We start from the raw sequence: 131,438 nt of genomic DNA, 5'->3' as shown, positions 1-131,438 counted from the left end.
TGTTTAGTGGGGCTGACCTGCCAAAGCCTGGAACATGGGGTGGTGCACCTGGGCCCACGTTTTTGAAGGTGGAAACTGTTGAAAGGATTTTGAACGGGGCAGGCTCAGACCTGATACGGTGGTGGGAAGAGTCCTTTGGGAGGTAGTGAGAGATGAACGGGAGTAAGGGGTGGGGCCTGGGCTGGAGGACCAGGAAGGAGGCAGATGGGACAACACAGACGGGATGTCTGAGGACGGGTCAGGGACCTTGTTCACAAGGGCTCCAGGGGCACAGTGATGTGGGCCTGGTGGTTGGGTGGGAAGTGCGGGAGGCCGGGGAACTGAAGGTACTTCCTCTGTCTGCCTCGGTTGCCTGGAGGAGCCAATGGGGCAGTCATAAATAGGACGACCCTAGGAGAGAGACGCATGGCAGATGCTTGGAATACTGATCCCCATTCTTTAGCATAAAGCACAGCCCTCCTTCCTGACCTGGGATGGTGGATTCGCTTTTCCTCTGCATTGATTTACTTGTTTCTACAATTTAGCACCATCTTTTCTTGTTGCCCGTCTTCTAAACCTCTGAGTCATCGCTGCCTCCTCAGTGCCCCTTCTCACCCTGAGCAGAACTTTTCATCTCATTCTGTGAATTCTTTCTCTAGGCAAACGAGAAGAACACAGGCTGGAGGCAAAAAAAATGGTTTTTAAAAATGAACACAGACCCAGGATCTCTGAGACAGTCATTGATCGCCCAGCAAAAGGGGAATATCAATGAAGAAAAATAATTTTGAGGAAGTAAATATTGACCATTTTACAGATTTGATGAAAGCCATAAATTTACACATCCAAGATGCTCATCAGATAACCTTCAAAAACGATGCCCAAACATCACAATTATATTCAAATCAGTGGGGAAGAAAATTTTAAAACCATGCCCACACACATCACAGTCAAAATGGAATCAGTGGGAAAAAATTGAAAGCATCCAGATAAAAGGACCAGGTTACATACAGAGGAAAAATGATTTGAATGATTTCAGATTTCATATCAGAAGCCACTGTGGTCTAAGACTGATAGTCCTGAGGGACGAGAAGAACCAACGTGGAATTCTGGGTATATTCTTCAGGAATGAAAGCAAAATAGTCATTCTGAGAGGAAAGAACACTTGAGAGAATGTGTTGCCTGAAGACCTTCTTTAAAGGAATGATAAGGCTAGTTCTTTAGGCAGAAAGGAAATAATTCTCGAGGGAAACTTGGAAATTCAACAATCAAGGAAGAATAAAAAGTGGTAAATAGGTAAATGTAATAGCATATTTTTCTCATTTCCTGTATATGTGATTGTTGAAAGCAAAAATAACAATGTTTGGTGGGGTTTTTAATATAGGTATAATAAATGAAGACATATAACATCTATAGCATGATGGAAGGTGAGGGTGAAAGGACCCGTGTGATAAGGTTTTCATGTTTCTCTTGAGGAGATGAAATATTAACTGTGGACTGCGTGGAATTAGGTGTATATATTATAATGCCCACAGTTGCCACTAAAAAAACAACATGTGAAGATTTACAGTACTAACAGATATAACAAGAGTACTAAAAAAAAAATTCCAAAAAGCCAAAAGAAGACAGGAAAGGGAAACTTGAAGAGCAAACACTAGAGGGGACAAAGAAAAGACAAATAATAAAAGGTTAAACCTGAACAGTATGAAAAGGCAAAAAGGACATTGAAAGATCAACTCCCCAGGTTGGTAGGTGCCCAATGTGCTACTGGAGATCAGTGGAGAAATAACTCCAGAAAGAATGAAGGGATGGAGCCAAAGCAAAAACAACACCCAGTTGTGGATGTGACTGGTCATAGAAGTGAAGTCCGCCACTGTAAAGAGCAATATTGCATAGGAACCTGGAATGTTAGGTCCATGAATCAAGGCAAATTGGAAGTGGTCAAACGGGAGATGGCAAGAGTGAACGTTGACATTTTAGGAATCAACAAACTAAAATAGATTATTGGACTGGGTGAGTTTAGCTCAGATGACCATTATATCTACTATTGTAGGCAAGAATCTCTTAGAAGAAATGGAGTAGCCATCATAGTCAACAAAAGAGTCCGAAATGCAGTACTTGGATGCAATCTCAAAAACGACAGGATGATCTCTGTTCATTTCCAAGGCAAACTATTCAATATCATGGTAATCCAAGTCTATGCCCCGACCAATAATGCTTAAGAAGCTGAACGGTTCTATGAAGACCTACAAAACCTTTTAGAACTAACACCCTGAAAAAGATGTCCTTTTCATTATAGGAGACTGGAATGCAAAAGCAGGAAGTCAAGAAACATCTGGAGTAACAGGCAAATTTGGCCTTGGAGTACAGAATGAAGCAGGGCAAAGGCTAATAGAGTTTTGCCAAGAGAATGCACTGGTCATAGCAAACACCCTCTTCCAACAGCACAAGAGAAGACTCTACACGTGGACATCACAAGATGGTCAACACCAAAATCAGATTGATTATATTCTTTACAGCCAAAGATGGAGAAGCTCTATACAGTCAGCATAAACAAGACGTGGAGCTGACTGTGGCTCAGATCATGAACTCCTTATTGCCAAATTCAGGCTTAAATTGAAGAAATTAGGGAAAACCACTAGACCATTCAGGTATGACCTAAATAAAATCCCTTACGATTATACAGTGGAAGTGAGAAATAGATTTAAGGGACTAGATCTGATAGACAGAGTGCCAGATGAACTATGGACAGAGGTTCGTGACACTGTACAGGAGACAGGAATCAAGACCATCCTCAAGAAAAAGAAACACAATAAAGCAAAATGGCTGTCTGAGGAGGCCTTACAAATAGCTGTGAAAAGAAGAGAAGCAAAAAGCAAAGAAGAAAAGGAGAGATATACCCATTTGAATGCAGAGTTCCAAAGCATAGCAAAGAGAAATAAGAAAGTCTTCCTCAGAGATCAGTGCAAAGAGATAGAGGAGAACAATAGAATGGGAAAGACTAGAGATCTCTTCAAGAAAATTAGAGATACCAAGGGAACGTTTCATGCAAAGATGGGCTCGATAAAGGACAGAAATAGTAGGGACCTAACAGAAGAAGAAGATATTAAGAAAAGGTGGCAAGAATGCACAGAACTGTACAAGAGAGATCTTCATGACCCAGATAATCACAATGGTGTGATCACTCACCTAGAGCCACACATCCTGGAATGTGAAGTCAAGTGGGCCTTAGGAAGCATCACTTTGAATGAAGCTAGTCGAGGTGATGGAATTCCAGTTGAGCTATTTCAAATCCTGAAAGATGATGCTGTGAAAGTGCTGCACTCAATATGCCAGCAATGTTGGAAAACTCAGCAGTGGCCACAGGACTGGAAAAGGTCAGTTTTCACTCCAGTTCCTAAGAAGGGCAATGCCAAAGAATGCTCAAACTCCCGCACAATTGCAGTCATCTCACACACTAGTAAAGAAGTGCTCCAAATTCTCCAAGCCAGGCTTCAAAGTACGTGAACAATGAACTTCCAGATGTTCAAGCTGATTTTAGAAAAGGCAGAGAAACCAGAGATCAAGTTGCCAACATTCGCTGGATCATTGAAAAAGCAAGAGAGTTCCAGAAAAACCATCTATTTCTGCTTTATTGACTATGCCAAAGCCTTTGACTGTGTGGATCACAATAAACTGTGGAAAATTCTGAAAGAGATGGGAATACCAGAGCACCTGACCTGCCTCTTCACAAATCTGTATGCAGGTCAGGAAGCAACAGTTCGAACTGGACATGGAACAACAGACTGGTTCCAAATAGGAAAAAGAGTATGTCAAGGCCGTATATTGTAACCCTGCTTATTTAACTTATATGCAGAGTACATCATGAGAAACGCTGGACTGGAGAAAGCACAAGCTGGAATCAAGATTGCTGGGAGAAATATCAACAACCCCAGATATGCAGATGACACCACCCTTATGACAGAAACCAAAGAAGAACTAAAGAGAGCCTTGATGAAAGTGAAAGAGGAGAATGAAAAAGTTGGCTTAAAACTCAACATTCAGAAAACTAAGATCATGGCATCTGGTCCTATCACTTCATGGCAAACAGATGGGGAAACAGTGGAAACAGTGTCAGACTTTATTTTGGGGGCTCCAAAATCACTGCAGATGGTGATTGCAGCCATGGAATTAAAATTTCTTCTTGGAAGCAAAGTTATGACCAACCTAGATAGCATATTAAAAAGCAGAAACATTACTTTGCTAATAAAGGTCCTTCTAGTCAAGGCTGTGGTTTTTCCAGTAGTCATGTATGGATGTGAGAGTTGGACTATGAAGAAAGCTGAGCACCAAAGAATTAATGCTTTTGAACTGTGGTGTTGGAGAAGACTCTTGAGAGTCCCCTGGACTGGAAGGTGATCCAACCAGTCCATCCTAAAGGAGATCAGTCCTGAATGTTCATTGGAAGGACTGATGCTGAAGCTAAAACTCCAATACTTTGGCCACATCATGCGAAGAGTTGACTCATTGGAAAAGACCCTGATGCTGGGAAAGACTGAAGGCAGGAGGAGAAGGGGATGACAGAGAAAGAGGTGGTTGGCTGGCATCACCGATTTGATGGACATGAGTTTGAGCAAGCTCTAGGAGTTGGTGATGGAAAGGGAGGCCTGGCGTGCTGCGGTCCATGGGGTCACAAAGAGTTGGACACGACTGAGTGACTGAACTGAACTGAAACCTAAATACAACCTTGTCAGTAATTACATTAAATATAAATGGCAAAAATACAATTAAGTGGCAGCGATTGTAAAACTGGATTAACAATAAGGAAGACCCAGCAAGTGAACCTCACGAGATTCACTTAATACAGTGGTGTAAATAGGTTAACAGGATGAAAGCATGTATTATGCAAACACTCATCAAAATAAAGCTTACGTGGCTGCCTTAATTTCCTACTGGTGTGTAACAAATTACCTGGGACTTAGGGGCTTTAAACAACACAGACGTGGTATCTTCCTGTTCTGGAGGTCACAAGTACAAAGCCAGCCGCACCGGGCTAGAGCTGAGGTGTCCGCAGGGCTGGTTGCTCTCAGTGGCTCTGTTCTTTGCCTCTCTCGTCTTCCAGGGTCGGCCTGCAGTGCCTGGCTTGTGGGCCCTTCCTTCCATCACTCCAGCCTCCGCCGTCAGTTTCCTACCCCTGACTCTGCCCTCTCGTCTCCCTCTTATGAAGCCTTGTGAACACACTGGCCTCCCCCAGATTATGTAGAATAATGTCCCTATCTCAAGATACTTGCTTTAGTCATGTCTGCAGAGCCCCTTTTGCCATGTAAGGTAATATATCCATAGTTTGCGGGACCAGGGCTCGGATATCTTTGGGACAGCAAGGAAGTGGCATTACCTTCCTCAGTGGCTGTGCTGTGTGACACACTACAATAAAACACACCAGAGACTTTAGAGCAAGAAGATTATTGGGGGTGAAGATAAAAAGGTCAATTCATCAGGAAGACATAGTAATCCCAAAGGTCTGCACACAAAACCACAGCAGAGCTTCAAAATACTGAAAGCAGAAACTGACAGAAATGAAAAGACAGATAGATGAGTGAACAGGTATAGTCAGGGACCTCAGTACTCCTCTCTTGGTAGAGTAAAAGTAAATAGATGGGCAGTCGGCAAGGATATAGAAAACCTTAACCATCGTATCAGCTGACTTGACCTAACTGGCACACAGAACACGTTCAACCATATTGCAAATGCACTTTTTTTCAAGAGTACATGGAATATTGGCCAAGGTAGCCTTTATTCTTGGTTGTTAAACAGCTTAGCAGATTTAAAAGAATTGCTGCCACTCATGACTTGTCTTCTGACCTTATTGGGATTTAAGTTAAAATCTATCACCAGAAAGCTATCTGGAAAATCTTCAACTCTTTGGGAATTAAACAACACACTTCTAAGTAATTCAGAGCACAAAGAGGAGCTCAAGGAAAATTGGAAAAATATTCTGAACTGGATGAAAGTGAAAGTACAGTAGCCTGTGGGATGCCAGTGAAGCAGTGTTCAGAAGGCAGGTGAGAGCAGCAAGTGTTCACATTTTAAAAAATGGTTTCTAATCATGAACCTAACTTTCCATTTTAAGACACAGAAAAAGAGCAGACTCACCTCAAAGTAAGCATAATAAATAATAAAGGATTCCCTGGTGGTCCAGTGGTTAAGAACCCACCAGCTTATGCAGGGGACACAGGTTCAATCCCTGGTCCAGGAAGACCCCACAGGCCGCAGGGCAACTGAGCCCGTGCACCCTGGCGCCCCTGCTCCGCAACAAGAGGAGCCACCTTGAGGAGAAGCCCTTGCACCTCAAGTAGAGAGCAGCCCTGCTCACGGCAGCTGGAGAAAGCCCGCACAGCAGCACAGACCCAGCACAGCCATGAAGAAATAAATAATACTTTAAAACAGTAAAGGGCAGAACTCCATGAAACAAAACAGAAAAGCAATAATAGGAATGAATGAAACCCAGGTGCGGGGAGCGAGCTCCGCCCCTGGCAAAGGTCATGAGGAAGGAGGCCTGGCATACGCAAAGGCGGGATCAAGCCTCAGGAGTCTCCCTGGAAATTCTCGAGCAATCTACCCCCAAAACCAGAGTCTGCCTACTTTCTGCTTTGTGCTTTCACCTACACCTCTGACTTTACGGGGGGCTGTCCCCCACTACCTCTCTCTGAAAAAAGAGTTAGCTTACAGCTCCAGTTAATAATTCCTGGGTGTGACAGTGTTTCAACCTACAAACTCCCTTGGAAGTCCTGTAGCCTGCCTGAATAGGTTTTTCCGGCCACATGTGATTGCTCAGAGCCTCCAAACTGTGAGAGGCATGAGATGTTCTAAACTGTCTAAATACAGATTCCTTTGAGCAGTTAAAAGATTGATTAGAAATTGTATTGGTGAAGGGATTTTCACTTCTTGGGCCAATGTTTGCTGCTAAGTTTCCATATCCCTTACCTGCTGTGTCCCTGGCAGTGTATTGATTAATATAATTGGTGTAAGTAGTAGCTTTAATGTTTGTAACCTGGGACCCTTGAGTTAATTCTTTTTCTTGTTATAGCCCACCACACCTTTGCTCTGTAGGAATGCAACTTTATCTAATGCTTTTGGAGGGTGGCTCCTGACCAATCACCTTTAGAGAAAAATAAGTTTTCTGAAGAAAGGGTCTTAAAATGTTAACAGGCCTCCGGGCCAGAAGATGATGCAAATCACCTAAGCGTTTGCATATGATAAGTTTGCAGGAAGAAAGCCTGGCTTGCTGCATGACTCTACCCCTTCCCCCATTATCCTCTATGCATAACTTAAGGTATAAAAACTACTTTGGAAAATAAAGTGCGGGCCTTGTTCACCGAAACTTGGTCTCCCCATGTCGTTCTTTCTCTTACCTTCTGGCTGAATTATTCAGCCTCTTTTCTCCACTGAATTTCCTCACTGAGCTATCCTTATTCTATTACTCTTTATATCCTTAATTAACGCTTAATTAAGCAGTTGTTTCCTGATCCTCGCCGACGCCGTCCCCGCTTCGAATTCCCTGGATCCACCGGGGCTGGACCCCGGCACCCAGGGCCAGTTCTTTAGAAAGGTCAGTGAAATTGACAAACCACTAGTCAGAGAAACCATGGAAGAAAGAGGGAAGACACCATTTGCCAATCAGATCAGATCAGATCAGTCGCTCAGTTGTGTCCGACTCTTTGCGACCCCATGAACCGCAGCACACCAGGCCTCCCTGTCCATCACCAACTCCTGGAGTTCATTCAGACTCACGTCCATCGAGTCAGTGATGCCATCCAGCCATCTCATCCTCTGTCGTCCCCTTCTCCTCCTGCCCCTAATCCCTCCCAGCATCAGAGTCTTTTCCAATGAGTCAACTCTTCGCATGAGATGGCCAAAGTACTGGAGTTTCAGCTTTAGCATCATTCCTTCCAAAGAAATCCCAGGGCTGATCTCCTTCAGAATGGACTGGTTGGATCTCCTTGCAGTCCAAGGGACTCTCAAGAGTCTTCTCCAACACCACAGTTCAAAAGCATCAATTCTTCGGCGCTCAGCCTTCTTCACAGTCCAACTCTCACATCCATACATGACCACAGGAAAAACCATAGCCTTGACTAGACGAACCTTTGTTGGCAAAGTAATGTCTCTGCTTTTGAATATGCTATCTAGGTTGGTCATAACTTTCCTTCCAAGGTGTAAGCGTCTTTTACTTTCATGGCTGCAGTCACCATCTGCAGTGATTTTGGAGCCCAGAAAAATAAAGTCTGACACTGTTTCCCCATCTATTTCCCATGAAGTGGTGGGACCGGATGCCATGATCTTCGTTTTCTGAATGCTGACCTTTAAGCCAACTTTTTCACTCTCAACTTTCACCTTCATCAAGAGACTTTTTAGTTCCTCTTCACTTTCTGCCATAAGGGTGGTGTCATCTGCACATCTGAGGTTATTGAAATTTCTCCCAGCAATCTTGATTCCAGTTTGTGTTTCTTCCAGTCCAGCATTTCTCATGATGTACTCTGCATATAAGTTAAATAAGCAGGGTGACAATATACAGCCTTGACGTACTGCTTTTCCTATTTGGAACCAGTCTGTTGTTCCATGTCCAGTTCTAACTGTTGCTTCCTGACCTGCATACAAATTTCTCAAGAGGCAGATCAGGTGGTCTGGTATTCCTATCTCTTTCAGAATTGTCCACAGTTTATTGTGATCCACACAGTCAAAGGCTTTGGCATAGTCAATAAAGCAGAAATAGATGTTTTTCTGGAACTCTCTTGCTTTTTCCATGATCCAGCGGATGTTGGCAATTTGATCTCTGATTCCTCTGCCTTTTCTTTTTTTTTTTTTTTCCTCTGCCTTTTCTAAAACCAGCTTGAACATCAGGAAGTTCACGGTTCACATATTGCTGAAGCCTGGCTTGGAGAATTTTAAGCATTACTTTACTAGCGTGTGAGATGAGTGCAATTGTGCGGTAGTTTGAGTATTCTTTGGCATTGCCTTTCTTTGGGATTGGAATGAAAACTGACCTTTTCCAGTCCTGTGGCCACTGCTGAGTTTTCCAACTTTGCTGGCATATTGAATGCAGCACTTTCACAGCATCATCTTTCAGGATTTGGAATAGCTCAACTGGAATTCCATCACCTCCACTAGCTTTGTTCGTAGTGATGCTTTCTAAGGCCCACTTGACTTCATATTCCAGGATGTCTGGCTCTAGGTGAGTGATCACACCATCGTGATTATCTGGGTCGTGAAGATCTTTTTTGTACAGTTCTTCTGTGTATTCTTGCCATCTCTTCTTAATATCTTCTGCTTCTGTTAGGTCCATACCATTTCTGTCTTTTATTGAGCCCATCTTTGCATGAAATGTTCCTTTGGTATCTCTAATTTTCTTGAAGAGATCTCTAGTCTTTCCCATTCTGTTGTTTTCCTCTATTTCTTTGCATTGATCGCTGAAGAAGGCTTTCTTATCTCTTCTTGCTATTCTTTGGAACTCTGCATTCAGATGTTTATATCTTTCCTTTTCTCCTTTGCTTTTCGCTTCTCTTCTTTTCACAGCTATTTGTAAGGCCTCCCCAGACAGCCATTTTGCTTTTTTGCCTTTCTTTTCCATGGGAATGGTCTTGATCCCTGTCTCCTGTACAATGTCACGAACCTCATTCCATAGCTCATCAGGCACTCTGTCTATCAAATCTAGTCCCTTAAATCTATTTCTCACTTCCACTGTATAATCATAAGGGATTTTATTTAGGTCATACCTGAATGGTCTAGTGGTTTTCCCTAATTTCTTCAATTTAAGTCTGAATTTGGCAATAAGAAGTTCATGATCTGAGCCACAGTCAGCTCCTGGTCTTGTTTTTGCTGACTGTATAGAGCTTCTCCATCTTTGGCTGCAAAGAATATAATCAACATGATGAATGACAGATTATCCCTAGAGACCCCACTGACATAAATAGGATCATAAGAAGAAAATAACGAACAGTTCTGTGCCCATAATCTTGGCAACTCTCGAGAGACACAGGCTGCCAAAACTCACTTGAGAGGAAACAATCTGAATATTCCTTAAAAAATATTAAAGAAATTGAATTTGTGGTAACTTTCCAACAAAGAAGAAAGACTCCGAGGCAGAATGGGTTCCCTGGCATGTACTACTAAACGTTTAGGGGAGAAATAATACAATTTTATACAATCTCGTCCAGAAAACAGAAGGGAAAGAAAACACTGGGCAGCAGTTTTAAGAGGTTAAGTGTTACTCCAGACTCAAGTCAGGAAAAGGAAAGAGAGTTGCAGACAGTACACCGCAGGAAGACAGATACAGAAATTCTCACCAGAATATTGATAAATGAAAGCCAAGCAAGTCTGAAAAGGATAGCACACCACAACTAAGTGTGGTTTCCCATCAGATGCTGGGCTGGTTCAGTGTTTGAAAACCAGTAGGGTTCATCCCGGAGAAGGCAATGGCACCCAACTCCAGTACTCTTGCCTGGAAAATCCCATGGAAGGAGGAGCCTGGTGGGCTGCTGTCTATGGGGTCGCACAGAGTCAGACACCACTGAAGCGACTTAGCAGCAGCAGCAGCAGCAGGGTTCATGCACCATGTTAATAGACTAATAAAGAACACGCACATCATTACATAAGTTTGGGCATCAGAACCATTTGATAAAATTAATAAAATGCCCAGCTATGTAGGAAGGGAAGGGGACCTCTTTAATCAGATTGAGAGCATCTGGGATCTGTGTTTGTTGGTGCTTAGTCGCTAAGTTGTGTCTGACTCTTTTGCGACTCCCTGGACTATAGCCCACCAGGCTCCTCTGTGCATGGGATTCTCCAGGCAAGAACACTGGAGTGGGCTGCCATTTCCTGCTGCAGGGGATCTTCCCGACCCAAGGATGGAACATGGAAGTCTTGCATCTCCTGCATCGGCAGGCGTATTCTTTACCACTGAGCCATCTGGGAAGCCCCAGGGGCCGTTCTTTAAGTAGCCTCTGGCTCTCAGTTGCAGATGGTGGGTGTGATGGCGTGAGCCCATAGGACTAAACCTCACCTCTGTTGCTGGGGCTCGCCGAGAATTCATGCAGCCTCCACTACACCCGGATATGGGGGTCCCAGGACTGAAGCTACTGCAGAACCCTGCCTTGGGGCTCCACTCAGGTCCACCAGCTTCTCAGTCACGTGAGAAGTCACTTGTTTTTCCAAGGATGACATATGCTGCTTCTGCAAGTCGAGGATGCCCACCCAGAACCATGCCTCTCTCTCAGGGTTAAGTGTTACAAGGTGCAGTGGCCCGTGGCTTACTACACGGAGTGTCTGGACAGCCTCCGAGAACAGGACCTCTGTTAACCTCCCTGCTTTGGGACGCTCTGGATCACTGAATTTCTTTTTTCTTAAAAAGCAGAAACAAAACGACAACTCCCACCTTTCGTAGTGTATACCAGGGTGGCCAGAGTGCTCGCCGCCCCCTAGCCAGGAGGTCCAGTTAACAAGACGTCATTGACACTGCAGACAGATGGGATGTTCTGCCCGATGTCAGGGAGCTGGGGGCCCCTTTGGACTGTGCTGCGAGGTGGGGAGAATTAATTTGCCTCCAGCAAAGTGTGGACGTGAACTGCAGTCCAGCCTAGGTGAACACGAACTGCTTCTTAGTTACCAGATCCACAGCTGCGTAAAAGTGAGCCAAGGCTGCCTAATTCTGTTTTGCGGGAAGTACCCTTCCCACACAGCAGCTGTGACAGGAGCTAACGTGGGTGAAGTCTGAGGCCTGCCAACCAACCTTCATTCGTCAGGTCTGCAGAGGCCAGGCTGGGTGCTGAGCATCAGCCCCACTACCCACCGAAGTCTTCGCGGGCGGCGCTGACCCCTGCCACTCCACCTGACTGCAGCGTTGCTTTTGACTGCCTATGCGCTCTGTGATAGGACAGTTACGTCGTTTTTCGTTTTTTCGTTCGAGCCAGTCAGCTTGCAGGAACTTTGTTCCCGAGCAGGGAGTGAACTCACGCCCTTGGCTGTGAAAGGACAGAGTCCTAACCCCTGGACTGCCAGGGAAGTCCCCGAAGTTATGCTGTTGAGTATACAGATTCTGCTTCCTGTCTTTAAAGTGAAACTAACTATGTTTTGGAGGTTGATAAAATGACTAGTTCAGCTTATCCTTTCAAGGCTTAAAAACAACCTCTGGGGATATTCTAGAGTTCATTTGGCCTTACTGTGAGGGTGTGGCTTCTCTGAGTGTGTCTGATTGTCCTGAGTGTTCCATACCTTTTTTTTTTTTAATTCTTTGTTTATTTCTGGCTGTGCTGGGTCTTCGTTGCCGCACGGGCTTCTCTGTAGCTGTGGTGAGCGGGGGCTCCCCTCTAGTTATGGCGCGCAGGTTTCTCACCGCGGTGGCCTCTCTCGCTGAGAGCACAGGCTCTCCGGCACGCGCGCTTCAGTAGCTGTGGCTCCCCGGGCTCTCGGGCGCAGGCTCTGTAGTTGCGGCACCCGGGCTCGGTTGCTCCGTGGCACGTGGGATCTTCCCAGACCAGGGATTGAACCTGTGTCTCCTGCATTGGCAGGCGGATTCTTTACCAGTGAGCCACCAGGGAAACCCGCATACGTTCTTTATACTACATGGAATTCAAACATCTCCCATCCCCGTACAGGCTCCAGGAATTGAAACACAATGCTCATTTATCAACATTTCTTAAAACACTAGTAGATAAACGCAAGATGACACTATCATTGGGTGACAACAAGTGTGACTTGGTTTTTGCCCACAAAATGTGAGCCTAGTGCCCAGGGAGGAGAGCTAACGGGGCTGGGCGGGCCTGCTGTCCTCCCGCCCACGTTTCTGTTTCCCCATTCTTTCTTGCTTCCAGATGTCCCAAGATTCCTCCCGTTTCTGGGACCAGAACTTCCCTTGGCCACTGATCTAGGCCAGGCGTGTTTGTGAGGGTCCTGTCAGTTTCCCCGTACCTGAGAGTGTCTTCCACACTTCCCTTCATTTCTGAAGGAATGGAGGAGGAAATGGTAACCCACTCCAGGATTCTTGCCTGGAAATCCCATGGACAGAGGAGCCCGGCGGACTACAGTCCATGGGGTCGCCGAGAGGTGGACACGGCTATAGAATCGGGATCGGCGGTTTTCTTTCAGCTCTTGAAGCTGTTGCACCATTTCCTTCCTGCCCTTGAGGTTCTGATAAGTGCACCATCATGTGAGTAGGCGGCACTTCGGTCTCCCCGCGTCCAGGGAGCGTCTTCCTCTTTTGTTGGTTTGTGATGCATCTTGGCATGGATTTCTGGGGCTCATCCTGTTTGGGTTTTTCTGAGTTTCATGAATCTGTAGATTTATGACTTCTGCCAAGTTTGGGGAAATTCCAGCCACTGTTTCTTGAATTGCTTTCCAGTCTCATCCTCTCTCTCTTCTCCTTCTAGGAATCAGAGACTGATCCCCGATCCGTGGGATTGGAGACTGTTGAGACTCTGTTCCCATGCCTTTCCAGAATCTGTGCTCCCTGGTGTTCAGACTGGTGTTGCTGTTGCTGCCTCTTCCGTCCCCTGTCCCCAGTCACCTCCTTTCTGCTGTTGAGCCCATTCATCCACGGGAGCTTCTGTTTTAATTGTTGTGTCTTTCAGATCTGAAATATCCACTGAGTTCTTTTGTATCTTCTGTTTCTTTGCTGAGACTGTCTAGCTTTTTAAGATTTACTTTAAGTATATGTATAATTGCTCCTCAGAGCATTTTTTATCATGACTGTTTTACAGTGCTTGTGAGATAATTTCAACACCTCTGTCATCTCAGGGTTAGCAGCTGTTGTTCAGTCACTCAGTTGTGTCCAACGCTTTGCAACCCCATGGACTGCAGCATGCCAGGCTCCCCTGTCCTTCACTATCTCCCAGAGTTATGTCCATCGAGTTGGTGATGCCATCCAACCATCTCATCCTCTGTTGACCCCTTCTCCTGCCCTCAATCTTTCCCACCATCAGGGTCTTTTCTAGTGTGTTGGCTCTTCTCATCAGGTGGCCAAAGTACTCAAGATGAAATTTTCCTGGTTCTTGTGTTGATGAATGAGTTTTCAAATTGAGACCTGGACATTTTGGATATTATGTTGTGAAGGTCTGGGTCTTTTGTTATAAAGGGCTTGCCTGACGCATTGCTGGGGTATGACATTCCTGCCTGGTGGGTGGGGCAGTCCAGGTACCCTACCCGGTCCCCTTTGATACGCACCGTTTCACTCCTGGGGTCTTACCACTCTTCGTCCGTCTGCTGCCTTCCCTCCACTCTTCAGAGTACAGGCAGACCCCAGAGATGTTGTGGGCTCAGTTGGAGACCACGGCAACAAAGCAGATATCACAGCAAAGTGAGTTACGGAAACTCTTCTGTGCTCCCAGTGTCTATCAAAGTTACGTTCACACTATACTGTGGTCTGTAGGTCTGCAGGAGCATTATGCCTGATGCAACAAAGTAGACACTTCAATTAAAAAACAATGCTAGTGGGGAAATGGCACTGATAGGCTTGCCTGATGCGGGTTGCCACAAACCTTCAAGTTGTAAAAACTCAGATTATCTGGGAAGCACAGTAAAAGGAGGCATGCCTGTATTCTTGTGATTGTATATGTAACGTCCAGGAGCTTAACTGTGCCTGGTGGGGGTTAAGGAAACAAAGCTCAATTTCCTCCTGGTCTAACACTGGAAATCTGAAATGCACTTGATTTTTATATATTGAGTAAACTCAATGATATCAGATAGATCCTTTTCAAATCAGAAAAATAGATTCTTATTTGGATTTTCCATGCACACAGTTTTGTAATCTGTGAGCAATACAGTTTTTTGGTTTTTTTTTTTTTTTTTTTTTTTTAGCAATACAGTTTTACTCCATCCCTCTGTGCCTATCTTTTTTTTTTTTTTTTTAACTTTATTATTTAATTGGTTGTTTCTTCCAGGACCCTGCTGAATAGAAATGTAATAGTAAACATTCTTGGCTCAATCTCAATAGCAGGCAGAAAGGTTGTACATTTTTACCTTTAACAGTTATATCTGGGCTTCCCTGGTGGCTCAGTGGTGAAGAATCTGCCTGCCAGTGCAGGAGACCCGGGTTGGGTCCCTGACCTGCAGATATGCCACATGTGCCATCTGCCAGCACCGCTGAACCTGTGCGGTAGGGCCTGGGAGCCGCTTACCCATGTGCCACAGCTGCTGAAGCTGGGCACCCTGGAGCCTGCTTTGTGCAGCCAGAGAGGTCCCCGCAGTGAGAAGCCGGGCACCGCAAGTAGAGAGTCCCCCCACTCACTACAACTGGAGAAAAGCCCACGCAGCAACCAAGACCCCGCACAGCCAACAATGAATAAACAAACATAAAAAATAGATTTCTAGTGCAGGTTTTAAAAGATGCTTTGATAAATGATAGGAAATTCCCTTCTACTTACGACTTTTTTTTTCTAATTTTATTTTATTTTTAAACTTTACATAATTGTATTAGTTTTGCCAAATATCAAAATGAATCCGCCACAGGTATACATGTGTTCCCCATCCCGAACCCTGACTTTTTCATTATAAATTGGTGGTGTATTTTATCAAAAACTTTTCATCTGTTATCATGATGTTTTAAAATTTCTCCTTTTAACATTAGAATTGTATTGATTGATTTCTGCAGATGAAACCAACCACATATTCCTGAAAAAAATACGTGCACGTGCATGATATGTGGTCCATTTTATTTACTGATGAATCCTCTTTGTGAATGTTTGTTTAGGAAAACAGAAACCAGGGAAAAATAGCTTCCTGAGATTTTCCCATTTGGTGGTTTCTCTGTCACCGTTTGGTCTCAGGTTTTTCTGGCGCAGTGAAATGTTTTGTGGAGTGTGCGCTTCCTTCCTTCTCCCCTCTCTGTGTAAGCTGCTGTAAGCCCAGTAGGTGTGTGTACGAGTGTGTGTGTTTCATGAGTGCCCACGTGTTCAGATGCATTCACCTGTGAAACTCTCTGGACTCAGAGTTCACTTTAACATATAGGACAATTCAGATTTTCTGTTTATCCTTATGTCCATAATTTTGATAAATTTTATTTTTGAGGCTTTTGGTCTGTGTCATCTACATTTTCTACTATAATAGCATAAAACTGTCCTTCAATGAAGCTTTTACCATTCTAAAGTCTGAAGGACCTGCCGTCGTGTCCTGATGGCGGTAAAGCAACTCCTTCTCTCTTTCTGACTTGGTCCTTGGGCCTAGCATGTTGAGTGTGATCCACGCCCTCAGGGACGAAGCTTTCTGGCTTTTCTGATTTTCCTCTCCTTGTTTGTCCTCAGTGGTAGCTACCCCTGTCATTGTGGTTTCCCTGTTCCTCCCTTCGTTTGGAGTAATGTGCTGATCTTTTTCAAAATCACTGATAATTGAGAGTCTGTTGTCTTCTTTATAAAATGAGGATATTAATTATCTTTTTTAAAGAAACTGAAACATGCCTTTCAGTTTTTTAGTAATCTGTTTATTTTTGGCTGTGCTGGGTCTTCCCTGCTTCGTGTGGGCCCTCTCTGATTGCAGCGAGTGGAGGCTGCTGCCTGGCTGTGCACGGACTGCTCACACTCGGGCTTCTCTCGAGGAACACCAGAGCTTCAGAGGAAGCTCTGGGCACCAGGGCTTCGGCAGCTGCAGCGCCCCTAGGCTCAGCTGTCCGGCAGCAAGTGGATCAGACCCATGTCCTGTGCATTGGCTGGCAGACTCTTAACCGCTGGGCCACCAGGGGTCCAGGATGCTGTTTCTGAGTGTAGAACCAGTTGACCCGAAAGGGTCCCCGGGGCTCCTGGTGGTCTGTTAGGAGCCCAGGTACTGCTGCTGGTGGTTAGGTGGTGTCCACTGCTGGCAGCTCACGTGCCTCCTGGGGTCTGAGATCTGTCCCGGGAGCCTGGGGTCGGGTCCTTCCTGGGCTAGCGAACGGCGAGAGCAGCGTACTCACTGGGCTCTGCTGGGGGCTCCCCTGACGGGGGAGCCGGGGGTGTAGCCGTCCCCCTTTTGATGGTTGAGTGGTTTAGCTGGGCGTAGGTCACGTCCTGGGGGGCTTCAGATGTAGCAGCCTGCGGGGGGGACGGTGTGTGAGATGGGGCGCCTGGGGGCCTGGAGAGGAGGGACCCATCTGCTGTGCATCTGTCCATCCTTCCCGGAATCCCCCCGACCGGGAGGACAGGGGGTGCCTCCCGCCTTCGTGATCTCGGGGGCTCACAGGGCGCCCGTCCCCTCCTGGGGGCCTGCCTCCCGCCTGTTGTGCTGGAGGGAGCCAGTGAGGCAGGACAGGCGCCTCCTGGGTCCGCCGCCCTTGGGTCAGGTCAGCTCTTTCTCCTGATGGAAACTCCAGGGGCCTCCTGATGCCCAGGAGCCTCGGAGTGCTTTGTGCGGCCCTGGTTTCTGTCTGAGCCCGGACCTCTTGCTTATCTGGCCTGGCACACAGCCATCTTCCTGCTAAAGTGCATCCCTCCTGCCTCAGGACCTTCCTCCCGAGTCTGCCTGCCTCGAGCGCCCAGTCCTGTCTCTTGATTTACTTTCCTTGTCAGCACCTTGCATTCTGGGACTCCGCCAGCTTGTTGGTGTGGGGCCCTTCTCACCACGAGCTGAGCGCCTGCCGTACCTGCAGGGCCTGGGGGGTGGCGCCCGCTCTCCCGCGCCCTTTGCTGGGGGGTGACAGAGGGGGGCCTGGGCCATGTGGGCCATCCACTGATGCACGCATCCTCATGAAACCTGGGGCTGCACACCCACACCAGAAGGTCAGCCAGAGGACATAGCGCCCTGAAGGACGGGCCATGAAGTCACAGGGCAAGGGGAGGGTGGGGTCACAGCAGGACCCAGGGAGCCGGGAAGGACGGGTGGGGTGGGCGCGGCTGCAGCTGGGGTGTGAGCTGAGTTTGGCAAAAGGAGGTCTGTGGTGGCCAGATGGGAGCAAGGGTCTCACCCGATGGTCCAGCTGCAGCCCCACCTCAGAGTGTGCGTCGCTCACGGCAGCATCTGCAGCAGAGCAGAGGGCATTGCTGGGCGGGGTTCGGAGAGCCTCAGGGCTGGAGCCCCCGCCTTGCATCCCGGGGGATGCTGTGTAATCCCCCACCCTTCTGAACATCCCCCCCACGGCCTCCAGAGGTCTCTGTGCCCCCCCCACCCTGCACCAGAGGGAGTGCTGTGTGGGGTTTCAGTCCCCAGCCCCGGTCCCCCACCCTTCTCAGCGTCCCCCCCCCCCACTGCCTCCAGAAGTCTCTGTGCCCCGCCACGGGCTGCCGCCTCTCCTGCTCACAGATGGCCTGGTCCTGGGCGTCTGCACCTGGGCTGGAGCTGAGGAGGAGACACTGTGTCACGGGGAGAAGGTCGGGTGCTGTGGGCAGGGATCTCGGGGTGTTGGGGCAGGAGTTACCTGCTCTGCGGGCCCCTGTCCTCGGGCCCTGGGTCTGCGGCCCCTGTGGGAGGTCGGAAATCAGCCTCAGCCTGGGCTGGATCCCGGGACAGAGGCTCGGCCCCGGGGACGTGGTGCCCCCGCCCTCCACGTGGGATTCAGAAGGAGAGAAGGCAGCCTGGGCTCGTGGTGCGTGTGTCAGTTCATGACACTGAGAAGGAGGGGAATGGCTTAAATGAGCGCATGTGGGCTGACAGTGGGTGTTTTTTTCCACTAGATTTTCAGATTTGAGATTCTGGAAAATTTTTTTAATGAAATATCGTTGGTTTGTAATATATTAGTTTCAGGCATACAACATATGATTCAATGTTTTTATAGGTTATACTCCATTTAAAGTTTTACGAAATAATTGCTACATTCCCTGTGCTATCCAGTATATCCTTCTTGCTTATTTCATACACAGTAGTCTGTGTCTCTTAGTTCACACCCCTCATCTGCCCAACCCCCTGGTAACCATTAGTTATTTTTCTATATCAAGGACTCTGTTTCTGTTTTTCATATACATTCTTTTGTATTATTTTCCAGATTCAGTATGTACCAATGCTATCATAAAGCGTTTATGTTCCTCCGAGTTATTTCAGTAAGTGTAATACTCTCTAGGTTCATGTATGCTGTTGCAAATGGCAGAGTTTCCTTCTTTTTTATGGCTGAGTAATATTCCATTGTATGTATATGTGGATACACACACACACACACACACACACCACATTTTCTCTCTTCATTTCTTGCTGGACAGTTGGGTTGCTGACATATCTTGGCTATTGTAAATTGCCTATATGGATATTGGAATGTTTGTATCTTTTCAAATTAGTTTTCATTTTATTGAAACATATAGCCAGCACTGGATTTGCTGGATCATATGATAATTCTGCTTTTACTTTTTAAGGAACCTCCATATGGTGGGAAAACATTTTTTAAGCTGACTGTTCCCATGTCCTTGGTTTCCCTCTGTCTGATGCCCTAAGGCCTCCAGGGGTCCGAGTCACCCCGTTCCCTACTCACGTGACTTCCTGCATCTGTCCTGACCCCGGTGGTGGAGGAAGAAGAAGAGGAGGACGAGGAGCAGCAGGACGAAGATCACCGAGACCCCGATGAGGACACTCAGGTACCACGTGAGGCCTGGGGCACCAGAGACGCCTGAGTGAGCCAGGGGTGCCGTTTAACTGGGCACCTGCTGTGTGAGGACTTGTGCTGGGATCTGTGCGTCCATCTCCAGCCCACCCGACCCATTTGCAGACGAGGAGCCTGAGGCACAGAGAGGGAGATCACTCAGGGGCCCTGGTGACCCAGCCTGTAGTGGGCAGAGCCGAGACTGGAACCAGGGCCGTGGGCACCCTGAGCTCCTCCTGAGCTGGCCCCCAGGAGGACACCAGCTTTCTGCTCTGGGGGCCCCTCACCTGCAGGGTCTTAGCTAGAGCTGAGGGTCCTCCCTTGTTCCCTCCCCTCCCCCACCTCAGAGGGGGCAGGGGAGGGGCAGGCTGCATGGAGGGGCCTCTGGGTCCTCCTCTCCCTCCCCGCACGCTGCAGTGGAGGGCACAGATCCCCACAGTCACCTCCTCGGGGGCTCCCCGTGCTCCTCGCTGGATGCGGGGTCACACCCAACTCAGAACTGAGGAAACCTAAGATCTTGGCCACAGGTCTCTCCTTTTACACTCGAAGAAACTGAGGCCTGCACGCGGGTGCGGTGACGGTGAGGGAGTCCAAATCAGAGTCTCCAGAGGTGCTTGAACTGGGGGCATATTCAGCCTGCCCCCAGAACTGCCACCACCTCCTCAAGAGCCTGCTCCCCTCTATGCAGTTCCTGACTCCACTGAGGGATGGAGCTGATAGAACTGATGCCTGGAGCCCCCTAGGGGTCAGCAAGGGGGTGGGGTGGGGCTGTTTCCCCCCTCCGCAGCCCTGCTCCCCCCAGGCTGGGGGCCACGACCCCCGGCCCTTCACTCGGCAGCTCAGAGCCCCGAAGCCTGTGTTTCCTGTTGCCCCCTCAGCATCTCTGCTCCACCCCCCGCGAGTCCTTGACTATTGAGGAGTATTAGATCTTCCGGCTCCCACACTGCCCTGGGGCGGGCTGTTCCCCCTGAGCACAGAGCCCCATGACTCCCCAGTGGTTGGATTGGGGCCCGAGGGTGGGGTCTGGGCCCATGGGTCCTGGGAATGAGCCCAGGAAGGTGTGCGCGGGCTGATGCAGGGTCCCCACCTCACTCCCCTTTGCCTGCACGGCGCTGTGGCCTCCCCGAGACCCTCCCACTGCCCACCTGCCCCTCCCGGTCCCCAGTGGGGGAGAAAAGGGCGGGGCGTGGGCTCCGAGGCCCCTCAAGCAAGGGGCCCCTCCCTTAGCACCCCCTCCTCCACCACTGCCCTGCGCTCCCAGGGCAGAGCCCCGAGCTGCTGAGTGACACGGACAGACTGGGCCTCACCTGAGACCACGAGCACCAGGGGCTCACTGGGCTGTGACAGCAGGTAGGGGTCTGTGCTGAGTGAGCCGTAGCACCTGTAGGTGCCCCCGTGGGCTGAGGTCACAGGGCTCAAGGAGAACTCGGCCTGGTACCGCCCAGCTTGGTCCTGGGAGCGCAGACGCAGGGGGGGATGGGCTGCTCCCTCCTTGGACAGAAGGAAGGTGTCCATCCTCTCTCCTGACTGACACAGCAGGGTCACATTCTCCCCTGGGGCCACCGTGGGGCCCGGCCGCACCGAGAGGGAGGGTCTGTCTCTGAGCCGTCCTGCAGAGAGGAAGGGGGTGCGGGCGCCGGGCCTGGTTCTAAGCGAGACTCCGCGGGCCTCTCTGGCCCCTCAGTGCTGTCTCTGTTTCTCAGAGTCTCTCCCCTCCCCGACCCCGTCTCTCTGTCCCCTCCTTGGGACCCCACCCCCTGGTTCCAGCATCAACCCTGGGGCTCCCCGGGGGGGCCTGTGCAGAGTCTGGTCCCCGACTGACCCGCTGGCTCCTCACCTGCCACCAGCAGCTCCAGGGGCTCACTGGGGGCCGACCACTCAGAGGAGAGGCCGTGTCCACCGTAGCATCTGTACTGGCCCCCGTGGACGGTGCCCACGGGGCCCAGGGGGAAGTCGGCCTGAGAGAGCCCCTCCTGGGGCCTCTGGGCAGGGCGCTGGGGGAGGTCCTGTCCCCCCTCCTTGGACAGAGCGAATCTGGTGTAGCCGACGTCAGAGCGACACTGGAGGGTCAGGTTCTGTCCAGAGGTGATGACAGGGCCCTGCGGGGTCAGGAGGGAGGGCTTCCCAGACAGCCCTGGGGAGAGACACGAGCTGGGTTGTAGGGACCGCTTCCCCTGTGGACCCCCCCCTCTCCCGGCCCGGCCCCAGGCCTTGCCGTGTCTCAGTCTGTGTGTCTGTCCTGTGAGCCCCACGCTCCTCTCCCCACCCTCTCACAGGGGCTCCCCTGGGAGCAGAGACCCCAGTACGTTGTCTTGTCTGCACAAATGTATGGGGTCAGTACGGGATTCCTCACCTGAGACCAGGAGCTCCAGGGGGTCGCTGGGGGCTGACCACACCCGGGGGGTGTGCCTGTAAAAGCTGTAGCATCTGAACGTCCACCTGTGCCCGGGGGTCACGGGGCCCACGGGGAACAGGGCGTGGTTCTGCCTGTCGAGCATTCGCTGTCCATCCAGGCCCCAAAAGGACTCGTCTTCTCCTTCCTTGATCAGAAGGAATCTGTTAAATCCCTGACTGGAGGCACACTGGAGGGTCACGTTCCCTCCCGAGGTCACCACAGGGCTCGGCAGGGCTGAGAGTCTGGGTTTGCCGTAGGATCCTAGGAGAGAAGGAGGCAGCTGGTTCCGTGGGGCTCCCGCCCTCCCCCCCAGGGCTGGGCTGTGAGAGGGACAGCCCCTGAGAGCAGACCCCCTCCCGAGGGCAGAGCCCGAGGCTCCCTAGAGTCCCTCACCTGTCACCACCAGCTCCAGGGGGTCACTGTGCTCTGACCAGCCAGTGCGGGTTCCGTAGTAGCACCGATAGCTCCCTGTGTAGACCTGCCCCATGTAGTGGATGGAGAACCTGGCCTTGTCCCCGGGCTCCAGGGGTTTCTGTCTGTCCCAGAGATCTGGGTTTCCCTCTTTATCCAGACGGAACTCCTGGGCCCCCGGGGACCCCTGACACCAGATGGTCACGGAGCTACCCCTGGGGACCACAGAGCCTGGCTCAGCCCAGATGGTGGGTTTGGGGAGGGTCCCTGAAAGGAAATCAGAGGCGGGCTCACCAGGCGTCCCCCCCAGGCCCCGGCTCTCAGCCCAGACCTCCCAGACTCCCCATCCGTGAGCCCCGAGCTGCCCTCTCCCTCCCCGCAGCCTGGGGGTGACCCCTGTCCCCACGAGAGGAGGGAGCTGGGCCCTGGGACAGACTCACCGGCCTGCACCTGGGTCCTCAGGCCCACACTCAGCCCTGGAAGAGAGCTCCCTGTGAGAGGTGTGCCCTCAGCTCTGAGCAGCGCCTCTCCGCCCCGGGAGTCTCCCGGGCCCTGGGGTCCCCTGACGGAGCAAGCTGGCCGGGGGGTCCCTCCAGACCAGGGCTCCTCCTGACCCTCCTCATCTCACCGAGGCAGAGCAGGGCGGGAAGCACAGGGGCCATGGTGTCTCCTCCTACGGTCCAGGCTGTGAGGATGGAGGAGACCTGGGTGTCCTCCGGACAGACAGACCACAGGGTGTGTCCTGTCAGAGGCTCAGGCTTCCTGTCACGTGGCTGTCACATCAGCGTCCCCGCAGGAAGGGGAACAGCCTCTTCTTGAAAGCCTGGCGTCGTCCCTGTGACAGTCCCAGTGTGTTCCCGAGACACCTCTTTGAGGTGTGGGCAAGCAGGGCGTGTCCTTCCCTCCGAGAGCCTCACCTTGGGGTCTGCTTCCTCCTCTGCCCGCCCATCAGCAGGTCCCCAGGGGTCCTCACCATGGACGGGTCACCAGGCCCTGGAGATGCTTCAGGGAGGATGTCAGCTCCTGCTCCGCGCAGGGCTCAGATCCCCAGACACACACGATGCGGTGCCCCCGCCCCGTCGTGCCCCTGCCCTGAGGGACAAGTCTGAGGACTCCTTGCTCCTCTAACCCCCAAGGCCGAGCCGGCCGCACAGAGCCCCGTCCCTTCTCTCCTGCTTTGTGGCCCCACGTGTGTCTGCTGCCTGGTGCTCTCGTGAGCTGAGCAGCGAGGCGGTTTCTGAGGCAGCAGCCTGGAGCCTGGGGATGTGGCGCGGCTGCACCCACTGTCCTCCTGGGGAGGAGAGGGCCTGGGCCCAAGGAGGGTCCTTTTGGTGCTGAGCTGCGGCAGCTTGTGGGAGGGGAGACAGGGAGACAGAACCTGCTGTTTATCCTTTTGAAGTGGTTCGTCTTGCTTTTTCTGCTCATCCGAGGTGTTGCAGCTCACTAGCTGGATTCTGCAGTTTGCTTAAAGGTCATTAGGCCCAAATAATCCCAGTTTATCAGTGTTTCTGTGCGAGATGAGGGCTGGGACTTCCCGATCTGCTACCTTCTTAAAGCGCTGATTAAAATTTCTGAAATGTGTAACAGTGAGGCCAGAAATGGAAAACAGAAACGATAGTTAAGTAGTGTGCGTGCTCAGTCACTGCAGCTGTGTCCGACTCTTTGAGACCGCACAGCCCGTAGCCTGCCATGCCCCTCTGTGCACGGGATTCTCCAGGCAGGAATACTGGAGGGGGTGGCCATGCCCTCCTCCAGGGGATCTTCCCCACCCGGGGATTGAACCCAAGTCTCTTACGTCTCCTGCACTGGCAGGTGGGCTCTTCACCACTAGTGCCCCCTGGGAAGCCCTGATAGTCCACATACACAGGGAAAACCGAGACGAGTAAGCAGGTATCTGGTGCCGTTTTCGAATGAGAGAAACAGAGTGATGGTAGGCTGCACTCGGGCTCCCCAGGTGGCTCAGGGGTAAAGAATCTGCCTGCCAGCGCAGGAGGTGCAGAGACTCGAGTTCGACCCCTGGGTGGGGAAGATCCCCTGGAGAAGGACATGGAAGCCCACCTCAGTATTCTTACCTGGAGAATCCATGGACAGACGAGCCTGGCGGGCTACTGTCTGTGGAGTCACAAAGAGTTGGACATGACTGAGCACACACGCGGGCACACACGCACAGACACACACACACACACACACACACAGGAAGAGACTGCAGACCCAGACAACACTCCTGCCCACTCCCCAGACCAGGTGCCCCCTCCCTCGGTTCTGCAGTTTGTGTGTGCAGTCTTCAGGGTTTTGTAAATGCAGTATCACGTCATCTGCATACAGGGACAGTTTTGCCTCCTTCCTGCCCCAAGTTGAATCCTTTTTTTTCTTGCCTGATTGCTCTGACTAGGACTTCCCGTGGTGTGCTGAACACAAATGGTGAGACTGGGCGTCCTTACCTTGTCCCAGAGTTCTAGAAAGGCCTTCCGCTTGTCACCTTTGAGGACTGTGTTGACTGTGTGCTTGTCATAAGTCGGTTTTATTACGTTGAGATGTCTCCCCTCTGTACTCACTTTGGCGAGACCTTTTATGATGAATGGATGTTGCTTTCCATTCAGTGCTTTCTCTGAACCTATTAAGATGAGCATGTTGTTTTGTCTTTTCTCTTGTTGATGTGGTGACTTACACTGATCGATTTGCACATGTTGAATTATCCTTGTGACCCTGGTATGAATCCCAGTTGACCGTGGCGTGTGATTCTTTTTGTGTGTTGTCGAATTCAGTTAGCTAATGTTTTGTTGCACATTTTGCATGTATGTTCATAAAGCGCTCTGTTCTGTAACTTTTCTTTTTTGGTTGTGTCTTTTGTTTAGTTATCCGGCTGACAGTGGCTCATAGAAAGACTTTGGGAGTGTTTCGTCCTCTTCAGTCTCCTGGGAGAGTGTGAAGAGGGTCATATAAGTTCCTCTTTGTCAGTTTGGTAGAAGTCCTCCATGAAGCCATCCAGTTCTGGCCTCTGGTTTGCATGGTGTTATCATTGGTGTTATTACAGTTCAGGCTGTCTGTGTCTTCTGGCCTCCGTTCTGGCAGGCTGTGTGTCTCTAGAGACTCGTGCGTGTCTCTTCCAGGTTTGCTGTCAGATGGCTCAACACACAGTGGTTCTTAGTACTGTCTTATAAACTTTTGTATCTCTGAGCTATCAATTTAAAATAATCAATTTTTTAAAATTAATTAAAATAATTAATTTTAAAAAATTATATTAATTTTGGCTGTGCTGGATGTCCCTGGTGGCTCAGATGGTAAAGAATGTGCCTGCAATGCAGGAAACCTGGGTTTGATCCCTGGGTGGGGAAGATCCCCTGGAGGAGGGCCTGGCAACCCACTCCAGTATTTTCACCTGGAGAATCTCACGGACACAGCAGTCTGGTGGGCTACAGTCCATGTGGTCCCAAAGAGTCGGACACGACTGAGGGACAGACGGTGCTGGGTCTTCCTCACTGCCCAGAGAGGCTGGTGGGCTACTACTGTCTATGGGGTCACAGAGTTGGACACGCCTGAGCGACAAAGGACAGTGCTGGGTCTTCCTCGCTGCCCAGGGGCTTTCCTCCCGTTGAGCTGAGCTCAGGAAGCTTTTCTCTTCGCTGCGGTGTCTCGGCTCCTCGCTTTGATGGCGTGTCTTGTCGCAGGGCAGGGCTCTGGGCCCGCGGGCTCAGCATTTGTGGGATCTTCTCGCAGCAGGGATGGAACCTGCGTCCCCTGCGTTGGCGGCTGGATTCTTATCCACCAAGCCACCAGGGAAACCTGGTAGCAGCTCTTGTTCCTCCCGTCTCATTTCTTATTTTATGTATTTGAGTCCCACGTTGTTGCCTTTTGAATTTGATGTGATGCACTGGACTCCTACAGTCGTGTTTCACTTATTCACCATCATGCTTGAAAACTGACCTGTGTTACTGTAGCAGTCCAGCTTTGTGCGTTTTTTTGTGTAAAATTCTTTCGCATATATATACACCAAACCATTCATTTTGGTGAAAGTGATTTCTGTAACTTTTCCTACTGTGAACAACCCACGTGTCCACATACTGCTTGTACACGTGTGGCCGTGCACGCATCTTCCTCTGGGTTATACAACTGTGGGCCAGCGCTGTCTCTTCCCTTTAACTGAGAGTTGCTGTCGACTCTCCAGATTGACCCGGCTGATGAGTACACCTGCCCACGATGTGCTGGGATTCGTCAGAGTCAGCCTTGTCTCCTCCATCGTTTTCTCTTTCCATCTCTTAAGGATGAACTAGGAGGTGGGCATCTCATTTCAGGGAACCTGGGCATAAAACTGAGGTGCAGATGATCCTATGTGATTGTAATGAGAAGACACATCTGGGCACGTGGGGCCATCGGTGGGGGCTGGCCGCAGCAGACTCGCCCTGTGGGAAAGTCTGCTTGCCCTTTCCTTCCCACCGGCCTTCAGCGCATTCACCCGGGCTCCTTGAGGTTGGCCACGGAGTGTGTTTGCCTCAAAGGAGACACACAGCTCACACACCTGGGCTCTTTAAGCATTTATTGCCTGATGATTTTGTCTGTGCCGGGTCTGTGTTGCTGCGGGGGTGTGTCTGGTTGTGTGAGCAGAGCTGTTCCCTCGCTTTGGTGTCTGGGCATCTGCAGCACTGGCCTCTCTGGTGGTGTGCGGGCTCCAGGACGTGCTGGCCTCTGTCGCTGCAGCTCATGGACTCAGTTGCTCCCTGGCGTGTGGGGTGTTCAGGATCACGGATTGAACCCGTGTCTCTTGCATTGGCTGGCAGATTCTTCACCACCAGGGAACCCCATATCGGGGCTCCTTACAAAACGATATATTCCTGAGCTCATTTACCAGTGTAGCCCTGATGGTCACTTCAAACGCCAGGGTGTCCCTTCACACTGACAGTGTTTCTGGAGAGACTACAGCGGGTGTCCTCGGACAAGGAGGAGGGGCATGCAGGGTCCAGAGGGGGCTCAGGGAAGAGTTTAGGATCCAACTGTTCCAAACGGGGCCCCATTTAACCCATTTATTCAGTTACTTTAACAGCATTCTGTTTCTGAGAAGAGATGGAGGTCATTGCGCACACCAGAGACGGCGGGCATGAACAATGAGGCTCACGTCCTCCATGCGAGTGGACAGAGCCTGCGGGCATGCAGGGTGAGGACCCACCCCTGCCATGTGGGATGCGCCTCGGGCCAGGGGTGAGAGCAGCCGGGAGCTGGGGCATCCTCCCCAGGAGGGAGGGGGCCCCGTGAGCAGAGGCTGACCCGCCTGGGCCTCCTCCCACCCTGCGGCTCATCTCTCCCCCAGGGTCAGAGGCTCATCCAGAAGCTCCTACACCAGAAGCTCGCGTCCCAGGCTCCTGGGCTCTGGGCTGTGTTGGGTCCCGTTGCTCAGCTCCGGCTGCATCTCGGGCTCCTCCGTGGTCGTGCCGAGCCTGGCAGAGAAGGATCCCGAGGAGCAGCAGGACCGAAGCCGCGAGGCCCATCCGGGTGAGATTCTGCACCGTGTAGTCTGGGGTGAGGGTGCACAGGTCAGCGCCGGCCCCGTTACCCACTGTGTGTGCCCAGGGCACCGGCCTCCCGTGAGAAGACGCGGCCCCGAGCCCAACCCGACAGGGACGCTGTCCTTGTTCACACTCGCGGGTCTGACAGCGGTGCTGGGGGAGGGTATCAGCCGAGCCCGAGTGTCGTGAAGGGAGGCTGTGGGTGGGCCGTGTCCTCCTCGGGAGACTCCTGGGGTCTCTCTATCTTACTGTCTCAGACGTTCCTGTCAGGACCCTGAGCTGAAGGAGCTCCGACAGCACAGGGTGGGGTGGGGCCCTCCCCTGAGCAGTGGTCTGTGGGGTCCCGGGGTGGGGCCCGCCCCTGAGTGGTGTTTGCAGGGTCCTGGGGTGGGACCCCGCCCCTGATCGGTGGTCTGTGGGGTCCCGAGGTGGGACCCAACCGTGGCTCCCACGGATCCACCTCCCCTTACAGACGCTCGCTCAGCCCTCTGTGTCTGCCAGCTGGACTCTGCCCGCGGGAGGAGGTGATCCCTGCAGCCTCCGGGGGCAGGATGTGGTGGGGGCGGACCTGCTTCTCCACAGACTGAACCCCATCCAGCAGCCTCAGGCCCCTGCAGCCTGTGGCTCTGGCGCCATCTCTGCCTGACTCCCCGCCGCCCCTTGACGATCTGAGGGGCCTTGTCCTCCCAGAGAATGTTAAAATGCCCTGGGGTGGGCTGTCTCCCCTAAGCAGAGAGCCCCGAGACTCCCCAGGTTCGGATCTGGGTCTGTGGCTGGGAGACTGGGTCCTGGGAATGAGCCCAGGAAGGCTTATGCCGGGCTGACCCGAGGACCCCACCTCACCAACCTCTGCCCTGCACAGCCCTGTGGCCTCCCCGAGACCCTCCCACTGCCCACCTGCCCCTCCGAGCCCCCAGTGTGGGAGGAAGGGACGGGGCGCGAGCTCCGAGGCCCCTCCCTCAGGGGGCCCTCCCTCAGCGCCCCCTCCTCCACCACCGCCTGGCGCTCCCAGGGCAGAGCCCCGAGCTGCTGAGTGAGACGGACAGACCTTGCCTCACCTGAGACCACGAGCGCCAGGGGCTCACTGGGCTGTGACAGCAGGTAGGGGTCTGTGCTGAGTGAGCAGTAGCACCTGTAGGTGCCCCCGTGGGCTGAGGTCACAGGGCTCAAGGAGAACTCGGCCTGGTACCACCCGGCTTGGTCCTGGGAGCGCAGACGCAGGGGGCGATGGGCTGCCCCCTCCTTGGACAGAAGGAAAGTGTCCGTCCTGTATCCTGACTGACACAGCAGGGTCACGGTCTCCCCCGGGGCCACCGAGGGGCCCGGCCGCACTGAGAGGGAGGGTCTGTCTCTGAGCCGTCCTGCAGAGAGGAAGGGGGTGCGGCCACCGGCCCGGGTTCTGAGCGAGACTCCGCGGGCCTCTCTGGCCCCTCAGCGCTGTCTCTGTTTCTCAGAGTCTCTCCCCTCCCCAACCCCTGTCTCTCTGTCCCTCCCTGGGACCCCTCCCCCTGGTCCCAGCCTCACCCCTGGGGCTCCCCGGTGGGGCCTGTGCAGAGTCTCGTCTCCAACTGACCCGCTGGCTCCTCACCTGCCACCAGCAGCTCCAGGGTCTCGCTGGGGGCCGACCACTCGAAGGAGAGGCCGTGTCCGCTGTAGCATCTGTACTGGCCCCTGTGGATGGTGCCCACAGGGCCCAGGGGGAAGTCGGCCTGAGAGAGCCCACCCTGGGGCCTCTGGGCAGGGCGCTGGGGGAGGTCCTGTCCCCCCTCCTTGGACAGAGCGAATCTGGTGTAGCCGACGTCAGAGCGACACTGGAGGGTCAGGTTCTGTCCAGAGGTGACGACAGGGCCCTGTGGGATCAGGAGGGAGGGCTTCCCAGACAGCCCTGGGGAGAGACACGCACTGGGTTGTAGGGACCGCTTCCCCCGTGGACCCCCTCTCCCGGCCCGGGCCCAGGCCTCGTCGTGTCTCAGTCTGTGTGTCTGTCCTGTGAGCCCCACGCTCCTCTCCCCACCCTCTTACAGGGGCTCCCTGGGAGCAGAGACCCCAGTACGTTGTCTTGTCTGCACAAATGTATGGGGTCAGGTCGGGATTCCTCACCTGAGACCAGGAGCTCCAGGGGGTCCCTGGGGGCTGACCACACCCAGGGGTTGTGCCTGTAAAAGCCGTAGCATCTGAACGTCCACCTGTGCCCGGGGGTCACGGGGCCCACGGGGAACAGGGCCTGGGTCTGCCCGTCGAGCATTCGCTGTCCATCCAGGGTGCGAGAGGACTCGTCTTCTCCTTCTTTGGTCAGAAGGAATATGTTAAATCCCTGATGGGAGCCACACTGGAGGGTCACGCTCCCTCCCGATGTTACCACAGGACTTGGCAGGGCTGAGAGTCTGGGTTTGCCGTAGAGTCCTAGGAGAGAAGGAGGCAGCTGGTTTTGTGGGGCCCCCACGCTTCCCTCCCCTCCCCAGGGCTGGGCTGTGAGAGGGACACCCCCTGAGAGCAGACCCCTCCAGAGGGCAAAGGCTGAGGCCCCCGAGTGTCCCTCACCTGTCACCACCAGCTGCAGGGGGTCAGTGCGCTCTGACCAGCCAGTGCGGGTTCCGTAGTAGCACTGATAGCTCCCTGCGTGGTCCTCTCTCATGTGTTGGATGGAGAACCTGGCCTTGTCCCCGGGACCCGGGGGTTTCTCTCTGTCCCAGAAAACTGGGTTTCCCTCTTTATCCAGATGGAACTCCTGGGCCCCCGGGGAACCCTGACACCAGATGATCACGGGGCTCCCCCAGGGGACCACAGAGCCCAGCTCAGCCCACATGGTGGGTTTGGGGAGGGTCCCTGGAAGGAAATCAGAGGTGGGCTCACCAGGCGTCCCCCAGGTCCCAGCTCTCAGCCCAGACCTCCCAGACTCCCCCTCCGTGATCCCCGAGCTGCCCTCCCCATGCCCACGGCCTGGGGGTGACCTTGTCCCCACGAGAGGAGGGAGCTTGGCCCTGGGACAGACTCACCGGCCTGCACCTGGGTCCTCAGGCCCACACTCAGCCCTGGAAGAGAGCGCCCTGTGAGAGGTGTGCCCTCAGCCCTGAGCAGCGCCTCTCCACCCCGGGAGCCTCGTGGGCCCTGGGGTCCCCTGATGGAGCAGGCTGGCTGGGAGGTCCCTCCAGACCAGGGCTCCCCCTGCCCCTCCCATCTCACCAAGGCAGAGCAGGGCAGGGAGCGCGGGGGCCATGGCATCTCTTCCCTGCGGTCCAGGCTGTGAGGATGGAGGAGACCTGGGTGTCCTCCAGACAGACGGACCACAGGGTGTGTCCCCTCTGGGGCTGGGGCTTCCTGTCACGGGGCTGTCACATCAGTGTCCCCACAGGAAGGGGAACAGCCTCTTCTTGAAAGCCAGGCGTTGTTCCTGTGACAGTCCCAGGGTGTTCCTGAGACACCTGTTTCAGGTGTGGGCAAGCAGGGCATGTCCTTCCCTCTGAGAGCCTCCCCTCGGGGTCTGCTTCCTCCTCTGCCCACACATCAGCAGGTCCCCGGGGGTCCTCTCCGTGGACGGGGTCAGCAGGCGCTGGAGATGCTTTGGGGAGGATGCTGTCTCTTGCTGCCCACAGGGCTCAGATACCCAGAGACACAGTTTTTTTTTAAATTGCTGGATCATTACTTTACAATATGGTGCTGGTTCTGCCATACATCAGCATGGATCGGCCATGTGTATCACATGCCCTCCCTCTAGAACCTCCCTCCCCTCTGGGTTGTACAGAGCCCTGTGTGAGCTCACTGAGTCACAGGGCACATTCCCGCGTGGTCTGTTTTACACGTGCTGGTGTGCGCGTTTCCATGCTACTCTCTCCATTCGTCCCACCCTCTCCTTCCCCTCTGTGTCCACAAGTCTGCTCTTTATGAGGGACAAACGATCAGAGTGTCCCTGGGCTCAGTGGAGTCCATGTGGCCGAGAGCCCAGAGGAGGCTTCAGGGACTAAGGAAGGAAACTGACTCCTCCACTGCCCCGGGGTGTGGGTTTCCCCCATGGCAGCCCCCTTCAGGGCATCTCTCTGTATGGCATCACCGTCCAGCCCGCCTTCCTGGGAACAAGCCCCTGGGTGCTTCCTGCCTCCTCAGGGCCCCGGGGTCCTTGGGCACAGTGTCCTCCCGGTCTTGTCGTCACCTGCAAGCTTTAGGGAGTATTGATTGGGGTCAGAGCTCTCACTCTGTTGGAAAACAGATGCTCCTATAAACGTGTACCCGCTGCTCATGTACCTGGGGCGGTGGTGCCCTTTCTCTGCACCTGAGGTTCCTTCTCTGCCTGTTGTCCCGACCCCAGCCCTCAGAGGGGCTGCAGGCTCTTGCTGCCGTCGTCATGGTCAATTTCCAGATGAGGTGACAGCAGGAGAGGGTGGACATGAAGGGCTGCGGGCTGAGACTGCACCAAAGTGGGTGAGTGTGGTACCCACCCAGAGCCTCCTCTCCTTCTAACACTGAGACGTGCTTGGAGAGTGTTTCTGAAACATGTAGCTACAGACAAGGGCAGAAAGAAAGTTCCCCAAATGGAGGGGAACCACAGCAAAGCATGAGAGGTCGGCGGTGTGGCCCCGGCGGCAGGGATCATCTCGGGGTCAGAGTAAGGTTTCCACCCATGTGGACACACAGAGGGAACCATGGTCACAGAAAAATAAAGGGAGGCAAGCATGTGGATTATTTTGTAGAACAGGTGGTCACTGAAAAGAGGTGAAAATTTTCGACGTGAACAATACAGTAGATTCAACACGTTAAAAAGTCATGCAGCCAAGAAGGCAGCTAAGCGGCCCCGTATGAAGTCGGAGCATAGCATTGAGGAAATGGTCCAGAGTGCAGCACAGAGTGCAGACAGGGAGATTCAGGAGAGGCGGGCCTGTGCTGAGGGCCAGTGTGGTATCTGTCGTAAGTGTCAGACGGGAAGACGCTCCCGACAGACAGCAACGGCTGAGGAAGCAAATAACGGAGCCTCCTTTACTGATGAGAACCGACCTGCGAAGGGCTGGGACTCATGCATGTGCACGTGACACCTGAGGGCCGCCCTGCTGGGCTCCTGACTGAGACTCGGTGCTCATACTTAGGGGCCTGGGCGGGATCAGCGGCCAGGGATCCAGACACGGCACACTTGAGCTAAAGACCCCACACCCTGCAACGGAGAGCCTGTGTGGCGCAGCGACGTCAACAATAGGTTAATTAACTACATATTTGTAAAAATAAATGGAAGTAACATCTGTATCTTGACGTTTCATAGTAAACTGAGAAACTGCAGGTTAAATTTAAAAATTATTTCGCGCTGAATTATACAATTTGAAACAGTTAATTCTCTTTTAAGTAAATTTGAAATAAAAAAAGGAAAATCAAGGCGGACTGGACTGAGGCCCTAAAAATGTCCTGAAACTACTTCCTGTGGAAAACACAGATTATCAAGAGAATGACCAGCCCACAGGGAGCAGACTGCCCCCTACCAAAAGGGGGCGCTATGGATACTGGAGCCATGCCGTCAGGGAATTAACCAGGAAGAGTTCCCCTGAGTCGGAGTACTTGCAAGGGGCAGAAGTGAGAGCTTCATGCAGAGCACATCCCCAGCTTCCAGGAGGTTCAGCCTCCCGGTGTGGGCCGTGCCTCAGCCTCAACCCGCCAGGTCCTGAGACAGGAGGTGGGCTCTGGGGGCATGGGGCCCTTAACCTTAACAAGCGTTTTCCTCTCCTACTACTTGAGTCACACGCTGGATTCCAAATAGAGTGTTCTCAAGCAACTTGTTAAAAAGAGAATGACGGTGAGAGAAGGCATTTCCAGAGGTGCAAGTTCTTAGATACTGACTGTTTTCACACAGAAAGGGATACTAAGAGATGGCAGAGAGACAGTGAGATGCAACAGAGAGGAACGCATGGCCAAAAATGAGCTTTGGAAAAGTACACAGACACACACTTGCACGCACAAACACACCCACACGTGTGCATGGAGAGAGCCGTGCGCATGCCCACACACGTGTATATGAGTGCCCAGAGTTCAGGTGAAGCACCGTTAGAACTTTGTCTTTTGTAAAGGAGGAGGAGAATGTGTACGTGTTCAGAAATAAAAATGTAAATACGTATTTTAAGCACGAGATCAAGTGCCTAAAATGAGCAATGGAATAACTCCCAATGTGCCTAGTGTAATTAAATGAAAGAAAACCTTTTCAACTTTACTGTGGTATAATTGACAAAATTGATGCTGTAAAGAGCCATATTGCATAGGAACCTCGAATGTTAGGTCCATGAATCAAGGCAAATTGGAAGTGGTCAAATAGGAGATGGCAAGAGTGAACGTCCACGTTCTGGGAATCAGCGAACTAAAGGGGACTGGTCATCTAACTCAGATGACCATTATATCTACTACTATGGGCAGGAATCCCTTAGAAGAAATGGAGTAGCCATCATGATCAACAAGAGAGCCAAAATGCAGTACTAGGATGCAATCTCAAAATTGACAGAATAATCTCTATTCGTTTCCAAGGCAAACCATTCAGTATCACAGGAATCCAAGTCTATGTTCCAACAAGTAATGCTGAAGAAGCTCAACGATTCTATGAAGACCTACAAGACCTTTTAGAACTAACACCCCCCAAAATATGTCCTTTTCATTATAGGGGACTGGAATGCAAATATAGGATGTCAAGAAACTCCTGGAGTAACAGGCAAATTTGGCCTTGGAGTACAGAATGAAGCAGGGCAAAGGCTAATAGAGTGTTGCCAAGAGAACGCACTGGTCTAGCAAACACCCTCTTCCAACAACACAAGAGAAGACTCTACACATGGACATCACCAGATGGTCAACACCAAAATCAGATTGATTATATTCTTCACAGCCAAAGATGGAGAAGCTCTATACAGTCAGTAAAAACATGACCAGGAGCTGACTGTGGCTCAGATCATGAACTCCTTATTACCAAATTCAGACTTAAATTGAAGAAAGTAGGGAAAACCACTAGACCATTCAGGTATGATCTAAATCAAATCCCTTATGATTATACAGTGGAAGTGAGAAATAGATTTAAGGGACTAGATCTGATAGAGTGCCTGATGAATTCTGGACTGAGGTTTGTGACTTTGTACAGGAGCAGGGATCAAGACTATCCCCATGGAAAAGAAATGCAAAAAATGGCTGTCTGAGGAGGCCTTACATATAGCTGTGAAAAGAAGAGAAGTGAAAAGCAAAGGAGAAAAGCAAAGATATTCCCATCTGAATGCAAAGTTCCAAGAATAGCAAGGAGATCTAAAAAAGCTTCCCTCAGCAATCAGTGCAAACAAATAGAGGAAAACAACAGAATGGGAAAGACTAGAGATCTCTTCAAGAAAATGAGAGATACCAAGGGAACACTTCATGCAAAGATGGGCACGATAAAGGACAGAAATGGTATGGACCTAACAGAAGCAGAAGATATTAAGAGGTGGCTAGAATACACAGAAGAACTGTACAAAACAGATCTTAATGACCCAGATAATCACAATGGTGTGATCACTCACCTAGAGCCAGACATCCTGGAATGTGAAGTCAAGTGGGCCTTAGGAAGCATCACTTTGAATAAAGCTAGTGGAGGTGATGGAATTCCAGTTGAGCTATTTCAAATTCTGAAAGATGAAAGATGATGCTGTGAAAGTGCTGCACTCGATATGCCAGCAAAGTTGGAAAACTCAGCAGTGGCCACAGGACTGGAAAAGGTCAGTTTTCATTCCAATCCCAAAGAAAGGCAATGCCAAAGAATGCTCAAACTACCGCACAATTGCACTCATCTCACACGCTAGTAAAGAAGTGCTCCAAATTCTCCAAGCCAGGCTTCAAAGTACATGAACCGTGAACTTCCAGATGTTCCAGCTGGTTTTAGAAAAGGCAGAGAAACCAGAGATCAAATCGCTGCAACTGGAGAAAAGCCCACACAGCAACAATGAATAAATAAACAAACATAAAAAATAGATTTCTAGTGCAGGTTTTAAAAGATGCTTTGATAAATGATAGGAAATTCCCTTCTACTTACGACTTTTTCATTATAAATTGGTGGTGTATTTTATCAGAAAACTTTTCATCTGTTATCATGATGTTTTAAAATTTCTTCTTTTAATATTTGAATTGTATTGATGGATTTTTGTGGATGAAACCAACCACACATTCTTGAAAAAAAATACGTGCATGTGCGTGATATGTGTTCCATTTTATTTACTGATGAATCCTCTTTGTGAATGTTTGTTTAGGAAAACAAACCAGGGAAAAAGAGCTTCCTGAGATTTTCCCATTTTGTAGTTTCCGTGTCACCGTTTGGTCTCAGGTTTCTCTGGCGCAGTGAAATGTTTAGTGGAGTGTGCCCTTCCTTCCTTCTCCCCTCTCTGTGTAAGCTGGTGTGAGCTCGGTAGGTGTGTGTACGTGTGTGTGTTTCATGAGTGCCCACGTGTTCAGATGCATTCACCTGTGAAACTCTCTGGACTCAGAGTTCACTTTAACATATAGGACAATTCAGATTTTCTGTTTATCCTTATGTCCATAATTTTGATAAATTTTATTTTTGAGGGTTAGGGTCTGTGTCATCTACATTTTCTACTATAATAGCTTGAAGCTGTCCTTCTATGAGGTGTTTACCTTTCTAAAGTCTGAAGGACCTGCCGTCGTGTCCTGATGGCGGTAAAGCAACTCCTTCTCTCTTTCTGACTTGGTCCTTGTGCCTAGCATGTGTGAGTGTGGTCCACGCCCTCAGGGACGAAGCTTTCTGGCTGTTCTGATTTTCCTCTCCTTGTTTGTCCTCAGTGGTAGCTACCCCTGTCATTGTTGTTTCCCTGTTCCTCCCTTCGTTTGGAGTAATGTGCTGACCTTTTTCAAAATCACTGATAATTGAGAGTCTGTTGCCTTCTTTATAAAATATGAGGATATTAATTATCTTTTTTAAGGAAATGAAACATGCCTTTCAGTTTTTTAGTAATCTGTTTATTTGTGGCTGTGCTGGATCTTCCCTGCTGCGAGTGGGCTCTCTCTGGTTGCAGCAAGTGCAGGCTGCTGCCTGGCTGTGCACGGCCTGCTCACCCACTGGCTCCCCTCGAGGAACACCGGCTCTGGGCACCAGGGCTTCGGCAGCTGCAGCGCCCCTAGGCTCAGCTGTCTGGCAGCAAGTGGATCAGACCCATGTCCCCTGCATTGGCTGGCAGACTCTTAACCGCTGGGCCACCGAGGGTCCAGGATGCTGTTTCTGAGTGTAGAACCAGTTGACCTGAAAGGGTCCCTGGGGCTCCTGGTGGTCTGTTAGGAGCCCAGGTACTGCTGCTTTTGGTTAGGTGGTGTCCACTGCTGGCAACTCACGTGCCTCCTGGGGTCTGATATCTGTCCCGGGAGCCTGGGGTCGGGTCCTTCCTGGGCTAGCGAATGGCGAGAGTAGCGTACTCACTGGGCTCTGCTGGGGGCTCCCCTGACGGGGGAGCCAGGGGTGTGGTCGTCCCCCTTCTGACGGTTGAGTGGTTTACTTGGGCGTAGGTCACGTCCTGGGGGGCTTCAGATGTGGCAGCCTGCGGAGGGGAAGGTGTGTGAGATGGGGCGCCTGCGGGCCTGGAGAGGAGGGACCCATCTGCTGTGCGTCAGTCCATCCTTCCCAGAATCCCCCCGACTGGGAGGACAGAGGGGGCGCCTCCTGCCTTAGTGATCTTGGGGCCTCCTGGGGGCCTGCCTCCTGTTGTACTGAAGGGAGACAGTGAGGTAGGACAGGTGCCTCCTGGGTCCGCCGCCCTCCTCCAGCCAGCTCCCTGCTGTGCCCAGAGGAGGTTTGGAACCTCGGGCCAGGTCAGCTCTCTCTCCTGATGGAAACTCCAGGGGCCTCCTGTCACCCGGGAGCCTTGGGTGCTCTGTGCAGCCCTGGTTTCTGTCTGAGCCCGGACCTCTTGCTCATCTGGCCTGGCACACAGCCATCTTCCTGCTAAAGCACGTCCCTTCCACCTCAGGACCTTCCTATCGAGTGTGCCCGCCCGGAGCGCCCAGTCCCATCTCTTGATTTACTTTCCTTGTCAGCACCTTGCATTCTGGGACTCCGCCAGCTTGTTGGCGTGAGGCCCCTCTCACCACGAGCTGAGCACCTGCCGTACCTGCAGGACCTGGGGGGTGGCGCCCGCTCTCCCGCGCCCTTTGCTGGGGGGTGAAGGACGGGGGCTGGGCCGTGTGGGCCATCCACTGATGCACGCATCCTCATGAGACCTGGGGCTGCACCCCTACACCAGAAGGTCAGCCAGAGGACACGGAGCTGAGAAAGGCACCCCGAAGGAGGGGCCATGAAGTCATAGGGCAAGGGGAGGGTGGGGTCACAGCAGGATCCAGGGATCCGGGAAGGAGGGGTGGGTGGGCGAGGCTGGAGCTGGGGTGTGAGCACAGCGGCGGCCGCTCGTGCGCTTGGTTGAGTTTGGCAACAGGAGGTCTGTGGTGGCCAAATGGGAGCAAGGGTCTCACCCGATGGTCCAGCTGCAGCCCCACCTCAGAGTGTGTGTCGCTCACGGCAGCATCTGCAGCAGAGCAGAGGGCACTGCTGGGCGGGGTTCCGAGAGCCTCAGGGCTGGAGCCCCCGCCCTGCATCCCGGTGGGTGCTGTGTGCTCCCCCACCCTTCTGAGCATCCCCCCCCACGGCCTCCAGAGGTCTCTCTGCACCCTCCCTACCCTGCACCTGGGGGAGTGCTGTGTGGGGTTTCAGTCCCCAGCCCCGGTACCCCACCCTTCTGAGTGTCCCCCCCCACTGCCTCCAGAAGTCTCAGTGACCCCCGGGGGGCACCGCCTCTCCTGCTCACAGATGGCCTGGTCCTGGGAGTCTGTGGCTGGGCTGGAGCTGAGGAGGAGACACTGTGTCAGGGGGAGAAGGTGGGGTGCTGTGGGTGGGGCTCTGGGGGTGTCAGGGCGGGGGTTACCTGCTCTGCGGGCCCCTGTCCTCGGGCCCTGGGTCTGCGGCCCCTGTGGGAGGTCGGAAATCAGCCTCGGCCTGGGCTGGGACCCGGGACAGAGGCTCGGCCCCGGGGACGTGGTGCCCACGCCCTCCACGTGGGATTCAGGAGGAGAGAAGGCAGCCTGGGCTCGTGGTGTGTGTCAGTTCGTGACATTGAGAAGGAGGGGAATGGCTTAAATGAGTGCACGTGGGTGACAGTGGGTGTTTTTTTCCACTAGATTTTCAGATTTGAGATTCTGGAAAAATTTTTAAATGAAATACCGTTGACTTGTAACATATTAGTTTCAGGCATACAACATATGATTCAATGTTTTTATAGGTTATACTCCATTTAAAGTTATTACGAAATAATTGCTACATTCCCTGTGCTATCCAGTATATCCTTCTTGCTTATTTCATACACAGTAGTCTGTGTCTCTAGTCCACACCCCTCATCTGCCCAACCCCCCAGTAACCATTAGTTATTTTTCCGTATCAAGGACTCTGTTTCTGTTTTTCATATATGTTCCTTTGTATTATTTTCCAGATTCAGTATGTACCAATGCTATCATGAAGCGTTTATGTTCCTCTGAGTTATTTCAGTAAGCGTAATACTCTCTAGGTTCATGTGTGCTGTTGCAAATGGCAGAGTTTCCTTCTTTTTTATGGCTGAGTAATATTCCATTGTATGTATATGTGGATACACACACACACACACACACACACACACACACCACATTTTCTCTATTCATTTCTTGCTGGACAGTTGGGTTGCTGACATATCTTGGCTATTGTAAATTGCCTATATGAATATTGGAATGTTTGTATCTTTTCAAATTAGTTTTTAGTTTATTGAAACATATAGGCAGCAGTGGATTTGCTGGACCATGTGATAATTCTGCTTTTACTTTTTAAGGAACCTCCATATGGTGGGAAAACATTTTTTAAGCTGACTGTTCCCATGTCCTTGGTTTCCCTCTGTCTGATGCCCTAAGGCCTCCAGGGGTCCGAGTCACCCCGTTCCCTACTCACGAGACTTCCTGCGTCTGTCCTGACCCCGGTGTCGGAGGAAGAAGAAGAGGAGGACGAGGAGCAGCAGGACGAAGGTCACCGAGACCCCGATGAGGACACTCAGGTACCACGTGAGGCCTGGGGCACCAGAGACGCCTGAGTGAGCCAGGGGTGCCGTTTAACTGGGCACCTGCTGTGTGAGGACTTGTGCTGGGATCTGTGCGTCCATCTCCAGCCCACCCGACCCATTTGCAGACGAGGAGCCTGAGGCACAGAGAGGGAGATCACTCAGGGGCCCTGGTGACCCAGCCTGTAGTGGGCAGAGCCGAGACTGGAACCAGGGCCGTGGGCACCCTGAGCTCCTCCTGAGCTGGCCCCCAGGAGGACACCAGCTTTCTGCTCTGGGGGCCCCTCACCTGCAGGGTCTTAGCTAGAGCTGAGGGTCCTCCCTTGTTCCCTCCCCTCCCCCACCTCAGAGGGGGCAGGGGAGGGGCAGGCTGCATGGAGGGGCCTCTGGGTCCTCCTCTCCCTCCCCGCACGCTGCAGTGGAGGGCACAGATCCCCACAGTCACCTCCTCGGGGGCTCCCCGTGCTCCTCGCTGGATGCGGGGTCACACCCAACTCAGAACTGAGGAAACCTAAGATCTTGGCCACAGGTCTCTCCTTTTACACTCGAAGAAACTGAGGCCTGCACGCGGGTGCGGTGACGGTGAGGGAGTCCAAATCAGAGTCTCCAGAGGTGCTTGAACTGGGGGCATATTCAGCCTGCCCCCAGAACTGCCACCACCTCCTCAAGAGCCTGCTCCCCTCTATGCAGTTCCTGACTCCACTGAGGGATGGAGCTGATAGAACTGATGCCTGGAGCCCCCTAGGGGTCAGCAAGGGGGTGGGGTGGGGCTGTTTCCCCCCTCCGCAGCCCTGCTCCCCCCAGGCTGGGGGCCACGACCCCCGGCCCTTCACTCGGCAGCTCAGAGCCCCGAAGCCTGTGTTTCCTGTTGCCCCCTCAGCATCTCTGCTCCACCCCCCGCGAGTCCTTGACTATTGAGGAGTATTAGATCTTCCGGCTCCCACACTGCCCTGGGGCGGGCTGTTCCCCCTGAGCACAGAGCCCCATGACTCCCCAGTGGTTGGATTGGGGCCCGAGGGTGGGGTCTGGGCCCATGGGTCCTGGGAATGAGCCCAGGAAGGTGTGCGCGGGCTGATGCAGGGTCCCCACCTCACTCCCCTTTGCCTGCACGGCGCTGTGGCCTCCCCGAGACCCTCCCACTGCCCACCTGCCCCTCCCGGTCCCCAGCGGGGGAGAAAGGGGTGGGGCGTGGGCTCCGAGGCCCCTCCCTCAGGGGGCCCCTTCCTCAGCGCCCCCTCTTTCACCACCGCCCTGCGCTCCCAGGGCAGAGCCCCGAGCTGCTGAGTTGACGGACAGACCTTGCCTCACCTGAGACCACGAGCGCCAGGGGCTCACTGGGCTGTGACAGCAGGTAGGGGTCTGTGCTGAGTGAGCCGTAGCACCTGTAGGTGCCCCCGTGGGCTGAGGTCACAGGGCTCAAGGAGAACTCGGCCTGGTACCGCCCAGCTTGGTCCTGGGAGCGCAGACGCAGGGGGCGATGGGCTGCCCCCTCCTTGGACAGAAGGAAGGTGTCCGTCCTCTCTCCTGACTGACACAGCAGGGTCACATTCTCCCCCGGGGCCACCAAGGGGCCCGGCCGCACTGAGAGGGAGGGTCTGTCTCTGAGCCGTCCTGCAGAGAGGAAGGGGGTGCGGCCACCGGCCCGGGTTCTGAGCGAGACTCCGCGGGCCTCTCTGGCCCCTCAGCGCTGTCTCTGTTTCTCAGAGTCTCTACGCTCCCCAACCCCTGTCTCTCTGTCCCTCCCTGGGACCCCTTCCCCTGGTCCCAGCATCATCCCTGGGGCTCCCCAGTGGGGCCTGTGCAGAGTCTGGTCCCCAACTGACCCGCTGTCTCCTCACCTGCCACCAGCAGCTCCAGGGTCTCACTGGGGGCCGACCACTTGGAGGAGAGGCCGTGTCCACCGTAGCATCTGTACTGGCCCCTGTGGATGGTGCCCACAGGGCCCAGGGGGAAGTCGGCCTGAGAGAGCCCACCCTGGGGCCTCTGGGCAGGGCGCTGGGTGAGGTCCTGTCCCCCCACCTTGGACAGAGCGAATCTGGTGTAGCTGACGTCAGAGCGACACTGAAGGGTCAGGTTCTGTCCAGAGGTGACGACAGGGCCCTGCGGGGTCAGGAGGGAGGGCTTCCCAGACAGCCCTGGGGAGAGACACACGCTGGGTTGTAGGGACCGCTTCCCCTGTGGACCCCCCTCTCCCGGCCCGGCCCCAGGCCTCGTCCTGTCTCAGTCTGTGTGTCTGTCCTGTGAGCCCCACGCTCCTCTCCCCACCCTCTCACAGGGGCTCCCCTGGGAGCAGAGACCCCGGTACGTTGTCTTGTCTGCACAAATGTATGGGGTCAGGATGGGATTCCTCACCTGGGACCAGGAGCTCCAGGGGGTCGCTGGGGGCTGACCACACCCAGGGGTTGTGCCTGTAAAAGCCGTAGCATCTGAACGTCCACCTGTGCCCGGGGGTCATGGGGCCCACGGGGAACAGGGCCTGGGTCTGCCTGTCGAGCATTTGCTGTCCATCCAGGGTCCGAGAGGACTCGTCTTCTCCTTCCTTGGTCAGAAGGAATCTGTTAAATCCCGCATGGGAGCCACACTGGAGGGTCACGTTCCCTCCCGACATCACTACAGGGCTTGGCAGGGCTGAGAGGCTGGGTTTGACGTAGGGTCCTAGGAGAGAAGGAGGCAGCTGGTTCCGTGGGGCCCCCACCCTCTCCTCCCCTCCCCTCCCCAGGGCTGGGCTGTGAGAGGGACAGCCCCTGAGACCAGACCCCCTCCCGAGGGCAGAGCCCAAGGCCACCGAGTGTCCCTCACGTGTCACCACCAGCTGCAGGGGGTCACTGCGCTCTGACCAGCCAGTGCGGGTTCTGTAGTAGCACCGATAGCTCCCTGGTGGTCCTCTCCCATGTAGTGGATGTAGAACCTGGCCTTGTCCCCGGGACCTGGGGGTTTCTCTCTGTCCCAGAAAACTGGGTTTCCCTCTTTATCCAGATGGAACTCCTGGGCCCCTGGGGGACCCTGACACCAGATGGTCACGGGGCTCCCCCAGGAGACCACAGAGCCTGGCTCAGCCCAAATGGTGGGTTTGGGGAGGGTCCCTGGAAGGAAATCAGAGGCGGGCTCACCAGGCATCCCCCCCAGGTCCTGGCTCTCAGCCCAGACCTCCCAGACTCCCCCTCCGTGAGCCCCGAGCTGCCCTCCCCATGCCCACGGCCTGGGGGTGACCTTGTCCCCATGAGAGGAGGGAGCTGGGCCCTGGGATAGACTCACCGGCCTGCACCTGGGTCCTCAGGCCCACACTCAGCCCTGGAAGAGAGGGCCCTGTGAGAGGTGTGCCCTCAGCCCTGAGCAGCGCCTCTCCACCCCGGGAGCCTCCTGGGCCCTGGGGTCCCCTGATGGAGCAGGCTGGCTGGAGGTCCCTCCAGACCAGGGCTCCCCCTGCCCCTCCCATCTCACCAAGGCAGAGCAGGGCAGGGAGCGCGGGGGCCATGGTGTCTCTTCCCTGCGGTCCAGGCTGTGAGGATGGAGGAGACCTGGGTGTCCTCCGGACAGACGGACCACAGGGTGTGTCCTCTCCGGGACTGGGGCTTCCTGTCACGTGGCTGTCACATCAGTGTCCCCACAGGAAGGGGAACAGCCTCTTCTTGAAAGCCAGGCATTGTTCCTGTGACAGTCCCAGTGTGTTCCTGAGACACCTGTTTCAGGTGTGGTCAAGCAGGGCATGTCCTTCCCTCTGAGAGCCTCACCTTGGGGTCTGCTTCCTCCTCTGCCCGCCCATCAGCAGGTCCCTGGGGGTCCTCTCCGTGGACGGGGTCTGCAGGCGCTGGAGATGCTTTGGGGAGGATGCTGTCTCTTGCTGCCCACAGGGCTCAGATACCCAGAGACACACTTTTTTTAAATGCTGGATCATTACTTTACAATATGGTGCTGGTTCTGCCATACATCAGCATGGATCGGCCGTGTGTGTCACATGCCCTCCCTCTAGAACCTCCCTCCCCTCTGGGTTGTACAGAGCCCTGTGTGAGCTCACTGAGTCACAGGGCACATTCCCCCGTGGTCTGTTTTACACGTGCCGGTGTGCGCGTTTCCATGCTACTCTCTCCATTCGTCCCACCCTCTCCTTCCCCTCTGTGTCCACAAATCTGCTCTTTATGAGGGACAAACGATCAGAGTGTCTCTGGGCTCAGTGGAGTCCATGTGGCCGAGAGCCCAGAGGAGGCTTCAGGGAATAAGGAAGGAAACTGACTCCTCCACTGCCCCGGGGTGTGGGTTTCCCCCATGGCAGCCCCCTTCGGGGCGTCTCTCTGTATGGCATCACCGTCCAGCCCGCCTTCCTGGGAACAAGCCCCTGGGTGCTTCCTGCCTCCTCAGGGCCCCGGGGTCCTTGGGCACAGTGTCCTCCCAGTCTTGTCGTCACCTGCAAGCTTTAGGGAGTATTGATTGGGGTCAGAGCTCTCACTCTGTTGGAAAACAGATGCTCCTGTAAATGTGTGCCTGCTGCTCATGTACCTGGGGCGGTGGTGCCCTTTCTCTGCGCCTGAGGTTCCTTCTCTGCCTGTTGTCCCGACCCCAGCCCTCAGAGGGGCTGCAGGCTCTTGCTGCCGTCGTCATGGTCAATTTCCAGACTAGGTGACAGCAGGAGAGGGTGGACGTGAAGGGCTGCGGGCTGACACTGCACCAAAGTCGGTGAGTGTGGTACCCACCCAGAGCCTCCTCTCCTTCTAACACTGAAACGTGCTTGGAGAGTGTTTCTGAAACACGTAGCCACAGACAAGGGCAGAAAGAAAGTTCCCCAAATGGAGGGGAACCACAGCAAAGCATGAGAGGTTGGCGGTGTGGCCCCGGCGGCAGGGATCATCTCGGGGTCAGAGTAAGGTTTCCACCCATGTGGACACACAGAGGGAACCATGGTCACAGAAAAATAAAGGGAGGCAAGCATGTGGATTATTTTGTAGAACAGGTGGTCACTGAAAAGAGGTGAAAATTTTCGACGTGAACAATACAGTAGATTCAACACGTTAAAAAGTCATGCAGCCAAGAAGGCAGCTAAGCGGCCCCGTATGAAGTCGGAGCATAGCATTGAGGAAATGGTCCAGAGTGCAGCACAGAGTGCAGACAGGGAGATTCAGGAGAGGCGGGCCTGTGCTGAGGGCCAGTGTGGTATCTGTCGTAAGTGTCAGACGGGAAGACGCTCCCGACAGACAGCAACGGCTGAGGAAGCAAATAACGGAGCCTCCTTTACTGATGAGAACCGACCTGCGAAGGGCTGGGACTCATGCATGTGCACGTGACACCTGAGGGCCGCCCTGCTGGGCTCCTGACTGAGACTCGGTGCTCATACTTAGGGGCCTGGGCGGGATCAGCGGCCAGGGATCCAGACACGGCATACTTGAGCTAAAGACCCCACACCCTGCAACGGAGAGCCTGTGTGGGGCAGCGACGTCAACAATAGGTTAATTAACTACATATTTGTAAAAATAAATGGAAGTAACATCTGTATCTTGACCTTTCATAGTAAACTGAGAAACTGCAGGTTAAATTTAAAAATTATTTCGCGCTGAATTATACAATTTGAAACAGTTAATTCTCTTTTAAGTAAATTTGAAATAAAAAAAGGAAAATCAAGGCGGACTGGACTGAGGCCCTAAAAATGTCCTGAAACTACTTCCTGTGGAAAACGCAGATTATCAAGAGAATGACCAGCCCACAGGGAGCAGACTGCCCCCTACCAAAAGGGGGCGCTATGGGATACTGGAGCCATGCCGTCAGGGAATTAACCAGCAAGAGTTCCCCTGAGTCGGAGTACTTGCAAGGGGCAGAAGTGAGAGCTTCATGCAGAGCACATCCCCAGCTTCCAGGAGGTTCAGCCTCCCGGTGTGGGCCGTGCCTCAGCCTCAACCCGCCAGGTCCTGAGACAGGAGGTGGGCTCTGAGGGCATGGGGCCCTTAACCTTCACAAGCGTTTTCCTCTCCTAGTACTTGAGTCACACGCTGGATTCCAAATAGAGTGTTCTCAAGCAACTTGTTAAAAAGAGAATGACGGTGAGAGAAGGCATTTCCAGAGGTGCAAGTTCCTAGATACTGTTTTCACACAGAAAGGGATACTAAGAGATGGCAGAGAGACAGTGAGATGCAACAGAGAGGAACGCATGGCCAAAAATGAGCTTTGGAAAAGTACACAGACACACACTTTCACGCACAAACACACCCGCACGTGTGCATGGACAGAGCCGTGCGCATGCCCACACACGTGTATATGAGTACCCAGAGTTCAGGTGAAGCACCGTTAGAACTTTGTCTTTTCTAAAGGAGGAGGAGAATGTGTACGTGTTCAGAAATAAAAATGTAAATACGTATTTTAAGCATGAGAGCAAGTGCGAAAATCAGAAATGGAATAACTCCCAATGTGCCTGGTATAATTAAATGAAAGAAAATCTTTTCAGCTTTACTGAGGTATAATTGACAAAACTGATGCTGTAAAGAGCTATATTGCATAGGAACCTGGAATGTTAGGTCTATGAATCAAGGCAAATTGGAAGTGGTCAAACAGGAGATGGCAAGAGTGAACGTCGACATTCTAGGAATCAGCGAACTAAAAGGGACTGAAATGGGTGAATTTAACTCAGATGACCATTATATCCACTACTGTGGGCAGGAATCCCTCAGAAGAAATGGAGTAGCCATCATGGTCAACAAGAGAGTCTGAAATGCAGTACTTGGATGCAATCTCAAAAACGACAGAATGATTTCTGTTCATTTCCAATGCAAACCATTCAGTATCACAGTAATCCAAGTCTATGTCAAAACCAGTAATGCTGAAGAAGCTGAATGATTGTATGAAGCCCTACAAGACCTTTTAGAACTAACACCCCCCAAATTATGTCCTTTTCATTATAGGGGACTGGAATGCAATAGTAGGAAGTCAAGAAACTCCTGGAGTAACAGGCAAATTTGGCCTTGGAGTACAGAATGAAGCAGGGCAACAGCAAATAGAGTTTTGCCAAGAGAAAGCATTGATCATAGCAAACACCCTCTTCCAACAACACAAGAGAAGTCTCTACACATGGACATCACCAGATGGTCAACACCAAAATCAGATTGATTATATTCTTTGCAGCCAAAGATGGAGAAGCTCTATACAGTCAGCAAAAACAAGATCAGGAGCTGACTGTGGCTCAGATCATGAACTCCTTATTGCCAAATTCAGACTTAAATTGAAGAAAGTAGGGAAAACCACTAGACCATTCAGGTATGACCTAAATCAAATCCCTTATGAATATACAGTGGAAGTGAGAAACAGATTTAAGGGACTAGATCTGACAGACAGAGTGCCTGATGAACTCTGGACGGAGGTTCGTGACTTTGTAGAGGAGCAGAGATTAAGACCATCCCCATGGAAAAGAAATGCAAAAAAGCAAAATGGCTGTCTGAGGAGGCCTTACATATAGCTGTGAAAAGAAGAGAAGTGAAAAGCAAAGGAGAAAAGGAAAGATATTCCCATCTGAATGCAAAGTTCCAAAAAATAGCAAGGAGAGCTAAAAAAGCCTTCCTCAGCAATCAGTGCAAACAAATAGAGGAAAACAACATAATGGAAAAGACTAGAGATCTCTTTAAGAAAATTAGAGATACCAAGGGGCATTTCATGCAAAGATGGGCACAATAAAGGACAGAAATGGTATGGACCTAAGAGAAGCAGAAGATATTAAGAGGCGGCAAGAATACACAGAAGAACTGTACAAAACAGATCTTCATGACCCAGATAATCATGATGGTGTGATCACTCACCTAGAGCCACACATCCTGGAATGTGAAGTGAAGTGGGCCTTAGGAAGCATCACTACAAACAAAGCTAGTGGAGGTGATAGAATTCCAGTTCAGCCATTCCAAATCCTGAAAGATGATGCTGTGAAAGTGCTGCACTCAATATGCCAGCAAAGTTGGAAAACTCGGCAGTGGCCACAGGACTGGAAAAGGTCAGTTTTCATCCCAATCCCAAAGAAAGGCAATGCCAAAGAATGCTCAAACTCCCGCACAATTGCAGTCATCTCACACACTAGTAAAGAAGTGCTCCAAATTCTCCAAGCCAGGCTTCAAAGTACGTGAACAATGAACTTCCAGATGTTCAAGCTGATTTTAGAAAAGGCAGAGAAACCAGAGATCAAGTTGCCAACATTCACTGGATCATTGAAAAAGCAAGGGAGTTCCAGAAAAACCATCTATTTGTGCTTTATTGACTATGCCAAAGCCTTTGACTGTGTGGATCACAATAAAATGTGGAAAATTCTGAAAGAGATGAGAATACCATATCATCTGACCTGTCTCTTGAGAAACCTGTATGCAGGTCAGGAAGCAACAGTTAGAACTGGACATGGAACAACAGACTGGTTCCAAATAGGAAAAGGAGTATGTCAAGGCTGTATATTGTCACCCTGCTTAATTAACTTATATGCAGAGTACATCATGAGAAACGCTGGGCTGGAAGAAACACAAGCTGAAATCGTGATTGCTGGGAGAAATATCAATGATCTCAGATATGCAGACGACACCACCCTTATGGCAGAAAGTAAAGAGGAACTAAAAAGCCTCTTGATGAAAGTGAAAGAGGAGAGTGAAAAAGTTGGCTTTAAGGTCAACATTCAGAAAACTAAGATCATGGCATCTGGTCCCATCACTTCATGGGGAATAGATGGGGAAACAGTGGAAACTGTGTCAGACTTTATTTTTTGGGCTCCAAAATCACTGCAGATGGTGACTGAAGCCATGAAATTAAAAGACGCTTACTCATTGGAAGCAAAGTTATGACCAACCTAGGTAGCATATTCAAAAGCAGAGACATTACTTTGCCAACAAAGGTCCGTCTAGTCAAGGCTATGGTTTTTCCAGTGGTCATGTATGGATGTGACAGTTGGACTGTGAAGAAAGCTGAGTGCCGAAGAATTGATGCTTTTGAACTGTGGTGTTGGAGAAGACTCTTGAGAGTCCCTTGGACTGCAAGGAGGTCCAACCAGTCCATTCTGAAGGAGATCAGTCCTGGGTGTTCATTGGAAGAACTGATGCTAAAGCTGAAACTCCAATAGTTTGGCCACGTAATGCAAAGAGCTGACTCATTGGAAAAGATCCTGATGCTGGGAAAGATTGAGGGCAGGAGGAGAAGGGGACTACAGAGGATGAGATGGTTGGATGGCATCACGGACTCAATGGACATGAGTTTGGGTAAACTCCGGGAGTGCTGATGGACAGGGAGGACTGGCCTGCTGCGATCCATGGGGTCACAAAGAGTCAGACACGACTGAGTGACTGAACTGAACTGCACTGAATTGACAAAAATTGTGTCTGTTCCACATGCACAGCTTGACGTTGTGACTTCTGTCTATGCTCTGAAATAAGTACCGCCGTCATGCCAATTATAGTTAGTGTGTCCATCAGCTCCCGTAGTTCACCTTGGTCTGCGGGTCTGCTGAGGACACTTCCGGGCTACCCTCTGAGCGGGATTGAGTCTACAGTAGAGTTCGGTCAGCTCTAGTCACATCGCTGCACATCAGGTGTCCAGAACTTATGGTCGGCATCCCTGAAACTTTGTTCCCCGTGACCACCACCTCCCCGTTATCCCCTTCCCAGCCTCTGGGGACTACGTTCTCCTCCGTCTCTCCGAATCTGTTTTAGATTCCACAGGTTAGTGAGCTCCTGCTGCGTTTGCCTGCCTGTGTCTGGCTTACTTTACTCGGCTTAATGTCCTCCGGTTTCACCCATGTTGTCTCAAAAGGAGGATTTCCTTAGTTAAAAGGCTGAGTGAGACTCCACTGTGTGTGTGTGTGTGTCTGGCATTTTCTTTGTGCATTTATCTATCGACAGACATCCAGGTTGTGGCCGCATCCTGCTACTGGGAACAACACTGCAGAACACAGGAGTGCAGACATATGTGAGGTCCTTGCTTCCTCTTCTTTGGATACATACCCCGGAGTGGAATTGCTGGGTCATGTGGTAGTTCTGCTTTTAGTTTCTTAAGGAAACTCCACACTGCTTTCCACGGTGGCTGCACCGACGCCTTCCCAACCACCATGCACAAGGTTCTCTTCCCTCCGCATTTTGGCAGCACCTGTCTTTTTCCTGGGAGTCGAGTGTGTGTAACACGTGCAGTGACATCTCACTGGCTCCGGCGTGTGCTCCCTTGAGGACTGGTGGATGTTGAGCGCCTTTCCATGTCCTGTTTGGTCATTTGACGTCGTCTTTTGAGAGATACCTGTTCAGGTCCTGTGCCCATTTAAAAACCGGGTTGGTGTTACTTTGGGTTGACTTGTGTGAGCTCCTTGTATATTTGAGAAGTAGCTCCTTATCAGATGTGTGGTTTGCACACATCTTCTCCCGTTGCACCCATTGCCTTTCCTGTGACTGTTTCCTTTGTTGTGTGGGTTTTATTTACCGGACTGCCCCTGGTCTGGTTCTGTCTTTGCTGCCTGTGCTTTTGGTGTCGTATCCAAAGAACCCTTGTCCACACCATGTCACGACGCTCCCCCGTGTCTTCCTCTTGTTCTTTCATCGTTTCCGGCCCTGTGTCTCTGCTGCGTTTTGAGATGATTTCACTTATAGTTTGAGCTGAGGGTCCAGCTTCACCCTCCTGCCTGCTGTCATCTGGCTCTTCCAGCACCGTTTATTGAAGGGATTTTCCCATTGTGTTCTGGGCACCCCAGTGGGAGATCAGTTCACTGAAGCTCTTTAAGACAATTACTGTTATCTACCTCTTCCAGCAGGAGAAGGCCACGGCACCCCACTCCAGTACTCTTGCCTGGAGCATCCCGTGGACGGAGGAGCCTGGTAGGCTGCAGTCCATGGGGTCGCACAGAGTCAGACACGACTGAGCGACTTCACTTTCACTTTTCACTTTCATGCATTGAAGAAGGAAATGGCAGCCCCTTCCAGTGTTCTTGCCTGGAGAATCCCAGCGACGGGGGAGCCTGGCAGGCTGCCGTCTATGGGGTTGCACAGAATCGGACACAACTGAAGCGACTTAGCCACAGCAACAGCAGAAGCAGGTCTTCCAGCACCGTTTATTGAAGGCAGTGTCCTTTACCATTCTCTGTGCTTGGCACCTTGTGGAAGATCAATTCACTGAGCTGCTTCGGGACAACTGTTTTCCGTGATAAGGGAGCTCATAGATCTCCCATTTTCTTGCCATTTCTCTGCTTCCCTGGGCAGAGTCATGGTTCCCGATTCTCAGTGTTTCTTGTGGCTCTGCTTTGCTGTCTGTGCGCTGGGAGAAGCAGCCGCCTCCTCTTGGATATACGGTGGGATTTTGCCCCCAGCCCAGTTAGAGATTCTGGAGCCTCGGAGACGTGCTCTGTGGACATGAGGCTCCCCCACCCTCCCGTCCGGGGAACGATGCTGTGCCCCCGCCCCGTTGTGCCCCTGCCCTGAAGGAGAAGTCTGAGGACCCCGTGCTCCTCTAAGCCCCGAGGCCGAGCCGGCCGCACAGAGCCCCGTCCCTTCTCTTCCTGCTTTGTGGCCCCAAGTGTGTCTGTGGCCTGGTGCTCTCGTGAGCTGAGCAGCGAGGCGGTCTCTGAGGCAGCGGCCTGGAGCCTGGGGACGTGGCGTGGCTGCATCCATTGTCCTCCTGAGGAGGAGGGGCCTGGGCCCAAGGAGGGTCCTCTCAGCGCTGAGCTCTGCCAGCTTGTGGGAGGGGAGACAGGGAAACAGAACCTCCTCCGTTTATCCTTTTGAAGTGGTTCTTCTTGCTTTTTTTGCTCATCCAAGGTGTTGCAGCTCACTAGCTGGATTCTTCAGTTTGCTTAAAGGTCATTAGGCCCAAATAATCCCAGTTTATCAGTGTTTCTGTGCGAGGTGAGGGCTGGGACTTCCCGATCTGCCATCTTGCTTAAAGCGCTGATTAAAATTTCTGAAATGTGTCACAGTGAGGCCAGAAATGGAAAACAGAAACGATAGTTAACTAGTGTGCGTGCTCAGTCACTACAGCCATGTCTGACTCTTTGCGACCCCACGGCCTGTAGCCTGCCACGGCCCTCTGTGCACGGGATTCTCTAGGCAGGAATACTGGAGGGGGTGGCCATGCCCTCCTCCAGGGGATCTTCCCCACCCGGGGATTGAACCCAAGTCTCTTACGTCTCCTGCACTGGCAGGGGGCTCTTCACCCCTAGTGCCCCCTGGGAAGCCCTGATAGTCCACATACACAGGGAAACTGAGAAGAGTAAGCAGGTATCTGGCGCTGTTTTTGAATGAGAGAAACGGAGTGATGGTAGGCTGCACTCGGGCTCCCCAGGTGGCTCAGGGGTAAAGAATCTGCCTGCCAGCACAGGAGGTGCAGAGACTCGAGTTCGATCCCTGGGTGGGGAAGATCCCCTGGAGAAGGACATGGAAGCCCACCTCAGTATTCTTACCTGGAGAATCCATGGACAGACGAGCCTGGCAGGCTACTGTCTGTGGAGTCACAAAGAGTTGGACATGACTGAGCACAAGCGCGGGCACACAGACACAGACACACACACACACACACACACACACGAAGAGACTGCAGACCCAGACAACCCACCTGCCCACTCCCCAGACCAGGTGCCCCCTCCCTCGGTTCTGCAGTTTGTGTGTGCAGTCTTCAGGGTTTTGTAAATGCAGTATCACGTCATCTGCATACACGGACAGTTTTGCCTCCTTCCTGCCCCAAGTTGAATCCTTTTTTTCTTGCCTGATTGCTCTGACTAGGACTTCCCGTGGTGTGCTGAACACAAATGGTGAGACTGGGCGTCCTTACCTTGTCCCAGAGTTCTAGAAAGGCTTTCCGCTTGTCACCTTTGAGGACTGTGTTGACTGTGTGCTTGTCATAAGTCGGTTTTATTACGTTGAGATGTCTTCCCTCTGTACTCACTTTGGCGACACCTCTTATGATGAATGGATGTTGCATTTTATCAGTGCTTTCTCTGAACCTGTTAAGACGAGCATGTTGTTTTGTCTTTTCTCTTGTTGATGTGGTGACTTACATTGATCGATTTGCACATGTTGAATTATCCTTGTGACTCTGGTATGAATCCAAGTTGATCATGGTGTGTGATTCTTTTTGTGTGTTGTTGAATTCGGTTAGCTAATATTTTGTTGCGCATTTTGCGTGTATGTTCATAAAGCGCTCTGTTCTGTAACTTCTTTTTTGGTTGTGTCTTTGTCTGGTTTAGGTATCGGCGTGATGGTGGCTCATAGAAGGACTTTGGGAGTGTTTCGTCCTCTTCAGTCTCCTGGGAGAGTGTGAAGAGGGTCATATAAGTTCCTCTTTGTCAGTTTGGTAGAAGTCCTCCGTGAAGCCATCCAGTTCTGGCCTCTGGTTTGCATGGAGTTTCAATTGGTGTTATTACAGATTCTGTGTCGCTTCCATTGGCCGGTCTGTTCAGGCTGTCTGGGTCTTCTTGCCTCCGTTCTGGTGGGCTGTGTGTCTCTAGAGACTCGTGCATGTCTTCCAGGTTTGCTGTCGGATGGCTGAGCACACAGTGGTTCTTAGTACTCTCTTATAAACTTTTGTATCTCTGAGGTATCATTTTTTAAAAATTTATTAGTTTTGGCTGTGCTGGACTTCCCTGGTGGCTCAGATGGTAAAGAATCTGCCTGCTACTTGGGAAACCTGAGTTTGATCCCTTGGTGGGGAAGATCCCCTGGAGGAGGGCAATGCAACCCACTCCAGTAAGAGAATCCCATGGACACAGGAGCCTGGTGGCCTCAGTCCATGTGGTCACACAGAGTCAGACACACCTGAGGGACAGATGGTGCTGGGTCTTCCTCGCTGCCTAGAGGAGCCTGGTGGGCTACAGTCCATGCAGTCACAGAGTCAGACATGACTGAGGGACAGAGGATGGTGCTGGGTCTTCCTTGCTGCCCAGAGGAGCCTGGTGGGCTACTACTGTCTATGGTGTCTCAAAGAGTCAGACACGCCTGAGCGACAGAGGACGGTGCTGGGTCTTCCTCGCTGCCCAGAGGCTTTCCTCCCATTTAGCTGAGCACAGCAGGGTTTTCCCTTCTCTGTGGTGCCTGGGCTCCTCGCTTTGGTGATGTGTCTTGTCGCAGGGCACGGCTTTGGGCCCGCGGGCTCAGCATTTGCAGCCTGAGCGGGATCTTCTCGCAGCAGGGATGGAACCCACGTCCCCTGCGTTGGCGGCTGGATTCTTATCCGCCAAGCCACCAGGGAAACCCGGTAGCAGCTCTTGTTCCTCCCGTCTCAGTTCTTATTTTGTGTATTGAGTCCCACGTTGTTCCCTTTTGAATTTGATGTCATGGACTGGACTCCTACGGTCGTGTTTCACTTATTCACCATCATGCTTGAAAACTGACCTGTGTTCCTGTAGCAGTCCAGCTTTGTGCATTTTTTGTATAAAATTCTGTCGCATATATACACACCAAACCATTCATTTTGGGGAAAGTGATTTCTGTAACTTTTTCTACTGTGAACAACCCACGTGTCCTTTTTCTCCTTGTACACGCATGGCTGTGCACGCATCTTCCTCTGGGTTATACAACTGTGGGCCAGCGCTGTGTCTCTGCCCTTTAACTGAGAGTTGCTGTCGACTCTCCAGATTGACCGCGGTAATGAGTACCCCTGCCCGTGATATGCTGGGATTCGTCAGAGTCAGCCTTGTCTCCTCCATGGTTTTCTCTTTCCCTCTCTTACAGATGAACTAGGAGGTGGGCATCTCATTTCAGGGTCCCTGGGGCATAAAACTGAGGTGGAGATGATCCTATGTGATTGTAATGAGAAGGACACATCTGTGCCCATGGGGCCATCAGTGGGGGCTGGCTGCACCAGACTCGGCCTGTAGGAAAGTCCACCTGCTCCTTCCTTCCCACCCGGCCTTCAGCGCGTTCACCCAGGCTCCTTGAGGTTGGCCACAGAGTGCGTTGGCCCCAAAGAGACACACAGTTCACACTGGGCCCTTTAAGCATTTATTGCCTGATGATTTTGTCTGTGCCAGGTCTGTGTTACTGCGGGGGTGTGTCTGGTTATGTGAGCAGGGCTGTTCCCTCGCTTTGGTGTCCGGGCTTCTGCAGCACTGGCCTCTCTGGCAGTGCGCGGGCTCCAGGACGTGCCGGCCTCTGTCGCTGCGGCTCATGGATTCAGTTGCTCCCTGGAGTGTGGGGTCTTCAGGATCACGGATTGAACCCGTGTCTCTTGCATTGGCTGGCAGATTCTTCACCACCAGGGAAACCCCATATCGGGGCTCTTTACAAAACGATATATTCCTGAGCTCATTTACCAGTGTAGCCCTGACGGTCACTTCAAACACCAGGGTGTCCCTTCACACTGACAGTGTTTCTGGAGAGACTACAGCGGGTGTCCTCGGACAAGGAGGAGGGGCATGCAGGGTCCAGAGGGGGCTCAGGGAAGAGTTTAGGATCCAACTGTTCCAAACAGGGCCCCATTTAACCCATTTATTCAGTTACTTTAACAGCATTCTGTTTCTGAGAAGAGATGGAGGTCATTGCGCACACCAGAGACGGCGGGCATGAACAATGAGGCTCACGTCCTCCATGCGAGTGGACAGAGCCTGCGGGCATGCAGGGTGAGGACCCACCCCTGCCATGTGGGATGCGCCTCGGGCCAGGGGTGAGAGCAGCCGGGAGCCAGGGTGTCCTCCCCAGGAGGGAGGGGGCCCTGTGAGCAGAGGCCAAGCCCCCTGGGGACGCCTGGGCCTCCTCCCACCCTGCGGCTCATCTCTCCCCCAGGGTCAGAGGCTCATCCAGAAGCTCCTACACCAGAAGCTCGCGTCCCGGGCTCCTGCACTCTGGGCGGTGCGGGGTCCCGGTGCTCAGCTCCGGGCTGCATCTCGGGCTCCTCCGTGGTCGTGCCAAGCCTGGCAGAGAAGGATCCCGAGGAGCAGCAGGACCGAAGCCGCGAGGCCCATCCGGGTGAGATTCTGCACCGTGTAGTCTGGGGTGAGGGCACACAGGTCAGCGCCGGCCCCGTTACTCACTGTGTGTGCCCAGGGCACCCGCCTCCTGTGAGAAGACGCAGCCCCGAGCCCAAGTCCTGACAGGGACGCTGTCCTTGTTCACACTCGCGGGTCTGACAGCGGTGCTGGGGAGGGTATCAGCCGAGCCCGAGTGTCGTGAAGGGAGGCTGTGGGTGGGCCGTGTCCTCCTCGGGAGACTCCTGGGGTCTCTCTATCTTACTGTCTCAGACGTTCCTGTCAGGACCCTGAGCTGAAGGAGCTCCGACAGCACAGGGTGGGGTGGGGCCCTCCCCTGAGCGGTGGTCTGTGGGGTCCCGGGGTGGGGCCCGCCCCTGAGTGGTGTTTGCAGGGTCCTGGGGTGGGACCCCGCCCCTGATCAGTGGTCCGTGGGGTCCCGGGGTGGGACCCAACCGTGGCTCCCACGGATCCACCTCCCCCTACAGACGCTCGCTCAGCCCTCTGTGTCTGCCAGCTGGACTCTGCCCGCGGGAGGAGGTGATCCCTGCAGCCTCCGGGGGCAGGATGTGGTGGGGGCGGACCTGCTTCTCCACAGACTGAACCCCATCCAGCAGCCTCAGGCCCCTGCAGCCTGTGGCACTGGCGCCATCTCTGCCTGACTCCCCGCTGCCCCTTGACGATCTGAGGGGCCTTGTCCTCCCAGAGAATGTTAAAATGCCCTGGGGTGGGCTGTCTCCCCTGAGCAGAGAGCCCCGAGACTCCCCAGGTTCGGATCTGGGTCTGTGGCTGGGAGACTGGGTCCTGGGAATGAGCCTAGGAAGGCGTACGCCGGGCTGACCCGGGGACCCCACCTCACCCACCTCTGCCCTGCACGGCCCTGTGGCCTCCCCGAGACCCTCCCACTGACCACCTGCCCCTCCGGGACCCCAGTGCGGGAGGAAGGGGCGGGGCGCGGGCTCCGAGGCCCCTCCCTCAGGGGGCCCTCCTTCAGCGCCCCCTCCTCCACCACCGCCCTGCGCTCCCAGGGCAGAGCCCCGAGCTGCTGAGTGAGACGGACAGACTGGGCCTCACCTGCGACCACGAGCGCCAGGGGCTCACTGGGCTGTGACAGCAGGTAGGGGTCTGTGCTGAGTGAGCCGTAGCACCTGTAGGTGCCCCCGTGGGCTGAGGTCACAGGGCTCAAGGAGAACTCGGCCTGGTACCGACCGTCTTGGTCCTGGGAGCGCAGACGCAGGGGGCGATCGGCTGCCCCCTCCTTGGACAGAAGGAAGGTGTCCGTCCTCTCTCCTGACTGACACAGCAGGGTCACATTCTCCCCGGGGGCACCGTGGGGCCCGGCCGCACCGAGAGGGAGGGGCTGTCTCTGAGCCGTCCTGCAGAGAGGAAGGGGGTGCGGGCGCCGGGCCTGGTTCTGAGCGAGACTCCGCGGGCCTCTCTGGCCCCTCAGCGCTGTCTCTGTTTCTCAGAGTCTCTCCCCTCCCCAACCCCTGTCTCTCTGTCCCTCCCCGGGACCCCTTCCCCTGGTCCCAGCATCATCCCTGGGGCTCCCCAGTGGGGCCTGTGCAGAGTCTGGTCCCCGACTGACCCGCTGGCTCCTCACCTGCCACCAGCAGCTCCAGGGGCTCACTGGGGGCCGACCACTCGGAGGAGAGGCCGTGTCCACCGTAGCATCTGTACTGGCCCCTGTGGACGGTGCCCACCGGGCCCAGGGGGAAGTCGGCCTGAGAGAGCCCCCCCTGGGGCCTCTGGGCAGGGCGCTGAGGGAGGTCCTGTCCCCCCACCTTGGACAGAGCGAATCTGGTGTAGCCAACGTCAGAGCGACACTGGAGGGTCAAGTTCTGTCCAGAGGTGACGACAGGGCCCTGCGGGGTCAGGAGGGAGGGCTTCCCAGACAGCCCTGGGGAGAGACACGCGCTGGGTTGTAGGGACCGCTTCCCCTGTGGACCCCCTCTCCCGGCCCGGCCCCAGGCCTCGCCGTGTCTCAGTCTGTGTGTCTGTCCTGTGAGCCCCACGCTCCTCTCCCCACCCTCTCACAGGGGCTCCCCTGGGAGCAGAGACCCCAGTACGTTTTCTTGTCTGCACAAATGTATGGGGTCAGGACGGGATTCCTCACCTGAGACCAGGAGCTCCAGGGGGTCGCTGGGGGCTGACCACACCCGGGGGGTGTGCCTGTAAAAGCTGTAGCATCTGAACGTCCACCTATGCCCGGGGGTCATGGGGCCCACGGGGAACAGGGCCTGGGTCTGCCCGTCGGGGGTTCGCTGTCCATCCAGGCCCCAAAAGGACTCGTCTTCTCCTTCCTTGGTTAGAAGGAATCTGTTAAATCCCCAACGGGAGCCACACTGGAGGGTCACATTCCCTCCCGACATCACTACAGGGCTCGGCAGGGCTGAGAGGCTGGGTTTGCCGTAGGGTCCTAGGAGAGAAGGAGGCAGCTGGTTCCGTGGGGCCCCCACCCTCTCCTCCCCCCACCCAGGGCTGTGCTGTGAGAGGGACAGCCCCTGAGAGCAGACCCCCTCCTGAGGGCAGAGCCCGAGGCCCCCTAGATCCCTCACCTGTCACCACCAGCTCCAGGGGGTCACTGTGCTCTGACCGGCCAGTGCGGGTTCCGTAGTAGCACTGATAGCTCCCTGCGTGGTCCTGTCCCATGTTTTGGATGGAGAACTTGGCCTTGTCCCCGGGCTCCAGGGGTTTCTGTCTGTCCCATGAAACTGGGTTTCCCTCTTTATCCAGATGGAACTCCTGGGCCCCCGGGGGACCCTGACACCAGATGGTCACGGGGCTCCCCCAGGAGACCACAGAGCCCGGCTCAGCCCAGATGGTGGGTTTGGGGAGGGTCCCTGGAAGGAAATCAGAGGTGGGCTCACCAGGAGTCTCCCCCAGGTCCTGGCTCTCAGCCCAGACCTCCCAGACTCCCCCTCCATAACCCCCGGGCTGCCCTCCCCCTGCCCATGGCCTGGGGGTGACCTTGTCCCCACGAGAGGAGAGAGCTGGGCCCCCGGACAGACTCACCGGCCTGCACCTGGGTCCTCAGGCCCACACTCAGCCCTGGAAGAGAGCGCCCTGTGAGAGGTGTGCCCTCAGCTCTGAGCAACGCTTCTCCACCCGGGGAGTCTCCTGGGCCCTGGGGTCCCCTGACGGAGTAGGCTGGCTGGGGGGTCCCTCCAGACCAGGGCTCCCCCTGCCCCTCCCATCTCACCAAGGCAGAGCAGGGCAGGGAGCGCGGGGGCCATGGCGTCTCTTCCCTGCGGTCCAGGCTGTGAGGATGGAGGAGACCTGGGTGTCCTCCGGACAGACGGACCACAGGGTGTGTCCTCTCTGGGGCTGGGGCTTCCTGTCACGTGGCTGTCACATCAGTGTCCCCACAGGAAGGGGAACAGCCTCTTCTTGAAAGCCAGTCATTGTTCCTGTGACAGTCCCAGTGTGTTCCTGAGACACCCGTTTCAGGTGTGGTCAAGCAGGGCATGTCCTTCCCTCTGAGAGCCTCCCCTCGGGGTCTGCTTCCTCCTCTGCCCGCCCATCAGCAGGTCCCTGGGGGTCCTCTCCGTGGACGGGGTCTGCAGGCGCTGGAGATGCTTTGGGGAGGATGCTGTCTCTTGCTGCCCACAGGGCTCAGATACCCAGAGACACACTTTTTTTTTAAATTGCTGGATCATTACTTTACAATATGGTGCTGGTTCTGCCATGCATCAGCATGGATCGGCCATGTGTGTCACGTGCCCTCCCTCTAGAACCTCCCTCCCCTCTGGGTTGTACAGAGCCCTGTGTGAGCACACTGAGTCACAGGGCACATTCCCCCGTGGTCTGTTTTACACGTGCTGGTGTGCGCATTTCCATGCTACTCTCTCCATTCATCCCACCCTCTCCTTCCCCTCTGTGTCCACAAATCTGCTCTTTATGAGGGACAAATGATCAGAGTGTCCCTGGGCTCAGTGGAGTCCATGTGGCCGAGAGCCCAGAGGAGGCTTCAGGGAATAAGGAAGGAAACTGACTCCTCCACTGCCCCGGGGTGTGGGTTTCCCCCATGGCAGCCCCCTTCAGGGCGTCTCTCTGTATCGCATCACCGTCCAGCCCGCCTTCCTGGGAACAAGCCCCTGGGTGCTTCCTGCCTCCTCAGGGCCCCGGGGTCCTTGGGCACAGTGTCCTCCCGGTCTTGTCGTCACCTGCAAGCTTTAGGGAGTATTGATTGGGGTCAGAGCTCTCACTCTGTTGGAAAACAGATGCTCCTATAAACGTGTACCCGCTGCTCATGTACCTTGGGGCGGTGGTGCCCTTTCTCGGCACCTGAGGTTCCTTCTCTGCCTGTTGTCCCGACCCCAGCCCTCAGAGGGGCTGCAGGCTCTTGCTGCCGTCGTCATGGTCAATTTCCAGATGAGGTGACAGCAGGAGAGGGTGGACGTGAAGGGCTGCGGGCTGTGACTGCACCAAAGTGGGTGAGTGTGGTACCCACCCAGAGCCTCCTCTCCTTCTAACACTGAGACGTGCTTGGAGAGTGTTTCTGAAACACGTAGCCACAGACAAGGGCAGAAAGAAAGTTCCCCAAATGGAGGGGAACCACAGCAAAGCATGAGAGGTCGCCGGTGTGGCCCCGGCGGCAGGGATCATCTCGGGGTCAGAGTAAGGTTTCCACCCATGTGGACACACAGAGGGAACCATGGTCACAGAAAAATAAAGGGAGGCAAGCATGTGGATTATTTTGTAGAACAGGTGGTCACTGAAAAGAGGTGAAAATTTTCGACGTGAACAATACAGAAGATTCAACACGTTAAAAAGTCATGCAGCCAAGAAGGCAGCTAAGCGGCCCCGTATGAAGTCGGAGCAAAGCATTGAGGAAATGGTCCAGAGTGCAGCACAGAGTGCAGACAGGGAGATTCAGGAGAGGCGGGCCTGTGCTGACGGCCAGTGTGGTATCTGTTGTAAGTGTCAGATGGGAAGACGCTCACGACAGACGGCAACGGCTGAGGAAGCAAATAACGGAGCCTCCTTTACTGAGGAGAACCGACGTGCGAAGGGCTGGGACTCATGCATGTGCACGTGACACCCGAGGGCCGCCCTGCTGGGCTCCTGACTGAGACTCGGTGCTCATACTTAGGGGCCTGGGCGGGATCAGCGGCCTGGGATCCAGACACGGCACACTTGAGCTAAAGACCCCACACCCTGCAACGGAGAGCCTGTGTGGGGCAGCGACATCAACAATAGGTTAATTAACTACATATTTGTAAAAGTAAATGGAAGTAACATCTGTATCTTGACCTTTCATAGTAAACTGAGAAACTGCAGGTTAAATTTAAAAATTATTTCGCGCTGAATTATACAATTTGAAACAGTTAATTCTCTTTTAAGTAAATTTCAAATAAAAAAAGGAAAATCAAGGCGGACTGGACTGAGGCCCTAAAAATGTCCTGAAACTACTTCCTGTGGAAAACGCAGATTATCAAGAGAATGACCAGCCCACAGGGAGCAGACTGCCCCCTACCAAAAGGGGGCGCTATGGATACTGGAGCCATGCCGTCAGGGAATTAACCAGGAAGAGTGTCCCTGAGTCGGAGTACTTGCAAGGGGCAGAAGTGAGAGCTTCATGCAGAGCACATCCCCAGCTTCCAGGAGGTTCAGCCTCCCAGTGTGGGCCGTGCCTCAGCCTCAACCCGCCAGGTCCTGAGACAGGAGGTGGGCTCTGGGGGCATGGGGCCCTTAACCTTCACAAGCGTTTTCCTCTCCTACTACTTGAGTCACACGCTGGATTCCAAATAGAGTGTTCTCAAGCAACTTGTTAAAAAGAGAATGACGGTGAGAGAAGGCATTTCCAGAGGTGCAAGTTCTTAGATACTGACTGTTTTCACACAGAAAGGGATACTAAGAGATGGCAGAGAGACAGTGAGATGCAACAGAGAGGAACGCATGGCCAAAAATGAGCTTTGGAAAAGTACACAGACACACACTTGCACGCACAAACACACCCACACGTGTGCATGGAGAGAGCCGTGCGCATGCCCACACACGTGTATATGAGTGCCCAGAGTTCAGGTGAAGCACCGTTAGAACTTTGTCTTTTGTAAAGGAGGAGGAGAATGTGTACGTGTTCAGAAATAAAAATGTAAATACGTATTTTAAGCACGAGATCAAGTGCCTAAAATGAGCAATGGAATAACTCCCAATGTGCCTAGTGTAATTAAATGAAAGAAAAGCTTTTCAACTTTACTGTGGTATAATTGACAAAATTGATGCTGTAAAGAGCAATATTGCATAGGAACCTGGAATGTTAGGTCCATGAATCAAGGCAAATTGGAAGTGGTCAAACAGGAGATGGCAAGAGTGAACGTCGACATTCTGGGTATCAGCGAACTAAAGGGGACTGGTCATCTAACTCAGATGACCATTATATCTACTACTATGGGCAGGAATCCCTTAGAAGAAATGGAGTAGCCATCATGATCAACAAGAGAGTCCGAAATGCAGTACTTGGATGCAATCTCAAAATTGACAGAATAATCTCTGTTCGTTTCCAAGGCAAACCATTCAGTATCACAGGAATCCAAGTCTGTGTCCCAACCAGTAACGCTGAAGAAGCTCAACGATTCTATGAAGACCTACAAGATCTTTTAGAACTAACACCCCCCAAAATATGTCCTTTTCATTATAGGCAACTGGAATGCAAATATAGGATGTCAAGAAACTCCTAGAGTAACAGGCAAATTTGGCCTTGGAGTACAGAATGAAGCAGGGCAAAGGCTAATAGAGTGTTGCCAAGAGAACGCACTGGTCTAGCAAACACCCTCTTCCGACAACACAAGAGAAGACTCTACACATGGACATCACCAGATGGTCAACACCAAAATCAGATTGATTATATTCTTCACAGCCAAAGATGGAGAAGCTCTATACAGTCAGTAAAAACATGACCAGGAGCTGACTGTGGCTCAGATCATGAACTCCTTATTACCAAATTCAGACTTAAATTGAAGAAAGTAGGGAAAACCACTAGACCATTCAGGTATGACCTAAATCAAATCCCTTATGATTATACAGTGGAAGTGAGAAATAGATTTAAGGGACTAGATCTGATAGAGTGCCTGATGAATTCTGGACTGAGGTTTGTGACTTTGTACAGGAGCAGGGATCAAGACTATCCCCATGGAAAAGAAATGCAAAAAATGGCTGTCTGAGGAAGCCTTACATATAGCTGTGAAAAGAAGAGAAGTGAAAAGCAAAGGAGAAACGGAAAGATATTCCCATCTGAATGCAAAGTTCCAAGAATAGCAAGGAGAGATAAGAAAGCTTCCCTCAGCAATCAGTGCAAACAAATAGAGGAAAACAACAGAATGGGAAAGACTAGAGATCTCTTCAAGAAAATGAGAGATACCAAGGGAACACTTCATGCAAAGATGGGCACAATAAAGGACAGAAATGGTATGGACCTAACAGAAGCAGAAGTTATTAAGAGGTGGCAAGAATACACAGAAGAACTGTACAAAACAGATCTTCATGACCCAGATAATCACAATGGTGTGATCACTCACCTAGAGCCACACATCCTGGAATGTGAAGTCAAGTGGGCCTTAGGAAGCATCACTTTGAATAAAGCTAGTGGAGATGATGGAATTCCAGTTGAGCTATTTCAAATTCTGAAAGATGAAAGATGATGCTGTGAAAGTGCTGCACTCGATATGCCAGCAAAGTTGGAAAACTCAGCAGTGGCCACAGGACTGGAAAAGGTCAGTTTTCATTCCAATCCCAAAGAAAGGCAATGCCAAAGAATGCTCAAACTACCGCACAATTGCACTCATCTCACACGCTAGTAAAGTAATGCTCCAAATTCTCCAAGCCAGGCTTCAAAGGACGTGAACCATGAACTTCCAGATGTTCCAGCTGGTTTTAGAAAAGGCAGAGAAACCAGAGATCAAATCGCTGCAACTGGAGAAAAGCCCACACAGCAACAATGAATCAATAAACAAACATAAAAAATAGATTTCTAGTGCAGGTTTTAAAAGATGCTTTGATAAATGATAGGAAATTCCCTTTTACTTACGACTTTTTCATTATAAATTGGTGGTGTATTTTATCAGAAAACTTTTCATCTGTTATCATGATGTTTTAAAATTTCTTCTTTTAATATTTGAATTGTATTGATGGATTTTTGTGGATGAAACCAACCACACATTCTTGAAAAAAAATACGTGCACGTGCGTGATATGTGTTCCATTTTATTTACTGATGAATCCTCTTTGTGAATGTTTGTTTAGGAAAACAAACCAGGGAAAAAGAGCTTCCTGAGATTTTCCCATTTTGTAGTTTCCATGTCACCGTTTGGTCTCAGGTTTTTCTGGCGCAGTGAAATGTTTTGTGGAGTGTGCCCTTCCTTCCTTCTCCCCTCTCTGCGTAAGCTGGTGTAAGCTCGGTAGGTGTGTGTACGAGTGTGTGTGTTTCATGAGTGCCCGCATGTTCAGATGCATTCACCTGTGAAACTCTCTGGACTCAGAGTTCACTTTAACATATAGGACAATTCAGATTTTCTGTTTATCCTTATGTCCATAATTTTGATAAATTTTATTTTTGAGGCTTTTGGTCTGTGTCATCTACATTTTCTACTATAATAGCTTGAAGCTGTCCTTCTATGAGGTGTTTACCTTTCTAAAGTCTGAAGGACCTGCCGTCGTGTCCTGATGGCGGTAAAGCAACACCTTCTCTCTTTCTGACTTGGTCCTTGGGCCTAGCATGTTGAGTGTGGTCCACGCCCTCAGGGACGAAGCTTTCTGGCTGTTCTGATTTTCCTCTCCTTGTTTGTCCTCAGTGGTAGCTACCCCTGTCATTGTTGTTTCCCTGTTCCTCCCTTCGTTTGGAGTAATGTGCTGACCTTTTTCAAAATCACTGATAATTGAGAGTCTGTTGCCTTCTTTATAAAATATGAGGATATTAATTATCTTTTTTAAGGAAATGAAACATGCCTTTCAGTTTTTTAGTAATCTGTTTATTTGTGGCTGTGCTGGATCTTCCCTGCTGCGAGTGGGCTCTCTCTGGTTGCAGCGAGTGGAGGCTGCTGCCTGGCTGTGCACGGCCTGCTCACCCACTGGCTCCCCTCGAGGAACACCAGAGCTTCAGAGGAAGCTCTGGGCACCAGGGCTTCGGCAGCTGCAGCGCCCCTAGGCTCAGCTGTCCAGCAGCAAGTGGATCAGACCCATGTCCCATGCATTGGTTGGCAGACTCTTAACCACTGGGCCACCGGGGGTCCAGGATGCTGTTTCTGAGGGTAGAACCAGTTGACCCGAAAGGGTCCCCGGGGCACCTGGTGGTCTGTTAGGAGCCCAGGTACTGGCTGCTGGTGGTTAGGTGGTGTCCATTGCTGGCAGCTCCCGTGCCTCCTGGGGTCTGAGATCTGTCCCGGGAGCCTGGGGTCGGGTCCTTCCTGGGCTAGCGAATGGCGAGAGTAGCGTACTCACTGGGCTCTGCTGGGGGCTCCCCCGACGGGGGAGCCAGGGGTGTGGTCGTCCCCCTTCTGACGGTTGAGTGGTTTACTTGGGCGTAGGTCACGTCCTGGGGGGCTTCAGATGTGGCAGCCTGCGGAGGGGAAGGTGTGTGAGATGGGGCGCCTGAGGGCCTGGAGAGGAGGGACCCATCTGCTGTGCGTCAGTCCATCCTTCCCAGAATCCCCCCGACTGGGAGGACAGAGGGGGTACCTCCCGCCTTAGTGATCTTGGGGGCTCACAGGGCGCCCGTCCCCTCCTGGGGGCCTGCCTCCTGTTGTACTGGAGGGAGACAGTGAAGCAGGACAGGTGCCTCCTGGGTCCGCCACCCTCCTCCAGCCAGCTCCCTGCTGTGCCCAGAGGAGGTTTGGAACCTCGGGCCAGGTCAGCTCTCTCTCCTGATGGAAACTCCAGGGGCCTCCTGTCACCCGGGAGCCTTGGGTGCTCTGTGCAGCCCTGGTTTCTGTCTGAGCCCGGACCTCTTGCTCATCTGGCCTGGCACACAGCCATCTTCCTGCTAAAGCACGTCCCTTCCACCTCAGGACCTTCCTACCGAGTGTGCCCGCCCGGAGCGCCCAGTCCCGTCTCTTGATTTACTTTCCTTGTCAGCACCTTGCATTCTGGGACTCCGCCAGCTTGTTGGCGTGGGGCCCCTCTCACCACGAGCTGAGCGCCTGCCGTACCTGCAGGACCTGGGGGGTGGCGCCCGCTCTCCCGCGCCCTTTGCTGGGGGGTGAAGGAGGGGGGCTGGGCCGTGTGGGCCATCCACTGATGCATGCATCCTCATGAGACCTGGGGCTGCACCCCTACACCAGAAGGTCAGCCAGAGGACACGGAGCTGAGAAAGGCGCCCCGAAGGAGGGGCCATGAAGTCATAGGGCAAGGGGAGGGTGGGGTCACAGCAGGACCCAGGGATCCGGGAAGGAGGGGTGGGTGGGCAAGGCTGGAGCTGGGGTGTGAGCACAGCAGCGGCCGCTCGTGCGCTTGGCTGAGTTTGGCAACAGGAGGTCTGTGGTGGCCAAATGGGAGCAAGGGTCTCACCCGATGGTCCAGCTGCAGCCCCACCTCAGAGTGTGTGTCGCTCATGGCAGCATCTGCGGCAGAGCAGAGGGCACTGCTGGGCGGGGTTCCGAGAGCCTCAGGGCTGGAGCCCCCGCCCTGCATCCCGGTGGGTGCTGTGTGCTCCCCCACCCTTCTGAGCATCCCCCCCCACGGCCTCCAGAGGTCTCTCTGCACCCTCCCTACCCTGCACCTGGGGGAGTGCTGTGTGGGGTTTCAGTCCCCAGCCCCGGTACCCCACCCTTCTGAGTGTCCCCCCCCCCACTGCCTCCAGAAGTCTCAGTGACCCCCGGGGGGCACCGCCTCTCCTGCTCACAGATGGCCTGGTCCTGGGAGTCTGTGGCTGGGCTGGAGCTGAGGAGGAGACACTGTGTCAGGGGAAGAAGGTGGGGTGCTGTGGGTGGGGCTCTGGGGGCGTCAGGGCGGGGGTTACCTGCTCTGCGGGCCCCTGTCCTCGGGCCCTGGGTCTGCGGCCCCTGTGGGAGGTCGGAAATCAGCCTCGGCCTGGGCTGGGACCCGGGACAGAGGCTCGGCCCCGGGGACGTGGTGCCCACGCCCTCCACGTGGGATTCAGGAGGAGAGAAGGCAGCCTGGGCTCGTGGTGCGTGTGTCAGTTCGTGACATTGAGAAGGAGGAGAATGGCTTGAATGAGTGCACGTGGGTGACAGTGGGTGTTTTTTTCCACTAGATTTTCAGATTTGAGATTCTGGAAAAATTTTTAAATGAAATACCGTTGACTTGTAACATATTAGTTTCAGGCATACAACATATGATTCAATGTTTTTATAGGTTATACTCCATTTAAAGTTATTACGAAATAATTGCTACATTCCCTGTGCTATCCAGTATATCCTTCTTGCTTATTTCATACACAGTAGTCTGTGTCTCTAGTCCACACCCCTCATCTGCCCAACCCCCCGGTAACCATTAGTTATTTTTCCGTATCAAGGACTCTGTTTCTGTTTTTCATATATGTTCCTTTGTATTATTTTCCAGATTCAGTATGTACCAATGCTATCATGAAGCGTTTATGTTTCTCCGAGTTATTTCAGTAAGCGTAATACTCTCTAGGTTCATGTATGCTGTTGCAAATGGCAGAGTTTCCTTCTTTTTTATGGCTGAGTAATATTCCATTGTATGTATATGTGGATACACACACACACACACACACACACACACACCACATTTTCTCTATTCATTTCTTGCTGGACAGTTGGGTTGCTGACATATCTTGGCTATTGTAAATTGCCTATATGAATATTGGAATGTTTGTGTCTTTTCAAATTAGTTTTCATTTTATTGAAACATATAGGCAGCAGTGGATTTGCTGGATCATATGGTAATTCTGCTTTTACTTTTTAAGGAACCTCCATATGGTGGAAAAACATTTTTTAAGCTGACTGTTCCCATGTCCTTGGTTTCCCTCTGTCTGATGCCCTAAGGCCTCCAGGGGTCCAAGTCACCCCGTTCCCTACTCACGTGACTTCCTGCATCTGTCCTGACCCCGGTGGTGGAGGAAGAGGAAGAGGAGGACGAGGAGCAGCAGGACGAAGGTCACCGAGACCCCGATGAGGACACTCAGGTACCACGTGAGGCCTGGGGCACCAGAGACGCCTGAGTGAGCCAGGGGTGCCGTTTAGCTGGGCACCTGCTGTGTGCAGACTCGTGCTGGGGTCTGTGCATCCATCTCCAGCCCACCCGACCCATTTATAGACGAGGAGACTGAGGCCCAGAGAGGGAGATCACTCAGGGGCCCTGGTGACCCAGCCTGGAGGTGGCAGAGCCGGGACTGGAACCAGGGCCGTGGGCACCCTGAGCTCCTCTTGAGCTGGCCCCCAGGAGGAAACCAGCTTCCTGCTCTGGGGGCCCCTCACCTGCAGGGGGCTGTCCGAGGGTCTCACCTGGAGCTGAGGGTCCTCCCTTGTCCCCTCCCCTCCCCCACCGCAGCGGGGGCGGGGGGAGGGGCAGGCTGCACGGAGGGGCCTCTGTGTCCTCCCCTCCCTCCCCACACGCTGCAGTAGAGGGAACAGGCCCCCCACAGTCACCTCCTCGGGGGCTCCCTGTGCTCCTTGTCCGATGCAGGGTCACACCCAGGTCAGAACTGAGGAAATCTAAGATCTGGGGCACGGGTCTCTCCTTTTACACTGGGAGAAGCTGAGGCCCGCACGGGGGGGTGGTGACGGTGAGGGAGTCCACATCAGTGTCTCCAGAGACGCCTGAACCGGGGCCTAACTCAGCCCTGCTCCTCCCCAGACCCGCCACCACGTTCCCAAGAGCCTGCTCCCCTTTCTGCAGTTTCTGACTCCACTGAGGGGTGGAGCTGATGGAATGGATGCCTGGTGGCCGCTGGGGGTCAGGAAAAGGGTGGGGGCGGGGCCGCCTCCCCCTCCACAGCCCTGCTCCCCCAGCCTTGGCCCCCCGACCCCTAGCCGTTCACCCGGCAGCCCAGAGCCCCTGCAGTCTGTGTTGATGATCTGAGGGGGTATTAGATCCTCCAGCTCCCACACCGCCCTGGGCTGGGCTGTCTCCCCTGAGCATAGAGCCCTGACAGTCCATAGGTTCAAATCTGCGTCTGTGGCTGGGAGAATGGGACCTTGGGAGGTTGAGCCCAGGAAGAGGTGCCCTGGGCTCACCCGGGGTCCCCATCTCACTCCCCTCTGCCCTGCACGGCCCTGTGGCCTCCCGAAGACCCTCGCACTGCCCACCTGCCCCTCCGGGACCCCAGTGCGGGAGGAAGGGGCGGGGTGCGGGCTGCGAGGCCCCTCCCTCAGGGGGCCCCTCCCTCAGCGCCCCCTCCTCCACCACGGGCCTGCGCTCCCAGGGCAGAGCCCCGAGCTGCTGAGTGAGATGGACAGACTGGGCCTCACCTGAGACCACGAGCACCAGGGGCTCACTGGGCTGTGACAGCAGGTAGGGGTCTGTGCTGAGTGAGCCGTAGCACCTGTAGGTGCCCCCGTGGGCTGAGGTCACAGGGCTCAAGGAGAACTCGGCCTGGTACCGCCCGGCTTGGTCCTGGGAGCGCAGACGCAGGGGGCGATGGGCTGCCCCCTCCTTGAACAGAAGGAAAGTGTCCGTCCTCTCTCCTGACTGACACAGCAGGGTCACATTCTCCCCGGGGGCCACCGTGGGGCCCGGCCGCACCGAGAGGGAGGGTCTGTCTCTGAGCCGTCCTGCAGAGAGGAAGGGGGTGCGGCCGCCGGCCCAGGTTCTGAGCGAGACTCTGTGGGCCTCTCTGGCCCCTCAGCGCAGTCTCTGTTTCTCAGAGTCTCTCCCCTCCCCGACCCCGTCTCTCTGTCCCTCCCCGGGACCCCTTCCCCTGGTCCCAGCATCATCCCTGGGGCTCCCCAGTGGGGCCTGTGCAGAGTCTGGTCCCCGACTGACCCGCTGGCTCCTCTCCTGCCACCAGCAGCTCCAAGGGCTCACTGGGCGCCGACCACTTGGAGGAGAGGCCGTGTCCACCGTAGCATCTGTATCGGCCCCCTTGGACGGTGCCCACGGGGCCCAGGGGGAAGTCGGCCTGAGAGAGCCCCTCCTGGGGCCTCCGGGCAGGGCGCTGGGGGAGGTCCTGTCCCCCCTCCTTGAACAGAGCAAATCTGGCGTAGCTGACATCAGAGCGGCACTGGAGGGTCAGGTTCTGTCCAGAGGTGATGACAGGGCCCTGCGAGGTCAGGAGGGAGGGCTTCCCAGACAGCCCTGGGGAGAGACACGCGTCGGTTGTAGGGACCGCTTCCCCATGAACCCCCCTCTCCCGGCCCGGCCCCAGGCCTCGCCGTGTCTCAGTCTGTGTGTCTGTCCTGTGAGCCCCACGCTCCTCTCCCCACCCTCTCACAGGGGCTCCCCTGGGAGCAGAGACCCCGGTATGTTGTCTTGTCTGCACAAATGTATGGGCTCAGGATGGGACTTCCTCACCTGGGACCAGGAGCTCCAGGGGGTCGCTGGGGGCCGACCACACCCGGGGGGTGTCCCTGTAAAAGCCGTAGCATCTGAACATCCACCTGTGCCCGGGGGTCACAGGGCCCACGGAGAACAGGGCCTGGGTCTGCCAGTTGGGGGCTCGCTGTCCATCCAGGGTCCGAGAGGACTCATCTTCTCCTTCCTTGGTCAGAAGGAATCTGTTAAATCCCTGATGGGAGCCACACTGGAGGGTCACGCTCCCTCCCAAGGTCACCACAGGGCTCGGCAGGGCTGAGAGGCTGGGTTTGCTGTAGGATCCTAGGAGAGAAGGAGGCAGCTGGATCTGTGGGGCTCCCCCTTCCCCCCCCCCCCCCGCCCAGGGCTGGGCTGTGAGAGGGACACCCCCTGAGAGCAGACCCCCTCCTGAGGGCAGAGCCCGTAGCCCCCGAGAGTCCCTCACCTGTCACCACCAGCTCCAGGGGGTCACTGGGCTCTGACCAGCCAGTGGGGGTGCTGTAGTAGCACCGATAGCTCCCTGCGTGCTGCTCGGTCATCTGTGGGATGGCCAGCTGGGCCTTGTCCCCGGGCCCCGGGGGTTTCTGTCTGTCCCAGGGGACTGAGGTGCCCTCTTTATCCAGATGGAACACCTGGGCCTCCAGGGTCCCCTGACACCAGATGGTCACGGGGGTCCCCGAGGGAACCACAGAGCCCGGCTCAGCCCAGATGGTGGGTTTGGGGAGGGTCCCTGGAAGGAAATCAGAGGCGGGCTCACCAGGCGTCCCCACCAGGCCCCAGCTCTCAGGCAGACCTCCCAGACTCCCCCTCCGTGAGCTCCAAGCTGCCCTCCCCATCTCATTGCCAGACACCCCTGGGGAGACTAGGCTGTAGGGACGGCTCCTCCCATGAGCCCCTTCTCCTGTTCTGGTCCCCAGGCCTCACCGTCTGCAGTCTGTGTGTCTGTCCCGTGAGCCCCACCCCCTCACCCCACCCTCTCCTCTGGGACAGCTCCAGTAGAAAAGCATCTAATGCCCACCCTGGTGCCTCAGCAAGTTGGGAGGTCAGGACGGTACTTCCTCACCTGCCACCAGGAGCTCCAGAGGGTCACTGGGGGCGGACCACACCCGGGGGGTGACGCTGCTAAAGCCGTAGCATCTGAACCTCCACCCGTGTCCAGGGGTCACAGGACCCACAAGGAACAGGGCCTGGGTCCACCCATCTGGGCTTCGCTGTCCAGCCAGGGTCCAAGAGGACTTGTCTTCTCCTTCTTTGGTCAGAAGGAATCTGTTAAATCCCTGATGGGAGCCACACTGGAGGGTCACGCTCCCTCCCGATGTTACCACAGGACTTGGCAGGGCTGAGAGTCTGGGTTTGCCGTAGAGTCCTAGGAGAGAAGGAGGCAGCTGGTTTTGTGGGGCCCCCACGCTTCCCTCCCCTCCCCAGGGCTGGGCTGTGAGAGGGACAGCCCCTGAGAGCAGACCCCTCCAGAGGGCAAAGGCTGAGGCCCCCGAGTGTCCCTCACCTGTCACCACCAGCTCCAGGGGGTCACTGGGCTCTGACCAGCCAGTGGGGGTGCTGTAGTAGCACCGATAGCTCCCTGCGTGGTCCTGTCCCATGTGTTGGATGGAGAACCTGGCCTTGTCCCGGGGCTCCAGGGGTTTCTGTCTGTCCAAGAGAACCGGGCTTCCGTCTTTATCCAGATGGAACTCCTGGATCCCCAGGGTCCCCCGACACCAGATGGTCACGGGGCTCCCCCAGGAGACCACAGAGCCCGGTTCAGCCCAGATGGTGGGTTTGGGGAGGGTCCCTGGAAGGAAATCAAATGTGGGCTCACCAGGCGCCCCCGCCAGGCCCCGGCTCTCAGCCCAGACCTCCCAGACTCCCCCTCCGTGAGCCCTGAGCTGCCCTCCCCTTGTCCGCAGCCTGGGGGTGACCTTGTCCTCATGAAAGGAGGGAGCTGGGCCCTGGGAGAGACTCACCGGCCTGCACCTGGGTCCTCAGGCCCACACTCAGCCCTGGAAGAGAGCGCCCTGTGAGAGGTGTGCCCTCAGCTCTGAGCACGCCTCTCCAACCCGGGAGCCTCCTGGGCCCTGGGGTCCCCTAACAGAGCAGGCTGGCTGGGGGGGTCCCTCCAGACCAGGGCTCCCCCTGCCCCTCCTCATCTCACCAAGGCAGAGCAGGGCGAGGAGCGTGGAGGCCATGGCGTCTCCTCCCTGCGGTCCAGGCTGTGAGGATGGAGGAGACCTGGGTGTCCTCCGGACAGACAGACCACAGGGTGTGTCCTCTCCAAGGCTGGGGCTTCCTGTCACGCGGCTGTCACTTCAGCGTTCCCACAGGAAGGGGAACAGCCTCTTTTTGAAAGCCTGGCGTCGTCCCCATTACAGTCCCTTCCAATAGAGGGCATCCAGGACATGGCCTTCCCTCTGCAAGCCTCACCTCGGGGTCTGCTTCCTCCTCTGCCCACCGATAGCAATCCCTGTGGGGTTCTCACTGTGGATGGGGTCACCAGGCCCTGGAGATGCTTCGGAGAGGATGCCAGCCCCTGCTGCCCGCAGGACTCAGATCCCCAGAGACACTTTTTTTTTTTTTTTTTTAATTGGAGGATCGTTACTTTACAATATGGTGCTGGTTTCTGCCATACATCAGCATGGATCGGCCTTATGTGTCACATGCCCTCCCTCTACAACCTCTCTTCCCTCTAGGTTGTCACAAAGCCCCTGTGTGAGCTCTGTGAGTCACATGGCACACTCCCCCGTGGTCTGTTTTACACGAGCTGGTGTGCACGTTTCCATGCTCCTCTCTCCATTCGTCCCAACTCTCCCTCCCCTCTGAGTCCACAAGTCTGCTCTTTATGAGGGACACACAGTCAGCGTCTCCCTGGGCTGAGTGGAGTCCATGTGGCCGAGAATCCAAAGGAGATGCTCAGGGAGTAAGGATAGAAACTGACTCCTCCCCTGCCCCGGAGTGTGGGTTTTCCCCGTCACAACCCCCTTCAGGGGTGTCTCTCTTTATCGAATCACCGTCCAGCCCACCTTCCTGGGAACAAGCCCCTGGGTACTTCCTGCCTCCTCGGGGCCTCGGGGTCCTTGGGCACAGTCTCCTCCCGATCTTGTCATCACCTGCAAGCTTTAGGGGGTATTGATTTAGGTCAGAGCTCTCACTCTGATGGAGAACAGATACTCCTGTAAACGTGTGCCCGCTGCTCATGTACCTGGGGCGGCGGTGCCCTTTCTCGGCACCTGAGGTTCCTCCTTTGCATGTTGTCTCGACCCCAGCCCTCAGAGGGGCTGCGGGCTCTTGCTGCCATTGTCATGGTCAATTTCCAGATGAGGTGATGGCAGGAGAGGGTGGATGTGAAGGGCTGCAGGCTGAGACTGCACGTAGAGGGTGAGTGTGGTACCCACCCAGAGCCTCCTCTGCTCCTAACTCTGAGACGTGCTTGGAGAGTGTTTCTGAAACACGTAGCCACAGACAAGGGCAGAAAGAAAGTTCACCAAATGGAGGGGAAGCACAGCAAAGCAGGAGAGGTAGGCCATGTGGCCCCGGCGGTGGGGATCATCTCGGGGTCGGAGGAAGGTTTCCACCCATGTGGACACACAGAGGGAACCATCATCACAGAAACATAAAGGGAGGCAAGCACGTGGATTATTTTGTAGAAGAACAGGTGGTCACTGAAAAGAGGTGAAAATTTTCAACGTGAACAATGCAGTAGATTGAACACGTTAAAAAGTCATGCAGTCAAAAAGACAGCTGAGCGGCCCCGTATGAAGTCGGAGTATAGCATTGAGGAAATGGTTCAGAGTGCAGCATAGAGAGCAGACAGGGAGATTCAGGAGAGGCGGGCCTGTGCTGAGGGCCAGTGTGGTATCTGTCGTAAGTGTCAGATGGGAAGACGCTCAGGACAGACGGCAACGGCTGAGGAAGCAAATAACGGAGCCTCCTTTACTGATGAGAACCGACCTGCGAAGGGCTGGGACTCATGCCTCTGCACGTGACACCCGAGGGCCGCCCTGCTGGGCCCGTGACTGAGACTCGCTGCTCCTTACTTAGGGGCCCAGGCGGGATCAGCGGCCAGGGATCCAGACACGGCACACTTGAGCTAAAGACCCCACACCCTGCAACGGAGAGCCTGTGTGCCGGAGCGACATCAACAAATAGGTTAATTAATTACAACAAATAGGTTATATACAACAAATAGGTTAATTAATTACATGGTAAAAAAAAGTAACATTCGTATCTTGACCTTTCATAATAAACTGAGAAACTGAAGGTTAAATTTAAAAAGTATTTGGTACTGAATTATACAATTTGAAACAGTTAATTCTATTTTAAGTAAAATTCAAGTAAAAAAAAGGCAGACTGGACTGAGGCCCTGAAAATGTCCTGAAATTACTTCCAGTGGAAAACGCAGATTATCAAGCGAATGACCAGCCCACAGGGAGCAGACTGCCCCCTACCAAAAGGGGGCGCTAAAGGATACTGGAGCCATGCTGTCAGGCATTAACCAGGAAGAGTTCCCCCTGAGTCGGAGCACTTGCAAGGGGCAGAAGTGAGGGCTTCATGCAGAGCACAGCCCCAGCTTCCAGAAGGTTCGGCACCGCCTCCCGCTGTGGGCCGTGCCTTAGCCTCAAACCGCCAGGTCCTCAGAGAAGAGGTGGGCTCTGGGGGCATGGAGCCCTTAACCTTGACAAGCGTTTTCCTCTCCTAGTACTTGAGTTACACGCTGGATTCCAAATAGGAAGTGTTCTCCAGCAACTTGATAAAAAGAGAATGAGGGTGAGAGAAGGCATTTCCAGAGGTGCAAGTTCTTGGATATTGATGGTTTTCACACAGAAAGGAATACTGAGAGATGGCAGAGAGACAGTGAGATGCAACAGAGAGGAACACATGGCCGAAAATGAGCTTTGGAAAAGTACGCAGACACACACTTGCATGCACAAACACACCCACACGTGTGCATGGAGAGAGACGTGCACATGCCCACACACGTGTATATGAGTACCCAGAGTTCAGGTGAAGTACCGTTAGTACTTTGCCTTTTCTAAAGGAGGAGGAGAATGCATACGTGTTCAGAAATAAAAATGTAAATACGTATTTTAAGCACGAGAGCAAGTGCCTAAAATGAGAAATGGAATAACTCCAAACGTGCCTGCTGTAATTAAATGAAAGAAAACCTTTTCAGCTTGACGGAGGTATAATTGAGAAAATTGATGCTGTAAAGAGCAATATTGCATAGGAACCTGGAATGTCAGGTCTATGAATCAAGGCAAATTGGAAGTGGTCAAACAGGAGATGGCAAGAGTGAACGTCGACATTCTAGGAATCAGCGAACTAAGATAGACTGGAATGGGTGAATTTAACTCAGATGACCATTATATCGACTACTGTGGGCAGGAATCCCTTAGAAGAAATGCAGTAGCCCTCATGGTCAACAAGAGAGTCCGAAATGCAGTACTTGGGTGCAATCTCAAAAATGACAGAATAATCTCTGTTCGTTTCCAAGGCAAACCATTCAGTATCACGGTAAGCCAAGCCTATGCCCCAAACAGTAATGCTGAAGAAGCTGAACGATTCTATGAAGACTTACAAGATCTTTGAGAACTAACACCCCCCCAAAATATGTCCTTTTCATTATATGGGACTGGAATGCAGAAGTAGGAAGTCAAGAAACACCTGCAGTCACAGGCAAATTTGGCATTGGAGTAGAGAATGAATCAGGGCAAAGGCTAATAGAGTTTTGCCAAGAGAACGCACTGGTCATAGCAAACACCCTCTTCTAACAACACAAGAGAAGACTCTACACATGGATATCACCAGATTGTCAAGACTGAAATCAGATTGATTATATTCTTTGCAGCCAAAGATGGAGAAGCTCTATACAGTCAGCACAAACAAGATGTGGAGTTGACTGTGGCTCAGATCATGAACTCCTTATTGCCAAATTCAGACTGAAATTGAAGAAAGTAGGGAAAACCACTAGACCATTCAGGTATGACCTAAATCAAATCCCTTATTGCCGGGGTCCAGCCCCGGCTGATCCAGGGTATTCGAAGCAGGGACGGCGTCGGCGAGGATCAGGATACAATAGCTTCAATTAGATATTAATTAGAGATGTAAAGAGTAATAGAATGAGGATAGCTCAGTAGGAAAATTCAGTAGAGAAAAGAGGCTGAGTAGCTTGGTTTACGTGGGAGACCAATAAAACTTCAAGACAAGAAGTTTGCACCACTTACGTAGGCTGCAGGCGTCCTTCCGTTCTCCTGAAGGAGAGGAGACATTGAGGCCTCCCCGGTCGGATCTTAGAAGCCCAGGCGTAATTAGTAAGCATGGCGGGTTCTGCGCTCCAGATGGAGACTCAGCCAGAGTGAGAGAGAGAGCGACATTGGGAGACCAGTATTTCGAGAAACTGATCCCAATTCTTTATTTTTCATGGTCTACTTTTATACACTGAGATGTTATGTAAAAGTCAAGTGGGGTCAGCAGTCCTGACTTTTATCAAAGTCAGGTGCTTCATACAAATGTATACAGAGGTCTAAGGCGTGTTACATCATCTTCTGGCCAGGGGGCCTGCTGACAATTTATGACCCTCTCCTGTGACAGCGGTCAGTCAACCAGGACACTTATTTCTCCAGGGGTGATTATTCTTAAAACAGACACCACCCAAATAAAGTTACATTCCTATAGGGTGAGGGTGTAGTGGGTTTTAGTTAAGGAAAGAATTTACTTAGCCTAAGGTCTAACGTGATTAATATCAAAGGTTAATACTTATTTCTTCTATATATTCATTAATGTGTGTAAGGGCAGGGGATATGGAGACTTAGCAACAAACATTGGCTCAACAAATGAAAAACCCTTCACCAGTACAATTTCTAATCAGCCCATTATACTTATACTAATAGTTTTCTAACTTTTCTAAGGAACCTGTTTTTAGAAGGTTTAAAGCATCTCTTGCCTCTCACGGTTGGGAGGCTGTGAGCAATCACATGTGGCCGGACAAGCCTGTCAGGCAGGCTAGAGAACCTTCAGAGAAGGTTGTAGGTTAAAACACTCTTGTCACGCCCAGGAGTTTTTATTATCTGGAGCTCTAGGTTAACTCCTTCTCCGAAAGAGGTGGTGGGGGACAGCCCCCCTAAAGTCAGAGGTGTAGGTGAGCACAAAGTAGTAAAGTAGGCAGGCTCTGGTTATAGGGGTAGATGCTCAAGAATTTCCAGGGGGACTCCTGAGGCTCGATCCTGCCTTTGCGTATGTCTAGCCTCCTTCCTCATGACCTTTGTCATGGGAGGAGTGCCTCACGCCGGCCCCCAACACCTTATGATTATACAGTGGAAGTGAGAAATAGATTTAAGGGACTAGATCTGATAGACAGAGTGCCTGATGAACTCTGGACGGAGGTTTGTGACTTTGTACAGGAGCAGGGATGAAGACCATCCCCATGGAAAAGAAATGCAAAACATGGATGTCTGGGGAGGCCTTACAAATAGCTGTGAAAAGAAGAAAAGTGAAAAGCAAAGGAGAAAAGGAAAGATATTCCCATCTGAATGCAGAGTTCCAAAAAAAGCAAGCAGAGATAAAAAAGCCTTCCTCAGCAATCAATGCAAACAAATAGAGGAAAAGAACAGAATGGGAAAGACTAGAGATTTCTTCAAGAAAATTAGAGATACCAATGGAACATTTTATGCAAAGATGGGCACATTAAAGGACAGAAGTGGTATGGACCTAACAGAAGCAGAAGATATTAAGAGGTGGCAAGAATACACAGAACTGTACAAAACAGATCTTCATGACTCAGATATTCACGATGGTGTTATCACTCACCTAGAGCCAGACATCCTGGAATTTGAAGTCAAGTGGGCCTTAGGAAGCATCACTTTGAACAAAGCTAGTGGAGGTGATGGAATTCCAGTTGAGCTATTTCAAATCCTGAAAGTTGATGCTGTGAAAGTGCTGCACTCAATATGCCAGCAAATATGGAGAACTCAGCAGTGGCCACAGGACTGGAAATGGTCAGTTATCATTCCAATCCCAAAGAAAGGCAATGCCAAAGAATGCTCAAACTACCGCACAATTGCACTCATCTCACACGCTAGCAAAGTAATGCTCCAAATTCTCCAAGCCAGGCTTCAGCAATACGTGAACCGTGAACTTTCTGATGTGCAAGCTTGTTTTAGAAAAGGCAGAGGAACCAGAGATCAAATTGCCAACATTCGCTGGATCATCAAAAAAGCAAGAGAGTTCCAGAAAAACATCTATTTCTGCTTTATTGACTATGCCAAAGCCTTTGACTGTGTGGATCACAATAAACTGTGGAAAATTCTGAAAGAGATGGGAATACCAGATCATCTGACCTGTCTCTTGAGAAACAGGTATGCAGGTGGGAAGCAACAATTAGAACTGGACATGGAACAACAGACTGGTTCCAAATAGGAAAAGGAGTATGTCAAGGCTGTATATTGTCCTCCTGCTTATTTAGCTTATATGCAGAGTACATAATGAGAAACGCTTGACTGGATGAAACACAAGCTGGAATCCTGATTGCTGGGAGAAATATCAATAATCTCAGATATGCAGACGACACCACCTTTATGGCAGAAAGTGAAGAGGAACTAAAAAACCTCTTGATGAAAGTGAAAGAGGAGAGTGAAAAAGTTGGCTTAAAGCTCAAATTTCAGAAAACTAAGATCATGGCATCTGGTCCCATCATTTCATGGGGAATAGATGGGGAAACAGTGGAAACAGTGTCAGACTTTATTTTGGGGGCTCCAAAATCACTGCAGATGGTGATTGCAACCATGATATTAAAAGACGCTTACTCCTTGGAAGGAAAGTTATGACCAACCTAGATAGCATATTCAAAAGCAGAGACATTACTTTGCCAACAAAGGTCCGTCTAGTCAAGGCTATGGTTTTTCCAGTAGTCATGTATGGATGTGAGAGTTGGCCTATAAAGAAAGCTGAGAGCCAAAGAATTGATGCTTTTGAACTGTGGTGTTGGAGAAGACTCTGGAGAGTCCCCTGGACTGGAAGGTGATCCAACCAGTCCATCCTAAAGGAGATCAGTCCTGAGTGTTCATTGGAAGGACTGATGCTGAAGCTGAAACTCCAATACTTTGGCCACCTGATGTGAAGACTGACTCATTTGAAAAGACCCTGATGCTGGGAAAGATTGAGGGCAGGAGGAGAAGGGGACTACAGAAGATGAGATGGTTGGATGGCATCATGGACTCAATGGACATGAGTTTGGGTAAACTCCGGGAGTGGTGATGGACAGGGAGGACTGGCGTGCTGCGATCCATGGGGTCGCAGAGAGTCAGACACGACTGAGTGACTGAACTGAACTGAACTGAATCGACAAAAATTGTATCTGTTCCACATGCACAGCTTGATGTTCTGACTTCTGTCTACGCTGTGAAATAAGTACCACAGTCATGCCAATTATAATTAGAGTGTCCATGAGCTCCTGTAGTTCACCTTGGTCTGCGGGTCTGGTGAGGACACTTCCGGGCTACTCTCTGAGCAGGATTGAGTCTACAGTAGAGTTCGGTCAGCTCTAGTCACATCAGTGCACATCAGGTCTCCAGAACTTAGTCGTCGGCATCCCTGAAACTTTGTTCCCCGTGACCAGCACCTCCCCGTTATCCCCGCTCCCAGCTACTGGGGACTATGTTCTCCTCCGTTTCTCCGAGTCTGTTTTAGATTCCACAGGTCAGTGAGCTCCTGCGGCATTTGCCTGTCTGTGTCTGGCTTACTTTACTCGGCATAATGTCCTCCAGCTTCACCCATCTTGTCTCAAAAGGAGGGATTCCCATTTTTTGAAGGCTGAGTGAGACTCCATTGTGTGTGTGTCTGGCATTTCCTTTGTGCATTTATCTATCGACAGACATCCAGGTTGTGGCCACATCCTGCTACTGGGAACAACGCTGCAGAACACAAGAGTGCACATACGTCTGTGAGGTCCCAGCTTCTTCTTTGGATACATACCCTGGAGTGGAATTGCTGGGTCATGTGGTAGTTCTGTTTTTAGTTTCTTAAGGAAACTCCACACTGTTTTCCACAGTGGCTGCACCGACTGCCTTCACAACCACCATGCACAAGGTTCTCTTCTCTCTGCATTTTGGCAGCACTTCTCTTATTCCTGTGAGTCGAGTGTCTGTAACACGTGCAGTGACATCTCACTGGCTCTGGCGTGTGATCCTCTGAGGACTGATGGATGCTGAGCACCTTTCCATGTCTGTTTGGTCATTTGGACGTCGTCTTTTGAGAGATATCTGTTCAGGTCCTGTGCCCATTTAAATACCGGGTTGGTGTTACTTTACGTTGAGTTGTGTGAGCTCCTTGTATATTTGAGAAGTAGCTCCTTATCAGATGTGTGGTTTGCACACTGCTGAGGTCCAGCCCCGGCTGATCCAGGGTATTCGAAGGGGAGACGGCTTTGGCGAGTTCACTGGATACACTGGCTTTAATTAAATATTAATTAGAGATATAAAGAGTAATAGAATGAGGATAGCTCAGCTGGAAAATTCAGTTGAGAAAAGAGGCTGAGTAGCTTGGTTTACACGGGAAACCAATAAAACTTCAAGACAAGAAGCTTGCACCACTTATGTAGGCCACAGGCATCCTTCCGTTCTCCTGAAGGAGAGGAGACACTGAGGCCTCCCTGGTCATATCTTAGAAGCCCAGGCATAATTAGTAAGCATGGCGGGCTCCGTGCTCCAGATGGAAACTCAGCCAGAGTTTGAGAGAGAGAACGACATGGGGAGACCAGTATTTCGAGGAACTGATCCCATTCTTTATTTTCCAGGGTCTGTTTTTATACACTGAGATGTTATACAAAAGTCACGTGGGGATCAAAGTCAGGTGCTTCATACAAATGTATACAGAGGTCTTAGGGGTATTACATCATCTTCTGGCCAGGGGGGCCTGCTGACAATTTATGACCCTCTCCTTGTGACAGCGGTCAGTCAACCAGAACACTTATTTCTCCACGGGTGATTATTTTTGAAACAGACGCCACCTTCCGAAGGTACCAGATAAAGTTATATTCCTATAGGGTGAGGGTGTAGTGGGTTTTAAGTAAGGAAAGAATTTGCTTAGCCTAAGTTCTAACATGATTAATATCAAAGGTTAATACTTATTTCTTCTATATATTCATTAACGGCAGGGGATGTGGAGACTTAGCAGCAAACATTGGCTCAACAAATGAAATATCCTTCACCAATACAATTTCTAATCAGCCCACTATACTATACTAATAGTTTTCTAACTTCTCTAAAGAACCTGTCTTTAGAAGGTTTAAAGCATCTCGTGCCTCTCACGGTTGGGAGGCTGTGAGCAATCACATGTGGCCGGACGAGCCTGTCAGGCAGGATAGAGAACCTTCAGAGGAGTTTGTAGGTTGAAACACTCCTATCACGCCCAGGAATTATTATTAACTGGAGCTCTAAGTTAACTCCTTCTCCAAAAGAGGTGGTGGGGGACAGCCCCCCGTAAAGTCAGAGGTGTAGGTGAGAGCACAAAGTAGTAAAGTAGGCAGGCTCCGGTTAGGGGATAGATGCTCGAGAATTTCCAGGGGGACTCCCGAGGCTCGATCCCGCCTTTGTGTATGTCGAGCCTCCTTCCTCATGACCTTTGCCATGGGTGGAGGTCCTCATGCCGGCCCCCAGCAGCACACATCTTCTCCCGTTGCACCCATTGCCTTTCCTGTGACTGTTTCCTTTGTTGTGTGGGTTTTATTTACTGGACTCCCCGTGGTCTGGTTCTGTCTTTGCTGCCTGTGCTTTTGGTGTCATATCCAAAGAAACCTTGTCCACACCCATGTCACGACGTTCCCCCTGTGTCTTCGTCTTGTTCTTTCATGGTTTCAGGCCCTGTGTTTAAGTCTCTGCTGCGTTTTGAGATGATTTCATGTATAGTGTGAGCTGAGGGTCCAGCTTCACCCTCCTGCCTGCTGTCATCTGGCTCTTCCAGCTTCGTGTATTGAAGGGACTGTCCTTTCCCCTTCTGTGCTCTGGGCACCTTGTGGAAGATCAGTTCTCTGAGCTGCTTCGGGACAATTATTTTCCATAATAAGGGAGCTCATGTATCTCCCATTTTCCTGCAGTTTCTCTGCTGCCTTGGGCAGAGCCACGGTTCCCGGTTCTTGGTGTTTCTCTGGTGCCCCGGGCAGAGTCACGGTTCCCGGTTCTTGGGGTTTCTCTGCTGCCCTGGGCAGAGTCACGGCTCCTGGTTCTCGCTGTTTCTTGTGGCTCTGCTTTGGTGTCTTTCTGCTGGGAGAAGCAGCCGCCTCCGTTCGGACTTATGGTGGGATTTTGCCCCCAGCCCAGTTAGAGATTGTGGAGCCTCTGATACGTGCTCTGTGACATGACGCTCCCCTGCCCTCCCGTCTGGGGAGATGATGCTGTGCCCCCACCCCGTTGAGCCCCTGCCCTGAGGGAGAAGTCTGAGGAGCCCGTGCTCCTCTAACCCCTGAGGCCGAGCCGGTTGCACAGAGCCCCGTCTCTTCTCTTCCTGCTTTGTGGCCCCACGTGTGTCTGTGGCCTGGTGCTCTCATGAGCTGAGCAGCAAGGCGGTCTCTGAGGCAGCGGCCCGGAGCCTGGGGATGTGGCACGGCTGCACCCACTGTTCTCCCGGAGAGGAGAGGGCCTGGGCCCAAAGGGGGTCCTCTCAGCCCTGAGCTCTGCCATCTTGTGGGAGGGGAGACAGGGAAACAGAACCTGCTCTGTTTATCCTTTTGAAGTGGTTCTTTTAGGGGAAGCACACTGACTGAAACGGCCCACCCTGGCCAGGCACCATAGTAACCATTTGCGCGAGTTGTTTTATGGCAGGAGATCCTGATAAGGAATACGAAACTAATAAGCCACCTCCAACGTGAAGAGTTTGGGAAAGGTCGAAAGGAGACACCACTTGTCCGTCCACTTTGCAGAATCTCTCTCGCTAGCATCCATCTTGGCTGAGCGATGCGTGCGCCACCAGGAAAGACTCTGAATTAGAATGATTGGCTAAAGACCACCCGGAAACTAATCCCATCACCATAAAACCTGAGACTGTGAGCCACATGGCAGAGCAGTCCTCCTGGGTTCCCTTACCCTACTGCTCTCCACCCGGGTGCCCTTTCCCAATAAAATCTCTTGCTTTGTCAGCACATGTGTCTCCTCGGACAATTCATTTCCGAGTGTTAGACAAGAGCCCAGTTTCGGGCCCTGGAAGGGGTCCTCCTTCCTGCAACAAATGGCAACTCTGGTGGGGACTCTTCTTGGCTGAGACTGACATCCTGACCACTCGGGGTACTCAGGGGCCAGCTTGCCAGACAATGGACCAGACCCAGTGGCCGCAACTGGGACCCTTTTATCCCTGGTCTTCTCCTGACATGGACAACTGGCCAGAGTGCCCCGACCAGTAAGGAACAAGAGACTTTATTGACCTCTCTCCCCTTCCCTCTCTCTTTCCTCTCCTTTACCCTTCCTATCCTTCCTTGTTTTTCTAGTCCCCGGGTCCTGGATGCAGGATACTGGTTGAAGGGCCCTCAGCCTGAGCTGAGGATTGGAGACTGATCACCTCCTCTTGGCAGAGAACTCGAATTCTGATTCTGGTCTGGTCTGATTTCTGGTAGGGCCGAATTCCAGTCCTCCCTTCTCTGGAAGCCGAGGGAAACGTCCCATAACGCCTGGGTGTCTGTTGGTGGCAGGAGACGTCTTTAAGGCCACCCCTTTTGCCCCCTCTCCAGCCTCCCCACCTTCTTCTTTCAACCTGGCTTCCTTTCCTCCCTTTGAAATCTTTGATCTGACGTTCTATGTCTCTACAGGAGGTTTTCTGAGAGACTATATTCTTGTATTTAGGGGAAGTGTCTTGTATTTAAGGGAGTGTCTGATGAGGACTGCCAGGTATATGTGTGTGTTTTAACTCTGTGTTCTGTGTTGTGATTTTTGATGGCCATTTTGCTTTGTCTGGCCACCATTTGGTTTAGACCTGCCTCCATTTTGTTAGAACTTGAGTGCCTTTCCCTGTGCCTTGAGGGCTCTCAGGAACACGTATCTAGACCATCTCTAATTCCTGAGACTGAGGGAAAAGGGGAAAAAGACTTTAAATTTTTTATTTATTTCAACTGTTTTTTTAATAAACTAGTAAATTTTATATTGTAATATCTAATTCATGACTAAACTTAGAAAATGAAGCTAGATCTTGCACTGTGTATGTCTAAATATGTCTTGGTTTGTCTTTGTGTCTGGGTAATATTTTTGAGGTTATTTGTAAATGAGGTCTATTTAACTGGCTTAAAAAAGGTAAGCACTTACAAATCAAATAATTCTAAATTAAACAATAAATTCCAGGTTCATGAGAACTGGGAAATATTCAGTATTAAATACCTAATTGACCTATGTTTGGTGCCATCCTAAAATGTTCTAAGAAAGCAAGGGTTTTAGAAATTATCACTGGTATTTATGCTCACCAATCTATAAAATGCTAATATAAAAGTTAGTTCTTGATTGCTAAAGGAAAGTAGGAAGTGTGTTTTCAGTATATAAAAAAAAAAAGAAAGAAAAAGGTGTGAAAAATACTAAAGAGAGTTACGATCAGATTATCTAAAATTGGATTACAATTAGTTAGATAAATGGATTTTGTTAGGAATGACACAGCCATAAGAAAACTGGTTAGAGCCAACTAGGTCCAAGATGGCGGAGCTGCCTTTCACTAGACCTTGAACCTTGGTATTTACACCCATTGTGACATATCAACAAGCTAAATGATGCACCCATCGAGGTTGACTAAATCTGACCAAATGTTCTAAACCCTTTTAATTGATCTTTTTGATAAAACTTCCTAAATCGAATTCTTTTGAAGTTCTTTTGACCTCTAGCTAACTTTGGGGTGCTTCAGAGGGCCCCTGAAACATCCCAAGAGAGATATTAAACTGTGTTTATTTGGTTGGTTAAATTACATGAAAAAGATTATCAAATGATCAAATTATCAAATCGACTCATGTTAAAATGTATGGTAAAAGTACTAATTACTAATAAGATACCCTAGAAATTATATGGAGTTCTTAACATTCTGATATGTCCTGGTATTCGAATAGAAAACCTGATGACTTCACAAAAGTTAACAAAAGCACTGAAAGAAGCAGCGAATATGTTTATAACTTTTACGGTTTCTCTCTGAAAAATTACGGGTTTTCAGGGAGTAGGGAAAACCTTCCTCTCAAACGAATTAGGACAATACTTTGATAAAATTAAATGTTACAAACAAAACAATTATGTTTTCTCTCTATCTGACTCCTCCAAAAAATTGGAAATTCTTAGGTTTCCAGTAAGTTTATCAAATGAGTTAGGAAAGTTATCTCACGGGTACAAAAATCTCAAGAATTTTTTGAGACCTTAAAAAAGGGAAGAATTCACCTAGATTTGTTAGGCAAAATCTGTGATAAGTCTTTGGTGTGAGTTTCCCAGCCGTGTTTTATTTTAAAAGTTCAGTCTGAGACTCTATAAATGTTTCAGCAAAATAAAAAGTCTATAGTCAATTATGGTTATAAAAATCATCAGACCAAAATTAGTGAGAACAGACCTATTTTGCAAACAAGCTAGCCTTCATTTGGTTATATTTGATAACAATGAGGGTAACTTTAGGGAGAAAAAGATATTTCCAAACAATGTTAAATCCCAGTTTGTTAATGGAGGTCTGCATCTAGTAAGACTCACCTCTTAGATAGTTCTTGGCTGTTATGTGATATTAATGTACAATTTAATTGAATTCTTAAAGAACACCCTAAGTTTGTTTCTGAAGCTTATCTCAGTAATCTATCTTTGGATGAAGACCAGATGCCTCATGACCTGCAACCAGGACTGGAAAAAGACATAATTTAAGGGTCTGTCTCCAACCTGGATGGAAGGACTTTTTTTTACCAGGTACTCTTAACTAGCTCATGCACAATGAAACTGAAGGGAAATTAATTCTTAGATTAATTCCCACATCCAAAGGCCCCTACACTGGATTGGTTTACAGAGAAGACAGCTGACCTGATCTCACCTTAAAATGATGCTTAAGCAGGAGAAACTACACTACACCAGGATGAGAAGGCAACGACATCAGAGGTAGACAGCTTGCCCAAGATGCTGGACATGAGTCGTATCATCATTTATGTTTTCTTGACTTCTTAGACCTTTGCATATAAATAAAGACTTTTCTATCATAGGTCTGATTCCATGCTAGTTTTAGAAATCAATTCAATTGTTGGGTTTTTGGCCAATTACCTGTGTCTAGTTCTGGGTTACCTTGTTAAATTTCTCTACTACAAGACTCTAGCTGGTTGGCCCTGAGAAAATTTACTTTAAAAATTATAGTCATATTCAGGTTACTGTGATATTACTAGATGGGATCACCTCACTACCGGGGTCCAGCCCCGGTTGGATCCAGGGATTCCCTCGGGAGGACGGCGTTGGCGAAAAGGATAGCAAAGGGGAGAGACAGAGGCTTGACCTGACTGGTTTATGTGGGAAACTAATAGTTTGTGACACCAAACTTGCTCTGACCACAGAGGCCACAGGCGCTCTCTCGAATCGCTGAAGGTGCGCCACCTTAAGCACCTTCTCAAGTGGGTCTTAGAAGCCCAGGCAAGTAAGTCGTCTCAGAGAGCCCCCATGCTCCAATCATTCATCCTGAAGGAAGAACAGAGAAGAAAAGGAGAGAAAAGGAAGCAAGAAAGAACTATATGGGGAGACCAAGCTTGATGAGCATGGCCCACAACTTTATTTTCCAAAGTAGCTTTTATACCTTGAGTTGTGCATAGATGATAATAGGGGGTGTAGAGTCATGCAAGGTCAGCAGTCCTTGACTCTATATCGAAGCCAGGCTTTCTTTCTGCAAACTTATCATATGCAAAGGATTTAGGTGATTTACATCATCTTTTGGCCAGGAGGCCTGTTAACATTTTATGACCCTTTCTTCTGAATAATGGTTAGTCAATCAGAAAACTTATTTTCTCTAAAGGTGATTATTCTAAAGTCAGGCGCCACCCTCTGACAGCATTAGATAAAGTTGCATTCCTATAGGGCAAAAGTGTGGTGGGTTATAACAAGAAAAGAATTAACTCAAGGGTCCAAGATTACAAACATTAAAGCTACTACTTACATTTCTATATACCAACTATATTAATCAATACACTCCCAGGGACACAATAGGTAAGGGATATGGAAACTTGGCAGCAAGCATTAGCTCAACAAAGAAATCCTCTACTAGTTCTATTCTAACAATTTTAACTCTCTGAGAAGCTCTGCATTATTAGCATATCTTAAGCTTCCCGTGCCTCTCGTGGTTGGGAGGCTGTGAACAATCACATGCGTAGCTGCAGGAGTCCAAACAAACCTGTCAGGCAAGCTAGAAAGTCATCAGAGGGGTTTGAATTGAAACACTTCTATTATGCCCAGGAGACTTATTAACTAGAGCTCTAAGTTGATTTTCTTCAGAGAGAGGTGGTCGGGTTGATTTTCTTACAGAGAAAGGTGGTCAGGGATAGCCCCCCGTGAATATCAGAGGAGTTGGTAAAAGTCATAAAATAGTAAAACAGACAGATTCTGGTTTTGGGGTAGACGCTCAGGCAGGTCTAGAGGGCCCCTCGAGCCCTGACTCGCCTTGCCTGTCGGGGCTCTCCTGCATGACCTTGTCATGGGTGGGAACTCCCATGCTGGCTCCCGGCACCTCACTGGGCCAATTAAAAATACTGCTCTGACTCTGGCCATAAATTTGACCTTTTTTCTATTACTCAAGCTCAATCAGAGTAACAAGAAAAGTTTCAGCAAAGGAGGAAAAATCTCCCATAATTATGGGACGGATTTATATAGATAACACCAGGCTATGGTAATTTAGGTTTAAGGTCTCCTCTGTGCTGGAAACAATTAAATCATACTAAGGACAATCAGTCTAGTAACACTAGAAAACGGGGCTATGTGCCTTGTAGACGGTGCCAATATACAATTTCCCTGGAAGATAAACATTCTACAGAGCAGACTAAGTCAGATGACCTGAGATCTACTGGGCTACATCTAATGGACGCTCTTAACTTAAGTCTTACTTGTGACTTTACTAAGAGTGCTGGCTATGTTATTTGCATTTCACCTGTTTCACAAAATTACTGTTTCTTACACTGTCAAATGAGTGTCTGAGGGCTCTAATAGAATAATATATAGTGCCACATAAGATCAATGATGGTAACGGTGTAACTCTAGATATGGGAAGAAGCAACAAGAGGGAATATTTTCCTGGACCAAGAGGCTAACAAGACAGGTGGTCCAGAGAATTTTGGATACTGTTGGTCAAGTTTATGAGCAAAAGGGGGCTCTGCCAACTGAAAACTGACATTTGCCATCTACATCTACAAAGATTAAATCATGACCACTGCAACTGCTGACTTTCAATGCCCCTGAATGAAAACCATGATTGAGGCACTCTGTGCTCTGGGAAAAACTGGCAGAACAGGCCTCCAGATAGTTAGGTCTTTTCAGGACAAGATTTTATGAGTTCCAATTCTTGCATCTTCTCATATCTAGAGAAACACTGACGTCATTAACGGTGAAATCTCCTTTGGCTATTAAGGAGATTAATACCCTCCGAGCAGGATTGAGTCTACAGTATAGTACTGTCAGCTCTAGTCACATCGGTGCACATCAGGTCTCCAGAACTTACTCATCGGTGTCCAGGAAACTTTGTTCCCCGTGACCAGCACCTCCCCGTTATCCCCTTCCCAGCCTCTGGGGACTACATTCTCCTACATTTCACCGAGTCTGTTTTAGATTCCACACTCAGTGAGCTCCTGCTGCGTTTGCCTGTCTGTGTCTGGCTTACTTTACTCGGCATAATGTTCTCCAGCTTCACCCATGTTGTCTCAAAAGGAGGGATTCCCTTTTTTTAAAGGCTGAGTGAGACTCCATTGTGTGTGTGTCTGGCATTTTCTTTGTGCTTTTATCTATCGACACACATCCAGGTTGTGGCCGCATCCTGCTACTGGGAACAGCGCTGCAGAACACAGGAGTGCAGATACGTCTCTGAGGTCCTGGCTTCTTCTTTGGCTACATACCCTGGAGGGAATTGCTGGATCATGTGGTAGGTGGTTCTACATTTAGTTTTTTGGGGAAACTCCACACTGCTTTCCACGGTGGCTGCACTGATGCCTTCCCAACCACCATGCACAAGGTTCTCTTCCCTCCGCATTTTGGCAGCACCTGTCTTTTTCCTGGGAGTCGAGTGTGTGTAACACGTGCAGTGACATCTCACTGGCTCTGGCGTGTGCTCTCCTGAGGACTGGTGGATGTTGAGCACCTTTCCATGTCTGTTTGGTCATTTGGACGTCGTCTTTTGAGAGATACCTGTTCAGGTCCTGTGCCCATTTAAAAACCGGGTTGGTGTTACTTTGGGTTGACTTGTGTGAGCTCCTTGTATATTTGAGAAGTAGCTCCTTATCAGATGTGTGGTTTGCACACATCTTCTCCCATTGCACCCATTGCCTTTCCTGTGACTGTTTCCTTTGTTGTGTGGGTTTTGTTTACCGGACTGCCCCTGGTCTGGTTCTGTCTTTGCTGCCTGTGCTTTTGGTGTCATATACAAAGAACCCTTGTCCACACCATGTCACGACGCTCCCCCTGTGTCTTCCTCTTGTTCTTTCATGGTTCCAGGCCCTGTGTCTCTGCTGCGTTTTGAGATGATTTCACTTATAGTTTGAGCTGAGGGTCCAGCTTCACCCTCCTGCCTGCTGTCATCTGGCTCTCCCAGCACCGTTTATTGAAGGGATTTTCCCATTGTGTTCTGGGCACCCCAGTGGGAGATCAGTTCACTGAAGCTCTTTAAGACAATTACTGTTATCTACCTCTTCCAGCAGGAGAAGGCCACGGCACCCCACTCCAGTACTCTTGCCTGGAGCATCCCGTGGACGGAGGAGCCTGGTAGGCTGCAGTCTATGGGGTCGCATAGAGTCAGACACGACTGAGCGACTTCACTTTCACATTTCACTTTCATGCATTGAAGAAGGAAATGGCAGCCCCTTCCAGTGTTCTTGCCTGGAGAATCCCAGCGACGGGGGAGCCTGGCAGGCTGCCGTCTATGGGGTTGCACAGAGTCGGACACAACTGAAGCGACTTAGCCACAGCAACAGCAGAAGCAGGTCTTCCAGCACCGTTTATTGAAGGCAGTGTCCTTTACCATTCTCTGTGCTTGGCACCTTGTGGAAGATCAATTCACTGAGCTGCTTCAGGACAACTGTTTTCCGTGATAAGGGAGCTCATAGATCTCCCATTTTCTTGCCATTTCTCTGCTTCCCTGGGCAGAGTCATGGTTCCCGATTCTCAGTGTTTCTTGTGGCTCTGCTTTGCTGTCTGTGCGCTGGGAGAAGCAGCCGCCTCCTCTTGGATATATGGTGGGATTTTGCCCCCAGCCCAGTTAGAGATTCTGGAGCCTCAGAGACGTGCTCTGTGGACATGAGGCTCCCCCACCCTCCCGTCCGGGGCAACGATGCGGTGCCCCCGCCCCGTCGTGCCCCTGCCCTGAGGGAGAAGTCTGAGGATTCCGTGCTCCTCTAACCCCCAAGGCTGAGCAGGCCGCACAGAGCCCCGTCTCTTCTCCTCCTGCTTTGCGGCCCCACGTGTGTCTGTGGCCTGGTGCTCTCGTGAGCCGAGCAGCGAGGCGGTCCCTGAGGCAGCGGCCTGGAGCCTGGGGACGTGGCACGGCTGCATCCACTGTCCTGAGGAGGAGGGGCCTGGGCCCAAGGAGGGTCCTCTCAGCGCTGAGCTCTGCCAGCTTGTGGGAGGGGAGACAGGGAAATAGAACCTGCTGTTTATCCTTTTGAAGTGGTTCGTCTTGCTTTTTCTGCTCATCCGAGGTGTTGCAGCTCACTAGCTGGATTCTTCAGTTTGCTTAAAGGTCATTAGGCCCAAATAATCCCAGTTTATCAGTGTTTCTGTGTGAGATGAAGGTTGGGACTTCCCGATCTGCCATCTTGCTTAAAGCGCTGATTAAAATTTCTGAAATGTGTCACAGTGAGGCCAGAAATGGAAAACAGAAACGATAGTTAACTAATGTGCGTGCTCAGTCACTACAGCCATGTCTGACTCTTTGGGACCCCACGGCCTGTAGCCTGCCACGCTCCTCTGTGCATGGGATTCTCCAGGCAGGAATACTGGAGGGGGTGGCCATGCCCTCCTCCAGGGGATCTTCCCCACCCAGGGATTGAACCCAAGTCTCTTACGTCTCCTGCACTGGCAGGGGGCTCTTAACCACTAGTGCCCCCTGGGAAGCCCTGATAGTCCACATACACAGGGAAAACCGAGAAGAGTAAGCAGGTATTGGGCGCCGTTTTCGAATGAGAGAAACGGAGTGATGGTAGGCTGCACTCAGGCTCCCCAGGTGGCTCAGGGGTAAAGAATCTGCCTGCCAGCACAGGAGGTGCAGAGACTCGAGTTCAATCCCTGGGTGGGGAAGATCCCCTGGAGAAGGACATGGAAGCCCACCTCAGTATTCTTACCTGGAGAATCCATGGACAGACGAGCCTGGCAGGCTACTGTCTGTGGAGTCACAAAGAGTTGGACATGACTGAGCACACGCGCGGGCACGCAGACACAGACACACACACACACGAAGAGACTGCAGACCCAGACAACCCACCTGCCCACTCCCCAGACCAGGTGCCCCCTCCCTCGGTTCTGCAGTTTGTGTGTGCAGTCTTCAGGGTTTTGTAAATGCAGTATCACGTCATCTGCATACAGGGACAGTTTTGCCTCCTTCCTGCCCCAAGTTGAATCCTTTTTTTCCTTGCCTGATTGCTCTGACTAGGACTTCCCGTGGTGTGCTGAACACAAATGGTGAGACTGGGCGTCCTTACCTTGTCCCAGAGTTCTAGAAAGGCTTTCCGCTTGTCACCTTTGAGGACTGTGTTGACTGTGTGCTTGTCATAAGTCGGTTTTATTACGTTGAGATGTCTTCCCTCTGTACTCACTTTGGCGAGACCTTTTATGATGAATGGATGTTGCATTTTATCAGTGCTTTCTCTGAACTTGTTAAGACGAGCATGTTGTTTTGTCTTTTCTCTTGTTGATGTGGTGACTTACATTGATCGATTTGCACATGTTGAATTATCCTTGTGACTCTGGTATGAATCCAAGTTGATCATGGTGTGTGATTCTTTTTGTGTGTTGTTGAATTCGGTTAGCTAATATTTTGTTGCCCATTTTGCGTGTATGTTCATAAAGCGCTCTGTTCTGTAACTTCTTTTTTGATTGTGTCTTTGTCTGGTTTAGGTATCGGCGTGACGGTGGCTCATAGAAGGACTTTGGGAGTGTTTCGTCCTCTTCAGTCTCCTGGGAGAGTGTGAAGAGGGTCATATAAGTTCCTCTTTGTCAGTTTGGTAGAAGTCCTCCGTGAAGCCATCCAGTTCTGGCCTCTGGTTTGCATGGAGTTTCAATTGGTGTTATTACAGATTCTGTGTCGCTTCCATTGGCCGGTCTGTTCAGGCTGTCTGGGTCTTCTTGCCTCCGTTCTGGTGGGCTGTGTGTCTCTAGAGACTCGTGCATGTCTTCCAGGTTTGCTGTCGGATGGCTGAGCACACAGTGGTTCTTAGTACTCTCTTATAAACTTTTGTATCTCTGAGGTATCATTTTTTAAAAATTTATTAGTTTTGGCGGTGCTGGACTTCCCTGGTGGCTCCGATGGTAAAGAATCTGCCTGCTACTTGGGAAACCTGAGTTTGATCCCTTGGTGGGGAAGATCCCCTGGAGGAGGGCAATGCAACCCACTCCAGTAAGAGAATCTCATGGACACAGGAGCCTGGTGGCCTCAGTCCATGTGGTCGCACAGAGTCAGACACACCTGAGGGACAGATGGTGCTGGGTCTTCCTCGCTGCCTAGAGGAGCCTGGTGGGCTACAGTCCATGCGGTCACAGAGTCAGACATGACTGAGGGACAGAGGATGGTGCTGGGTCTTCCTTGCTGCCCAGAGGAGCCTGGTGGGCTACTACTGTCTATGGTGTCTCAAAGAGTCAGACAGGCCTGAGCGACAGAGGATGGTGCTGGGTCTTCCTCCCTGCCCAGGGGCTTTCCTCCCATTTAGCTGAGCACAGGAGGGTTTTCCCTTCTCTGTGGTGCCTGGGCTCCTCGCTTTGGTGACGTGTCTTGTCGCAGGGCACGGCTTTGGGCCCGCGGGCTCAGCATTTGCAGCCTGAGCGGGATCTTCTCGCAGCAGGGATGGAACCCACGTCCCTGCGTTGGCGGCTGGATTCTTATCCGCCAAGCCACCAGGGAAACCCGGTAGCAGCTCTTGTTCCTCCCATCTCAGTTCTTATTTTGTGTATTGAGTCCCACGTTGTTCCCTTTTGAATTTGATGTCATGGACTGGACTCCTACGGTCGTGTTTCACTTATTCACCATCATGCTTGAAAACTGACCTGTGTTCCTGTAGCAGTCCAGCTTTGTGCATTTTTTGTATAAAATTCTGTCGCATATATACACACCAAACCATTCATTTTGGTGAAAGTGATTTCTGTAACTTTTTCTACTGTGAACAACCCACGTGTCCTTTTTCTCCTTGTACACGCATGGCTGTGCACGCATCTTCCTCTGGGTTATACAACTGTGGGCCAGCGCTGTGTCTCTTCCCTTTAACTGAGAGTTGCTGTCGACTCTCCAGATTGACCGGGCTGATGAGTACCCCTACCCATGATGTGCTGGGATTCGTCAGAGTCAGCCTTGTCTCCTCCATGGTTTTCTCTTTTCCTCTCTTACAGATGAACTAGGAGGTGGGCATCTCATTTCAGGGTCCCTGGGGCATAAAACTGAGGTGGAGATGATCCTATGTGATTGTAATGAGAAGGACACATCTGTGCCCATGGGGCCATCAGTGGGGGCTGGCTGCACCAGACTCGGCTTGTAGGAAAGTCCACCTGCTCCTTCCTTCCCACCCGGCCTTCAGCGCGTTCACCCAGGCTCCTTGAGGTTGGCAACAGAGTGCGTTGGCCCCAAAGAGACACACAGTTCACACTGGGCCCTTTAAGCATTTATTGCCTGATGATTTTGTCTATGCTGGGTCTGTGTTGCTGCGGGGGTGTGTCTGGTTATGTGAGTGGGGCTGTTCCCTCGCTTTGGTGTCTGGGCTTCTGCAGCACTGGCCTCTCTGGTGGTGTGCGGGCTCCAGGACGTGCCAGCCTCTGTCGCTGCGGCTCATGGATTCAGTTGCTCCCTGGTGTGTGGGGTCTTCAGGATCACGGATTGAACCCGTGTCTCTTGCATTGGCTGGCAGATTCTTCACCACCAGGGAAACCCCATATCAGGGCTCTTTACAAAACGATATATTCCTGAGCTCATTTACCAGTGTAGCCCTGATGGTCACTTCAAACGCCAGGGTGTCCCTTCACACTGACAGTGTTTCTGGAGAGACTACAGCGGGTGTCCTCGGACAAGGAGGAGGGGCATGCAGGGTCCAGAGGGGGCTCAGGGAAGAGTTTAGGATCCAACTGTTCCAAACAGGGCCCCATTTAACCCATTTATTCAGTTACTTTAACAGCATTCTGTTTCTGAGAAGAGATGGAGGTCATTGCGCACACCAGAGACGGCGGGCATGAACAATGAGGCTCACGTCCTCCATGCGAGTGGACAGAGCCTGCGGGCATGCAGGGTGAGGAACCACCCCTGCCATGTGGGATGCGCCTCGGGCCAGGGGTGAGAGCAGCCGGGAGCTGGGGCATCCTCCCCAGGAGGGAGGGGGCCCTGTGAGCAGAGGCCGACCCGCCTGGGCCTCCTCCCACCCTGCGGCTCATCTCTCCCCCAGGGTCAGAGGCTCATCCAGAAGCTCCTACACCAGAAGCTCGCGTCCCAGGCTCCTGGGCTCTGGGCAGTGTTGGGTCCCGTTGCTCAGCTCCGGCTGCGTCTCGGGCTCCTCCGTGGTCGTGCCGAGCCTGGCAGAGAAGGATCCCGAGGAGCAGCAGGACCGAAGCCGCGAGGCCTATCCGGGTGAGATTCTGCACCGTGTAGTCTGGGGTGAGGGTGCACAGGTCAGCGCCGGCCCCGTTACCCACTGTGTGTGCCCAGGGCACCGGCCTCCCGTGAGAAGACGCGGCCCCGAGCCCAACCCGACAGGGACGCTGTCCTTGTTCACACTCGCTGGTCTGACAGCGGTGCTGGGGGAGGGTATCAGCCGAGCCCGAGTGTCGTGAAGGGAGGCTGTGGGTGGGCCGTGTCCTCCTCGGGAGACTCCTGGGGTCTCTCTATCTTACTGTCTCAGACGTTCCTGTCAGGACCCTGAGCTGAAGGAGCTCCGACAGCACAGGGTGGGGTGGGGCACTCCCCTGAGCAGTGGTCTGTGGGGTCCCGGGGTGGGGCCCGCCCCTGAGTGGTGTTTGCAGGGTCCTGGGGTGGGACCCCGCCCCTGATCGGTGGTCTGTGGGGTCCCGAGGTGGGACCCAACCGTGGCTCCCACGGATCCACCTCCCCCTACAGACGCTCGCTCAGCCCTCTGTGTCTGCCAGCTGGACTCTGCCCGCAGGAGGAGGTGATCCCTGTAGCCTCCGGGGGCAGGATGTGGTGGGGGCGGACCTGCTTCTCCACAGACTGAACCCCATCCAGCAGCCTCAGGCCCCTGCAGCCTGTGGCTCTGGCGCCATCTCTGCCTGACTCCCCGCCGCCCCTTGACGATCTGAGGGGCCTTGTCCTCCCTGAGAATGTTAAAATGCCCTGGGGTGGGCTGTCTCCCCTGAGCAGAGAGCCCCGAGACTCCCCAGGTTCGGATCTGGGACTGTGGCTGGGAGACTGGGTCCTGGGAATGAGCCCAGGAAGGCGTTCGCCGGGCTGACCGGAGGACCCCACCTCACCCACCTCTGCCCTGCACGGCCCTGTGGCCTCCCCGAGACCCTCCCACTGACCACCTGCCCCTCCGGGACCCCAGTGCGGGAGGAAGGGGCGGGGCGCGGGCTCTGAGGCCCCTCCCTCAGGGGGCCCTCCTTCAGCGCCCCCTCCTCCACCACCGCCCTGCGCTCCCAGGGCAGAGCCCCGAGCTGCTGAGTGAGACGGACAGACTGGGCCTCACCTGCGACCACGAGCGCCAGGGGCTCACTGGGCTGTGACAGCAGGTAGGGGTCTGTGCTGAGTGAGCCGTAGCACCTGTAGGTGCCCCCGTGGGCTGAGGTCACAGGGCTCAAGGAGAACTCGGCCTGGTACCGACCGTCTTGGTCCTGGGAGCGCAGACGCAGGGGGCGATCGGCTGCCCCCTCCTTGGACAGAAGGAAGGTGTCCGTCCTCTCTCCTGACTGACACAGCAGGGTCACATTCTCCCCGGGGGCCACCGTGGGGCCCGGCCGCACCGAGAGGGAGGGGCTGTCTCTGAGCCATCCTGCAGAGAGGAAGGGGGTGCGGGCGCCGGGCCTGGTTCTGAGCGAGACTCCGCGGGCCTCTCTGGCCCCTCAGCGCTGTCTCTGTTTCTCAGAGTCTCTCCCCTCCCCAACCCCTGTCTCTCTGTCCCTCCCCGGGACCCCTTCCCCTGGTCCCAGCATCATCCCTGGGGCTCCCCAGTGGGGCCTGTGCAGAGTCTGGTCCCCGACTGACCCGCTGGCTCCTCACCTGCCACCAGCAGCTCCAGGGGCTCACTGGGGGCCGACCACTCGGAGGAGAGGCCGTGTCCACCGTAGCATCTGTACTGGCCCCTGTGGACGGTGCCCACCGGGCCCAGGGGGAAGTCGGCCTGAGAGAGCCCCCCCTGGGGCCTCTGGGCAGGGCGCTGAGGGAGGTCCTGTCCCCCCACCTTGGACAGAGCGAATCTGGTGTAGCCAACGTCAGAGCGACACTGGAGGGTCAAGTTCTGTCCAGAGGTGACGACAGGGCCCTGCGGGGTCAGGAGGGAGGGCTTCCCAGACAGCCCTGGGGAGAGACACGCGCTGGGTTGTAGGGACCGCTTCCCCTGTGGACCCCCTCTCCCGGCCCGGCCCCAGGCCTCGCCGTGTCTCAGTCTGTGTGTCTGTCCTGTGAGCCCCACGCTCCTCTCCCCACCCTCTCACAGGGGCTCCCCTGGGAGCAGAGACCCCAGTACGTTGTCTTGTCTGCACAAATGTATGGGGTCAGGACAGGATTCCTCACCTGAGACCAGGAGCTCCAGGGGGTCGCTGGGGGCTGACCACACCCGGGGGGTGTGCCTGTAAAAGCTGTAGCATCTGAACGTCCACCTATGCCCGGGGGTCATGGGGCCCACGGGGAACAGGGCCTGGGTCTGCCCGTCGGGGGTTCGCTGTCCATCCAGGCCCCAAAAGGACTCGTCTTCTCCTTCCTTGGTTAGAAGGAATCTGTTAAATCCCCAACGGGAGCCACACTGGAGGGTCACATTCCCTCCCGACATCACTACAGGGCTCGGCAGGGCTGAGAGGCTGGGTTTGCCGTAGGGTCCTAGGAGAGAAGGAGGCAGCTGGTTCCGTGGGGCCCCCACCCTCTCCTCCCCCCACCCAGGGCTGTGCTGTGAGAGGGACAGCCCCTGAGAGCAGACCCCCTCCTGAGGGCAGAGCCCGAGGCCCCCTAGATCCCTCACCTGTCACCACCAGCTCCAGGGGGTCACTGTGCTCTGACCGGCCAGTGCGGGTTCCGTAGTAGCACTGATAGCTCCCTGCGTGGTCCTGTCCCATGTTTTGGATGGAGAACTTGGCCTTGTCCCCGGGCTCCAGGGGTTTCTGTCTGTCCCATGAAACTGGGTTTCCCTCTTTATCCAGATGGAACTCCTGGGCCCCCGGGGGACCCTGACACCAGATGGTCACGGGGCTCCCCCAGGAGACCACAGAGCCCGGCTCAGCCCAGATGGTGGGTTTGGGGAGGGTCCCTGGAAGGAAATCAGAGGTGGGCTCACCAGGAGTCTCCCCCAGGTCCTGGCTCTCAGCCCAGACCTCCCAGACTCCCCCTCCATAACCCCCGGGCTGCCCTCCCCCTGCCCATGGCCTGGGGGTGACCTTGTCCCCACGAGAGGAGAGAGCTGGGCCCCCGGACAGACTCACCGGCCTGCACCTGGGTCCTCAGGCCCACACTCAGCCCTGGAAGAGAGCGCCCTGTGAGAGGTGTGCCCTCAGCTCTGAGCAACGCTTCTCCACCCGGGGAGTCTCCTGGGCCCTGGGGTCCCCTGACGGAGTAGGCTGGCTGGGGGGTCCCTCCAGACCAGGGCTCCCCCTGCCCCTCCCATCTCACCAAGGCAGAGCAGGGCAGGGAGCGCGGGGGCCATGGCGTCTCTTCCCTGCGGTCCAGGCTGTGAGGATGGAGGAGACCTGGGTGTCCTCCGGACAGACGGACCACAGGGTGTGTCCTCTCTGGGGCTGGGGCTTCCTGTCACGTGGCTGTCACATCAGTGTCCCCACAGGAAGGGGAACAGCCTCTTCTTGAAAGCCAGTCATTGTTCCTGTGACAGTCCCAGTGTGTTCCTGAGACACCCGTTTCAGGTGTGGTCAAGCAGGGCATGTCCTTCCCTCTGAGAGCCTCCCCTCGGGGTCTGCTTCCTCCTCTGCCCGCCCATCAGCAGGTCCCTGGGGGTCCTCTCCGTGGACGGGGTCTGCAGGCGCTGGAGATGCTTTGGGGAGGATGCTGTCTCTTGCTGCCCACAGGGCTCAGATACCCAGAGACACACTTTTTTTTTAAATTGCTGCATCATTACTTTACAATATGGTGCTGGTTCTGCCATGCATCAGCATGGATCGGCCATGTGTGTCACGTGCCCTCCCTCTAGAACCTCCCTCCCCTCTGGGTTGTACAGAGCCCTGTGTGAGCTCACTGAGTCACAGGGCACATTCCCCCGTGGTCTGTTTTACACGTGCTGGTGTGCGCATTTCCATGCTACTCTCTCCATTCATCCCACCCTCTCCTTCCCCTCTGTGTCCACAAATCTGCTCTTTATGAGGGACAAATGATCAGAGTGTCCCTGGGCTCAGTGGAGTCCATGTGGCCGAGAGCCCAGAGGAGGCTTCAGGGAATAAGGAAGGAAACTGACTCCTCCACTGCCCCGGGGTGTGGGTTTCCCCCATGGCAGCCCCCTTCAGGGCGTCTCTCTGTATCGCATCACCGTCCAGCCCGCCTTCCTGGGAACAAGCCCCTGGGTGCCTCCTGCCTCCTCAGGGCCCCGGGGTCCTTGGGCACAGTGTCCTCCCGGTCTTGTCGTCACCTGCAAGCTTTAGGGAGTATTGATTGGGGTCAGAGCTCTCACTCCGTTGGAAAACAGATGCTCCTATAAACGTGTACCCGCTGCTCATGTACCTTGGGGCGGTGGTGCCCTTTCTCGGCACCTGAGGTTCCTTCTCTGCCTGTTGTCCCGACCCCAGCCCTCAGAGGGGCTGCAGGCTCTTGCTGCCGTCGTCATGGTCAATTTCCAGATGAGGTGACAGCAGGAGAGGGTGGACGTGAAGGGCTGCGGGCTGTGACTGCACCAAAGTGGGTGAGTGTGGTACCCACCCAGAGCCTCCTCTCCTTCTAACACTGAGACGTGCTTGGAGAGTGTTTCTGAAACACGTAGCCACAGACAAGGGCAGAAAGAAAGTTCCCCAAATGGAGGGGAACCACAGCAAAGCATGAGAGGTCGCCGGTGTGGCCCCGGCGGCAGGGATCATCTCGGGGTCAGAGTAAGGTTTCCACCCATGTGGACACACAGAGGGAACCATGGTCACAGAAAAATAAAGGGAGGCAAGCATGTGGATTATTTTGTAGAACAGGTGGTCACTGAAAAGAGGTGAAAATTTTCAACGTGAACAATACAGAAGATTCAACACGTTAAAAAGTCATGCAGCCAAGAAGGCAGCTAAGCGGCCCCGTATGAAGTCGGAGCAAAGCATTGAGGAAATGGTCCAGAGTGCAGCACAGAGTGCAGACAGGGAGATTCAGGAGAGGCGGGCCTGTGCTGACGGCCAGTGTGGTATCTGTTGTAAGTGTCAGATGGGAAGACGCTCACGACAGACGGCAACGGCTGAGGAAGCAAATAACGGAGCCTCCTTTACTGAGGAGAACCGACGTGCGAAGGGCTGGGACTCATGCATGTGCACGTGACACCCGAGGGCCGCCCTGCTGGGCTCCTGACTGAGACTCGGTGCTCATACTTAGGGGCCTGGGCGGGATCAGCGGCCAGGGATCCAGACACGGCACACTTGAGCTAAAGACCCCACACCCTGCAACGGAGAGCCTGTGTGGCGCAGCGACGTCAACAATAGGTTAATTAACTACATATTTGTAAAAGTAAATGGAAGTAACATCTGTATCTTGACCTTTCATAGTAAACTGAGAAACTGCAGGTTAAATTTAAAAATTATTTCGCGCTGAATTATACAATTTGAAACAGTTAATTCTCTTTTAAGTAAATTTGAAATAAAAAAAGGAAAATCAAAGCGGACTGGACTGAGGCCCTAAAAATGTCCTGAAACTACTTCCTGTGGAAAACGCAGATTATCAAGAGAATGACCAGCCCACAGGGAGCAGACTGCCCCCTACCAAAAGGGGGCGCTATGGATACTGGAGCCATGCCGTCAGGGAATTAACCAGGAAGAGTTCCCCTGAGTCGGAGTACTTGCAAGGGGCAGAAGTGAGAGCTTCATGCAGAGCACATCCCCAGCTTCCAGGAGGTTCAGCCTCCCAGTGTGGGCCGTGCCTCAGCCTCAACCCGCCAGGTCCTGAGACAGGAGGTGGGCTCTGAGGGCATGGGGCCCTTAACCTTCACAAGCGTTTTCCTCTCCTAGTACTTGAGTCACACGCTGGATTCCAAATAGAGTGTTCTCAAGCAACTTGTTAAAAAGAGAATGACGGTGAGAGAAGGCATTTCCAGAGGTGCAAGTTCTTAGATACTGACTGTTTTCACACAGAAAGGGATACTAAGAGATGGCAGAGAGACAGTGAGATGCAACAGAGAGGAACGCATGGCCAAAAATGAGCTTTGGAAAAGTACACAGACACACACTTGCACGCACAAACACACCCACACGTGTGCATGGAGAGAGCCGTGCGCATGCCCACACACGTGTATATGAGTGCCCAGAGTTCAGGTGAAGCACCGTTAGAACTTTGTCTTTTGTAAAGGAGGAGGAGAATGTGTACGTGTTCAGAAATAAAAATGTAAATACGTATTTTAAGCACGAGATCAAGTGCCTAAAATGAGCAATGGAATAACTCCCAATGTGCCTAGTGTAATTAAATGAAAGAAAAGCTTTTCAACTTTACTGTGGTATAACTGACAAAATTGATGCTGTAAAGAGCAATATTGCATAGGAACCTGGAATGTTAGGTCCATGAATCAAGGCAAATTGGAAGTGGTCAAACAGGAGATGGCAAGAGTGAACGTCGACATTCTGGGTATCAGCGAACTAAAGGGGACTGGTCATCTAACTCAGATGACCATTATATCTACTACTATGGGCAGGAATCCCTTAGAAGAAATGGAGTAGCCATCATGATCAACAAGAGAGTCCGAAATGCAGTACTTGGAGGCAATCTCAAAATTGACAGAATAATCTCTGTTCGTTTCCAAGGCAAACCATTCAGTATCACAGGAATCCAAGTCTGTGTCCCAACCAGTAACGCTGAAGAAGCTCAACGATTCTATGAAGACCTACAAGATCTTTTAGAACTAACACCCCCCAAAATATGTCCTTTTCATTATAGGCAACTGGAATGCAAATATAGGATGTCAAGAAACTCCTAGAGTAACAGGCAAATTTGGCCTTGGAGTACAGAATGAAGCAGGGCAAAGGCTAATAGAGTGTTGCCAAGAGAACGCACTGGTCTAGCAAACACCCTCTTCCGACAACACAAGAGAAGACTCTACACATGGACATCACCAGATGGTCAACACCAAAATCAGATTGATTATATTCTTCACAGCCAAAGATGGAGAAGCTCTATACAGTCAGTAAAAACATGACCAGGAGCTGACTGTGGCTCAGATCATGAACTCCTTATTACCAAATTCAGACTTAAATTGAAGAAAGTAGGGAAAACCACTAGACCATTCAGGTATGACCTAAATCAAATCCCTTATGATTATACAGTGGAAGTGAGAAATAGATTTAAGGGACTAGATCTGATAGAGTGCCTGATGAATTCTGGACTGAGGTTTGTGACTTTGTACAGGAGCAGGGATCAAGACTATCCCCATGGAAAAGAAATGCAAAAAATGGCTGTCTGAGGAGGCCTTACATATAGCTGTGAAAAGAAGAGAAGTGAAAAGCAAAGGAGAAACGGAAAGATATTCCCATCTGAATGCAAAGTTCCAAGAATAGCAAGGAGAGATAAGAAAGCTTCCCTCAGCAATCAGTGCAAACAAATAGAGGAAAACAACAGAATGGGAAAGACTAGAGATCTCTTCAAGAAAATGAGAGATACCAAGGGAACACTTCATGCAAAGATGGGCACAATAAAGGACAGAAATGGTATGGACCTAACAGAAGCAGAAGTTATTAAGAGGTGGCAAGAATACACAGAAGAACTGTACAAAACAGATCTTCATGACCCAGATAATCACAATGGTGTGATCACTCACCTAGAGCCACACATCCTGGAATGTGAAGTCAAGTGGGCCTTAGGAAGCATCACTTTGAATAAAGCTAGTGGAGATGATGGAATTCCAGTTGAGCTATTTCAAATTCTGAAAGATGAAAGATGATGCTGTGAAAGTGCTGCACTCGATATGCCAGCAAAGTTGGAAAACTCAGCAGTGGCCACAGGACTGGAAAAGGTCAGTTTTCATTCCAATCCCAAAGAAAGGCAATGCCAAAGAATGCTCAAACTACCGCACAATTGCACTCATCTCACACGCTAGTAAAGTAATGCTCCAAATTCTCCAAGCCAGGCTTCAAAGGACGTGAACCGTGAACTTCCAGATGTTCCAGCTGGTTTTAGAAAAGGCAGAGAAACCAGAGATCAAATCGCTGCAACTGGAGAAAAGCCCACACAGCAACAATGAATCAATAAACAAACATAAAAAATAGATTTCTAGTGCAGGTTTTAAAAGATGCTTTGATAAATGATAGGAAATTCCCTTTTACTTACGACTTTTTCATTATAAATTGGTGGTGTATTTTATCAGAAAACTTTTCATCTGTTATCATGATGTTTTAAAATTTCTTCTTTTAATATTTGAATTGTATTGATGGATTTTTGTGGATGAAACCAACCACACATTCTTGAAAAAAAATACGTGCACGTGCGTGATATGTGTTCCATTTTATTTACTGATGAATCCTCTTTGTGAATGTTTGTTTAGGAAAACAAACCAGGGAAAAAGAGCTTCCTGAGATTTTCCCATTTTGTAGTTTCCATGTCACCGTTTGGTCTCAGGTTTTTCTGGCGCAGTGAAATGTTTTGTGGAGTGTGCCCTTCCTTCCTTCTCCCCTCTCTGCGTAAGCTGGTGTAAGCTCGGTAGGTGTGTGTACGAGTGTGTGTGTTTCATGAGTGCCCGCATGTTCAGATGCATTCACCTGTGAAACTCTCTGGACTCAGAGTTCACTTTAACATATAGGACAATTCAGATTTTCTGTTTATCCTTATGTCCATAATTTTGATAAATTTTATTTTTGAGGCTTTTGGTCTGTGTCATCTACATTTTCTACTATAATAGCTTGAAGCTGTCCTTCTATGAGGTGTTTACCTTTCTAAAGTCTGAAGGACCTGCCGTCGTGTCCTGATGGCGGTAAAGCAACACCTTCTCTCTTTCTGACTTGGTCCTTGGGCCTAGCATGTTGAGTGTGGTCCACGCCCTCAGGGACGAAGCTTTCTGGCTGTTCTGATTTTCCTCTCCTTGTTTGTCCTCAGTGGTAGCTACCCCTGTCATTGTTGTTTCCCTGTTCCTCCCTTCGTTTGGAGTAATGTGCTGACCTTTTTCAAAATCACTGATAATTGAGAGTCTGTTGCCTTCTTTATAAAATATGAGGATATTAATTATCTTTTTTAAGGAAATGAAACATGCCTTTCAGTTTTTTAGTAATCTGTTTATTTGTGGCTGTGCTGGATCTTCCCTGCTGCGAGTGGGCTCTCTCTGGTTGCAGCGAGTGGAGGCTGCTGCCTAGCTGTGCACGGCCTGCTCACCCACTGGCTCCCCTCGAGGAACACCAGAGCTTCAGAGGAAGCTCTGGGCACCAGGGCTTCGGCAGCTGCAGCGCCCCTAGGCTCAGCTGTCCAGCAGCAAGTGGATCAGACCCATGTCCCATGCATTGGTTGGCAGACTCTTAACCACTGGGCCACCGGGGGTCCAGGATGCTGTTTCTGAGGGTAGAACCAGTTGACCCGAAAGGGTCCCCGGGGCACCTGGTGGTCTGTTAGGAGCCCAGGTACTGGCTGCTGGTGGTTAGGTGGTGTCCATTGCTGGCAGCTCCCGTGCCTCCTGGGGTCTGAGATCTGTCCCGGGAGCCTGGGGTCGGGTCCTTCCTGGGCTAGCGAATGGCGAGAGTAGCGTACTCACTGGGCTCTGCTGGGGGCTCCCCTGACGGGGGAGCCAGGGGTGTGGTCGTCCCCCTTCTGACGGTTGAGTGGTTTACTTGGGCGTAGGTCACGTCCTGGGGGGCTTCAGATGTGGCAGCCTGCGGAGGGGAAGGTGTGTGAGATGGGGCGCCTGAGGGCCTGGAGAGGAGGGACCCATCTGCTGTGCGTCAGTCCATCCTTCCCAGAATCCCCCCGACTGGGAGGACAGAGGGGGCACCTCCCGCCTTAGTGATCTTGGGGGCTCACAGGGCGCCCGTCCCCTCCTGGGGGCCTGCCTCCTGTTGTACTGGAGGGAGACAGTGAAGCAGGACAGGTGCCTCCTGGGTCCGCCACCCTCCTCCAGCCAGCTCCCTGCTGTGCCCAGAGGAGGTTTGGAACCTCGGGCCAGGTCAGCTCTCTCTCCTGATGGAAACTCCAGGGGCCTCCTGTCACCCGGGAGCCTTGGGTGCTCTGTGCAGCCCTGGTTTCTGTCTGAGCCCGGACCTCTTGCTCATCTGGCCTGGCACACAGCCATCTTCCTGCTAAAGCACGTCCCTTCCACCTCAGGACCTTCCTACCGAGTGTGCCCGCCCGGAGCGCCCAGTCCCGTCTCTTGATTTACTTTCCTTGTCAGCACCTTGCATTCTGGGACTCCGCCAGCTTGTTGGCGTGGGGCCCCTCTCACCACGAGCTGAGCGCCTGCCGTACCTGCAGGACCTGGGGGGTGGCGCCCGCTCTCCCGCGCCCTTTGCTGGGGGGTGAAGGAGGGGGGCTGGGCCGTGTGGGCCATCCACTGATGCATGCATCCTCATGAGACCTGGGGCTGCACCCCTACACCAGAAGGTCAGCCAGAGGACACGGAGCTGAGAAAGGCGCCCCGAAGGAGGGGCCATGAAGTCATAGGGCAAGGGGAGGGTGGGGTCACAGCAGGACCCAGGGATCCGGGAAGGAGGGGTGGGTGGGCAAGGCTGGAGCTGGGGTGTGAGCACAGCAGCGGCCGCTCGTGCGCTTGGCTGAGTTTGGCAACAGGAGGTCTGTGGTGGCCAAATGGGAGCAAGGGTCTCACCCGATGGTCCAGCTGCAGCCCCACCTCAGAGTGTGTGTCGCTCATGGCAGCATCTGCGGCAGAGCAGAGGGCACTGCTGGGCGGGGTTCCGAGAGCCTCAGGGCTGGAGCCCCCGCCCTGCATCCCGGTGGGTGCTGTGTGCTCCCCCACCCTTCTGAGCATCCCCCCCCACGGCCTCCAGAGGTCTCTCTGCACCCTCCCTACCCTGCACCTGGGGGAGTGCTGTGTGGGGTTTCAGTCCCCAGCCCCGGTACCCCACCCTTCTGAGTGTCCCCCCCCCACTGCCTCCAGAAGTCTCAGTGACCCCCGGGGGGCACCGCCTCTCCTGCTCACAGATGGCCTGGTCCTGGGAGTCTGTGGCTGGGCTGGAGCTGAGGAGGAGACACTGTGTCAGGGGAAGAAGGTGGGGTGCTGTGGGTGGGGCTCTGGGGGCGTCAGGGCGGGGGTTACCTGCTCTGCGGGCCCCTGTCCTCGGGCCCTGGGTCTGCGGCCCCTGTGGGAGGTCGGAAATCAGCCTCGGCCTGGGCTGGGACCCGGGACAGAGGCTCGGCCCCGGGGACGTGGTGCCCACGCCCTCCACGTGGGATTCAGGAGGAGAGAAGGCAGCCTGGGCTCGTGGTGCGTGTGTCAGTTCGTGACATTGAGAAGGAGGAGAATGGCTTGAATGAGTGCACGTGGGTGACAGTGGGTGTTTTTTTCCACTAGATTTTCAGATTTGAGATTCTGGAAAAATTTTTAAATGAAATACCGTTGACTTGTAACATATTAGTTTCAGGCATACAACATATGATTCAATGTTTTTATAGGTTATACTCCATTTAAAGTTATTACGAAATAATTGCTACATTCCCTGTGCTATCCAGTATATCCTTCTTGTTTATTTCATACACAGTAGTCTGTGTCTCTAGTCCACACCCCTCATCTGCCCAACCCCCCGGTAACCATTAGTTATTTTTCCGTATCAAGGACTCTGTTTCTGTTTTTCATATATGTTCCTTTGTATTATTTTCCAGATTCAGTATGTACCAATGCTATCATGAAGCGTTTATGTTTCTCCGAGTTATTTCAGTAAGCGTAATACTCTCTAGGTTCATGTATGCTGTTGCAAATGGCAGAGTTTCCTTCTTTTTTATGGCTGAGTAATATTCCATTGTATGTATATGTGGATACACACACACACACACACACACACACACACCACATTTTCTCTATTCATTTCTTGCTGGACAGTTGGGTTGCTGACATATCTTGGCTATTGTAAATTGCCTATATGAATATTGGAATGTTTGTGTCTTTTCAAATTAGTTTTCATTTTATTGAAACATATAGGCAGCAGTGGATTTGCTGGATCATATGGTAATTCTGCTTTTACTTTTTAAGGAACCTCCATATGGTGGAAAAACATTTTTTAAGCTGACTGTTCCCATGTCCTTGGTTTCCCTCTGTCTGATGCCCTAAGGCCTCCAGGGGTCCAAGTCACCCCGTTCCCTACTCACGTGACTTCCTGCATCTGTCCTGACCCCGGTGGTGGAGGAAGAGGAAGAGGAGGACGAGGAGCAGCAGGACGAAGGTCACCGAGACCCCGATGAGGACACTCAGGTACCACGTGAGGCCTGGGGCACCAGAGACGCCTGAGTGAGCCAGGGGTGCCGTTTAGCTGGGCACCTGCTGTGTGCAGACTCGTGCTGGGGTCTGTGCATCCATCTCCAGCCCACCCGACCCATTTATAGACGAGGAGACTGAGGCCCAGAGAGGGAGATCACTCAGGGGCCCTGGTGACCCAGCCTGGAGGTGGCAGAGCCGGGACTGGAACCAGGGCCGTGGGCACCCTGAGCTCCTCTTGAGCTGGCCCCCAGGAGGAAACCAGCTTCCTGCTCTGGGGGCCCCTCACCTGCAGGGGGCTGTCCGAGGGTCTCACCTGGAGCTGAGGGTCCTCCCTTGTCCCCTCCCCTCCCCCACCGCAGCGGGGGCGGGGGGAGGGGCAGGCTGCACGGAGGGGCCTCTGTGTCCTCCCCTCCCTCCCCACACGCTGCAGTAGAGGGAACAGGCCCCCCACAGTCACCTCCTCGGGGGCTCCCTGTGCTCCTTGTCCGATGCAGGGTCACACCCAGGTCAGAACTGAGGAAATCTAAGATCTGGGGCACGGGTCTCTCCTTTTACACTGGGAGAAGCTGAGGCCCGCACGGGGGGGTGGTGACGGTGAGGGAGTCCACATCAGTGTCTCCAGAGACGCCTGAACCGGGGCCTAACTCAGCCCTGCTCCTCCCCAGACCCGCCACCACGTTCCCAAGAGCCTGCTCCCCTTTCTGCAGTTTCTGACTCCACTGAGGGGTGGAGCTGATGGAATGGATGCCTGGTGGCCGCTGGGGGTCAGGAAAAGGGTGGGGGCGGGGCCGCCTCCCCCTCCACAGCCCTGCTCCCCCAGCCTTGGCCCCCCGACCCCTAGCCGTTCACCCGGCAGCCCAGAGCCCCTGCAGTCTGTGTTGATGATCTGAGGGGGTATTAGATCCTCCAGCTCCCACACCGCCCTGGGCTGGGCTGTCTCCCCTGAGCATAGAGCCCTGACAGTCCATAGGTTCAAATCTGCGTCTGTGGCTGGGAGAATGGGACCTTGGGAGGTTGAGCCCAGGAAGAGGTGCCCTGGGCTCACCCGGGGTCCCCATCTCACTCCCCTCTGCCCTGCACGGCCCTGTGGCCTCCCGAAGACCCTCGCACTGCCCACCTGCCCCTCCGGGACCCCAGTGCGGGAGGAAGGGGCGGGGTGCGGGCTGCGAGGCCCCTCCCTCAGGGGGCCCCTCCCTCAGCGCCCCCTCCTCCACCACGGGCCTGCGCTCCCAGGGCAGAGCCCCGAGCTGCTGAGTGAGACGGACAGACTGGGCCTCACCTGAGACCACGAGCACCAGGGGCTCACTGGGCTGTGACAGCAGGTAGGGGTCTGTGCTGAGTGAGCCGTAGCACCTGTAGGTGCCCCCGTGGGCTGAGGTCACAGGGCTCAAGGAGAACTCGGCCTGGTACCGCCCGGCTTGGTCCTGGGAGCGCAGACACAGGGGGCGATCGGCTGGCCCCTCCTTGGACAGAAGGAAGGTGTCCGTCCTCTCTCCTGACTGACACAGCAGGGTCACATTCTCCCCGGGGGCCACCGTGGGGCCCGGCCGCACCGAGAGGGAGGGTCTGTCTCTGAGCCGTCCTGCAGAGAGGAAGGGGGTGCGGCCGCCGGCCCAGGTTCTGAGCGAGACTCTGTGGGCCTCTCTGGCCCCTCAGCGCAGTCTCTGTTTCTCAGAGTCTCTCCCCTCCCCGACCCCGTCTCTCTGTCCCTCCCCGGGACCCCTTCCCCTGGTCCCAGCATCATCCCTGGGGCTCCCCAGTGGGGCCTGTGCAGAGTCTGGTCCCCGACTGACCCGCTGGCTCCTCTCCTGCCACCAGCAGCTCCAAGGGCTCACTGGGCGCCGACCACTTGGAGGAGAGGCCGTGTCCACCGTAGCATCTGTATCGGCCCCCTTGGACGGTGCCCACGGGGCCCAGGGGGAAGTCGGCCTGAGAGAGCCCCTCCTGGGGCCTCCGGGCAGGGCGCTGGGGGAGGTCCTGTCCCCCCTCCTTGAACAGAGCAAATCTGGCGTAGCTGACATCAGAGCGGCACTGGAGGGTCAGGTTCTGTCCAGAGGTGATGACAGGGCCCTGTGAGGTCAGGAGGGAGGGCTTCCCAGACAGCCCTGGGGAGAGACACGCGTCGGTTGTAGGGACCGCTTCCCCATGAACCCCCCTCTCCCGGCCCGGCCCCAGGCCTCGCCGTGTCTCAGTCTGTGTGTCTGTCCTGTGAGCCCCACGCTCCTCTCCCCACCCTCTCACAGGGGCTCCCCTGGGAGCAGAGACCCCGGTACGTTGTCTTGTCTGCACAAATGTATGGGCTCAGGATGGGACTTCCTCACCTGGGACCAGGAGCTCCAGGGGGTCGCTGGGGGCCGACCACACCCGGGGGGTGTCCCTGTAAAAGCCGTAGCATCTGAACATCCACCTGTGCCCGGGGGTCACAGGGCCCACGGAGAACAGGGCCTGGGTCTGCCAGTTGGGGGCTCGCTGTCCATCCAGGGTCCGAGAGGACTCATCTTCTCCTTCCTTGGTCAGAAGGAATCTGTTAAATCCCTGATGGGAGCCACACTGGAGGGTCACGCTCCCTCCCAAGGTCACCACAGGGCTCGGCAGGGCTGAGAGGCTGGGTTTGCTGTAGGATCCTAGGAGAGAAGGAGGCAGCTGGATCTGTGGGGCTCCCCCTTCCCCCCCCCCCCGCCCAGGGCTGGGCTGTGAGAGGGACACCCCCTGAGAGCAGACCCCCTCCTGAGGGCAGAGCCCGTAGCCCCCGAGAGTCCCTCACCTGTCACCACCAGCTCCAGGGGGTCACTGGGCTCTGACCAGCCAGTGGGGGTGCTGTAGTAGCACCGATAGCTCCCTGCGTGCTGCTCGGTCATCTGTGGGATGGCCAGCTGGGCCTTGTCCCCGGGCCCCGGGGGTTTCTGTCTGTCCCAGGGGACTGAGGTGCCCTCTTTATCCAGATGGAACACCTGGGCCTCCAGGGTCCCCTGACACCAGATGGTCACGGGGGTCCCCGAGGGAACCACAGAGCCCGGCTCAGCCCAGATGGTGGGTTTGGGGAGGGTCCCTGGAAGGAAATCAGAGGCGGGCTCACCAGGCGTCCCCACCAGGCCCCAGCTCTCAGGCAGACCTCCCAGACTCCCCCTCCGTGAGCTCCAAGCTGCCCTCCCCATCTCATTGCCAGACACCCCTGCGGAGACTAGGCTGTAGGGACGGCTCCTCCCATGAGCCCCTTCTCCTGTTCTGGTCCCCAGGCCTCACCGTCTGCAGTCTGTGTGTCTGTCCCGTGAGCCCCACCCCCTCACCCCACCCTCTCCTCTGGGACAGCTCCAGTAGAAAAGCATCTAATGCCCACCCTGGTGCCTCAGCAAGTTGGGAGGTCAGGACGGTACTTCCTCACCTGCCACCAGGAGCTCCAGAGGGTCACTGGGGGCGGACCACACCCGGGGGGTGACGCTGCTAAAGCCGTAGCATCTGAACCTCCACCCGTGTCCAGGGGTCACAGGACCCACAAGGAACAGGGCCTGGGTCCACCCATCTGGGCTTCGCTGTCCAGCCAGGGTCCAAGAGGACTTGTCTTCTCCTTCTTTGGTCAGAAGGAATCTGTTAAATCCCTGATGGGAGCCACACTGGAGGGTCACGCTCCCTCCCGATGTTACCACAGGACTTGGCAGGGCTGAGAGTCTGGGTTTGCCGTAGAGTCCTAGGAGAGAAGGAGGCAGCTGGTTTTGTGGGGCCCCCACGCTTCCCTCCCCTCCCCAGGGCTGGGCTGTGAGAGGGACAGCCCCTGAGAGCAGACCCCTCCAGAGGGCAAAGGCTGAGGCCCCCGAGTGTCCCTCACCTGTCACCACCAGCTCCAGGGGGTCACTGGGCTCTGACCAGCCAGTGGGGGTGCTGTAGTAGCACCGATAGCTCCCTGCGTGGTCCTGTCCCATGTGTTGGATGGAGAACCTGGCCTTGTCCCGGGGCTCCAGGGGTTTCTGTCTGTCCAAGAGAACCGGGCTTCCGTCTTTATCCAGATGGAACTCCTGGATCCCCAGGGTCCCCCGACACCAGATGGTCACGGGGCTCCCCCAGGAGACCACAGAGCCCGGTTCAGCCCAGATGGTGGGTTTGGGGAGGGTCCCTGGAAGGAAATCAAATGTGGGCTCACCAGGCGCCCCCGCCAGGCCCCGGCTCTCAGCCCAGACCTCCCAGACTCCCCCTCCGTGAGCCCTGAGCTGCCCTCCCCTTGTCCGCAGCCTGGGGGTGACCTTGTCCTCATGAAAGGAGGGAGCTGGGCCCTGGGAGAGACTCACCGGCCTGCACCTGGGTCCTCAGGCCCACACTCAGCCCTGGAAGAGAGCGCCCTGTGAGAGGTGTGCCCTCAGCTCTGAGCAGCGCCTCTCCACCCCGGGAGCCTCCTGGGCCCTGGGGTCCCCTAACAGAGCAGGCTGGCTGGGGGGGTCCCTCCAGACCAGGGCTCCCCCTGCCCCTCCTCATCTCACCAAGGCAGAGCAGGGCGAGGAGCGTGGAGGCCATGGCGTCTCCTCCCTGCGGTCCAGGCTGTGAGGATGGAGGAGACCTGGGTGTCCTCCGGACAGACAGACCACAGGGTGTGTCCTCTCCAAGGCTGGGGCTTCCTGTCACGCGGCTGTCACTTCAGCGTTCCCACAGGAAGGGGAACAGCCTCTTTTTGAAAGCCTGGCGTCGTCCCCATTACAGTCCCTTCCAATAGAGGGCATCCAGGACATGGCCTTCCCTCTGCAAGCCTCACCTCGGGGTCTGCTTCCTCCTCTGCCCACCGATAGCAATCCCTGTGGGGTTCTCACTGTGGATGGGGTCACCAGGCCCTGGAGATGCTTCGGAGAGGATGCCAGCCCCTGCTGCCCGCAGGACTCAGATCCCCAGAGACACTTTTTTTTTTTTTTTTAATTGGAGGATTGTTACTTTACAATATGGTGCTGGTTTCTGCCATACATCAGCATGGATTGGCCTTATGTGTCACATGCCCTCCCTCTACAACCTCTCTTCCCTCTAGGTTGTCACAAAGCCCCTGTGTGAGCTCTGTGAGTCACATGGCACACTCCCCCGTGGTCTGTTTTACACGAGCTGGTGTGCACGTTTCCATGCTCCTCTCTCCATTCGTCCCAACTCTCCCTCCCCTCTGAGTCCACAAGTCTGCTCTTTATGAGGGACACACAGTCAGCGTCTCCCTGGGCTGAGTGGAGTCCATGTGGCCGAGAATCCAAAGGAGATGCTCAGGGAGTAAGGATAGAAACTGACTCCTCCCCTGCCCCGGAGTGTGGGTTTTCCCCGTCACAACCCCCTTCAGGGGTGTCTCTCTTTATCGAATCACCGTCCAGCCCACCTTCCTGGGAACAAGCCCCTGGGTACTTCCTGCCTCCTCGGGGCCTCGGGGTCCTTGGGCACAGTCTCCTCCCGATCTTGTCATCACCTGCAAGCTTTAGGGGGTATTGATTTGGGTCAGAGCTCTCACTCTGATGGAGAACAGATACTCCTGTAAACGTGTGCCCGCTGCTCATGTACCTGGGGCGGCGGTGCCCTTTCTCGGCACCTGAGGTTCCTCCTTTGCATGTTGTCTCGACCCCAGCCCTCAGAGGGGCTGCGGGCTCTTGCTGCCATTGTCATGGTCAATTTCCAGATGAGGTGATGGCAGGAGAGGGTGGATGTGAAGGGCTGCAGGCTGAGACTGCACGTAGAGGGTGAGTGTGGTACCCACCCAGAGCCTCCTCTGCTCCTAACTCTGAGACGTGCTTGGAGAGTGTTTCTGAAACACGTAGCCACAGACAAGGGCAGAAAGAAAGTTCACCAAATGGAGGGGAAGCACAGCAAAGCAGGAGAGGTAGGCCATGTGGCCCCGGCGGTGGGGATCATCTCGGGGTCGGAGGAAGGTTTCCACCCATGTGGACACACAGAGGGAACCATCATCACAGAAACATAAAGGGAGGCAAGCACGTGGATTATTTTGTAGAAGAACAGGTGGTCACTGAAAAGAGGTGAAAATTTTCAACGTGAACAATGCAGTAGATTGAACACGTTAAAAAGTCATGCAGTCAAAAAGACAGCTGAGCGGCCCCGTATGAAGTCGGAGTATAGCATTGAGGAAATGGTTCAGAGTGCAGCATAGAGAGCAGACAGGGAGATTCAGGAGAGGCGGGCCTGTGCTGAGGGCCAGTGTGGTATCTGTCGTAAGTGTCAGATGGGAAGACGCTCAGGACAGACGGCAACGGCTGAGGAAGCAAATAACGGAGCCTCCTTTACTGATGAGAACCGACCTGCGAAGGGCTGGGACTCATGCCTCTGCACGTGACACCCGAGGGCCGCCCTGCTGGGCCCGTGACTGAGACTCGCTGCTCCTTACTTAGGGGCCCAGGCGGGATCAGCGGCCAGGGATCCAGACACGGCACACTTGAGCTAAAGACCCCACACCCTGCAACGGAGAGCCTGTGTGCCGGAGCGACATCAACAAATAGGTTAATTAATTACAACAAATAGGTTATATACAACAAATAGGTTAATTAATTACATGGTAAAAAAAAGTAACATTCGTATCTTGACCTTTCATAATAAACTGAGAAACTGAAGGTTAAATTTAAAAAGTATTTGGTACTGAATTATACAATTTGAAACAGTTAATTCTATTTTAAGTAAAATTCAAGTAAAAAAAAGGCAGACTGGACTGAGGCCCTGAAAATGTCCTGAAATTACTTCCAGTGGAAAACGCAGATTATCAAGCGAATGACCAGCCCACAGGGAGCAGACTGCCCCCTACCAAAAGGGGGCGCTAAAGGATACTGGAGCCATGCTGTCAGGCATTAACCAGGAAGAGTTCCCCCTGAGTCGGAGCACTTGCAAGGGGCAGAAGTGAGGGCTTCATGCAGAGCACAGCCCCAGCTTCCAGAAGGTTCGGCACCGCCTCCCGCTGTGGGCCGTGCCTTAGCCTCAAACCGCCAGGTCCTCAGAGAAGAGGTGGGCTCTGGGGGCATGGGGCCCTTAACCTTGACAAGCGTTTTCCTCTCCTAGTACTTGAGTTACACGCTGGATTCCAAATAGGAAGTGTTCTCCAGCAACTTGATAAAAAGAGAATGAGGGTGAGAGAAGGCATTTCCAGAGGTGCAAGTTCTTGGATATTGATGGTTTTCACACAGAAAGGAATACTGAGAGATGGCAGAGAGACAGTGAGATGCAACAGAGAGGAACACATGGCCGAAAATGAGCTTTGGAAAAGTACGCAGACACACACTTGCATGCACAAACACACCCACACGTGTGCATGGAGAGAGACGTGCACATGCCCACACACGTGTATATGAGTACCCAGAGTTCAGGTGAAGTACCGTTAGTACTTTGCCTTTTCTAAAGGAGGAGGAGAATGCATACGTGTTCAGAAATAAAAATGTAAATACGTATTTTAAGCACGAGAGCAAGTGCCTAAAATGAGAAATGGAATAACTCCAAACGTGCCTGCTGTAATTAAATGAAAGAAAACCTTTTCAGCTTGACGGAGGTATAATTGAGAAAATTGATGCTGTAAAGAGCAATATTGCATAGGAACCTGGAATGTCAGGTCTATGAATCAAGGCAAATTGGAAGTGGTCAAACAGGAGATGGCAAGAGTGAACGTCGACATTCTAGGAATCAGCGAACTAAGATGGACTGGAATGGGTGAATTTAACTCAGATGACCATTATATCGACTACTGTGGGCAGGAATCCCTTAGAAGAAATGCAGTAGCCCTCATGGTCAACAAGAGAGTCCGAAATGCAGTACTTGGGTGCAATCTCAAAAATGACAGAATAATCTCTGTTCGTTTCCAAGGCAAACCATTCAGTATCACGGTAAGCCAAGCCTATGCCCCAAACAGTAATGCTGAAGAAGCTGAACGATTCTATGAAGACTTACAAGATCTTTGAGAACTAACACCCCCCCAAAATATGTCCTTTTCATTATATGGGACTGGAATGCAGAAGTAGGAAGTCAAGAAACACCTGCAGTCACAGGCAAATTTGGCATTGGAGTAGAGAATGAATCAGGGCAAAGGCTAATAGAGTTTTGCCAAGAGAACGCACTGGTCATAGCAAACACCCTCTTCTAACAACACAAGAGAAGTCTCTACACATGGATATCACCAGATTGTCAAGACTGAAATCAGATTGATTATATTCTTTGCAGCCAAAGATGGAGAAGCTCTATACAGTCAGCACAAACAAGATGTGGAGTTGACTGTGGCTCAGATCATGAACTCCTTATTGCCAAATTCAGACTGAAATTGAAGAAAGTAGGGAAAACCACTAGACCATTCAGGTATGACCTAAATCAAATCCCTTATTGCCGGGGTCCAGCCCCGGCTGATCCAGGGTATTCGAAGCAGGGATGGCGTCGGCGAGGATCAGGATACAATAGCTTCAATTAGATATTAATTAGAGATGTAAAGAGTAATAGAATGAGGATAGCTCAGTAGGAAAATTCAGTAGAGAAAAGAGGCTGAGTAGCTTGGTTTACGTGGGAGACCAATAAAACTTCAAGACAAGAAGTTTGCACCACTTACGTAGGTCGCAGGCGTCCTTCCGTTCTCCTGAAGGAGAGGAGACATTGAGGCCTCCCCGGTCGGATCTTAGAAGCCCAGGCGTAATTAGTAAGCATGGCGGGTTCTGCGCTCCAGATGGAGACTCAGCCAGAGTGAGAGAGAGAGCGACATTGGGAGACCAGTATTTCGAGAAACTGATCCCAATTCTTTATTTTTCATGGTCTACTTTTATACACTGAGATGTTATGTAAAAGTCAAGTGGGGTCAGCAGTCCTGACTTTTATCAAAGTCAGGTGCTTCATACAAATGTATACAGAGGTCTAAGGCGTGTTACATCATCTTCTGGCCAGGGGGCCTGCTGACAATTTATGACCCTCTCCTGTGACAGCGGTCAGTCAACCAGGACACTTATTTCTCCAGGGGTGATTATTCTTAAAACAGACACCACCCAAATAAAGTTACATTCCTATAGGGTGAGGGTGTAGTGGGTTTTAGTTAAGGAAAGAATTTACTTAGCCTAAGGTCTAACGTGATTAATATCAAAGGTTAATACTTATTTCTTCTATATATTCATTAATGTGTGTAAGGGCAGGGGATATGGAGACTTAGCAACAAACATTGGCTCAACAAATGAAAAACCCTTCACCAGTACAATTTCTAATCAGCCCATTATACTTATACTAATAGTTTTCTAACTTTTCTAAGGAACCTGTTTTTAGAAGGTTTAAAGCATCTCTTGCCTCTCACGGTTGGGAGGCTGTGAGCAATCACATGTGGCCGGACAAGCCTGTCAGGCAGGCTAGAGAACCTTCAGAGGAGTTTGTAGGTTAAAACACTCTTGTCACGCCCAGGAGTTTTTATTATCTGGAGCTCTAGGTTAACTCCTTCTCCGAAAGAGGTGGTGGGGGACAGCCCCCCCTAAAGTCAGAGGTGTAGGTGAGCACAAAGTAGTAAAGTAGGCAGGCTCTGGTTATGGGGGTAGATGCTCAAGAATTTCCAGGGGGACTCCTGAGGCTCGATCCTGCCTTTGCGTATGTCTAGCCTCCTTCCTCATGACCTTTGTCATGGGAGGAGTGCCTCACGCCGGCCCCCAACACCTTATGATTATACAGTGGAAGTGAGAAATAGATTTAAGGGACTAGATCTGATAGACAGAGTGCCTGATGAACTCTGGACGGAGGTTTGTGACTTTGTACAGGAGCAGGGATGAAGACCATCCCCATGGAAAAGAAATGCAAAACATGGATGTCTGAGGAGTCCTTACAAATAGCTGTGAAAAGAAGAAAAGTGAAAAGCAAAGGAGAAAAGGAAAGATATTCCCATCTGAATGCAGAGTTCCAAAAAAAGCAAGCAGAGATAAAAAAGCCTTCCTCAGCAATCAATGCAAACAAATAGAGGAAAAGAACAGAATGGGAAAGACTAGAGATTTCTTCAAGAAAATTAGAGATACCAATGGAACATTTTATGCAAAGATGGGCACATTAAAGGACAGAAGTGGTATGGACCTAACAGAAGCAGAAGATATTAAGAGGTGGCAAGAATACACAGAACTGTACAAAACAGATCTTCATGACTCAGATATTCACGATGGTGTTATCACTCACCTAGAGCCAGACATCCTGGAATTTGAAGTCAAGTGGGCCTTAGGAAGCATCACTTTGAACAAAGCTAGTGGAGGTGATGGAATTCCAGTTGAGCTATTTCAAATCCTGAAAGTTGATGCTGTGAAAGTGCTGCACTCAATATGCCAGCAAATATGGAGAACTCAGCAGTGGCCACAGGACTGGAAATGGTCAGTTATCATTCCAATCCCAAAGAAAGGCAATGCCAAAGAATGCTCAAACTACCGCACAATTGCACTCATCTCACACGCTAGCAAAGTAATGCTCCAAATTCTCCAAGCCAGGCTTCAGCAATACGTGAACCGTGAACTTTCTGATGTGCAAGCTTGTTTTAGAAAAGGCAGAGGAACCAGAGATCAAATTGCCAACATTCGCTGGATCATCAAAAAAGCAAGAGAGTTCCAGAAAAACATCTATTTCTGCTTTATTGACTATGCCAAAGCCTTTGACTGTGTGGATCACAATAAACTGTGGAAAATTCTGAAAGAGATGGGAATACCAGATCATCTGACCTGTATCTTGAGAAACAGGTATGCAGGTGGGAAGCAACAATTAGAACTGGACATGGAACAACAGACTGGTTCCAAATAGGAAAAGGAGTATGTCAAGGCTGTATATTGTCCTCCTGCTTATTTAGCTTATATGCAGAGTACATAATGAGAAACGCTTGACTGGATGAAACACAAGCTGGAATCCTGATTGCTGGGAGAAATATCAATAATCTCAGATATGCAGACGACACCACCTTTATGGCAGAAAGTGAAGAGGAACTAAAAAACCTCTTGATGAAAGTGAAAGAAGAGAGTGAAAAAGTTGGCTTAAAGCTCAAATTTCAGAAAACTAAGATCATGGCATCTGGTCCCATCATTTCATGGGGAATAGATGGGGAAACAGTGGAAACAGTGTCAGACTTTATTTTGGGGGCTCCAAAATCACTGCAGATGGTGATTGCAACCATGATATTAAAAGACGCTTACTCCTTGGAAGGAAAGTTATGACCAACCTAGATAGCATATTCAAAAGCAGAGACATTACTTTGCCAACAAAGGTCCGTCTAGTCAAGGCTATGGTTTTTCCAGTAGTCATGTATGGATGTGAGAGTTGGCCTATAAAGAAAGCTGAGAGCCAAAGAATTGATGCTTTTGAACTGTGGTGTTGGAGAAGACTCTGGAGAGTCCCCTGGACTGGAAGGTGATCCAACCAGTCCATCCTAAAGGAGATCAGTCCTGAGTGTTCATTGGAAGGACTGATGCTGAAGCTGAAACTCCAATACTTTGGCCACCTGATGTGAAGACTGACTCATTTGAAAAGACCCTGATGCTGGGAAAGATTGAGGGCAGGAGGAGAAGGGGACTACAGAGGATGAGATGGTTGGATGGCATCATGGACTCAATGGACATGAGTTTGGGTAAACTCCGGGAGTGGTGATGGACAGGGAGGACTGGCGTGCTGCGATCCATGGGGTCGCAGAGAGTCAGACACGACTGAGTGACTGAACTGAACTGAACTGAATCGACAAAAATTGTATCTGTTCCACATGCACAGCTTGATGTTCTGACTTCTGTCTACGCTGTGAAATAAGTACCACAGTCATGCCAATTATAATTAGAGTGTCCATGAGCTCCTGTAGTTCACCTTGGTCTGCGGGTCTGGTGAGGACACTTCCGGGCTACCCTCTGAGCAGGATTGAGTCTACAGTAGAGTTCGGTCAGCTCTAGTCACATCAGTGCACATCAGGTCTCCAGAACTTAGTCGTCGGCATCCCTGAAACTTTGTTCCCCGTGACCAGCACCTCCCCGTTATCCCCGCTCCCAGCTACTGGGGACTATGTTCTCCTCCGTTTCTCCGAGTCTGTTTTAGATTCCACAGGTCAGTGAGCTCCTGCGGCATTTGCCTGTCTGTGTCTGGCTTACTTTACTCGGCATAATGTCCTCCAGCTTCACCCATCTTGTCTCAAAAGGAGGGATTCCCATTTTTTGAAGGCTGAGTGAGACTCCATTGTGTGTGTGTGTGTGTGTCTGGCATTTCCTTTGTGCATTTATCTATCGACAGACATCCAGGTTTTGGCCACATCCTGCTACTGGGAACAACGCTGCAGAACACAAGAGTGCACATACGTCTGTGAGGTCCCAGCTTCTTCTTTGGATACATACCCTGGAGTGGAATTGCTGGGTCATGTGGTAGTTCTGTTTTTAGTTTCTTAAGGAAACTCCACACTGTTTTCCACAGTGGCTGCACCGACTGCCTTCACAACCACCATGCACAAGGTTCTCTTCTCTCTGCATTTTGGCAGCACTTCTCTTATTCCTGTGAGTTGAGTGTCTGTAACACGTGCAGTGACATCTCACTGGCTCTGGCGTGTGATCCTCTGAGGACTGATGGATGCTGAGCACCTTTCCATGTCTGTTTGGTCATTTGGACGTCGTCTTTTGAGAGATATCTGTTCAGGTCCTGTGCCCATTTAAATACCGGGTTGGTGTTACTTTGCGTTGAGTTGTGTGAGCTCCTTGTATATTTGAGAAGTAGCTCCTTATCAGATGTGTGGTTTGCACACTGCTGAGGTCCAGCCCCGGCTGATCCAGGGTATTCGAAGGGGAGACGGCTTTGGCGAGTTCACTGGATACACTGGCTTTAATTAAATATTAATTAGAGATATAAAGAGTAATAGAATGAGGATAGCTCAGCTGGAAAATTCAGTTGAGAAAAGAGGCTGAGTAGCTTGGTTTACACGGGAAACCAATAAAACTTCAAGACAAGAAGCTTGCACCACTTATGTAGGCCACAGGCATCCTTCCGTTCTCCTGAAGGAGAGGAGACACTGAGCCCTCCCTGGTCATATCTTAGAAGCCCAGGCATAATTAGTAAGCATGGCGGGCTCCGTGCTCCAGATGGAAACTCAGCCAGAGTTTGAGAGAGAGAACGACATGGGGAGACCAGTATTTTGAGGAACTGATCCCATTCTTTATTTTCCAGGGTCTGTTTTTATACACTGAGATGTTATACAAAAGTCACGTGGGGATCAAAGTCAGGTGCTTCATACAAATGTATACAGAGGTCTTAGGGGTATTACATCATCTTCTGGCCAGGGGGGCCTGCTGACAATTTATGACCCTCTCCTTGTGACAGCGGTCAGTCAACCAGAACACTTATTTCTCCACGGGTGATTATTTTTGAAACAGACGCCACCTTCCGAAGGTACCAGATAAAGTTATATTCCTATAGGGTGAGGGTGTAGTGGGTTTTAAGTAAGGAAAGAATTTGCTTAGCCTAAGTTCTAACATGATTAATATCAAAGGTTAATACTTATTTCTTCTATATATTCATTAACGGCAGAGGATGTGGAGACTTAGCAGCAAACATTGGCTCAACAAATGAAATATCCTTCACCAATACAATTTCTAATCAGCCCACTATACTATACTAATAGTTTTCTAACTTCTCTAAAGAACCTGTCTTTAGAAGGTTTAAAGCATCTCGTGCCTCTCACGGTTGGGAGGCTGTGAGCAATCACATGTGGCCGGACGAGCCTGTCAGGCAGGATAGAGAACCTTCAGAGGAGTTTGTAGGTTGAAACACTCCTATCACGCCCAGGAATTATTATTAACTGGAGCTCTAAGTTAACTCCTTCTCCAAAAGAGGTGGTGGGGGACAGCCCCCCGTAAAGTCAGAGGTGTAGGTGAGAGCACAAAGTAGTAAAGTAGGCAGGCTCCGGTTAGGGGATAGATGCTCGAGAATTTCCAGGGGGACTCCCGAGGCTCGATCCCGCCTTTGTGTATGTCGAGCCTCCTTCCTCATGACCTTTGCCATGGGTGGAGGTCCTCATGCCGGCCCCCAGCAGCACACATCTTCTCCCGTTGCACCCATTGCCTTTCCTGTGACTGTTTCCTTTGTTGTGTGGGTTTTATTTACTGGACTCCCCGTGGTCTGGTTCTGTCTTTGCTGCCTGTGCTTTTGGTGTCATATCCAAAGAAACCTTGTCCACACCCATGTCACGACGTTCCCCCTGTGTCTTCGTCTTGTTCTTTCATGGTTTCAGGCCCTGTGTTTAAGTCTCTGCTGCGTTTTGAGATGATTTCATGTATAGTGTGAGCTGAGGGTCCAGCTTCACCCTCCTGCCTGCTGTCATCTGGCTCTTCCAGCTTCGTGTATTGAAGGGACTGTCCTTTCCCCTTCTGTGCTCTGGGCACCTTGTGGAAGATCAGTTCTCTGAGCTGCTTCGGGACAATTATTTTCCATAATAAGGGAGCTCATGTATCTCCCATTTTCCTGCAGTTTCTCTGCTGCCTTGGGCAGAGCCACGGTTCCCGGTTCTTGGTGTTTCTCTGGTGCCCCGGGCAGAGTCACGGTTCCCGGTTCTTGGGGTTTCTCTGCTGCCCTGGGCAGAGTCACGGCTCCTGGTTCTCGCTGTTTCTTGTGGCTCTGCTTTGGTGTCTTTCTGCTGGGAGAAGCAGCCGCCTCCGTTCGGACTTATGGTGGGATTTTGCCCCCAGCCCAGTTAGAGATTGTGGAGCCTCTGATACGTGCTCTGTGACATGACGCTCCCCTGCCCTCCCGTCTGGGGAGATGATGCTGTGCCCCCACCCCGTTGAGCCCCTGCCCTGAGGGAGAAGTCTGAGGAGCCCGTGCTCCTCTAACCCCTGAGGCCGAGCCGGTTGCACAGAGCCCCGTCTCTTCTCTTCCTGCTTTGTGGCCCCACGTGTGTCTGTGGCCTGGTGCTCTCATGAGCTGAGCAGCAAGGCGGTCTCTGAGGCAGCGGCCCGGAGCCTGGGGATGTGGCACGGCTGCACCCACTGTTCTCCCGGAGAGGAGAGGGCCTGGGCCCAAAGGGGGTCCTCTCAGCCCTGAGCTCTGCCATCTTGTGGGAGGGGAGACAGGGAAACAGAACCTGCTCTGTTTATCCTTTTGAAGTGGTTCTTTTAGGGGAAGCACACTGACTGAAACGGCCCACCCTGGCCAGGCACCATAGTAACCATTTGCGCGAGTTGTTTTATGGCAGGAGATCCTGATAAGGAATACGAAACTAATAAGCCACCTCCAACGTGAAGAGTTTGGGAAAGGTCGAAAGGAGACACCACTTGTCCGTCCACTTTGCAGAATCTCTCTCGCTAGCATCCATCTTGGCTGAGCGATGCGTGCGCCACCAGGAAAGACTCTGAATTAGAATGATTGGCTAAAGACCACCCGGAAACTAATCCCATCACCATAAAACCTGAGACTGTGAGCCACATGGCAGAGCAGTCCTCCTGGGTTCCCTTACCCTACTGCTCTCCACCCGGGTGCCCTTTCCCAATAAAATCTCTTGCTTTGTCAGCACATGTGTCTCCTCGGACAATTCATTTCCGAGTGTTAGACAAGAGCCCAGTTTCGGGCCCTGGAAGGGGTCCTCCTTCCTGCAACAAATGGCAACTCTGGTGGGGACTCTTCTTGGCTGAGACTGACATCCTGACCACTCGGGGTACTCAGGGGCCAGCTTGCCAGACAATGGACCAGACCCAGTGGCCGCAACTGGGACCCTTTTATCCCTGGTCTTCTCCTGACATGGACAACTGGCCAGAGTGCCCCGACCAGTAAGGAACAAGAGACTTTATTGACCTCTCTCCCCTTCCCTCTCTCTTTCCTCTCCTTTACCCTTCCTATCCTTCCTTGTTTTTCTAGTCCCCGGGTCCTGGATGCAGGATACTGGTTGAAGGGCCCTCAGCCTGAGCTGAGGATTGGAGACTGATCACCTCCTCTTGGCAGAGAACTCGAATTCTGATTCTGGTCTGGTCTGATTTCTGGTAGGGCCGAATTCCAGTCCTCCCTTCTCTGGAAGCCGAGGGAAACGTCCCATAACGCCTGGGTGTCTGTTGGTGGCAGGAGACGTCTTTAAGGCCACCCCTTTTGCCCCCTCTCCAGCCTCCCCACCTTCTTCTTTCAACCTGGCTTCCTTTCCTCCCTTTGAAATCTTTGATCTGACGTTCTATGTCTCTACAGGAGGTTTTCTGAGAGACTATATTCTTGTATTTAGGGGAAGTGTCTTGTATTTAAGGGAGTGTCTGATGAGGACTGCCAGGTATATGTGTGTGTTTTAACTCTGTGTTCTGTGTTGTGATTTTTGATGGCCATTTTGCTTTGTCTGGCCACCATTTGGTTTAGACCTGCCTCCATTTTGTTAGAACTTGAGTGCCTTTCCCTGTGCCTTGAGGGCTCTCAGGAACACGTATCTAGACCATCTCTAATTCCTGAGACTGAGGGAAAAGGGGAAAAAGACTTTAAATTTTTTATTTATTTCAACTGTTTTTTTAATAAACTAGTAAATTTTATATTGTAATATCTAATTCATGACTAAACTTAGAAAATGAAGCTAGATCTTGCACTGTGTATGTCTAAATATGTCTTGGTTTGTCTTTGTGTCTGGGTAATATTTTTGAGGTTATTTGTAAATGAGGTCTATTTAACTGGCTTAAAAAAGGTAAGCACTTACAAATCAAATAATTCGAAATTAAACAATAAATTCCAGGTTCATGAGAACTGGGAAATATTCAGTATTAAATACCTAATTGACCTATGTTTGGTGCCATCCTAAAATGTTCTAAGAAAGCAAGGGTTTTAGAAATTATCACTGGTATTTATGCTCACCAATCTATAAAATGCTAATATAAAAGTTAGTTCTTGATTGCTAAAGGAAAGTAGGAAGTGTGTTTTCAGTATATAAAAAAAAAAAGAAAGAAAAAGGTGTGAAAAATACTAAAGAGAGTTACGATCAGATTATCTAAAATTGGATTACAATTAGTTAGATAAATGGATTTTGTTAGGAATGACACAGCCATAAGAAAACTGGTTAGAGCCAACTAGGTCCAAGATGGCGGAGCTGCCTTTCACTAGACCTTGAACCTTGGTATTTACACCCATTGTGACATATCAACAAGCTAAATGATGCACCCATCGAGGTTGACTAAATCTGACCAAATGTTCTAAACCCTTTTAATTGATCTTTTTGATAAAACTTCCTAAATCGAATTCTTTTGAAGTTCTTTTGACCTCTAGCTAACTTTGGGGTGCTTCAGAGGGCCCCTGAAACATCCCAAGAGAGATATTAAACTGTGTTTATTTGGTTGGTTAAATTACATGAAAAAGATTATCAAATGATCAAATTATCAAATCGACTCATGTTAAAATGTATGGTAAAAGTACTAATTACTAATAAGATACCCTAGAAATTATATGGAGTTCTTAACATTCTGATATGTCCTGGTATTCGAATAGAAAACCTGATGACTTCACAAAAGTTAACAAAAGCACTGAAAGAAGCAGCGAATATGTTTATAACTTTTACGGTTTCTCTCTGAAAAATTACGGGTTTTCAGGGAGTAGGGAAAACCTTCCTCTCAAACGAATTAGGACAATACTTTGATAAAATTAAATGTTACAAACAAAACAATTATGTTTTCTCTCTATCTGACTCCTCCAAAAAATTGGAAATTCTTAGGTTTCCAGTAAGTTTATCAAATGAGTTAGGAAAGTTATCTCACAGGTACAAAAATCTCAAGAATTTTTTGAGACCTTAAAAAAGGGAAGAATTCACCTAGATTTGTTAGGCAAAATCTGTGATAAGTCTTTGGTGTGAGTTTCCCAGCCGTGTTTTATTTTAAAAGTTCAGTCTGAGACTCTATAAATGTTTCAGCAAAATAAAAAGTCTATAGTCAATTATGGTTATAAAAATCATCAGACCAAAATTAGTGAGAACAGACCTATTTTGCAAACAAGCTAGCCTTCATTTGGTTATATTTGATAACAATGAGGGTAACTTTAGGGAGAAAAAGATATTTCCAAACAATGTTAAATCCCAGTTTGTTAATGGAGGTCTGCATCTAGTAAGACTCACCTCTTAGATAGTTCTTGGCTGTTATGTGATATTAATGTACAATTTAATTGAATTCTTAAAGAACACCCTAAGTTTGTTTCTGAAGCTTATCTCAGTAATCTATCTTTGGATGAAGACCAGATGCCTCATGACCTGCAACCAGGACTGGAAAAAGACATAATTTAAGGGTCTGTCTCCAACCTGGATGGAAGGACTTTTTTTTACCAGGTACTCTTAACTAGCTCATGCACAATGAAACTGAAGGGAAATTAATTCTTAGATTAATTCCCACATCCAAAGGCCCCTACACTGGATTGGTTTACAGAGAAGACAGCTGACCTGATCTCACCTTAAAATGATGCTTAAGCAGGAGAAACTACACTACACCAGGATGAGAAGGCAACGACATCAGAGGTAGACAGCTTGCCCAAGATGCTGGACATGAGTCGTATCATCATTTATGTTTTCTTGACTTCTTAGACCTTTGCATATAAATAAAGACTTTTCTATCATAGGTCTGATTCCATGCTAGTTTTAGAAATCAATTCAATTGTTGGGTTTTTGGCCAATTACCTGTGTCTAGTTCTGGGTTACCTTGTTAAATTTCTCTACTACAAGACTCTAGCTGGTTGGCCCTGAGAAAATTTACTTTAAAAATTATAGTCATATTCAGGTTACTGTGATATTACTAGATGGGATCACCTCACTACCGGGGTCCAGCCCCGGTTGGATCCAGGGATTCCCTCGGGAGGACGGCGTTGGCGAAAAGGATAGCAAAGGGGAGAGACAGAGGCTTGACCTGACTGGTTTATGTGGGAAACTAATAGTTTGTGACACCAAACTTGCTCTGACCACAGAGGCCACAGGCGCTCTCTCGAATCGCTGAAGGTGCGCCACCTTAAGCACCTTCTCAAGTGGGTCTTAGAAGCCCAGGCAAGTAAGTCGTCTCAGAGAGCCCCCATGCTCCAATCATTCATCCTGAAGGAAGAACAGAGAAGAAAAGGAGAGAAAAGGAAGCAAGAAAGAACTATATGGGGAGACCAAGCTTGATGAGCATGGCCCACAACTTTATTTTCCAAAGTAGCTTTTATACCTTGAGTTGTGCATAGATGATAATAGGGGGTGTAGAGTCATGCAAGGTCAGCAGTCCTTGACTCTATATCGAAGCCAGGCTTTCTTTCTGCAAACTTATCATATGCAAAGGATTTAGGTGATTTACATCATCTTTTGGCCAGGAGGCCTGTTAACATTTTATGACCCTTTCTTCTGAATAATGGTTAGTCAATCAGAAAACTTATTTTCTCTAAAGGTGATTATTCTAAAGTCAGGCGCCACCCTCTGACAGCATTAGATAAAGTTGCATTCCTATAGGGCAAAAGTGTGGTGGGTTATAACAAGAAAAGAATTAACTCAAGGGTCCAAGATTACAAACATTAAAGCTACTACTTACATTTCTATATACCAACTATATTAATCAATACACTCCCAGGGACACAATAGGTAAGGGATATGGAAACTTGGCAGCAAGCATTAGCTCAACAAAGAAATCCTCTACTAGTTCTATTCTAACAATTTTAACTCTCTGAGAAGCTCTGCATTATTAGCATATCTTAAGCTTCCCGTGCCTCTCGTGGTTGGGAGGCTGTGAACAATCACATGCGTAGCTGCAGGAGTCCAAACAAACCTGTCAGGCAAGCTAGAAAGTCATCAGAGGGGTTTGAATTGAAACACTTCTATTATGCCCAGGAGACTTATTAACTAGAGCTCTAAGTTGATTTTCTTCAGAGAGAGGTGGTCGGGTTGATTTTCTTACAGAGAAAGGTGGTCAGGGATAGCCCCCCGTGAATATCAGAGGAGTTGGTAAAAGTCATAAAATAGTAAAACAGACAGATTCTGGTTTTGGGGTAGACGCTCAGGCAGGTCTAGAGGGCCCCTCGAGCCCTGACTCGCCTTGCCTGTCGGGGCTCTCCTGCATGACCTTGTCATGGGTGGGAACTCCCATGCTGGCTCCCGGCACCTCACTGGGCCAATTAAAAATACTGCTCTGACTCTGGCCATAAATTTGACCTTTTTTCTATTACTCAAGCTCAATCAGAGTAACAAGAAAAGTTTCAGCAAAGGAGGAAAAATCTCCCATAATTATGGGACGGATTTATATAGATAACACCAGGCTATGGTAATTTAGGTTTAAGGTCTCCTCTGTGCTGGAAACAATTAAATCATACTAAGGACAATCAGTCTAGTAACACTAGAAAACGGGGCTATGTGCCTTGTAGACGGTGCCAATATACAATTTCCCTGGAAGATAAACATTCTACAGAGCAGACTAAGTCAGATGACCTGAGATCTACTGGGCTACATCTAATGGACGCTCTTAACTTAAGTCTTACTTGTGACTTTACTAAGAGTGCTGGCTATGTTATTTGCATTTCACCTGTTTCACAAAATTACTGTTTCTTACACTGTCAAATGAGTGTCTGAGGGCTCTAATAGAATAATATATAGTGCCACATAAGATCAATGATGGTAACGGTGTAACTCTAGATATGGGAAGAAGCAACAAGAGGGAATATTTTCCTGGACCAAGAGGCTAACAAGACAGGTGGTCCAGAGAATTTTGGATACTGTTGGTCAAGTTTATGAGCAAAAGGGGGCTCTGCCAACTGAAAACTGACATTTGCCATCTACATCTACAAAGATTAAATCATGACCACTGCAACTGCTGACTTTCAATGCCCCTGAATGAAAACCATGATTGAGGCACTCTGTGCTCTGGGAAAAACTGGCAGAACAGGCCTCCAGATAGTTAGGTCTTTTCAGGACAAGATTTTATGAGTTCCAATTCTTGCATCTTCTCATATCTAGAGAAACACTGACGTCATTAACGGTGAAATCTCCTTTGGCTATTAAGGAGATTAATACCCTCCGAGCAGGATTGAGTCTACAGTATAGTACTGTCAGCTCTAGTCACATCGGTGCACATCAGGTCTCCAGAACTTACTCATCGGTGTCCAGGAAACTTTGTTCCCCGTGACCAGCACCTCCCCGTTATCCCCTTCCCAGCCTCTGGGGACTACATTCTCCTACATTTCGCCGAGTCTGTTTTAGATTCCACACTCAGTGAGCTCCTGCTGCGTTTGCCTGTCTGTGTCTGGCTTACTTTACTCGGCATAATGTTCTCCAGCTTCACCCATGTTGTCTCAAAAGGAGGGATTCCCTTTTTTTAAAGGCTGAGTGAGACTCCATTGTGTGTGTGTCTGGCATTTTCTTTGTGCTTTTATCTATCGACACACATCCAGGTTGTGGCCGCATCCTGCTACTGGGAACAGCGCTGCAGAACACAGGAGTGCAGATACGTCTCTGAGGTCCTGGCTTCTTCTTTGGCTACATACCCTGGAGGGAATTGCTGGATCATGTGGTAGGTGGTTCTACATTTAGTTTTTTGGGGAAACTCCACACTGCTTTCCACGGTGGCTGCACTGATGCCTTCCCAACCACCATGCACAAGGTTCTCTTCCCTCCGCATTTTGGCAGCACCTGTCTTTTTCCTGGGAGTCGAGTGTGTGTAACACGTGCAGTGACATCTCACTGGCTCTGGCGTGTGCTCTCCTGAGGACTGGTGGATGTTGAGCACCTTTCCATGTCTGTTTGGTCATTTGGACGTCGTCTTTTGAGAGATACCTGTTCAGGTCCTGTGCCCATTTAAAAACCGGGTTGGTGTTACTTTGGGTTGACTTGTGTGAGCTCCTTGTATATTTGAGAAGTAGCTCCTTATCAGATGTGTGGTTTGCACACATCTTCTCCCATTGCACCCATTGCCTTTCCTGTGACTGTTTCCTTTGTTGTGTGGGTTTTGTTTACCGGACTGCCCCTGGTCTGGTTCTGTCTTTGCTGCCTGTGCTTTTGGTGTCATATACAAAGAACCCTTGTCCACACCATGTCACGACGCTCCCCCTGTGTCTTCCTCTTGTTCTTTCATGGTTCCAGGCCCTGTGTCTCTGCTGCGTTTTGAGATGATTTCACTTATAGTTTGAGCTGAGGGTCCAGCTTCACCCTCCTGCCTGCTGTCATCTGGCTCTCCCAGCACCCTTTATTGAAGGGATTTTCCCATTGTGTTCTGGGCACCTTGTGGAAGATCAGTTCACTGAAGCTCTTTAAGACAATTACTGTTATCTACCTCTTCCAGCAGGAGAAGGCCACGGCACCCCACTCCAGTACTCTTGCCTGGAGCATCCCGTGGACGGAGGAGCCTGGTAGGCTGCAGTCTATGGGGTCGCATAGAGTCAGACACGACTGAGCGACTTCACTTTCACTTTTCACTTTCATGCATTGAAGAAGGAAATGGCAGCCCCTTCCAGTGTTCTTGCCTGGAGAATCCCAGCGACGGGGGAGCCTGGCAGGCTGCCGTCTATGGGGTTGCACAGAGTCGGACACAACTGAAGCGACTTAGCCGCAGCAACAGCAGAAGCAGCTCTTCCAGCACCGTTTATTGAAGGCAGTGTCCTTTACCATTCTCTGTGCTTGGCACCTTGTGGAAGATCAATTCACTGAGCTGCTTCGGGACAACTGTTTTCCGTGATAAGGGAGCTCACAGATCTCCCGTTTTCTTGCCATTTCTCTGCTTCCCTGGGCAGAGTCATGGTTCCCGATTCTCGGTGTTTCTTGTGGTTCTGCTTTGCTGTCTGTGCGCTGGGAGAAGCAGCCGCCTCCTCTTGGATATATGGTGGGATTTTGCCCCCAGCCCAGTTAGAGATTCTGGAGCCTCAGAGATGTGCTCTGTGGACATGAGGCTCCCCCGCCCTCCCGTCCGGGGCAACGATGCGGTGCCCCCGCCCCGTCGTGCCCCTGCCCTGAGGGAGAAGTCTGAGGATTCCGTTCTCCTCTAACCCCCAAGGCTGAGCAGGCCGCACAGAGCCCCGTCTCTTCTCTTCCTGCTTTGCGGCCCCACGTGTGTCTGTGGCCTGGTGCTCTCGTGAGCCGAGCAGCGAGGCGGTCCCTGAGGCAGCGGCCTGGAGCCTGGGGACGTGGCACGGCTGCATCCACTGTCCTGAGGAGGAGGGGCCTGGGCCCAAGGAGGGTCCTCTCAGCGCTGAGCTCTGCCAGCTTGTGGGAGGGGAGACAGGGAAATAGAACCTGCTGTTTATCCTTTTGAAGTGGTTCGTCTTGCTTTTTCTGCTCATCCGAGGTGTTGCAGCTCACTAGCTGGATTCTTCAGTTTACTTAAAGGTCATTAGGCCCAAATAATCCCAGTTTATCAGTGTTTCTGTGTGAGATGAAGGTTGGGACTTCCCGATCTGCCATCTTCCTTAAAGCGCTGATTAAAATTTCTGAAATGTGTCACAGTGAGGCCAGAAATGGAAAACAGAAACGATAGTTAACTAATGTGCGTGCTCAGTCACTACAGCCATGTCTGACTCTTTGGGACCCAACGGCCTGTAGCCTGCCACGCTCCTCTGTGCATGGGATTCTCCAGGCAGGAATACTGGAGGGGGTGGCCATGCCCTCCTCCAGGGGATCTTCCCCACCCGGGGACTGAACCCAAGTCTCTTACGTCTCCTGCACTGGCAGGGGGCTCTTCACCACTAGTGCCCCCTGGGAAGCCCTGATAGTCCACATACACAGGGAAAACCGAGAAGAGTAAGCAGGTATTGGGCGCCGTTTTCGAATGAGAGAAACGGAGTGATGGTAGGCTGCACTCGGGCTCCCCAGGTGGCTCAGGGGTAAAGAATCTGCCTGCCAGCACAGGAGGTGCAGAGACTCGAGTTCAATCCCTGGGTGGGGAAGATCCCCTGGAGAAGGACATGGAAGCCCACCTCAGTATTCTTACCTGGAGAATCCATGGACAGACGAGCCTGGCAGGCTACTGTCTGTGGAGTCACAAGAGTTGGACATGACTGAGCACACGCGCGGGCACACACGCACAGACACTCACACACACACACAGGAAGAGACTGCAGACCCAGACAACCCACCTGCCCACTCCCCAGACCAGGTGCCCCCTCCCTCGGTTCTGCAGGTTGTGTGTGCAGTCTTCAGGGTTTTGTAAATGCAGTATCACGTCATCTGCATACAGGGACAGTTTTGCCTCCTTCCTGCCCCAAGTTGAATCCTTTTTTTCTTGCCTGATTGCTGTGACTAGGACTTCCCGTGGTGTGCTGAACACAAATGGTGAGACTGGGCGTCCTTACCTTGTCCCAGAGTTCTAGAAAGGCCTTCCGCTTGTCACCTTTGAGGACTGTGTTGACTGTGTGCTTGTCATAAGTCAGTTTCATTACTTTG

The 131,438-nt window shown here is 52.1% G+C and overlaps 6 protein-coding genes and 1 pseudogene across 20 annotated transcripts; all 7 read right to left on the bottom strand.

Moving 5' to 3' along the window:
• Nucleotides 1-16,395: 16,395 nt before the first annotated feature.
• Nucleotides 16,396-23,023, bottom strand: LOC147354702 (leukocyte immunoglobulin-like receptor subfamily B member 3). 2 transcript variants are annotated; one of them, XM_086354650.1, is made up of 11 exons: nt 22,906-23,023; nt 22,718-22,753; nt 22,260-22,544; nt 21,825-22,127; nt 21,294-21,605; nt 20,779-21,081; nt 19,364-19,480; nt 18,323-18,365; nt 18,206-18,243; nt 17,873-17,925; nt 16,396-17,003 (listed from the first exon to the last, which is right to left on the bottom strand). In XM_086354650.1, the coding sequence occupies exons 1-11, from the start codon at nt 22,937-22,939 to the stop codon at nt 16,857-16,859; spliced, it is 1,671 nt and encodes a 556-aa protein (XP_086210776.1). In that variant the 5' UTR covers nt 22,940-23,023; the 3' UTR covers nt 16,396-16,856. The 2 variants fall into 2 exon arrangements, with proteins under 2 accessions (XP_086210776.1, XP_086210777.1); XM_086354651.1 differs by having other exon boundaries at nt 21,309-21,605.
• Nucleotides 23,024-27,456: 4,433 nt separating this feature from the next.
• Nucleotides 27,457-31,068, bottom strand: LOC147354701 (leukocyte immunoglobulin-like receptor subfamily A member 6). Of its 2 annotated transcripts, XM_086354674.1 has the most exons (8): nt 30,959-31,068; nt 30,772-30,807; nt 30,317-30,601; nt 29,876-30,178; nt 29,364-29,660; nt 28,834-29,136; nt 28,049-28,063; nt 27,457-27,783 (listed from the first exon to the last, which is right to left on the bottom strand). In XM_086354674.1, the coding sequence occupies exons 1-8, from the start codon at nt 30,990-30,992 to the stop codon at nt 27,590-27,592; spliced, it is 1,467 nt and encodes a 488-aa protein (XP_086210800.1). In that variant the 5' UTR covers nt 30,993-31,068; the 3' UTR covers nt 27,457-27,589. The 2 variants fall into 2 exon arrangements, with proteins under 2 accessions (XP_086210800.1, XP_086210799.1); XM_086354673.1 differs by lacking the exons at nt 28,049-28,063; nt 30,317-30,601; nt 30,772-30,807; nt 30,959-31,068 and having other exon boundaries at nt 29,876-30,172.
• Nucleotides 31,069-37,010: 5,942 nt separating this feature from the next.
• Nucleotides 37,011-43,393, bottom strand: LOC147354700 (leukocyte immunoglobulin-like receptor subfamily B member 3). Its single transcript, XM_086354652.1, is given in 12 exon segments — nt 37,011-37,293; nt 38,222-38,274; nt 38,554-38,591; nt 38,671-38,713; nt 39,717-39,833; nt 41,131-41,433; nt 41,661-41,957; nt 42,175-42,477; nt 42,622-42,699; nt 42,702-42,905; nt 43,078-43,113; nt 43,264-43,393. Coding segments are annotated over 12 exon segments (1,653 nt in total). The 5' UTR covers nt 43,298-43,393; the 3' UTR covers nt 37,011-37,146.
• An 11,810-nt stretch (nt 43,394-55,203) lies between these two features.
• On the bottom strand, nt 55,204-59,038 carry LOC147354699 (leukocyte immunoglobulin-like receptor subfamily A member 6; annotated as a pseudogene). Its single transcript, XR_015146552.1, has 7 exons — nt 58,896-59,038; nt 58,709-58,744; nt 58,252-58,536; nt 57,810-58,112; nt 57,297-57,593; nt 56,768-57,069; nt 55,204-55,716 (listed from the first exon to the last, which is right to left on the bottom strand). The product of XR_015146552.1 is annotated as a leukocyte immunoglobulin-like receptor subfamily A member 6 (transcript).
• Nucleotides 59,039-64,639: 5,601 nt separating this feature from the next.
• LOC147354698 (leukocyte immunoglobulin-like receptor subfamily A member 6) lies at nt 64,640-72,404 on the bottom strand. Of its 4 annotated transcripts, none has more exons than XR_015146547.1 (13): nt 72,272-72,403; nt 72,084-72,119; nt 71,627-71,911; nt 71,186-71,488; nt 70,568-70,852; nt 70,123-70,425; nt 69,595-69,906; nt 69,081-69,383; nt 67,693-67,809; nt 66,647-66,919; nt 66,530-66,567; nt 66,196-66,248; nt 64,640-65,248 (listed from the first exon to the last, which is right to left on the bottom strand). XR_015146547.1 is itself a non-coding variant. In XM_086354625.1 (13 exons), exons 1-13 carry the CDS (start codon nt 72,303-72,305, stop codon nt 65,102-65,104), a joined length of 2,259 nt encoding a protein of 752 aa, XP_086210751.1. In that variant the 5' UTR covers nt 72,306-72,404; the 3' UTR covers nt 64,640-65,101. The 4 variants fall into 4 exon arrangements, 2 of the variants coding, with proteins under 2 accessions (XP_086210751.1, XP_086210750.1); XM_086354625.1 differs by having other exon boundaries at nt 66,647-66,689; nt 72,272-72,404; XM_086354624.1 differs by lacking the exon at nt 64,640-65,248 and having other exon boundaries at nt 65,843-66,248; nt 66,647-66,689; nt 72,272-72,404.
• Nucleotides 72,405-94,111: 21,707 nt separating this feature from the next.
• LOC147354697 (leukocyte immunoglobulin-like receptor subfamily A member 6) lies at nt 94,112-98,422 on the bottom strand. Of its 3 annotated transcripts, none has more exons than XM_086354668.1 (7): nt 98,278-98,420; nt 98,091-98,126; nt 97,634-97,918; nt 97,192-97,494; nt 96,679-96,975; nt 96,149-96,451; nt 94,771-95,098 (listed from the first exon to the last, which is right to left on the bottom strand). In XM_086354668.1, exons 1-7 carry the CDS (start codon nt 98,309-98,311, stop codon nt 94,905-94,907), a joined length of 1,452 nt encoding a protein of 483 aa, XP_086210794.1. In that variant the 5' UTR covers nt 98,312-98,420; the 3' UTR covers nt 94,771-94,904. The 3 variants fall into 3 exon arrangements, with proteins under 3 accessions (XP_086210795.1, XP_086210794.1, XP_086210793.1); XM_086354667.1 differs by having other exon boundaries at nt 94,971-95,098; nt 96,149-96,332; nt 98,278-98,421; XM_086354669.1 differs by lacking the exons at nt 96,149-96,451; nt 96,679-96,975 and having other exon boundaries at nt 94,112-95,098; nt 98,278-98,422.
• Nucleotides 98,423-104,027: 5,605 nt separating this feature from the next.
• On the bottom strand, nt 104,028-111,792 carry LOC147354696 (leukocyte immunoglobulin-like receptor subfamily B member 3). Of its 7 annotated transcripts, XM_086354627.1 has the most exons (13): nt 111,652-111,784; nt 111,463-111,498; nt 111,006-111,290; nt 110,565-110,867; nt 109,947-110,231; nt 109,504-109,806; nt 108,976-109,287; nt 108,462-108,764; nt 107,074-107,190; nt 106,028-106,070; nt 105,911-105,948; nt 105,578-105,630; nt 104,028-104,630 (listed from the first exon to the last, which is right to left on the bottom strand). In XM_086354627.1, exons 1-13 carry the CDS (start codon nt 111,683-111,685, stop codon nt 104,484-104,486), a joined length of 2,259 nt encoding a protein of 752 aa, XP_086210753.1. In that variant the 5' UTR covers nt 111,686-111,784; the 3' UTR covers nt 104,028-104,483. The 7 variants fall into 7 exon arrangements, with proteins under 7 accessions (XP_086210753.1, XP_086210755.1, XP_086210758.1 ...); XM_086354626.1 differs by lacking the exon at nt 104,028-104,630 and having other exon boundaries at nt 105,225-105,630; nt 111,652-111,786; XM_086354629.1 differs by lacking the exons at nt 105,911-105,948; nt 106,028-106,070 and having other exon boundaries at nt 111,652-111,785.
• Between the last annotated feature and the right edge of the window lie 19,646 nt (nt 111,793-131,438).

Source organism: Bos grunniens, chromosome 18, assembly GCF_055505025.1.
Source record: "Bos grunniens cultivar Pamir isolate PY7600 chromosome 18, Bosgru_T2T1.0, whole genome shotgun sequence".
NCBI lineage: Eukaryota > Metazoa > Chordata > Mammalia > Artiodactyla > Bovidae > Bos > Bos grunniens.
The sequence above is the reverse complement of the archived record's forward strand: the minus strand, read 5'-3'. Positions and strand labels throughout refer to the sequence as shown.

What these genes read in the sequence shown, in the direction of transcription:
- LOC147354701 (XM_086354674.1), bottom strand. Translation starts at nt 30,992, where the DNA reads ATGGCCCCCGCGCTCCCTGCCCTGCTCTGCCTTG. An exon ending in CCCTGCCCTGCTCTGCCTTG is followed by an intron (nt 30,808 to 30,958) that starts GTGAGATGGGAG and finishes GCTCTCTTCCAG; the next exon opens with GGCTGAGTGTGGGCCTGAGG. An exon ending in CCTGGAGCTGCTGGTGGCAG is followed by an intron (nt 29,137 to 29,363) that starts GTGAGGAGCCAG and finishes TCCTCTCTGCAG; the next exon opens with GACGGCTCAGAGACAGACCC.
- LOC147354702 (XM_086354650.1), bottom strand. Translation starts at nt 22,939, where the DNA reads ATGGCCCCTGTGCTTCCCGCCCTGCTCTGCCTCG. An exon ending in CCTGGTGCTCGTGGTCTCAG is followed by an intron (nt 19,481 to 20,778) that starts GTGAGGCCCAGT and finishes CTGGTGCCCCAG; the next exon opens with GCCTCACGTGGTACCTGAGT. An exon ending in CGCCCAGGACCAGGCCATCT is followed by an intron (nt 17,926 to 18,205) that starts GTGAGCAGGAGA and finishes GCTCTGCTGCAG; the next exon opens with ATGCTGCCGTGAGCGACGCA.
- LOC147354697 (XM_086354668.1), bottom strand. Translation starts at nt 98,311, where the DNA reads ATGGCCCCCGCGCTCCCTGCCCTGCTCTGCCTTG. An exon ending in CCCTGCCCTGCTCTGCCTTG is followed by an intron (nt 98,127 to 98,277) that starts GTGAGATGGGAG and finishes GCTCTCTTCCAG; the next exon opens with GGCTGAGTGTGGGCCTGAGG. An exon ending in CCTGGAGCTGCTGGTGGCAG is followed by an intron (nt 96,452 to 96,678) that starts GTGAGGAGCCAG and finishes TCCTCTCTGCAG; the next exon opens with GATGGCTCAGAGACAGCCCC.
- LOC147354696 (XM_086354626.1), bottom strand. Translation starts at nt 111,685, where the DNA reads ATGGCCTCCACGCTCCTCGCCCTGCTCTGCCTTG. An exon ending in TCTGGAGCTCCTGGTGGCAG is followed by an intron (nt 110,232 to 110,564) that starts GTGAGGAAGTAC and finishes ATTTCCTTCCAG; the next exon opens with GGACCCTCCCCAAACCCACC. An exon ending in CCTGGTGCTCGTGGTCTCAG is followed by an intron (nt 107,191 to 108,461) that starts GTGAGGCCCAGT and finishes CTGGTGCCCCAG; the next exon opens with GCCTCACGTGGTACCTGAGT.
- LOC147354698 (XM_086354624.1), bottom strand. Translation starts at nt 72,305, where the DNA reads ATGGCCTCCACGCTCCTCGCCCTGCTCTGCCTTG. An exon ending in GAGGACCCAGGTGCAGGCCG is followed by an intron (nt 71,912 to 72,083) that starts GTGAGTCTCTCC and finishes ATTTCCTTCCAG; the next exon opens with GGACCCTCCCCAAACCCACC. An exon ending in GGACAGATGCAGGAAGTCAC is followed by an intron (nt 66,690 to 67,692) that starts GTGAGTAGGGAA and finishes GACCTCCCACAG; the next exon opens with GGGCCGCAGACCCAGGGCCC.